The sequence below is a fragment of the Oryza sativa genome, chromosome 4, assembly GCF_034140825.1.
Source record: "Oryza sativa Japonica Group chromosome 4, ASM3414082v1".
Taxonomy (NCBI): domain Eukaryota; kingdom Viridiplantae; phylum Streptophyta; class Magnoliopsida; order Poales; family Poaceae; genus Oryza; species Oryza sativa.
The window spans coordinates 23,417,428-23,525,068 of NC_089038.1; the positions used below are offsets into that span (position 1 = coordinate 23,417,428).

The 107,641-nt window shown below is 44.8% G+C and overlaps 13 protein-coding genes, 1 long non-coding RNA gene, 1 other non-coding gene and 1 pseudogene across 24 annotated transcripts; 10 read left to right on the plus strand and 6 right to left on the minus strand.

The window, feature by feature from the left end:
- Positions 1 to 2,449: 2,449 nt before the first annotated feature.
- On the minus strand, positions 2,450 to 3,130 carry LOC136356223 (classical arabinogalactan protein 9-like). The gene has a single exon (XM_066309818.1). It carries the CDS (start codon positions 3,128 to 3,130, stop codon positions 2,450 to 2,452), a length of 681 nt encoding a protein of 226 aa, XP_066165915.1.
- Positions 3,131 to 5,879: 2,749 nt separating this feature from the next.
- Positions 5,880 to 6,686, plus strand: LOC4336043 (uncharacterized). The gene is made up of 2 exons (XR_001545436.3): positions 5,880 to 6,261; positions 6,352 to 6,686. It is a non-coding gene; the product is annotated as an uncharacterized lncRNA (long non-coding RNA).
- Positions 6,687 to 13,742: 7,056 nt separating this feature from the next.
- LOC4336044 (glyceraldehyde-3-phosphate dehydrogenase A, chloroplastic) lies at positions 13,743 to 15,811 on the plus strand. 2 transcript variants are annotated; one of them, XM_015780502.2, is made up of 4 exons: positions 13,743 to 14,044; positions 14,142 to 14,252; positions 14,352 to 14,904; positions 14,992 to 15,811. In XM_015780502.2, exons 1-4 carry the CDS (start codon positions 14,003 to 14,005, stop codon positions 15,492 to 15,494), a joined length of 1,209 nt encoding a protein of 402 aa, XP_015635988.1. In that variant the 5' UTR covers positions 13,743 to 14,002; the 3' UTR covers positions 15,495 to 15,811. The 2 variants fall into 2 exon arrangements, with proteins under 2 accessions (XP_015635988.1, XP_066165528.1); XM_066309431.1 differs by having other exon boundaries at positions 13,880 to 14,044; positions 14,331 to 14,904.
- A 369-nt stretch (positions 15,812 to 16,180) lies between these two features.
- LOC4336045 (ran guanine nucleotide release factor) lies at positions 16,181 to 19,202 on the minus strand. 2 transcript variants are annotated; one of them, NM_001419392.1, is made up of 7 exons: positions 18,815 to 19,202; positions 18,649 to 18,684; positions 18,373 to 18,510; positions 18,135 to 18,221; positions 17,428 to 17,475; positions 17,260 to 17,336; positions 16,181 to 16,690 (listed from the first exon to the last, which is right to left on the minus strand). In NM_001419392.1, the coding sequence occupies exons 1-7, from the start codon at positions 18,887 to 18,889 to the stop codon at positions 16,543 to 16,545; spliced, it is 609 nt and encodes a 202-aa protein (NP_001406321.1). In that variant the 5' UTR covers positions 18,890 to 19,202; the 3' UTR covers positions 16,181 to 16,542. The 2 variants fall into 2 exon arrangements, with proteins under 2 accessions (NP_001406321.1, NP_001406322.1); NM_001419393.1 differs by lacking the exon at positions 18,649 to 18,684.
- Positions 19,203 to 19,977: 775 nt separating this feature from the next.
- On the minus strand, positions 19,978 to 23,686 carry LOC4336046 (NAP1-related protein 1-like). Of its 3 annotated transcripts, none has more exons than XM_015778343.3 (10): positions 23,409 to 23,686; positions 22,138 to 22,218; positions 21,972 to 22,022; positions 21,713 to 21,784; positions 21,520 to 21,633; positions 21,367 to 21,428; positions 20,932 to 20,992; positions 20,734 to 20,790; positions 20,603 to 20,644; positions 19,978 to 20,368 (listed from the first exon to the last, which is right to left on the minus strand). In XM_015778343.3, exons 1-10 carry the CDS (start codon positions 23,529 to 23,531, stop codon positions 20,294 to 20,296), a joined length of 738 nt encoding a protein of 245 aa, XP_015633829.1. In that variant the 5' UTR covers positions 23,532 to 23,686; the 3' UTR covers positions 19,978 to 20,293. The 3 variants fall into 3 exon arrangements, with proteins under 3 accessions (XP_015633829.1, XP_025880936.1, NP_001406323.1); NM_001419394.1 differs by having other exon boundaries at positions 19,985 to 20,368; positions 22,138 to 22,260; XM_026025151.2 differs by lacking the exon at positions 22,138 to 22,218.
- Positions 23,687 to 24,612: 926 nt separating this feature from the next.
- Positions 24,613 to 28,672, minus strand: LOC4336047 (ATP-dependent RNA helicase SUV3L, mitochondrial-like). Its single transcript, NM_001419395.1, has 2 exons — positions 26,503 to 28,672; positions 24,613 to 25,220 (listed from the first exon to the last, which is right to left on the minus strand). Exons 1-2 carry the CDS (start codon positions 28,650 to 28,652, stop codon positions 25,166 to 25,168), a joined length of 2,205 nt encoding a protein of 734 aa, NP_001406324.1. The 5' UTR covers positions 28,653 to 28,672; the 3' UTR covers positions 24,613 to 25,165.
- A 2,980-nt stretch (positions 28,673 to 31,652) lies between these two features.
- Positions 31,653 to 37,269, plus strand: LOC9268615 (protease Do-like 8, chloroplastic). 2 transcript variants are annotated; one of them, XM_015778519.3, is made up of 13 exons: positions 31,653 to 31,909; positions 32,340 to 32,458; positions 32,607 to 32,689; positions 32,788 to 32,886; positions 33,192 to 33,258; positions 33,392 to 33,467; positions 33,598 to 33,664; positions 34,451 to 34,668; positions 35,272 to 35,339; positions 35,891 to 35,970; positions 36,510 to 36,596; positions 36,672 to 36,779; positions 36,901 to 37,269. In XM_015778519.3, the coding sequence occupies exons 1-13, from the start codon at positions 31,773 to 31,775 to the stop codon at positions 37,027 to 37,029; spliced, it is 1,338 nt and encodes a 445-aa protein (XP_015634005.1). In that variant the 5' UTR covers positions 31,653 to 31,772; the 3' UTR covers positions 37,030 to 37,269. The 2 variants fall into 2 exon arrangements, with proteins under 2 accessions (XP_015634005.1, XP_015634006.1); XM_015778520.3 differs by having other exon boundaries at positions 32,340 to 32,447.
- Positions 37,270 to 38,860: 1,591 nt separating this feature from the next.
- LOC107276759 (amino acid transporter AVT1I-like) lies at positions 38,861 to 49,095 on the plus strand (annotated as a pseudogene).
- Positions 49,096 to 54,618: 5,523 nt separating this feature from the next.
- Positions 54,619 to 57,148, plus strand: LOC4336049 (amino acid transporter AVT1I). Its single transcript, XM_015781436.3, has 3 exons — positions 54,619 to 54,971; positions 55,060 to 55,667; positions 56,273 to 57,148. The coding sequence occupies exons 1-3, from the start codon at positions 54,725 to 54,727 to the stop codon at positions 56,783 to 56,785; spliced, it is 1,368 nt and encodes a 455-aa protein (XP_015636922.1). The 5' UTR covers positions 54,619 to 54,724; the 3' UTR covers positions 56,786 to 57,148.
- Positions 57,149 to 57,470: 322 nt separating this feature from the next.
- On the minus strand, positions 57,471 to 58,047 carry LOC112938644 (uncharacterized). Its single transcript, XM_026024701.2, has one exon. The coding sequence runs from the start codon at positions 57,959 to 57,961 to the stop codon at positions 57,800 to 57,802; it is 162 nt and encodes a 53-aa protein (XP_025880486.1). The 5' UTR covers positions 57,962 to 58,047; the 3' UTR covers positions 57,471 to 57,799.
- Positions 58,048 to 59,180: 1,133 nt separating this feature from the next.
- LOC4336050 (casparian strip membrane protein 6) lies at positions 59,181 to 60,375 on the plus strand. The gene is made up of 3 exons (XM_026024700.2): positions 59,181 to 59,568; positions 59,700 to 59,823; positions 59,932 to 60,375. The coding sequence occupies exons 1-3, from the start codon at positions 59,330 to 59,332 to the stop codon at positions 60,148 to 60,150; spliced, it is 582 nt and encodes a 193-aa protein (XP_025880485.1). The 5' UTR covers positions 59,181 to 59,329; the 3' UTR covers positions 60,151 to 60,375.
- Positions 60,376 to 60,525: 150 nt separating this feature from the next.
- Positions 60,526 to 66,790, plus strand: LOC4336051 (cyclic pyranopterin monophosphate synthase, mitochondrial). 4 transcript variants are annotated; one of them, XR_003241817.2, is made up of 5 exons: positions 60,526 to 61,163; positions 63,404 to 63,534; positions 64,324 to 64,926; positions 65,927 to 65,995; positions 66,419 to 66,790. XR_003241817.2 is itself a non-coding variant. In XM_015777962.3 (4 exons), exons 2-3 carry the CDS (start codon positions 63,433 to 63,435, stop codon positions 64,894 to 64,896), a joined length of 675 nt encoding a protein of 224 aa, XP_015633448.1. In that variant the 5' UTR covers positions 60,526 to 61,163; positions 63,404 to 63,432; the 3' UTR covers positions 64,897 to 64,926; positions 65,927 to 66,294. The 4 variants fall into 4 exon arrangements, 3 of the variants coding, with proteins under 3 accessions (XP_015633448.1, XP_015633449.1, XP_025880483.1); XM_015777962.3 differs by lacking the exon at positions 66,419 to 66,790 and having other exon boundaries at positions 65,927 to 66,294; XM_015777963.3 differs by lacking the exons at positions 65,927 to 65,995; positions 66,419 to 66,790 and having other exon boundaries at positions 60,526 to 60,757; positions 60,829 to 61,163; positions 64,324 to 65,110.
- A 4,552-nt stretch (positions 66,791 to 71,342) lies between these two features.
- LOC4336052 (NAC domain-containing protein 92) lies at positions 71,343 to 73,550 on the plus strand. Of its 2 annotated transcripts, none has more exons than XM_015778438.3 (4): positions 71,343 to 71,419; positions 71,801 to 72,034; positions 72,169 to 72,464; positions 72,586 to 73,403. In XM_015778438.3, exons 2-4 carry the CDS (start codon positions 71,860 to 71,862, stop codon positions 73,144 to 73,146), a joined length of 1,032 nt encoding a protein of 343 aa, XP_015633924.1. In that variant the 5' UTR covers positions 71,343 to 71,419; positions 71,801 to 71,859; the 3' UTR covers positions 73,147 to 73,403. The 2 variants fall into 2 exon arrangements, with proteins under 2 accessions (XP_015633924.1, NP_001406328.1); NM_001419399.1 differs by having other exon boundaries at positions 71,364 to 71,419; positions 71,804 to 72,034; positions 72,586 to 73,550.
- Positions 73,551 to 78,549: 4,999 nt separating this feature from the next.
- TRNAW-CCA (transfer RNA tryptophan (anticodon CCA)) lies at positions 78,550 to 78,621 on the minus strand. Its single transcript has one exon. It is a non-coding gene; the product is annotated as a tRNA-Trp (tRNA).
- A 22,209-nt stretch (positions 78,622 to 100,830) lies between these two features.
- On the plus strand, positions 100,831 to 103,471 carry LOC4336055 (transcription factor MYB106). Its single transcript, XM_015779625.3, has 3 exons — positions 100,831 to 101,225; positions 101,370 to 101,499; positions 102,409 to 103,471. Exons 1-3 carry the CDS (start codon positions 101,093 to 101,095, stop codon positions 103,181 to 103,183), a joined length of 1,038 nt encoding a protein of 345 aa, XP_015635111.1. The 5' UTR covers positions 100,831 to 101,092; the 3' UTR covers positions 103,184 to 103,471.
- Positions 103,472 to 104,150: 679 nt separating this feature from the next.
- LOC4336056 (small ribosomal subunit protein cS23) lies at positions 104,151 to 105,760 on the plus strand. The gene is made up of 2 exons (XM_015778500.3): positions 104,151 to 104,472; positions 105,317 to 105,760. Exons 1-2 carry the CDS (start codon positions 104,203 to 104,205, stop codon positions 105,596 to 105,598), a joined length of 552 nt encoding a protein of 183 aa, XP_015633986.1. The 5' UTR covers positions 104,151 to 104,202; the 3' UTR covers positions 105,599 to 105,760.
- The last annotated feature ends 1,881 nt before the right edge of the window (positions 105,761 to 107,641 follow it).

Sequence of the window (107,641 nt, forward strand, 5' to 3'; positions counted from 1 at the left end):
CCAGATTCAGATGCAGGGAGTTGGATAGAATAACCGAGGTAAAACATGGTCTTTCTGCGTAGAGCATGTGAGCGAGATCAAAGAAACTGAAAAAACCAACTTGATGAAAAACTTGGCAGTAATTCAAACTGCTGCTTGATCGTCCCACATGTCGTCAGATCCAAAGTATACAGCCTAAGCAGCTACTCTACGTCATTAGACATTTGCACGGAGGAGAGGAATTAGCATGTGGAAACGGGATTAGCGGAGCAAAACAAGATTAAAACCGGAATTTCTCAAGATGTGGCGGTGGGTGGGGATCACACTTTGTTTTTCTTTTCTTTTTCAAATCTCTTTTTTATTAAAAAAAAGTTTCATCGTGGCGGTCAAAGAATCCTAGGAGCACGAAACGCTGGCACCGGGGAGGCAATTAAGGGCGACCGCCGGATCGGTCAGAGGAGAACGCACCGACGGCCGCGATGCGCCCGGGAAATTTTGGCATCACGAGACTCCTACTATGCCCTTGGGGCCTGCGGCAGGTGGGGCCCACCCGCTCAGTTCCATAGTGCGGTACCCGCCAAAAGGGCAGTGATCGTCAGCGTGAGTCGATCGCCTCTCGCCGGCGCGCGGGCGGCGCGGCGACGGCCGGCGGCAGATGCGTCTCTGGCTTAGCTGGTCAGGCTATCTGCGCCGCTGCAAGCCTGCAAGTTCGCAGGAGCGACGCCGGGTTGCGGATCATATGCGTGCATCCATATGTTGCCTTCGTTTCAGTAGTGATATGCAGCGTAGTGCGGACCAAAGTTAACGGCGATCGCCTCGCCATACTGTTTGCTTCTGCTGCTGCCGCCTTATTAAAGAGTTTGGAACAACGCTGTAGCCTGTAGAGATGGTATAGTAATAACCGAATGAACTATTAACTGATCGAGCGGTAGTAGAGTGGTAGTGATAGCATCTAGCAAAGGTAAAAACAACTGCACGGTTCTATGTTTGCTCCGGGAGGATGCCAAGGTGCCAACTACTGCAATGTCCCCCTTGGAATAAATAAGGGAGGGATAGTACTATGATTAGTCCATATATACGTGTGTGTGAATGGGTGCAAAGGAGACACCTCGCAGGGAAACGGGGATGCTTTGCAAAGTGGAGGGTATCTTCGATTTGTTTGCTTACGAAGGGGATAGATATAACTCAATCGGGATTAGCCTTCTCTATTTCGATGGCGGGGTAGATAATCCGTCCAGGTTAGGGACCAGCTTGCGGGGAGAGGAAAGCACTTTTCATGGCGCAGCGCCGCAGCCTTGCATGCACACGCTGCAAATCAGTGGACCACTCCGGCCAAGCGAAGCTAGCAGACAAATGAGTACATGACGCCAAACTGTGGCTCGTATCTTGGTAGTAATTCGAGTGTCCCCCATGTAGTACAGTAGTATCTTTTCCTTGCTCTTCCTTCTGCTTGGCTGGCTCTGTCTCTTCCAGTGGCCAGTTTTACTAGCTGGCTCTAACGTTTTACACCTTGGACGTGCTAGGTTTATACCAAAACGGAACTGTCGGTATACTACAATAATTACTAATAGAAGGCCAATTTGGCCGCCTTGTATTTGTACTGCATCCAAGCAAGTCTTGTCTTGAAGATTGGCATTAGTACAGTATGCCCGATGCGCGCCGCAAATGATTGGGTCATTTCCGGGGAACAGGATGGCGAGAACGTGGAAGCAGGCGCACGCACTCACAGGCCACAATTTGCCGGGGCAATTTTTTCTCTGTCTCCCTGAAGCAGCCGCGCCGGTTAAACAATGTGGCCGTAGCTGCACGACGAGAACGGCACGGGCCCAAGAAACGAGCGGAAACCGCAAACGCCAAGCGTGAATCTCTAGGCCGCGGCACATGCTGCCCCCCAAGCGCGACACGAGCAACGCGGCGACGCGGGCGGCGGATGCTGCTGCTCTGCTACCGCGCGTACGTGCTGCGTAGCGTGGCGAGTCCGGTGGCGCGATAGCGCTTTGGCAAGCGAAAAATTTCACGTACGGGCGAGTGCGGGGCGGGTGACGGGTGGTGTGGTGAGCACGCGCGCGTGCGCGGTCACGGGCCAGGGAGGCTGCGGTCAAGGGCTGGCCCAGCTCGTTTCACGTTAGATCGAACAGTTCTCCGTGACTGGATTCCACTCTGGCCGTATGGTTGCCGAGTTGCCGGCCGGTTCGGCAAATTGCCGATCGAGCCTGTGTTCTTGTAGCTTTTGTCCCGCGCTCTCCGGTTGTGTAGCCTAAGAGCATCTCCAACAGTCTTTTCAGATCAAACTCTTCAAACACTTATATAGCCAACTCTTCATCCGATTTAGCTAGTCAAACTAATTGTTCACTCCAACAGTATCTTCATCTACCCTCTCTATTTTGACTCTATGACACCGAGACCCATATGTCAGCCTCTCCCTTCTTCTTAATCCTCTTTCTTCCCCTCTTCCCCACCAAAACTAATTTTATTCCTTTCTTGTTCTTCCTCCTCTCCTCTGCTCCTGTGCGTCTGAATGGTGGTGGTGGGTTGGTGCAGGGCGGCGCACCGGGGAGGAGGAGGCCGGGGCGCCGGTGGAAGGAGGCTGGGGCCGGGCGGCGTGGCGCGCGGCGGGTCGATGGCTGAGTGCGGCGGCGCAGCTAGGCATGGCGCGCGGTGGTGGGGCGGTGGTCTGGCGTGATGGCGGCGGGGCGGTGGCCTTGGGGCGACGGCGGCGGGGAGCTGCGGTTGGGCAGCGTGCGGTGGAGGCGGCGTAGAGGGCGGCGTCAGCACAACCGTGCCCAGCCGGGCGCCGGCCGGCGCGGCCGCGGCCGCGGCCTGAAGACGGCTCGTCGGCGTCGGGGATGGGAGCAGAGGTAGGAGGGTGTGGCGCCGGCTGTCGCGGCGAGCGGAGGACGGCGGCTGGCCGGCGGTCGCGGCGAGCGGAGGCCGGCGGCGAGGAGCTGCGCGGTGGGGCGGCGCGCGGCGGAGGCGGCGCAGAGGGCGGCGTCGGCGCGGCAGCAGCCTGAAGGCGGCTCGTCGGGCATTGGGATGGGGGCGGAGGTAGGAGGGAGTGGCGCCGGCTGTCGCTGCGAGCGGAGTAGGCGGGGCGCGGCGAGCGGAGGTCGGCGGCTGCAACGCCGCCTCGCATAGGAGAGGATGCGCGCATGGATGGCAGCCGCGTCGTTGTCGTCGCCGTTGTCCACCATCGCTGATACAGATAGAGAGAACGTGGGTCCTACAATCCCACCGTTGGAGAGCCTGTTTTGGCTGGCCAGGGAGGTTATTTGGCCAGCCATATAGCTTGGAAAGTGGGATAGTGGGATAGCTAGTCTGTTGGAGCTCGTTTTTTTTTCAAAATTATCAAATTTTAGTTTAAAGAGTGAGATAGCTATACCGTTAGAGATGCTCTAATCGCGGGGCTTTGGCTAGAGGCTGACAGGCCATGTGTCAAGAGTGGGGTCACATATTCACATACGCTCCGGTCTTGATGGCGCGACCAGATTCCTGCGGCTTGACGCCTATGGCTTCAGTACTCTACGGTGCACCATTTTACGTTTTCTTGTACGTATGGTCTATCATGTTTGTTTTATCCATTTGGAACTAATGGCACTATTATTTTTGTTTGCTTTTTTACTTGATCTCAGGTCCTTATTGCTTAGTGACTGGCCTTGTCTTTGTACGGATCATGAAACATATGCATCCTTAGATAGTTTTGGCTATGATCAAGATTCAGGATCACTGGTGGAGAAACCATCTTTACTCCCGGTTGGGAACCCCCTTTAATCTCGGTTTTCCAACCGAAAGTAAGGATCCGGGACTAAAGATGGACATCTTTAATCCCGGTTGAAATAACTAGGACTAAAGATATATCTTTATTCCCGGTTGGTACCACCAACCGGAACTAAAGAGAGTGGATCTTTAGTCTCGGTTGATGTTACCAACCGGGACTAAAGAGACAATAGCGTCAGTACAGATGGTCCCTTTTTCTTTTTCTTTTTTCCTTTTTATTTTCTCCCGAATCAAGTAGGCAAATCCCAAAATTAATCCCCAAATCTAACTAACATCCCAAATTCACATCACTGAATCCACATCACAAATAAAGTTACTTATACACACAAATCAGATACATCACAATATCCTAAGAAATTACTCAAATACATCACAGATCTAAACAATGAATCACAAATTTGTAACATCTCAATCAAATACATCTCAGTGAATTTGAATCATCACAAATTAAAAAAAAAGAATGCGCTATCGCTGCCGGTCGCCACGAACGACGGGCACGGCCCCGCCGGCCGCCGGCTGCCGGCGCGGCCCCGCCGACTGCCGCCGCCCGCCGCCGGGCGCGGCCTCGCCGGCCGTCGCCCCGCCGCCCTCTGCCACGCGCGACCCCGCCGGGCGCCGCCCCGCCGCCCGCCGCTGGCTGCCGCCGCGCGTGGCCCCACCGCCGGCCGGCCCGCCGGATAGGAAGGGGAGGCTGGCCAGGAAGGGGAGGAGGAAGGGGAGAGAAGGGGGAGGAGAGGAGGAAGGGGAAGAGTTGGAGAAGAGAGTTAGAGAGGATAGATCTAAGAAGAGGGGGTGAGATTCGATATGTCTAAGTTGTAACTGTGGAGGAGAGGATAAGTGTTAGGGATTATATACTATGTGTTTAATTTTAGTCCCGGGTGGTACTAACAACCGGGACTAAAGATCCTCGGCCCCCTGACATACATCTAACAAGGGATGAACCGGGACTAAAGATCACTAAAGATCAAAATTTTTATAACCGGGACTAAAAACAATCTTTAGTTCCGTTTTTTTTTTTGCATCTGGGACTATTGTGGATTTTGCCAGACTGACCAAAGATGGTTTCTCCACCAGTGGATGGATCCACTAACAGTGTCAGGTGTGCAATAACACAATAAATTAGAGACATCCCCATGTGTTTTTTTTAAAAATAATTTGTAGTTATTAGAATATCCATAGCTTAACTTATTCATGTTACATCAATATGGTCTAAACACATGTCATATTGTAGTGCTCGAACTTGCGTTAGGCCTCCTTTGGACAACAGGAACATATAGCATTGTAGTGCTCGAACTTGCGTTAATCCTCCTTTGGACAACAAGAATATATAGTGTTTTGTAGGGATTTGTATCCTATATGATACAATGGATAAAATGGGATATATACGAGAGAAGCGAAGGCTCCTCTCTCCAGGAATACAAGGAGTATTCGAAGACTAAAACTCCTCTTATGGCATGAGAAAATTATCTTTGTAGTGCTCGAACTTGCGTTAAGCCTCCATATTGTAGTGCTCGAACTTACATTAATCCTCCTTTGGACAACAGGAAAATATAGCATTGTAGTGCTCGAACTCGCGTTAATCCTCCTTTGGACAACAGGAACATATAGTGTTTTATAGGGATTTGTATCCTATATGATACAATGGATAGAATGGGCTATATACGAGAGAAGCGAAGGCTCCTCTATGAGGAATACCCTACTAGAAAAACGATTTTTTATGGCATTTGGAAAATATTTTTCATGGAGGCTAAGTGAAAAAACCGCCAGCGCAGAAAATGGCGGGGGTCGGGGGTCACGGGCCGCCAGCGGAAACACATCTTCGCTAGCGGTCGCCTTAAGCCGACCGCCATCGAAGATATGTTATTTTCGCTGGCGGCCCTCTTAACTTGACGCCAGCAAAAATTGGTATTTTCGCTGGTGTTAGGTTAAGAAAACCGCCAGCAAAATAGCCTATTTTTGCTGGCGAAGTTGTTACAATTTTCGCTGGCGGATAATGCAGAGCTTAGGATAAAAAATCAAGCCATTAAGAAATCACCGCGCATCCACCTACCCGTCCTTATCCTCTCTCCTCCTCCCTCCTCCCTCCTCCCTCCATATCCAGCCCTCTCTTCCTTCCTAGTCCCTCCAGATCCAACACCTCCTCCCTCAGATCCACAGGCGGCAGCACCGCGGGCGATCGGAGGAGAGGGTGGTGGCGGGCTCGGGGCGCGGGCGGCGTGCTCGGGTGTGGGCGATAGCGCTCGGGTGCGGGCGACGGAGGAGAGTGCGGCGGCGAGCTCGGGGCGCGGGTGGTGAGGTCAGGCGTGGGCGGCGGCGCTCGGGCACGGGTGACGGAGGAGAGGACGGCGTGAGGTCAGGCGTAGGCGGCCCGGGCGGCGGCGCTCGGCGACAGGGAGGCGCGAGGCGGCGGATCCGGCGACGGGGAGGCGCGAGGTGGCGGATCCGGCGATGGGGAGGTGCGAGGTGGCGGATCCGGCGACGGGAAGGCGCAAGGCGGCGGATCCACAGGTCTCTCTCCCCCACTCCTCACTCCTCCTCTTCCCCCGCCGCCACCACCCCCTCTCCCTCTCTCAAATCTAGCGTTGCGTGGCTTTGCAGCGGTGGTGGCGAGGCGGAGGCGGTGGAGGTCGCCGGGGCTCGGCAGCAGGGTCGTCGAGGCGGTGGAGGTCGCCGGGGCTCGGCAGCAGCGTCGTCGAGGCGGAGGCGGTTGAGGCCGACGGGGCTCGGTAGTGGCAACGGTGATGGTGCAGGGGACTTCAAGGACGACGACGCCGGCGACAGCGGTTCTCTGTATTTGTGATGCTTGTAATATTTGTGATGATATTTGTGAAGCATTGTATTTGGATTGATGCTTGGTGTTCAAATTTTTTGTTAAATGTGTGGATATTTTTGATGCTTGAATGCTTGGGAGAATGGAAATTTTTAGCTGTAAATTGTACATGTAAATTTATGTGTGGATGGAGCGCAGACGGAGGTGGACGGAGCAGTGTTTTTTTTAAAATATATTTTTGCTTTTTAAATTTCCGCCTCTTCGCTGGCGGCTAGGGCAGCTGCATGGTTTTGATTTTTGCTGGCGGTCGATTTAACACAGCCGTCAGCGAAAATGAATTTTTGCTGGCGGTTGGTGGAAGACAACAGCCAGCAAAAATGGATCTTTGCTGGCGGCTGGCTTAAGACGACCGCTAGCAAAAATTCATTTTCGCTAGCGGTCGAAGATCTTGACTGGCCTTTGCTTTGTGGCGGCTCTAAATTTCGCCAGCAAAAACCCTAAAATGGCCGCCACGAAAAATGGTTTTCGTAGTAGTGATACAAGGAGTATTCGAAGACTAAAACTCCTCTTATAGTGTGAGAAAATTATCTTTGTTTATTAAATATTTCTCGGGTCCGCTTATATGTATAGGGCTAATACAATGGATAAAATATGATATATTAAGATTAATAATGCGCTCTAAATAGCTATTCGAAATGGCAACTTCCTTATTCCACGTGAGACTATAAGCACGTTTATCAAACTATACATAGAAGTTTTTTTTTATAAAATCCATTTTTTAAGTTTGTATAATTAATAATCAATTAATTATAAGCTAATAACTTGTCTCATTTCGCATGCTGCTAAATATCTCAATCGAACCGCTAATCCGAACGAAGCCTAAATGATGCATGTAGGGAAGTTACTCTACCTGGTCATAAATATTTCTCGCAATTGATTTTGGATATAACTTTTGACTATCCATCTTATTAAAAAATAACATATAATAATATGAAATTACTCTTTATTCTATTGTAAGTTGTGTTTTTACTAATGTTACTCTATCCTTTACTTACATTTTGCAATTTGAAGTAAATTTTTGAATAAGATGAGATGAATTGTCAAACATCATTTCAAAAGTTAATTCCTCAAATATTTATGACTAGAGGAAGTACAAGCTTGCCCTTGCATGGGGGTATAACCTAATGATATCGTGGTAAATCTCCATTTGGTTTGGCCCATGGATCAAGCCATTTTCACGAATCACGACGCCAACTAGCTAGCTGTGGTCCTTGGATACCAACAAGGAATGTTTTGAAGTGCTTCAATTTGCATATGAGACATTCAACATCATTTTCTTCCATCATCCCATGGTCCAGGGCAAACCTCCATTGATAAGAAAGTCTCTTCTAGCACCTTTGAGCCTTTGAGGCGCCTTTACAATCTGCCTCGAGTGATCTTCAAGCCTTCTAGAAGCCTTTGAGGATTTCGGCATGGCTTCAAAGATGGAAGTTTTCGTTTTGTATGTCTAGTGTTTACCTTTTGCCTTTAACTCGAGAGGTCCGAGAGGGCTCCTTGCTTCCATAGAATTTTTCCTAGACGGCCCTATGGAACAAAGGCTTGTACTTTTTTTTTTTGGACCATATGATATTCCTTTCGAATGGCTCTATGATAGGGTTGACAGTATAGCAACGGTTCCCGCCACATCAACCGCGGTAAATGTTGTTACCGTGGGGTGGGTAAACTATAATTATGGTTTGGTAAAAATTGTTTTGTTTCAAATTTGAAAAAAAAAATCATAGAAGTAGTGCATAAAGTCTAGTGCTCTATAGTGGAAACCTTATGTGAAAAATACAAATTAAGTTAACTTTTTTTTAGCCAAACCGAAGTGGAAATGACAAAAATGAAAAAAAAAAGTCATGAAGCACGTTTAAGCCCAACAGAAGGAAAGATATCTTCTCTTTCACTGTACAAACATTTTTTTTAATATGTTTATAATTTCCTGATTTTATTTTTTTTTTAAAAAAAGGCTTATCAAGAGGCACTTACTGGTACCATCGAGCTGCCTCCTGCCTCCACCATGGCCATCCCTCACAAACCATAATCTGGCTACCTAGCTTGTCGACCAGGACCATGCATGTCGCCCATGACCTCCAAGGAGGAGATGCCGCTCGATCGAATGATTTTCCAGCGAACGAATAATGCCGCCGTATGCCGCTGAATGGCAACATGCATGAGAACGAACCGTGGAGGTGGGAGATACGGATTATTCAGACTACAAGGCAACAATTTTATAAAACGGTCCGTGTACATAGGCTGATTGCCCCAGCACCATAACGGGCAGCTCGAATGCTCGATCATTATTTTGCGAGTAACGTTAAACACAACGTACGATATCATAACTACTCCCTGGGCCGGTCATGTGCCCCACATCTTCCAGTATCCTACACTACGTGAAGAGATATCGGATTGAATACCGATCGAGTTACTTCTACTCATCTATTGTCACGTACGAATCCAAGTACCACTGTGTAGGGTCACTCACTCCGCAGCAGAACAAAAGGTCGTGTACCGGTGTACGTAGGCAGAGAGACCACCAGTGGTTCCTTTTAAAATTTCTCCGGGATGCATGGGCCTGGCCGATCCTGCTTGAACAGTCGAGCCTGTGAGTGACCCACGAACGAAAGGCTGCCCGTGCCCGGTGATCAGGCCGGTGTGTGACAGGAAGGGCCATGTCCTGGGCACATCAGGGTGGAGCATAGTATATGTGCAAATGCAACGCACTCGCATGGTCGAATGATGGTGGCTGGCTGGCACGAGCTGGGGAGGGAGCGACTGGGTCAGTGAGAGTCAGTGATGTGACCAAGTAGTCCACGGTAGGGCCCGACCGACCGAGGTGCGTCGCGTCCGACGCGAACACGATCATCCGACCCAGCCCAAAGCTAGAAGGGCAGGCCCTCGCATGTGCCGGTTTTTAGGAGTAGTTCTGCACGCCGTCACGTGGAGCGCAGATGGGCTCGGCGCAGATGGACTCTGCCCGTGTACCGCGCCCCGCTCCGGCCGGCAGCCGCGCGTGCCGTGGCAGGCGTCAGGCAGCAGCAGCAGCAGCAGCTGCTGCTGCTAGCTCCGAACCGAACCACCTGAACGGCAGCCTGCAGCTGCAGGCAGGAGGCGGGGGAATCCGCCCCGTGTTCGGCGTGCGCTGGCCTGGAGCGCTGTGCGCTGCGCGGCCGCCGGGACGCAAAGGCGCCGCCGCGAGCCTGTTCGGTTCACACACGGCGGCACGGTTGGGCGGAGGAGGCGCGGGGGCATATGTGCGTGTGGTTTGGAGCTGGAGGTGGTGTGAGCGTGTGACAGAATTTTGTGCGGAACGTTTTGGCACTAGCTTGGTCGTTGGCGCAGTTCCAGAAAGATTCCGTGCTGCCAAGTTTGGATAAAGAATTCCAAGGGCACATGCGACCGTGAAGCTCTCGATATACATGCATGGTTACTGGGTGAACCATACGCTTGTGGTTTTTTGATAAGGAAACCAAGCTTGTGATTAGTTAACCAATGCTTACGAGAACTTCGAACGAGTGGCCGCTTTCTTTGGTCTTTCATTTTTGCGAGGAGGGTGGCTGCTGCTGCTGTGGCCTGTGGGGTAGATCAAAAGGGGCGCTGGGTGTTTCTTCGGCTCCGCAAACTCTCGCACTCGTACAGCGCACAGGTTCATTCTTCGGACGCACCACGGCCCACGAGTGGTGAGAAACGCCGCGGGAATCTGATTCGTATTTCTAAACCATAATACTAAATATATTGTCTTTCTAACTATTAAAACCAATGCAATTTCACTCCCTTGGTGCTTCTAGGGAACGATTTCGCTGACGTAGTGTCTACATGACGATATTGATCCGATCTTCATCCAGCGTGGCATTGACGTGGCGTTTATATAGCATTTGAATTTTAAATATATACATATGAGACTCATTTGTCATTCACAAAAAAAATATTGTGAGACCCACTTACACGTGGGGCCCACAACCATCCTCTCCTTCCCTTCTTCCTCCTCCCTCCCTTTCCATTCTTTCCTTTCTTTCTCTCCCCCTTTGCCATTTGTGGGGAGAGCTGGAGCGGCAGCGCGTCTCTTGGCTGGTGGCCATGGCCGTGGCCGAGGAGGCCGGAGACGAGAGTGGCAGCGGCAGCGGGCGAGGGCTGGAGCGACGAAGGTGGGCGGGCGGGCAAGGGCTAGAAAGGAGAGGAGAGAGGTGGCGCTGCCGAGCTCGTGAGCATCATCCGCGCCGTCGAGCTACTCCTCTACCTCCGCGTTGTCGCCTACTGAAGCACTGCTGCAGTCCGAGGCTATGCCGGGGGATGGAGAAGGGAGAGGGCTCTCGCCCGCCCACCCACCGTCGCCGCTCTCGTCTCCGGCATCCTCAATTGCAGTCACCGCCACCAGCCGCGAGACGCGCTGCTGCCGCTCCTGCTCTCCTCGTCGCGGCACCGCTTGAATCCGCCGCCCAGCTCTTTGATGCCGTCGTCGCCGCTCCATCTCTTATTGCCACCGCTCAACCTCAGCTTTATGGGAAGGAGAGGATGATTGTGGGCCCCATAATAATTTTTTTAATGATAAATAGGTCACATATGACTTTTAAATTCTAATACCATATCAATACCATATTGAACGAAGACCAGGTCAACACCTTCACATCAGCTGAAACTGTCATCCAAACTATCGAGGAAGTCAAATTATACCGGTTTTAATAGTTGGATGGTTGAGAAATCTGGTATTGTGGTTAGATATACGAATTAGATTCAGCCGCTTAACTAGTGAAAAACATATATGTGGACTCGTTCGTCATTCACACAACAAAAAATTTAGGCTCACTGACATGTGGGGCCGACATGTCATCCCCCCTCTCTCATCCTTCCTTCTCCCTCCCTCTCTGTTTCTCTTCCTCTCCCCTTCGGCAGCGAGCGGGCGAGAGCCGGAGCGGCGACACCATCTCTCCGGCCCTCACCCCTCCGGAGATGGAGGAGGTGTCGTGGCCGGCGAAGAGGGTGACCATGGCGGTGTCGATGATCCCCTCTTTGGTCAGCAGCGACCCGCCGCTGTTCAATGCCGCCACGTAGGCGCCACGTCAACGAAACTGCCCTTCAAAACCGCTGAGGGAGTCAAATTGCACTGGTTTTAATAGTTGGGGGTCGAGATATCCGGTATCGTGGTTCAGGGATATGAATTAGATTCGACCACTAGTTAAGGGAGCCTAAGTGAACTTATTTCCCTGGACAAACCTATGTCCGGCTCGTCTCAGTTTGGATTGTGTGGGTCATCTAGATGGGCTTTGTATTGCTAGGAAGGAGATAAGAGCCCGTTTAGATGGAGGAGCCCACAATAATCTCTTTAAGCTAACATGAAGTCCTAGTATAAGGTTTGGCTAGGAAAATCAGAGCCAAACTTTAGCTAGCAATAAGTAAGGGACAAAACCGTCACATTTCCTCTTGTATCATTGTTGTGAGGAAGGTGCCAAGAAAACATACAATTGTCACAAGTATTGCCGTGGTACCTAATACAATCATAGCTCTGATTGGTTCAGCCACGAGTGACAGGCTATAAAAAAATATAAATGAAGAAACCAGCAAAGTTTGTGATTTAAAAGTTAAGGTTGAAAGATAGACTATGAATAAGAAACCCCAAATCAACCTGGAACTAAAATTAAGTTTTAAAACTTAAATTTTAACTGTGAATGACAGTTAAAATTTTAACTTCACTATACCACTCAGCGTGTGAATTGCCACAATGAATAAAAACCGTTGCAATTTTGTGCTAATTAAAACATAAAGTGAACAATTTAGACGCAAACTATATCGATCTGTTTTTAAAGTTCAGTTTATAAGATAGAAATTTTACCAAGTAGGTCCTATTTCACTATTTTTATAGAATTGAAGATTAAAAACTGTCCGGAAGAGAATGACAGTAGCAGGGCGTGTGATGGTTAAGTCGTGAACATTGAAGTCGTCCGGAAGAGAATGGTGGAGCAGTATGCGATGGTGGAGTCGTGGGAAGGGAGGATATTGAGCTAGCTTAGTGCGTTTGGGTTTGTTATCTTAACTCGGTTTGGTAACCTTAACGATCTAAAAGCATAACTCAGCTTGGCTCGACTCACAACTTGACTCGTTAACGAGTTCTCTCATTAATATCACATTTGCATCTTTGAATTGATTTACCAATTTATCATATATTAATATAATGAATAAACACCAAATGATAAATAACTCATTGAATCCAAATAATTTATAAGCAATTAATGGACTAATGTACTTATGTATAAAATGTATAAAAATATATATTGACCTCATGGCCTAGCAAGCTACACAAGTAGCTAACGGTATATCTTATTAAGCTAATGAGCTAAAAACCTAGCTCGACTCAATATACTATGGCTATGAGTTCAAGCCGTTCGAAACCATCGGCTTTTTTTTTAACCGCTAGTCATGAGTTCAGTGCATGGCTAGCGCATATCCCACACCACATGTGCGGGTGTGTTTTTAATAGGAATTTAGTAATGTTGAGAGGATTTATCATCTATCTTTCTTTTTCTTAAACGTGTGTTAGAGATCTACCCGCAAATGTGTAACTATAGTGTATGTGCACAATGCACAGTGCACGTGTGTTTTCTGTGTAACAGGGGGAAAAAAGAAAGAAAAAGAACGGCAGCGGCAACGTGGGCGCCCAACGAAATCTGAATTTCTGAACATCCCGGAACGTAAGAACAGCGCTACGTTGGCCGAGACCGGAGAGCGACGTGGATGTTAAGCTTACTCCAGGCCTCAGAAAAACAAGAGGATCCGGGAGACTGAACTGATGATGGACCGGGGGCGAGGGCCACCGCAAGATGCATTGCAGCAGGCGCGAGCCCGCATGGCCACATCTCGCAAATCCTCGCTTCCCCTCCCCCTCGCCCATCGTTTACCGACGCAATCTGCCAATCTCGCATTCGCAAGAGCTGTACCGCTCGGTCCACGAGCAGCCAACCTTGGCATTTTTACCTCCGAAAGCGAGCTCGACCTCCTCAAGAATGACAGAATCGAACGCCGAATATCCATCAGCTGCGTAGCCATCACCGCCTGCGTCGCAGAGAGGGCCTCCCATGCAGTACCGCGTACAATATCACGTACTACCTGAAAGGCTGGAACGCTCAGTTCTTCACCGCGACAAGAATCACCGAGGGGAAAAAGAAAAAACGGCGGACACATAATGGATGGAGCAGCTGAACTTTGAGATGTGTGTGACACACATGTGTTTGTGTGGGTGACGCGATGGCTGTGCGAGAACGCTGGGAGCCATACGTTGGGCTATCCGAAATCTCATCTCTCGCCCAATCCGGGCCTCACGATGACACCTCGCTGCACCGCGCACCACAAACCCCTGGCGCGCCCAATCCCACACTCATATATACACACTTCCCGGCCTCGCCGTCCTAGCTTGCTGCTGCTGCATTCTTCTTGATCTGATCGTCGGACATGGCGTCGCCCATGCTCTCCGCCGCCACCGTGCCACTCCAGGTAAGTTTGGTTAGTTGCTTACTGCTCGTCTCTCCTGGTTGCAAGAATCGCTCTGAAAGATTGTGTTTGGTGTCTGTGTGTGTGGTTATGTGTGCAGGGAGGCGGCTTGTCGGAGTTCTCCGGCCTGAGGAGCTCGTCGTCGCTGCCGCTGCGGCGGAATGCCACCTCCGACGACTTCATGAACGCGGTCTCCTTCAGGACCCACGCGGTACGTGCGTGAAGCAATGCACCGGAAAACTTTTGTTGCGTCGTCGAGGCGGCGTGTGCGTGACGCGGGGTGTTGAAGTTTGTGTTGCGGCGGGCGCAGGTTGGCACGAGCGGCGGGGCGCGGCGGGCGCCGACGGAGGCGAAGCTGAAGGTGGCGATCAACGGGTTCGGCCGCATCGGGCGCAACTTCCTGCGGTGCTGGCACGGGCGCGGCGACAGCTCGCCCCTCGACGTCATCGCCATCAACGACACCGGAGGCGTGAAGCAGGCGTCGCACCTCCTCAAGTACGACTCCACGCTCGGCATCTTCGACGCCGACGTCAAGCCCGTGGGCGACAACGCCATCTCCGTCGACGGCAAGGTGATCAAGGTCGTCTCCGACCGCAACCCGTCCAACCTGCCGTGGGGCGAGCTCGGCATCGACCTCGTCATCGAGGGCACCGGTGTGTTCGTCGACCGCGACGGCGCGGGCAAGCACATCCAGGCCGGCGCCAAGAAGGTGCTCATCACCGCCCCCGGCAAGGGTGACATCCCCACCTACGTCGTCGGCGTCAATGCCGACCAGTACAGCCCCGACGAGCCCATCATCAGCAACGCCTCCTGCACCACCAACTGCCTCGCCCCCTTCGTGAAGATCCTCGACCAGAAGTTCGGTACGTGCGCACACGCGCGCATCAGCGATCCTCGACCAATTTTACTCTCTCTCTCTCTCTCTGATGCTTAACCAATCAATGGCGCAGGCATCATCAAGGGGACGATGACCACCACCCACTCCTACACCGGCGACCAGAGGCTGCTCGACGCGAGCCACCGTGACCTCCGGCGCGCGCGTGCGGCGGCGCTGAACATCGTGCCGACGTCCACCGGCGCGGCCAAGGCCGTGGCGCTGGTGCTCCCGAACCTCAAGGGGAAGCTCAACGGGATCGCGCTCCGGGTGCCGACGCCGAACGTGTCCGTGGTCGACCTCGTGGTGCAGGTGTCCAAGAAGACCCTCGCCGAGGAGGTGAACCAGGCGTTCCGCGACAGCGCCGCCAACGAGCTCAAGGGCATCCTCGAGGTCTGCGACGTGCCGCTCGTGTCCGTCGACTTCAGGTGCTCCGACGTGTCGTGCACCATCGACGCGTCGCTCAGCATGGTCATGGGCGACGACATGGTGAAGGTCATCGCCTGGTACGACAACGAGTGGGGATACTCGCAGAGGGTCGTCGACCTCGCCGACATCGTCGCCAACCAGTGGAAGTGAGAACGTAGAAGCTGCTGCTGCTGCTGCCTTTGTAACTCCACCTCGCTCCAAAAATTTTCCCCAGACTTCTTCCTTCTTCCTCTCGATCCTTTGTAATGAGAATTTCGAAGTTTCGAGCGCCCAACACAGTTTCTTGTTTCTTTCTTTGCTTTTCTTCCCCACCTCATCTGACTTTTCACTGTCCGGCACGGATTATTATCGACTTCCGGCAATTGGAAATCGCAATGCTGTGTAATGTTCATGTGTAATACCGTATATACTACCGGACACCGGTTGCCAGGTTCTGGTATAGAATTTCAGCATGTTGCTTGGGACCATTTTTGTTAGTTTTTCTGTGATGCGTGAATCTTAATTAACTTATAACATGAGGAAATGTAAATGACTTTTAAAGGTAAAACTCACAGGGAAATTAAATACGTAATGAATTAGGAGCGAGACCGCCTTTAGATACAAAATTTAACGGTGACCAGAGGATCTTACCACGATCGAGACGATGCGTCAAATGCGCGATGAATGGTTGAAACAAATTGCCCCAATCCAAATGGATCATGACCTGGTCAACGTGGGGCGTGTTCATTTGGTAACTCATAGTTCACATGTTCGTCATCCTGATCCTTGGTGCCTGTTGCAATGAGCAAGGATCAAGAATATATGGTACTGTGTAGGACAAATATTCCAGTCCATACAATGTAGGGAGGACGACATTTTCCTTCGGAAATCCAATTGATTTCAGAACGAACTTTTCGAACCTGTGGACTCAAAAATGAAGAAGTCCAGAACTCTAGCTAACTAGAAGTCCAGAACTCATAGCTAACTTGATAGATACACATAATTCTTCTTTACTGATTTAGTGCTTACTATTAACTATCATGGGCCAAATGAGTAAATTCCTGAAGCTAACATGATACTCAAGTTCAACAGGGGTCTGCTGATGACACTACATTAACAAAACGAATGTTGCCGATCTAAAATAATGTTCAGATACTAGACCAAGGAAAAGTTCATGCGATGCTCAGTAGTGGTACTATGATAAACTATCCACCCTGTTTCAACTGCTGCCATTGAAAAGATTCCAGTCATGGACATTGAAGTTCATCACGGCGAGCTTGAAGATCTCAGACATTGCTAAGCATCCTGCTTGTTCTGCTGGTACTGCTGGACCGGCTGCAACTGCACTGGCGCTTTCACTCAAGGGGCTGAATGAATAGCAACAGAAACAACATCAAATTCTCAATTTACAAAAACAATATCTGAAGGATTATGCTGTAAACTTTGATATAGAAGGGCAGAAAAGCTGTAATAAAGTCTTCAATAACCTCTAACAATCTAACATTACCACCTAATGCTGTTTATCAGAATTTAACTACAAATCTAGTTTCGTCTTGTTTAACTATCCACCAGTGCACTAGCAATCAGTATGACAAGAAAATTCAAACATCAGGCTGAACACAATAGGGCTGTTTCATTTTGTAAGCACAGGTGTGTTCCTAAACAGTAAGCATGTTTCACCAAACAAGATTATCAACACTCACCACAAACATGTCAAGATGCGACCAGACTTTAAAAAGGAAAGACTGATACAGACAATCCGTAGTTCTTAGAATGCATAATCAAATATTAGCCAAGCTATGACCAACAGATGACACTGAATGGTAGTTTCTGTGATGGGAAGTCCAAATGAGCTTTTCACCCTGCTTAAGTACAAACTAATAGAAATGACCTGTCTAACAGAAAGTATACGTAATTAGTGATATACTGCGCTTACTTTATCAACAGTGGCTCATATGCAGTAATAACTACATCAGTAGCTGCATTCTTGAGGCGTATATTGGCCAAGTAAAGCTGCAATAGGTAATCCAAGAACTCAGTTTGAAGAACCAAGATTTCACAATTTTCCTGTTGTACATACTAATGAAGGAATGGATGCACTCACTCGAACAATGTTCTGTGCTTCTCTGCCTTGCCTTCCTTTTGAGATAGCCTACAAAAAGGAAGAAAATTAAGCACAAGATTTTGCACTTTCCTGGTCAATTCACCATCCAGTGTTGATTATACAGCATATCCAAGCTATCAAGTATCAATGTGCATCAATGAACTGAACTACCAGAGTTAATGAAATCATGATACACAGTAGTTCGATAATTTTGCACAAATCATAATGTTTCATGGATCTATTTATGTTATGGAGGATTCTTGATCATTAATTTCTCCCAAACTTTATTTTCCACTTAGACATCTGCATTACTACTTATCTGGAAAGAGAAGGATGTAGAACCTAGAAACATATACCTCCAACACTATGATTTAAAGGGGTCATCAATTATATGAGAATGGTTCAGCCCACCTACAGTTCAACCAACAAAACGTCCAGTAATCCCTAGTATTTATCCATACATCATTGTTATTTTTCTTAGGCATGCCAATTGCTACCAAAATCTGTTTCCATTCTCTGTAATGTGCAGCTGTTCAAGTATGAAGTGTGATCACCTAAACCTATACAACTCCAGCAATATTGTGCCATCATATATTTGTATTGTTGAAAAAGAAGGTGAAAATCTAATGTGCTGGATATTGATTTATCGCAAGGTGCAGAATAATCTGGAGTTGGCAAAGCACAACACAAAGAGGAAATAATCTTACCAGCTGACCAACCGCAGTTCCAGCCACTGCAGGAGCATCTCCAAATCGCAGACCACCTAGCTCGATCGTCCCAGAATGCTCAACTACCTAGCCAACAAACATGAATTTAACTCAGTTTAAAGGCATGAGCCCTCGAATCTTAACACAAACAGTCAGGAACTCCTGATTACGTTACATCGACTCCTAACTCTAATGTTTGACGAAGTAGTATGCTGAAGCACTAACAGGTTATCCTCACCAAGTTGTCCCCCGCGTCCTGCTCGTTGGCGATGTCGCGCAGGAACCAGAGCGCGCTGCCGCCGTCCTCTACCTCGCCCTTGAGGTCGAGCAGCTCGAAGATGAGGCTCTCGTCGCGGGCCGGGTCAACGAACACCTCCTGCGCAGCAAACCCCAACCCAATCAAAGTATACGCATCAGCCACCCGCAGAAACTCCGCCACCCCCCCCCCCCCCCCCCCCCCCCCCCGAACACAAAACCAAACTCAAAAGGGATCAAAAGCGAGAGGTGCACGAACCTGATGGTCGGGGACTTGCCTGATGTTGCTCACATCCTGACCAAAAAAAAAAAACCAAAGGAAAACGGGGGGGGGGGGGGGGGGGGGGGGGGTAAGCGCAGTACAGCGTGAAGGAACGAGAAGCCGCCGCCTCGCAAGGAGGATGGTGGGGGAGGCGAGGGAGTACCTGGAACCGGACGGGGAAGGTACTGGAGATGGCGCCGCCGAACAGCGGCCGCCCGGCGCATCTCTCGCCGGACATCCTCCGGTCCTCCGGAGCCCGAGATCAAACGAAGAAGTCGGTGGTGGAGACTGGAGAGGAGGAGGAGGTCGGTGGGCTTGGCGATTGGGGCAGCGCTTTATAGGGAAGGTTGGCGAAGTCGCCGCGCGTCGATCTCACGCGCGGCGGCCGCGCTTCGGCTTTCCTTCCCCTGCGCTGCGTGGATGCTACGCCGAGCGGTTCGGTAGTGCCGGTTGCTCCACTGCGGCGCAGGCAGGGGACGAGGCGACGAGCGGGGACGCTCGGAGGCCCGGACGGGCCGGCGAAGCGAGCGGCCCATCTCACGCGGCCGCCTGAATTCAACTGCTTCCAGCAAAAAATTTAGGGACAAAACCGCCCATCTCACATTCTCACGTAGCGTTGGGAAGAATTCCTTGAATGGGGCGCCCTATCTTCTTTTAAAAAAATATCGGTCGGTTAAATGTTGTAGTTGATCACTAGTGAAACGAAACAAAAAACTTTAATCACTGAAACACAGTGGAGACACATGTTAAAAACATGTACTTATCACGTATGAAACATTACGTATTAACAGACTGAAACATATGTTTTTCTTTTATCAGAATATAATCATACGATAACTTGTTCTAAAGATTTAATTGCAACGAATATAACAGTGGGATCGGATCGTAGATTAGATAAGTAGTTTAGGAGAAAAAAGTTTTGAAGGTCACTAAATACATACATGCATATATGGATGAGGTGAAGAGAGACGAGAGAGAGGAGTGGCAGATAGTTTTATGAAACACGCTAAAGATTTGCATTGAAACATATTACTATCACATATGAAACTTTGAGTTCTAATAATTTGAAACACATGTTTTTCTTTTAACATAATATAATCATATGACATCTTGTTGGAAAGAGAAGAAACAGTATTTTCGGAGAGGATTCGTCATCCGTCGGCATCCCGATTCACGGCATTCCTGGTAACATTGTTCAGCTTGGAATGGAACCTACTGAATGCTCCAGATACGCCGCGCAGGGAAACTCAGAACAGAGCAAAAAGGCAAGGGTGTGCCATTCAGATTCAGGTATTCTGGAAAATTAACTCTGGCAGTCGGCGCGTGAGAGGCTGCAAAATTTAATTTGATCATTCTCTATATATAATAGCGTTATAAACACTAATCCAACGGCAAGGTAAATAACACTTCCAAACAACACGCAACATTTCGATCGCGCATGCAACAAAATCATCTATTGAACTCGAGTTATTTCTCCATAGAACAAAGTTTTTCGGAGCAAGTCCCTACACTGCCAGCTAAGTCGAGCACCACAACGCCGCAAAAGGGGACGCCCTGCTGTTTCAGCCCTCCAGGAGGCCCGGTCTCCGCTTTCTGCAGACATAAGTTGTCCAGGCCAAAAGAATCTGACATGACAGAGAGCTCAGTTCTCCTCTCCATCCTCCTCTCCTTCACCTTGGTCTTCATCATCCTCCTCCTCATCGTCATCATCAGATACCTAAAAATGTTGCGAGTGGAGGATAAATACAGATATACAATGGTTAAAGTTCAACAGTAATAATTCACCTACCAGTCAAGCGCAAAAAAATATTGCTAAAATAACCTTACTGAAAAGTTAAAATATCACCAGCATAAGAAAGGATGACATGCAATGTTGTACTGGGAGTAACCATTATGAGCACACTGATAAGCTATCACGCTTTATATATTTACAAATGTGAGGTAGGATTACCTCGTCATCGTCATCCAGTAGCTCTAATTCTTCTTCAAATTCCTGCAAATGAGATGTCGGATAGGACAAGATATTAGGATTTAGGAATAACAGAAATAAAACAAACCACTTATTACGGTAGAAAGACTAACATTGTTGAAGTACTTCAAAGGATTAGGCCACAGATCTTCCTTGATGACATCTGCCACCTGTGCAAATAAAGTTCTCAGAGAACATCTTCACAGAGCATAGGATATTCCAAAACTCTTGTGATAGAACTTCGAATAATTTACAACTAAACAAAGTTTCAAACAATCATGGTTTAGCACGAGCCAGTGGGACGATTATACCTCATCCATAGCTCCATGAGCAAAACTTCTGTTCTTTTCACTATTGAACCAAGTAAAGAAACTGCAAAGGAAAATGAAGACGTGTTAACAACTTAACTGCCAAGAACCCAGTTGTGACAAACAAAGAACACAATATTATATAAAAGTAAGAAATGGATATAGACATGGCAGAAAGCCTCCACCGCACCCAAAAAACAGATAGTTCATATAAATGATAGCTAACAAAATAGTGAAAAGAATGCTATCATGTGCCTTTGGCAGTTGCTAGTCGGTTATCGAATTATATCAAGCAACATAACCAGCAGGTTTACCAGGAATGAAACAAGGAATAAAGCTAGCATGCTAAGATTACTTTATAGAAGGTCCCTACTATTTCTTCCAACTTCCAAGTAGAAAAGAGAAGACCAAAATTGTGAAACAGATAGAAATAACAACCTTTCATCAATTAAGATTCGCTTGTCCCCTTTCTTCGTGTACGCACGATCATTGGCAATATCCTTAAATGTTAAAAATGTTATTAGGTTAATAGGTTCTCTTTGCACAAGCATAGCAACAGAAACACTTAGATCGATCAAAAGGGTACCATACCATTCCTTTCTTCCACCTGATGGAGGTAGCCTTTACTTTGACTGCTTCATCGTCACTAAAGGAATATGTTTTTGTAAGCTTTGTATCTTCAAAATATGGATTGGGGGAGAATGTCTACAGTTCAATGACAAGCAATTGTAATCACGGTAAAAGAAATAAGGAAATAATATCTTGCAAGTGCAAAGAAGCTCACGAGAGTAATGGAGTAGCCTGATTTGATATCTTCTGAGTCATCCACGTCGATAGACTCCAAGTGTTTGAAAATCTATAATAAAAAATAAGAAAGCTCATGACGTAGTTCTAGTAATATATTTCATTGTGTTCATTGTGCGTCGATTGTTCCCATAGGACTACTGAGAAAATCAATATTTCCTTGCTTTAGTACGCCTCATACTACTTTTGATTTAAAAGTATATCAAAGTTAATGTTAGTAGTCCACAAAAGAAAGGTACCTTTTGATCATCTTCAGTTAATAGTTCACCAAGCATAGGATGGCTAAGAAACTGCAAGATGAACAGTAGATAGCATAATTAATAAGTAGATGAAAGGTTTTAATCAATCAACAATTCAATCCGAAAGAGCATGAAATAAAAATCATTGTAGAAACATATTACAGACCGCTGTCAGCCAGAAGTCAGGAATTTGCTTGATAATTTTATTCCGTCGAACATAAACTGGTCTGCGAACCTCGTTGTATTTCTGTTCCAACTCCAGAACTTTATCACATGCTTCCTCATTAACCTGAACTCAGTTAATGCAATGAACTAAGAGCCTAACATTCAAAACCCACTAAACATTCCAGCTGATTGTATCAGGTCCAATCAACATATGAAATTGGAATTGTAGGTACTCAAACAATAATTCTGGAAAGGAACACTTTGTTAGCAGTACAATTTTAGAGATTGCATCATTGATTATGATAATTTTCACTTAGTTCAATTAAATCACTAATCCTGATACTAAAACTAATAGAATGGAGTAATTATGAAGTCAAATAAAAAGCCTGAAACGAAGCTGAATCCATGATGCACAATATCTGGTAGACAAGGGAGTCTGGAATGCAATGTTGTGCAGATCAGGTAATCATGAACCAAGTCATGCAAGAATTTTTCTCATTCCAGAGAAACCGAGAATTTGCACCTATTAGCTTTGTCTGAGAATATGTGGAGTTTCTGGACATTAGAGCACCCAATTTAGCTTGTACAGTTCTGCGATTACATTATAGAACTAATTTAAATTGCCAGAGGAATTGAACAAAGACAGACGAGTTTCCTAAAGCATTTCTGACCACATTTTGAAGCCTCCAACCTCTAAGTTGAATGTGAAAAAACTTTTGCAGCTAACTACTCTCCAATGAGCTCCACATGCATCTCAAAGTGCTCATAAAGCATTTAACTGTAGCACAATCTATTCTAGACGTCTACAGTTCAATGGCCATGGGTTCACAGTCAACTGATTTTAAGTATCTGACAGAACAAAACAGGCACAACATCTACTGCTAACTTTCACAATTCCACAATATCAGGCCTCCAAACAGGTCAAGCCATAGAGAGAACATGGACAAGCTATCTAGCATCTAACATAGCACTTATGTCCCAACTTGAGCCATAGAGAGAACCGAAAAATTGAAAACCCGATCTCCCAAACCATATGTCTACCCAGCCATAGTAAACCAATCATTCATCAACCGTTCGTTCCGCAGTGAAACGATATCATAAACACAACAGAATCAGAATCGGGAGTCGAACTTCTCCTAAATCCCGCGCGCCCCCTGAGCCGCGACCGCTCCGCGAACCCATAAACCCCCAAAACCCCAGCCCCCTAAAAAAAAATACAAACGCCCCAGCAGCAGCAACCACGCCGTGCTAGAGGATCCAACGCCGACTCACCTTCTCGATCTCGTCCTGGATCTCCTGGAGCTTCTCGATGGACTGCAGCAGGGCGGCGTCGACGGGCTCGGCCTCCGCGCCGTCGGTCCTCGGCTTCTTCCCCTTCTGCTCCGCCGCCGCCATCGCCCGTTGCGATAAACCCTTCCGCGAGCTTTAGGGCTTTAGCTTCCCGGCGAGGTCTGCTGACTCTGCCGCCGCTGCTGCCGCCGCCCGCCGAGAGGGGAGGAGGCAACCGGAGGCGGGTGCGGAGGCGGGGGGGTGGTCAGGGGTTAGGGGATGGTGGGTGCTGTATGTTGCGAGCCCTTTTATATCGGGCCGCGCGCAGAGATTCGCCGGTTTGAGTTGGGTTGGGTTGGGCCTCATTTTCTTATGGGCTAGGTCCCTTTGAAACAAATAGTAGTTTCTTTCTCTGAAGAGGAAGTTTAATTAAAATATCATCGATAATCAATCTAATAATCTATTTATATAATAGTTTGTTGTAAATATATTGTATTATTAATACCTAATCCATCCATGTTACACACATGCGGTCACGCGTGTGGGTGCCGCACCACCGCCCCTCCCATCGATCCTGCGCCTTTTGTGCCGCGTGACGTCGACGGTGCGGTGGCTCGTTTCTATCCCGCGGAGAGTGTATATTTATGTAAATATATTTCAAAGGCATGTAAATATATACAAAAATCGATGAAAAAATATATATATTAAAATTTAATCCTCTCAACACCTTCTATCTTTTTTTTTCAAACGATCAGGCCATTGCTGACTTTTTATATTAAGAAGAAGATATTCCATTTTAAGGAGAAAACAGGATCAAACCTTACAGCGCACGGTTAATTAGGAAACTGAGCGAAAACCATAACTACAACACCACACCAACAGCTAACCTATCCTAAGCTACTTGAGTAGTAGTGGTAGTAGTATATTTAACAATGAATCAAATGATAGGAAAAAAATCTTAAATTTTTTTTAATAAGACGAACGGTCAAACATGTTTAAAAAAGACAACAGCATCAAATATTTAGGGACCGAGAGAGTAGCATGTATCTTTAATCTTATAGGAATTGAAAACACATGAAACAGATGCCCTTTTATTGCACCAAATGAAAAATTAAGTTCGTTTTTTTATGGAACGGGCAAAGTGCGATATTATTTTCTAGTCTCGTGTTACACTGTGCCGATGAGTGCTCATGGACGCGTTCATCCCTGATTAGAAACAGTAGTTACACCTGTGTGCTGACTGAGCACAAGAATTTTTTTATGAGCACTGGAAAACTCAGGTGAGAACGTTGCAGAAGGTTATACCGCTGCCATTGATTCAAACAGAACTGAAACAAAACAAGTTTACTTTCTAGTCCCTTACATCCAAGGCTAAGTGAATACCCAATAAAAAAACCGTATATCCCCCAGCTAACTTATTACCACAGTCCCTTACTCCCTTGTTCATATCAGGAAAACACTAATAACTTAATTCTGATGAATTCATGTCGATATATCCTTCTCGTGCAAATAATCTACAAAACTGAAGTTAAAGTATCCCGTGGCGCCACTAAAGCATACTAGCTTACACCTCTGGATGGCTTCAGTGTCATTTTGAGGATAAGATCAATTCCAAACTTCAGCCAACATAACCAACCATCCTACACCAGAACTGATAGATGAACTGCCAGTTCTGGGAGGTTGAAATGGCTGCAACGACTTGGCTACACACGATCTCATGAAGCAATCAGTCGGGGTTAATCACCCAGGCCACAAGTAATTCATGCCACAAAGTTCAAGGAAGAAGGGTCCTGACTAGGTCTATCCAGCCTTTTCCTGCAAAAGGAAACAAACAATACCATCATAACTGTATCTGAAACTACATTCTAATTGAAAATTGTTATATACATTCTAAATGAAAATTGTTTTATACATTCTAAATTTACGAAATTACTTGGGCAAAATCTGGCCCCACCACGCAATCAACTCTGCGATCTTTTTCTTTTTCTTCTTTTAACATGGTATTTTTAAACCTTGAGAACAAGAATGCAGATGTTCCTTTTCACCTCGTTCAAACATATCAATGTACGTATATGATAATAATTGGAAAAAATATTTTCCTTTGAAAAAAGGCAAATGAAAAGCAAATTTCTGCATTATCAGGAAACTTAGCTGGACTTAATCTTCAGAGGAACTTAACTAATATGAAAAAAAAAAAAACCCTGCTGATCTAGTGTTACATTACAAGGTGCGATCATTCAAATCAGTGAAACATCAATGACCAATGTCAGTGATAAAATTCTTGTAGATTATTAAGAATTTTCAATTTAGTTTAGCCAAAACAAAATGAATGAGGTCATGAAACTTGAAGAAACACTGTGGAGTTTCCAATGGAATGATATAACCATATAGTTCCACTAGTTTAATCAAAAGTTACTGCCAGCATTGAAAACTGGTGACAAACAGTTACATACCGCTACAACTTTCCTGGCAATTATCATGAGCAAAAAAAAGCAAACACATTCATAGCACTTCATGGCCTTAAGTCAGCAGACACAATATGCAAATGAGATTTTTTTTTTTCTGGTTGTAGCAACTAGCAACCTTTATGTAGGATTATAATATATCAAACAGCCCCTTTCCACAGATTTAAATTTAATTCTAAGCACATTTAGTGGGCATATAATGATATTTTTAGTTTGAACATGAAAGAAGTGCCTGTTTTCAGCACCAGCATGCCCATTGACTTCATACAAAATATAGTTGTCCTTACTCCTTACCAATTTACCATCCTCAACAAGTAAAGACTAAAGAGAACACTTTATGTTATAGGCTCATGAAATAGACAAGGTTTGCTCTAATTTTGCCATCACACAGATTCATATAATAGCTGTGGTCGTTTACAGGAGATGTTCTTGGGTCCAATAAAACACTTCCACAGATGCATTGCAGTAGCTCCTTAAAATACTAATTTTGTTGATATAAGAAGACAAATCTGATATCTTGAGCTATTGCATTTAAAAAGTACCATATGTTCGAGAACTATATGAAAGAAAAAAAATGTATGTAATTTTGCTGAATCAGCATATCTGTGAAACATATGGGTTGGAAGCTGTACCTCATGAACGGTTTTATACGTGATATTGACCTTTCATAACCATCTTCTGAATCATTCTTTGCATTATCATCTGATGCCTGCTCCACATCGTTGTCTTCTTCATTTTCTCGTCTTGGTTTTGCTTGTTGTCTTGATGTAGGCTTCCAGCTTGCTTTGGCAAGTGACTTAGCAAGTAAATCTGCAATATTTATTGACATTTCCTCAGCTTTCTGCACATGAGGAAAATGATCTTCCTCAAAATGGTGTGACAACCACAAGTACATTGACAGGACCTGATGTTTTGTCTCAAGGTCCAGAAGCTCAGTGTCGTTCTTTGCAGAACCCTTTGGCATTCCCATTGCAATGCTAACACGACGGCTTTGGCTATAGTTTGTAGCAAATCTCAGAAGATGGTACATGGCTTTTGGATCCCTTATATTCACTGGAGCAAAACAAAAATTGTAGCGATCCTTGAGGGAGAGACCCTGGATCCTCTCAAGCATATTAGCAACCTTCTTGATACTTTCCTGGTGACACATGAAGTATGTACTGTCGACGCGGCAATTTTCACGGAACTTATCCAGCAGTTCATTGAAGGTAAGGTCAGGAAACTGGATGGCAAAACTTTCCACCTGCTCAAAGCAAGGGAATAGACCAACTTTCTTCGCTTCCTCAAATGGCTGCTGAAGGCACTGGATCAAATAATCCAAATCATCCAACAAGAAGGTGGTTGTCAGCCCATCTGGGTAAATACTGCCTCTCCGACCAGCTCGCCCAGCAATCTGTTTTACCTGTGAAGCAGCAACAGGTACCATCCTGTCCCCATTGTACTTGGCCAAACTATAGAATACCACTCTCCTAATGTTGAGGTTCAATCCCATACCAACAGCATCACTTGCTACAAGCACATCATACTCATTATCCTGCTCATTAAACAGCTTTGCTTGCTGCCGCCGTGTCTCTGGTGGAAGAGCTCCATATATAACGCAACACTTGTGCTTCGTAAACTTCTCGATTGCCAGTTTCACCTCAAATATCTCTCTGCGTGAAAACGCGACAATGCAGTCACCAGAGCGCACATTCTTGAGGTCTCCAAGCAGTGTCTTTGCTTCAACAACAAGCGGTTTGAAGCGCTCATATTGATGCACCTCCAAATCATCTCCAGTATCTGCGCAAATCTTCCGAACAATCTTCAGAACACTAGGGTCACCACAGAGATGTATCTCGTCTGCCTTGAGCCCAAGAACGGCTCGTGTCCACGCATAGCCCCTGACAGGGTCAGCCATCATCTGTATCTCATCAACCACTGCAACCTCGTAGGGCTCCTCCGTGGAGAGCATTTCGATCGTGCACGCGACGTGGTTGGAGAATGGCACCTCCTTGATCTCCTGTCCAGTGCGGAGGCTGCAGTAGACGCCCAGGGCATTGACCTTGTCGAAGACCTCCATGGCGAGGAGCCGGAGCGGGCTGCAGTACACGCCGGACTTGGCGGCGGCGAAGCGGGTGAGCGCGTTGTGCGTCTTGCCGCTGTTGGTGGGCCCGCAGTGGTACACCACCCGCCGGCGCATGGCGCGGGCGAAGGGGTACCACGCGTGCGGCGCCGTGAGGTCCGCCGCGGCCATGACAGACTCGTGCTTCCTCAGCTCGTCCGCGAGGTGGGTCACGCAGAACTCAGCGAAGGCCGGGAGGAGGAGGGCGTGCGCGTCGTCGGCCGGGAGGGAGAGGAGGTGCTCGGCGGACTCCAGGGAGAGGCGCGCGGGGAGGAAGTGGCGGAAGCGGCGGGCGTAGGTGGGGAACGCCGAGGCGGGGATGTAGAGCGCGAGGGCTTGGTCGGACATAGCCGGGTCCTTGCCGAAGCGGCGGAGGAGCGCCACCACGGCGTCCCACGTGGCCTTCGGGAGGCGCGACGCGCCGGTGGCGGGCTCCGAGGTCGACACCTCGCGCCATAGCTGCTTCCCGTCAAGAGGCGGCCGCGGCTTACTGTCCCCCTCGGCGGTCACGTCGGAGGAGAAGAAGAAGCGGTGGTGGGGCGGTGGGTCCCAGGGGGAAGGGGATCGGGGCGCGGCCCGCTGGAGGTGGGAGAGGAGTGGGAGGAGGAGGATGCGCCGGTGGTGTTGAGAGGATGTGGAGCGGCGGAGGAGTGCGGCGGCGATGGCGGCGGCGGCGGCCATGGAGGGTAGTAGGTCGGGTTAGGAGGCGGCCGGCGACATGGGGCAAGGGGAAGAAGGGAGAGGCGTCGCGCGACAGGCGGCGGCCCAGTAATTGGCCGTGGGCCGAGTTGGGCCTCCAGCGGAGTCGGCGGGGTTGATAGCTAACCTTTGAGAAAAGGAAAAAGTACACCGAAGGTCCCTCAACTTGTCATCGAGTTACAAAATCATCCCCCAACCACAAAACCAGATATGAAACATCCATCTCAACTTACAAAACCGTTTACTTTAGGTCCCTCAGTGGTCTTGAGCCCGATTTTATCCCACGTAGTGGCCGAGTCAGCATGTGACCCACATGGGCCCCACATGTTAGGATGCCACGTCATCCCATCCTCTCCCTTCCTCCTCTATCTCCCTCTCTCACTTCTCTCCTCTCGGAGCAAATGTTTGTTATGGGTTGCTTCTTATTCCTCAAGATGAGGGATGTTTCATATCTGGTTTTGTGGTTGGGGGACGATTTTGTAACTCGATGACAAGTTGAGGGACCTTTGGTGTACTTTTTCCTTAAGAAAATCCGCCCATAACAAACATTTTCTCCAATCAAAGAATACCACAAAATTTTTTGAATGCCAAATAATACCACAAAGATAACCAAATTTTCCATCTATACCACGAAATCTAATAACCAAATTTTCCATCTATACCACGAAATCTAACCTCTCCTCTCATGACAGCCAAGATTGAATTGATTAATCATCAAGACTACGACAATAGCAGCGATGACGCCATCTAGATCGAGCTCCAGCCGAAGCCTCGGTGTGACCACCTCGTCCTTGGCAATGGCAGACACGACAATGGCATCTATCTCAAGCTCCGGAAGAGGATGAATCCACTCCAAAGATCAGATGAGAGGGGATGAGGAGAGAAAGATGAATGCATCATTTGGTTCTTTATGTGGTATTGATTGGTATTGTGAAAATTTTGTGGTATTCTTTGATTTGGGATAAATTTTTGGATCACGGATAGAATTTTCTCCGTATTTTATCTTAACCTTTGAGGGAGTTAAGACTTCGAGGTCCATGGTTTACCAGAAGGGATGAAAAATGGATCGGTTATTTTTCTGTTTTGGTCCGAATCCAATAGAACTAATAATATGGTAAAATATTTTGTAAAATCTGGCGTATTAGGATTAGAATATGGTATTGCTAAAATTCAATGATGCATATTATCCGATTTTTTAATGCGAATTATCTAACAAAGTGCTATCCAGATAATTCAATTTTTAATAACTAGCCATATGATTATATTGCTATCATAGCTCAACCAAATGATTTGTTTGTTTTTTTCTCTTACTAGAAAAAATGCCTGTGCGTTGCAATGAGTAAATACGTTTTTTCAATGATATATTAAGAGCTGAGCAACAAATTGAAATATTGAGATCGCTATACATTATAATTGAAAAAGTTAATGAAAATTCTAATATTGGGATCGCTATATATTATAATTAAAAAAAGTTAATGAAAATCTTTCTTGGGTTTTGGGGCGAAAGCATTCCTTACTTTTCAGCCCTAGGCCAGTCCGCTACCTCCCTCTATTTAGCTTGCTTGTTTCGACCCAGTCACGAGTGAAGCCGTTTTTAGCCCTAGGTCGGTCCGCTACCTCCTTCGTTTGGCCTGCTTCCTTCGACCCATCAAATCCGGACGAATCTTCCTCAATCACCCAAAATTGGTTGAGGGTTTTTTATCCGGCCACTCACCTTTTTCCGTTTTACCCAAAATCAGAGCATAAAACTCGGGATAAAAATAATCGGGAAAGATCGCCGTCATCATCGGCAACCGTTAGATTAAATCCGACAAAATAAAGCGAGGAAAATCATAGAGAGAATGATGAGGGAGGAGTAGGAATCGATTTTTTTATTTGCAATCAAATTGGAGGGAAAACGCACGATCGATATGGCGCTAGCGCGTCGCCAGGGTTCAACTTGGTACACGTGCCGCGAATAGATCGGATTAAAAAAAACCAGATGAGAAAAACCAAAATCGCATGGGATAAAAAACCGGTGAAAAAAATTGACAAAAAAAAAACAAAAGCGCCCGGGAGGCGCGGTGTGATTGAAAAAACCAGAAAAAAAAACCAATAACGCGTGCGCAGGAAAAAAACTCTTTAGCGTGAAAAAAAAATCGCCAGTAAAAAAACACAAACGGACTTTTTTTTTTGTTTTTTTACTGGCGAGACTTTTTCCCCCTTTTTTTCCTTGAGTCGGACGATTTTCTTTCTTACAACGATAGAAGCTTTTTTATCCTTTTTTTAGTCGGACTTTTCTTTTACCTTTTTAGTCGGACTTCTTTTTCTTTTTTACCGACTTTGGAAATTTCTTATTCTTTTTAAGTAGAGATAGAGATACAGAGATTAAAACTGAAAATAAAATTAAAACCGATTCAAACACGGATGACGTATCAAAGTACCGATAAAAACATCTTAAATTTTTATAATAGTAGATATAAGCTCTCTATCTAGTTTGTAAGTCTAATTAGCTTTATTGTGTGGTGTGATGTTAAGTGTTTCTAATTCTTGTTATTATTGTATTACGTTGTATATGTATGCAACATCCGATATTTTTGATTCGTTTATAGGCCGTGTTATCTTCGACTCTATATCATTTTCAACGCTACATCCACACCAAATCCCAATCCGCTAAAATAATTTGGTATCCATTCGAGTATCCGAATCCATACTGTTTTCAACCCTTAGGCTATATTCGATTAATCCCCACAAACCCCTCCAATCCTCTTCAACACTCTTTAAACCGAGCAAGGCCTTAAGGGGACTGAGTGCAAATACATGGGGACCTTTCTGAAAAAAAAGTACAAAAATAGGGGCTATTTGGAAAGAGGGGGCTCTGTCAAAAACAGCATCGTGTGGCCTGTTTAATTGGGCTGAGATGGTCTGGGCCGTATGCCCGTACACCTCTCCCATCCGGCCATCCCCCACGATACCGTCAGTCCGTCACGCCCCAGAATTGGTGTGAGGTTTCAAATCATCTCGCTTCACGGTGGTCGCTCGCAAGCCACACACGCACGCACCCCCACCACTCCTCCCATTCGAGACCCCGCGGGGCTCTGGATTGCTTGCTCGGAACCTGGGATGCACTGCCTCGCCTGCGCCGCTCCGGCCGCGCGCGCCCCGGGCAGTCGCGTCGGCGGCGGCGGCCGCCGGAGGATGGCTATCGAGTGCGCCGCCTCCTCCCCCTTCACCCGCGACGGCGAGGAAACGGCCCCGAGGTATGCCCGCCCCTTGCCCCTGCGCCAGAAATTTTGTTCTAACCGGGTGGTTTTCATCGGTACAATCTGGTGGTTCTGGATAACTGTATTGCGTAGTTAGTGTAGGATGGCCCAATTTGGGTACCTTTCGCTTGCTGAATCTCGGTTGCTTCTAGCGGGAGATTATTGATTATTCCAGTTGTGTTCCGTTTGATATCTAGTAGAGTAGTAGTTGATGAATTTTTAGGGGAAAATTCGATGTGCGAGAACATTCGTGTTAGTTAACTCACCATCAAGCAGCGTCCACATTTTCTCATGTTCTGTTAGTAGTATTTGTCTTTTGCACGGCGCTCACTCTGTGACTATGTGCACCTGCATTAGGTATTCATAGTTGGTTGACCGTTTTCCTATTCACTCTATCTGTTTATGTTTATCTGAAATTATATTCCAGGTCAATGATGGAAACATATGGTGAAATGTCAAGTAAACCTGTATTGCTTGCGTCAAGGAGGAAGCTTGTTGCATTATCATCGTTTTGCTTTTGCTTACATTCTTCAAGGTACTTCTCAGGTTCGGACTAAGTGGCATGATAATTTAGGTGTTAATAGAAATTAACTCGATCCTTGTCAGTTGTCACCTACCCAAATGATTGCTTTTGTAGTATTTAATTTACTCTATAAGTGTTCATGCTTTGTAACTTACAACTCCTTAAATACAGCACTTGCTTTGGGTGATCCATCTGTTAAAATTGATGATGTCACTCCAAAGATTTTTCCATCTGGTCCACTGTTTCCAACTGAGGTCAGTACTTAGTTGAACCCACTTTATCCTATTTTACTTCTTCCAAAAATATATTTACATTTCTTTGGATATTTCTTCTTTTATGGCTTGCATGGCAGAAACGGATCGCAGAGCTTTTTGAAACAAATACTTACTCTGTTGTCAACATTTTTGATGCAACTCTGCGCCCTCAGCTCAATGTAACTGGTGTTGTTGAGGTAAAACTAAAATGTGCTTTCGTGTTATAGGTTAGAGTAGAGTCAAGAGTATGTGTTAGTTGTTGCTCAAATTGACAAATGCATCACTAGTATTCTCCATAGAAGCACTAGGATAGGACAAGTCTGGCATTCTTTCTTTCTGAACTGGTGATTCGATCAAGCTAAAGTTAGACAAGGAATTGCTGATTTATTGTCTTGATGTCCTGTATATCTTTCGCAGATATCATGTGTAGAGTCTTATTGTTACTTTTAATAGAAATTTTAGAAGCCCTTGTTTGAAAGAAACTTCTTAATATTCATTATAGATTCCCGAAGGAAATGGTTCTGGCGTAGTTTGGGATGATTCCGGCCATATTGTTACAAACTACCATGGTATGGCAGTCAGTAAATTAAAAACCCATCATATGTGAGAGATCTAAATTCCTTCATACATAATTATGGTGCTTGACCCTTTCACCCTGTTGCACACTCATCTTATTCATTTTAATTGTTGGTGCAATGACAGTGGTTGGCAATGCCCTTTCAAAAAAACCAAAGCCTGGCGAAGTTGTTGCGCGTGTCAACATTCTTGCTGCTGATGGGTAAATTCTAATAAAACTGCATTTTACAGGATAGTTTCATGATTTAATGTATATACAATTGCAATGTTCCTTGTATATGCAAGCCAACTAATCGTTAATGCTCTGGTGCTCTCCTATATCTACCTGAAAGGATACAGAAAAATTTTGAAGGCAAATTGGTTGGTGCTGACCGTTCTAAAGATCTTGCTGTTCTCAAGGTGAGAAGTCTTTTGATTAGCTATAGAGAATTGTCATCTATCATCACTATGTTTACCATAGGTTTCTCTCATCTCATTTCGGTGTGCAACATTTTATATTAGTCATTCAATTCATTTCATCTCCCTGGTGGCCTGGCATGTACATGCCTCAAACTCTCATTAATATCCTTCTGTCGTTAGCCAAGGATTTAACTATCTGCTCATTTTTATCTCACATGGCATATGTCATGGACTAAGAAAATAAAAAGGGAGTAGAAAGTGGAAGTAACAGAAAAAGAAAAAAATGATACTTTTGGAGTTTTAGTTTCATAAGTAAAAATTCATCTCTTTAGCCAACTGCTTCAGTTTTTCCCTTTTTGTTGTTTTGTTTTGTTATGGTATAATAGTTTATTTGTGACAGTAACACAACATTTTCTTCTGTTGAGTTAGGGGTCCCATGCTATTTGATTGAAATGTTTTTTGAAGAGTTAAGTTACGAAACTGAGGGGGGGGGGGAGGGGGGGAGGTTCCTTTCAGAGGTCAAGAATACATACTTTTGTTTGCCCCGTCCTTTCTTCTTTTACGGAAATAGTATATGTATGTTTTTAGATACCAAGATGTTTTTATTTACCTACTCATCTTATGCCTGCCTTGTCCCAATGGAATCTAGTTCAAGGACAACCAATGGAAGGGCTGTATTAGATAATTTTACGGTTTGTTAGTGCGTAAAGTCCTGTTGTGATTTTCACCTGAGCTCAAATGTTGTCAGACATAGTACCTCATATATGGATTATGGACATGCAATAGGTGGATGCTCCTACAGATCTGTTGAAGCCAATTAACGTGGGACAATCTTCAGCTCTAAGAGTTGGTCAACAGTGTTTAGCAATTGGAAATCCATTTGGCTTTGACCATGCTCTAACTGTTGGTGTCATCAGTGGTTTAAATCGAGACATTTTCAGTCAAGCTGGAGTAACAATTGGAGGTGGAATTCAAACAGATGCAGCTATTAACCCTGGGAACAGGTTTGTAGATATGTTTCTTTAATGATTTATCAACTGATTACCCTTTTCTGGTCTCAGAACCCAACCTGGAAACTACCATTAGTTGTACTGGTTTACATCTGTATATTACTTACTGACAAGCATAAACACTTTTGTCACTAGTTACTTGATGGCTATACTGTATTACTGTTTATGGTTTCTACTATGCACAAAATGATAGTACTTGCCTATAACAGTGCAAAACAGTTGACTCAGGACACAGAAGAGGAAGTATTTTACTTCTTACTTTCTTGAGTTTCTAGCATCGCATCTAAAGTCAGGACACATAGATTGGGGCTAAATTGCAGCTCTGGCAGTTGGCATAGTGGTAATATTTGTTGCTACCAGTTTACTATATTAGGGTAGAATTTGATCATATTTGTGGTCAAAATCAGCTTGACCATGTATGCCCTCGTCCTTGAAGTGATTTAGTATGCATTACCTGTACTCTGGGGCAATGAACATCTAGGGTTAAGGATCATGTTGTAAGTAGTGGTTTATACAATATGTGTTGGATATTTATGTTTCTGAAAATGTATTATAGAGGGTTTTACTAAGCATGTATACTGATGTATGTCCATGCAGTGGTGGTCCATTGCTGGATTCGAAGGGGCATATGATTGGTATTAATACAGCAATTTTCACACAGACAGGTTAGATTATCTCAACATGAAATGTATTAATCAAATAGCACTGAATTGTTTCATGCTGATTTGCGGAGGTAACATTAGTAGATGTTCATGCTTTCTCTACAGATGTCAAGCACTGCACTTAGCATTCAAAAGAGAATATGTCCAATTAGTAAAAGTTCATCCTCAATAAACTAAAATGATCATAACACATTGCAAAGCTTGCCTCGATCCCTGTACATCAGTTCATTTCCCAGAGTACTCTGGTTGATGGCACACTTTGAGTGACTTTCTATTTTGATGGCATGATTAGTGAGTGGTATCATCTATCATGTTTATATTCGGATTCACAGCATTCTTTGAAATTGTTATTTGCTTGCATCCTAATGGGCTGTAAGAATTGACATAATTGATTATAGTTGACTCAAAATCACCTCCTTGAAGCTGTGCATTAGACCATTTGTTTTTGTTGTTGATTTGGTAGAGCATAAATCAGATATTCAGATCCAACTATGTCCAATGTAACTTAAATTCCTATGTTAGTCTGAGATTCCATTATTTCTTCAATGTCGCAGGAACATCTGCTGGTGTTGGTTTTGCCATCCCGTCATCAACTGTTCTGAAAATAGCTCCTCAGTTAATTCAGTTTGGAAAAGTATGTTGCATGGATATCTTTCAATAACATCATCATCAACCTAATAACATACGTATTTTCTAATCATCCCCTTAGAATAATGTGTTATGTTTATGGAGATGCCATATGTAGGTATATGTTTCATGCATTAGATGGCATCTTATGGATTGTGATTCTTTATCAATAATCAATAACTGTGGTTGTCATGATTTTAGACCAACATGCTGTGAAACATGCTCAGAGTCAACTTTAGGTGTTAGCAGTAGGAGGAAACTTTCGGTTGATAAGTTTTTGTAAATACTATAGGGACCTTTTCCAAAGATAGTTAAATTAATTTTGGTCTGAGTTTGGCCCAAAACTTTGCCCTCCCCTCCTGAAAACTCTCTTGAAACTTTGTGAACACTATTGCTTGAATGTTTTTGTTGCAAAAATTTTGAGCACAGATAAATTTTAGATTGCTATTAAGAACCTTCTTTCTTTTCCATTGCCGACACATGTGCTTAGCAGTTAGCTTCTGTATTCTATTTTATTTTAAATTATGCTTACACTCCTCTCTTAAGGTTCGCCGTGCTGGCTTGAATGTGGAGTTTGCTCCAGATCCAATCGCATATCAGCTTAATGTTCGCACTGGATCTCTAATATTGCAGGTAGACTGAGTTGGTGTAACCCATATTTTCTGTTGGCCAAACTGGATTCTGTTCATAATATTTCTGTTTCTGCAGGTTCCTGGGGGCAGTGCTGCAGCCAAAGCTGGTCTTGTTCCTACCAGTAGGGGTTTTGCTGGTAACATTGTTCTTGGTGATGTCATTGTTGCCGTGGACGGTAAACCTGTAAGTGTTGATTGGTTAACATTAAACTGATTTTATAGCCTTCTGTCAGAATCCTTGGATGCTATGTACTAAGGTAGCCTTAGTCCAGTCTCTGTTTCTCATGTTGGATCTTTTGGAGCAGATCAAAGGCAAATCTGATCTATCGAGGGTTCTGGATGATTATGGCGTTGGAGACAAGGTGAGCTTGACAATCCAAAGAGGCGCTGAAACTCTGGAGGTAACCTTGCCTTTAGAAGAGGCAAGTATCTGATGTATTTCTAGCAGTAAGTTGGCATCCCCGATCTATTGCTTTTGTAAATATCGCATTTGCTGAGCTGTTCATGCTTCCAACCTGAAGCCTTTTTCGTTTGTTTCTTAAATACTAAAACGAATCGATTCAGAACTCTCTCTCTCTCTCTCTCTCCTCTCCATAGATGGTGCCTCAATATACATCAGAGTTTCTGCTTATTATACGTCATAATCCTTTGAAGATTATGATGCAGTCAGTCCATCCTGATGATCTCATTGATGTAAGTATATGTAGGTAACCAGCTGAAATTCCTTCTCTTTTGGGGGGTTAACAAGGGTGTTTGCTCTAAGGCTGTGTTTGATGGTGAGGGGATTGAGAAAATTGGGAAGATACGTAAAACGAGGTGAGCCATTAACGCAAGATTAATTGAGTATTAACTATTTTAAATTTCAAAAATGGACTAATATGAATTTTTAAAGCAACTTTCATATAGAATTTTTTTAAAAAAAATACACCGTTTAGTAGTTTGGGAAGCGTGCGCGCGGAAAACGAATGACAATCTCCCCAATCTCCTTTGAAAGAACGCAGCCTAAGTAACCCTAGGGGGATTACCTAAAGAAAGCAAAAGAAGAAGGGAATGTCGCTACTAGCGGCAACAGTGGGAGGCTTTTCGCTGTGTGGCGTGGCTTGGTTCCCACTTTGGATCTTTGAACGGGCCAAGATTGGCTTTTGGTTTTGGACTGATCCACTCAATCCAAGGCAAAACAAGCTTCATTGCGGAAGGGAAAAAAATTTCCCAAGGTAAAAATGGTGTTACACGACAAGAAGCCAAGAATGATACTGTAGAATAACACAACATAAAGCAACAGCTATATGGCACAGTAAGGTAAAGCACGGCAGGAGTAGCAGGATGTGCGTTGTGTTGGTTTCAGCATGGGGAGGCGTGCTCCTTTATTCAGAGAGAAGCTTCCAAAGTACACAAAGAAGAGAAAGCAACAGCTTGGGTTGGCTGATCTACAATCCAAAAAAAGAGACGGTTTATAATCCAAAGAAAGAGACAGTAGAGAGGTAACCCAGTGACAGTCTTGCATTGGTCCTAAATTCCTCCAAGTGACACTGTAGTGTAGCTAGCTATTCCCCAGCATCTTTATTTCCACCTGGCAGATTCTTCTAAAATAGAATTCAGCACCGCAGAATGCAACTGCATGCTGTGCTTTCTTTTCCCAGTGGGCACGGTCACCTTTGTTTTTTTGATGTTGATTAACCATCACCGCATAATCCTGCATTACCAAAACACCAAGCTACTATTTACTCCCTAAGTCAAAAAAAAAAAAGGTAAACCTTAGGTTTCCGTGCCAACGTTTGACTGTCCGTCTTATATGAAATTTTTTTATAATTAGTATTTTCATTTTTGTTAGATGATAAAACATGATTAATACTTTATGCGTGACTTATCTTTTTAATTTTTTTTTCATATTTTTTTCAAATAAGACGGACTGTCAAACGTTGGACACAGAAATCAGGGTTTGTCTTTTTTTTGGGACGGAGGGAGTACCTCAGTCACTCACATGTCACGTCTAAGATAGGAGTATATTTCAGTAGCTTGTCAGGCAGACCCGCAACGCCCTTCTCTTTCTACCAAACTAGTACTGGGTTACATGCAAATGCGCAACACCATGAGCCAGCAACTCAGCAAGAATCACCTTCAAGTATAAAGTGATTTGGTTGCCTTGTTGGGTGTCCATCTCTTTGAGCTTTATGCTTTTGGACCGAGATCTCAGCCATCCCAGTTACAGATGTGGCCTAACACTGCCTAAGTGTCCCTGCTTCCCTATTCCTATATCTAGCAGAACAAAGGCACAGGATGCGGCCATTGTTACCAACATGGTCGAAGCTTACACTATCTACACAGATTTCTCTCGCAAAAACTAGCTTAGCTTGTACCAACAACGCGCCCTTGGTTAGAAGAGAATGAGAGGTCTCAACCTAGCACTGGCGGTGCTGGTTCTCGTCGTCGTCCTCTTGGCCTCCTTTTCCGACGAGGTTCTCGCCGTCAGAACCCCGGCCGTGTTCGCCGCGAGTCGCCGGAGCGCCTCGCCACCAACAGAGCGGCCGCGAGAGCTCGTGGAGGGCGGCAATGCCGTCGCCGCCACCGCCACCTTTGACGCCTCCGTGAAGGCCGCGGCGGCGACGGCGACGGCGACCGGCTCCTCTCCTTCGAAGGTGTTCGACCCTGACAGGATGAGCAAGCGTCGAGTCCGGCGAGGGTCCGACCCGATACACAACAAATGCTGAGTTGCTGATGACTCGCCTGGGTCAGTACCATGGTCGATGGTCGGGATATATATATTTTAAGTGTCAATTCTCTTCTTCTTCCTCTTCTTCTAGCTCCTTTTGTCTTGAGGTCTGAGTCGTTTCCGCCTTGTGGAGTTCGAACGATTTTGTTATAGAGATACTTGTACAGAGATGTCAAGCTAGAGTGGGCAAGCTAATTAGGCTGCCGCGACACGTATGCTAGTCGAGGCCAATGTAATGTGTAACCCTCTTTCCAAGTTCGCACGCATGCAGATGCAGTAAACCAGCGAAATGCGCTTGTCCTTGATCAAAATTACCATGTTCTCTTCGACATTTTCAGTTCGCTTCAGCCATCAGCGACTTGACCGGACAGACAGCCGATCGATGCAAGCGCTGAGCGTACGCGACAGCCATCGACGACCGGTGGATCTGTGCTCGGCGCGCTGTCGTTAGTGGTGGCAGCGCGTGGTACACCGTACACCGTACAACCGGACCAAGCGAGGGCAACCATGGGCTACGTTAGAATCGTTGGGCTTTTGAGCCCGTAAAAAAAAAGACTCGCATCATCGGCTTGAAGCCTTGAGCCCTTGAGACTCCCGGTGCGTTGTCCAGGCCTTTCCGTACTGTGAAATGCGACCCAACCACTCGAAATTCATACGCATTGTTTGGTTTTCATTAAACTTTACTAAATTTAATTTCTATATATTTGAGCAGGCTTGCATGAGTCGATAACTGCACATTTCTAGAAATTATCATCACTTAACACTAGCTATCTAAGTCGTGCCTACAGGCGACCATAACCTGTCTTTTATTTTCGAATATGATAGTACATTGTTTGTAATGATTACGTATGTTAAAATTTAATTGGTCTATTTGCGGATTTGAATTATATTATTTGATTTTGTTAAGAATTGAACTTTGGAGAGTATTTGGTTCAATGTTCAAGCAATTAGGTTGAGATATAGTTTTGGATTATGCATATCAGTTTGTTTTTCTATTTGTTAGTTACATATATATATATATTTCTGTAGGTGGTAGATATTTTTTTATTTTATTTATTAATTTATGATTGTTTCTATGACCTGCACATCTGATAATTTTAGACTTGCTATGTTGTTTAATTGCGAATGTAGGATTTATTGCAATTTTATTGACATAAAATCCATAACACACACGTTATTCGGTATGTTTATTGGTGGGTTACTCTACGGCTATATATGTAAAGATGTACCGAGAATCACTTTTTATATATGTAGTGTCTTTAAGTGCATCTGACGGTAAGTATTTGTTAGATGACGTGACATATCCTAGTTTCTTTGTGGGATTTAATTTTCACTTATAGAGATGTCCTATGCGCAAAAAATACTGCCGACTTGTGCAAAACCCTTGTTTTGATTATGCTGTTACTGAAAAAAAATGATAATATACATTTTCTTAAATATTTTTTGTTTATATACTTGCATGAGAAGAAATCATTGAAATATACACATGCTATAAATTGAAAATGCTGATGTGCTCACAAATCGTGTTGTGGAGACGCGGGTTCCTCTTGCCCATTCTGCGGGGACGGTCTGACCAGCAGTCCTGCGTCTCCGCAACACGATTTGTGATCGCACCCACGTTTTCGGTCTGCGGCATACATATATTTCTGCAATTTCTTCCCACGTAGGGATATAAACGTAAATTGTTAAAATAAAAGGCATATTCTCAATTTTTTTTTCTGCTGTTACTACTGATAGCTCGCTGAAAGTGAAAGGTCATCGCTGAGTTGGTGACCATATACGCGTTCTGCACAAAGCACATCTTTGTGTTCAAGTCGTGTTAAAATCTGAAACAGTGAAAAATTATGGTTATCGTGCCCAAGTTACTAACGACAAAAACAATCACCTTGGCTACTTGGCTCTAATTCAACACGGTGATAAATGCTAAACCTGACGAACATGACCAATTAAACACAAAGTAGTTAGCACAATGTAACTACTACTACTAGCTACTACTACCTCCGTTTCTAAATATTTGGCGCCGTTGATTTTTTTAAACATGTTTGACCATTCGTCTTATTAAAAAAATTAAGTAATTATTAATTCTTTTCTTATCATTTGATTCATTATTAAATATACTTTTATGTATACATATAGTTTTGTATATTTTACAATTATTTTTAATAAGACGAACGGTCAAATATGTGCTTAAAAAGTCAACGGTGTCAAAATATTTAGAAACATAGGTAGTATTTTTTTTCGTTGAACAAACTGAGCACAAAAATAATCACCTTGGTCATAATTCAACGTTCATTAATGCTAAACCTGCCGTACGCGAGCAACGTAGTAGTAGTAACTATTTTTTTTTCGTCGAACAAACTAAAGTCTGACAAGGACTCTCGTGGTCATGGAAACGATTATTTCAAATGCCATTGTCATTTGCCAACACACCTGATACCAACACAGCGAAAGCAATTTTACTTTTACTTCCTTCTTGTCATCTGTCTCGTTCCTAGCACTGAGCACACGGACGTTCTCAGATTAAAACTCGTGTCGAAACTCCCTCCGATCGACATAAGAGTTTAAGGCGTTTCATTCTTTTATAATTTTTAAGACTTCAATTACAACTTTTCTATATACCTATATAATCTTAAAAGAAACCAGTGATAATGTACGTTCGTCTGCCACCGCCACCAGTTAATTACATGTGCGTTTTTTTAAGATAATAATTACATGTGCGTTTAGTCTTAACTAGCTGGATGGCCCGCGCAATTGCGCGACTAGCATCCAAACAAAATAATATATTTTTTAATATAATTTTACTTAAAATTTATAAATAGCTATCTCATTGTCTTAAGACTTTGAAACACCAAACCTTATCATCTAGTGTTTCTACTTATATAGTTTTTTAAAAGTCACATCAGTTGCTGCCCCTTATATCATCTCCTTCCTTATTTTGCTTGCTTGATCTACCACTATTTCTATTTATTCTCCTTGGAACCTTTAAAAATTGGATGAAATAGTTTTTAGAGTTTATTGTAATGTTGGGTTTCGTTCTTATAATTTCTAGACGTTCCGTCAAACGTTGTCATTATACTCCTCTATTGCCTGTCCATTGTCTTTTCTCTTTATTGTCATTGAGATTTTAAAAATCGAACATAATTATCGTTTGGGTTCATTTTTACTTTCTAGAAGTCTCGCCAAACCATCAGCGGCTTTGCCATTGCACTTCTCTACGGCTCGCCTACTGCCTCCCTTCTTTATTGTCATTGAGATTTTAAAATCGAACATGATTATAATTGTTTTTTTTACTTTTTAGAAGTTCCAAACCTTTAAAAATTGGACATTGTAGTTTTTAGAGTTTATTGTCTTGTTGAGTTTCATTTTTTATAATTTTTAGAAGTCTCGTCAAACGATGCCACTATACTCCTCAACGTCCCGTCCGCCGCCTACTCTTTATTATCATTGTGATTCTAAAAATCGAACATAACTATCGATGGAATTCATTTTTTATTTTCTAGAAGTCCCGTCAACAATCAGCGGCTTTGCAACTATACTCCTATACACCCCGTCCGCTGCTTCTCCTTTTTATTGTCATTGAGATTTTAAAAATCGAATATGATTATCAATGGGATTTATTATTTATTATTTTTTAGAAGTCCCGGCAACCGCCTTACTCGTTTGCTTCATAGCCTGCTTGTCGTCCCTCCATTTAATCGTCATTTGGATTATATTTGGTGTTTTATCAACAGTTTTTATATTCCGTATCAACCGCCACCACTCTACTCCTTTGTAGGCATGTTACTTAAATTATCTCGTCATGTGTTTTAGATGGTTTTTTCTTTCAATAGTCTTTATTTTTATCACAAATTTTAGTTATTTATAAATTGTATTCTTAATTGAAATCTTGTTTTTCTTTTTCTAATTTTAGAATTTATTTTTTTCAAATTTTAATTAATATCGTATTGTGTTCTTTTAATATTTTTATTTTTATTTTTATTTTTAGTTGTTTCATAATTGTATTACTACTTGAGCTCTCTTTTATTTTTTCTAATTTTGGATATTATTTTGTTTTTTTCTGAATTTTAATTAATCTCATATTGGGTTCTTATATGGATTCTGTTTTCAATATTGCTTATTTTTAATTCCGAATTTCAGCTAATTTTAAATTGTATTCCTACTTGAACTCTTCTTTTTTTTCTAATTTCAGATTTTATTTTTATTTTTATTTCTAATTTTAATTAATCTCGTATTGGGTTCTTATATGGACTCTTCTTTTAATATACCATATTTTTAATTCCGAATTTCAGCTATTTTAAAATTGTATTCCTACTTGGACTATCCTTTTCTTTTCTAATTTTGGATTTTATTTTATTTTTATTTCGAATTTTGATTAATCTCGTATTGGGTTCTTATATGGAAGATTGTATTTCTACTTGAACTCTCATTTTCTTTTTTTTTCTTTTCTCCGATTAATGTGAAAATTTCTAGTCCCACAGTGAACGTGGTGCCTTCTTTCAAAGCTGTTTTAATAATATAATAGATTAGATCATCTAGTATTATTAGAACATGTTATAAGACACATGTATTTTGCTAGTTACTAGAATAAGTTAATAAAAATATATTAACTTTCGTAGCTATCTTTAGAAGTCAATCGTGTTATGAAAAAAACGGAGGGAGTTGTGTGTTTTCAAGACGAATCTACTACTCCTAAACTAAATATTTCAAAGTTTGTTACAGCTGAAGTTTAAAATGTTAGATCGAATCTTAACTTATCCAAAACGTTTCAAGTATTTATGATAGGAGGGAATAAGCATACTTAGCAGAATTAAGAGACGTATCATACTGTGTTATTAACTGTAAAGAAATGGAACCATGCATGCAGCAGCACAGTGGATAGCACGCAAGTGCTTCCTGAACCTGATGTGATCAGTCGAGTGTGCGAGTAGCTTGATCACTCCTTGATTGGAAAAGAACGTATGGCTCCCGCTAGCTGCACCTGATCGTGAATTATTTTACACTTGGTTTGCCAGCCACCAAGCAACCTCGAGTGCTTATACAAAATCTCATGTTGGTACGGATCACCGAACGCATGGTCGAGGTCGTATGTTTCAGCTTCTAGTGTTGCTAGTAACTCACGGTAATTAACTAATTAATCTATACAATATACCAGGAGTTACTAGCCTGCTTGTAGATTTTTTTTGTTCTTTTCATCAGTGAAGTTACTAGCATGCAACATGTGCATCAAATTACCAGGAGTTGGAGTCATCAATGAATGCATGTGGATTTAGAGCTCCTTGAGACGTTAATTTTCATGATTTTCACATGAACTAGTTTAATTATTATTGTGAAATTTCTCTAAAAATCATCCATTACGAAGCAGGAGGCGTTATATATTGAAGATTTTCGTTGTTTGTCACGAAATATAAGTTCTATATAGCGAAACTTGACAAATGATAGTGTGATCGCTTTCTGTTCTTTCTCTTGACATCATGACATTGTCAAACCTTTGTCTCTTATCCGTGTGTGTGTATATATAAATATATTCACATACAAAATATGCTTACCTTAACTAACTTAAGTTGTAACCAGCCTATTCAGGTTTAAGTTCTAAACTTGACATGGTCACATGGATGCTCATATTTACGGCTAATTATTCTTTCAAGGCGATATATCTGTCGACATCAAGGCGTCCGTGATGACTTTTGCATTAGTCTCAAAATATGTCAACCTAGTCTTTCGGAGGTTCAATCGTAGAGGTGGTGTGTTCCACGTGTGTTTGTGCGTTTATAGGATAAATGCGTGCACGATATGAGCAACTGGATTTATAATGCGTTTCTTAAAAAAACATGTTTATTCACACTCATCACTACAGGGGACTTTAGTGCTCTTTTTGAACATAGGAGTTCCACAGGATATTCTCCATGATCAATTAATAAAATTCCCTTAGAAAATACGGCGATTTTTTTTTCTAAGAAGTCCTTAACAGTTTTTTTGGGACAGGAATTAAAAGATTAATGGACGTGATGTTGAATCATCCATATATTAAATTACAAAGGAGAACTCTCAACTATGTGACAAATGAAAATGGTGATAGAAATTCCCAACTGATCGAGCACTGTTTTTGTAAGAGTGGATGGTAGGGATGAAATCGTTGGAGAATTCTCTATATTTTCCAATTCAACTATTTTAGTAATACCATCAATATGATACTAATAGGAATTAGACAATTTAAATTTATGTCTAGAATCAGAAACGTCACAACTTCTACGAGAACAATAATGGATCGGTTGGGAATATCCATCACCGTTCCCATCCCTAACTTTCGGTGGAGCTCATCGGAGCATGTACAATGGTATAGATTCTTAGATAGATAGTACATGGGTGCCGCGCTGAGGGGTGCTAATGCATGGGTGGTCACACGGGGGCAAGCCTGCGCGGTGAGTTCGCCCCCTCTAGTCTCTCATCTCTCCTCTTTATATGTATATATGTATGTATATACTTTTATATACATACGTATAAACTTTGTATCACTTTGTCTTGACGCACACCGATATCAAGGGCCCCACTAGCGCACGGGGAGCCAGCCCCCCCCCCCCCTCCGATTCCTCCTCATTGCTCATGGCAACCGTGCCCCTGACCCTGTTAATGAAAACAAGTAGTACCGTTCGCTCCACCACGAGGACCTGCTTGAGGCTTGAGAGAGGAGGGAAAGGAGGATTGTCACAAGGCTGTGAAACGGGTGGCTAGGAAATTTAAAGCAAAACCAATATTTCGTTATCCATTAGGTGTGCAATTGGTAGAGCATTCTCGAGATTGTATTGTATGCAAGGGTTTTTTTCATGAACACGTAGAAACTTTACACATCAATATATTAGAAGAAGTGTAGTATACAACTGTGACACGCCGGGCAGTCACTGGAGGATCAGTGGGAGGGCATATCTCGTTACATAAGAAGCAGTCTGGACCAAGCAAGTGTTAGGTGGTTCAGGACAACACAAATTAAATTATACAATCTACAGTTAGGATAACATGATTTACTTATCAATAACCATGTTTTTTTTAAAGTTAAACGTAACATAGGAGTTCTCTCACAGTGACCAACTAGCTTTAGCTACTGTATCTTTCATAGTGACCAACTAGCTAGCATAGCTGCGCATAGGTAGGTATAGGTGATGCACCCAACAACGTATGCTGTATGCAGCAAAAGCGAGACGCTGAAGTGCAGAAATGCTTCCAAGTTCCAGCCTGTTTTGGGGCTTGGCTATTGCCTATATATACTGCTCCAAGATGACCCTGCATTAATCCATGCTGAGCCTCTTATACTAATATTGCCAGATTTATTTACTAACTATAAACGGGAACACAATGCCGGTCGGCACCGCGCGAACTTGCATGAATGGCCTCAATGCCCTGTCCGGTGCGTACATGTTGCTCGAGATCTTCTAGCTACCTTGCAGTCTTGCTTAATTGCTTGCGTTGATTTACCGTGCGCACTCATGCCGCTATATATTCTCTGATCGACCAGGGGTTGGCTTGCTCACCGTGCCCTACGCCCTCTCCGAGGGGGGCTGGGTGAGCCTCGCGCTGCTCGCCGCCGTGGCCGCCGCCTGCTGGTACACCGGGATCCTCCTCTGCCGCTGCATGGACGCCGACGACGCCATCCGGACGTACCCGGACATCGGCGAGCGCGCGTTCGGCCGCACGGGCCGCCTCCTCGTGTCCGCCTTCACGTACGTCGAGCTCTACCTCGTCGCCACCGGCTTCCTCATCCTCGAGGGCGACAACCTCGACAAGCTCTTCCCAGGAGCCAGAGTCACCCTGGGGACGGTGTCCCTCGCCGGGAAGCGGCTGTTCGTCGTGCTCGTCGCGCTCGTGGTGGCGCCCACGACGTGGCTGCGCAGCCTCGGCGTGCTCGCGTACGTCTCCGCCACGGGCGTGTTCGCGTCCGTCGTCATCGTGCTCAGCGTGCTGTGGGCCGCGGCCGTCGACGGCGTCGGATTCTCCGGACGAGGGACGACGACGCCGCTACGGATCGCGGGGCTCCCGACGGCTCTCGGGCTGTACATCTTCTGCTACGGGGGACACCCCATGTTCCCGACGCTCTACACATCTATGAAGAGGAAGTCTCAGTTTCCAAAGGTATACCCGTATACGCATGCGCATAACACTATGCTATTTATCAGTCGTGATTTTTTCTTATCCGTTAGTCAACCAATTTGCAAAGGTCATTTACTAAACTTGCACACTACTATATATAAAAAAAACACTGCAACTTTTAGCTTTGCTTTTTTAAAAAAATATTTTCTGGACCAATTTAGTGCATTATTATGTTTATATGAAGAGAAATTTCCCTATGTACCCCTAAAAGTTCGTCCAATCCCTTCTATATTCCTGAGATTTGATTATTTACTTCCATACTCCTAAATTTTACTTTGAATCCCCTCTATACTCCTTTTGTCAGTTGACCGTTAAATTCATATCATAAACTCCATTTTACCCTTTGGTATAAAAAAATAAATTTGTGAAGTATATTGATGGAGTGTATAAATTTATTGTATGCGACTATTATATTTATGAGTTTATTTTGTAAGATATTATTTAACAAAAATAATTTTTATCTCATATAACAAGATTTATCTTATAAAAATTTGCGTACTACTATAACAAACTATGCTATATATATACAGTTTTCAATGATAAAAAATATTATTTTTTGTTTTATCTAAAATAAATTGTCATAGATAAAAATTACTTTTGTTTTCCCTTCGCGAGGCGAAACTAAAATATTACTTTTATTAAATAATATCTCACAAAATAAACTCATACATATAATAGTCCCATACAATAAATTTATACACTACATCAATATATTTCATAAATTTATATTTTCTCGATACCAAAGGGCAAAATGAACTTTATGATAGAAATTTAACGGCTAACTAATGGAAGAGGTATAGAAGGGACATAGAAGATATACCAAAAAATATTTTTTAAACTTTTAGGTTAGAATATTATTTTCTTCACCACAAGGAGAAAGAACATAAGGATGAGTTTGTTGATATATATTGATCTAGCTAGTGTTAAAAATGCGATTGATAGATAAGAAAAAAAATCTCTTGACAAATAGATAATCCTGAGAAATAATGTAGTAGAAGAAATCACGTTTTTGAGAAAACATATATTTTTAAAGCAAGTTATAAACAATCTGGTGCATAATCAGAATGGATTAATTGATGGTCGATCAATATACTGACCAACTCTTCAATTGATTATTGATCAATTAATTATTATCAAATATCAACCAGATGCTAGTGATATGCTTCCTGCAATGGCGGTGCTCGGCTACCTCATGTACGGCGACGGCGTGCTGTCCCAGGTGACGCTCAACCTCCCGTCGGCGAGGCTCAGCTCCAAGGTCGCCATATACACGACGCTGCTCAACCCGGTCACCAAGTACGCACTGGTGGTGACGCCGATCGCTGCCGCCGTCGAGGAGAGGATCCGCGGCGCCGCCGGCAAGGGAGCGCGCGCCGTCTCCGTGGCGGTGAGGACGCTGCTGGTGCTCAGCACGGTGGCCGTGGCGCTTGCGCTGCCGTTCTTCGCGGACCTCATGGCGCTGGTGGGATCGATGCTCAACGTGGCCGTCTGCATGCTGCTGCCCTGCGCCTGCTACGTCAGGATCTTCGGGGCGCCGTCGATGAGCAGCGTGGAGGCCGTGGCGATCGGCGGGATACTGGTGCTGGGCTCGCTGGTGGCTGTCACGGGGACTTACTATTCCCTGATGAAAATTATCCGTGAGTTGGTGTGATAATACATCGAAGATTTGATCCAAATTGTTATGGGAGTGTGTGGATTGATTTTTCGTCGATTAGTGTGGTGGCCTGCATAGATTGCAAGGGTGCATAGATTGCACGGGTAACATTGTTATAAGTTTTGTATATATAAATCAGTAACTCTATTGTGAAAGAAAAATAGTATAAGTTATAAGGAGATGGATTTGTCTTTTAAGGGAATATCCCTCGTTTATTATATTTTAAAAATAACTTGTAAGATAGATTAGTATGAGATATATCGCCTTACAAACATAAAATATTAAATTTGACTTCTACAATTACAAAAACCAAAGTTTCTTTTAAGTTGAGTTTAATTTATTTTTACCAGATTGATAAGATAAATTAATGAGTAAATTTCACAAAACTACAGGTATTTTGCACAATTTATCACAAAACTACAGATTTAAGAGCTTGTTTCACAAAACTATATATTTAGTGTCTACTTTTATCACAAAACTACATGTACTTTGTATAATCTATCACAAAACTACATATTTAAGAACTTGTTTCATAAAACTATAGATTTAGTGTATTCGTTTATCCCATAACTATACATTTAGTATCTTCTTTTATCACAAAACTACATGTTTAGTGTCTTCATTATCACAAAACTACATGTTTTAAATGCTAAAATATGTAGTTTTGTGATAATGAAGACACTAAACTTGTAGTTTTGTGATAAATGAAGATATTAAATCTGTAGTTTTGTGAAACAAGTTCTTAAATCTGTAGTTTTGTGATGTATTGTGGAAAGTACCTATAGTTTTGTGATAAACGTAGACACTAAATCTGTAGTTTTGTGAAATAAGTTCTTAAATCTGTAGTTTTGTGATAGAATGTGCAAAATATATGCAATTTTATGAAATTTACTCCAAATTAATATGAAATATACCACTCCAAACGAAACATTCCAAGAAATATTCTCCTTGACGGTTGTTGGGCTCCACCCTTCCATAGTCCATGCATGCAAGTGGGCTGACTAAGGCTGCCAACTGTCTAAGTTAGGCAGTGGCTACTAGATCGAATAGTAAGAAAGGACTATCAAATGATAAGAAAGGACTTGTTAGGCTTGGTAAGTCCCACATATCGGTGATGAAAGAACTAAGACTGCATCTGAGTTGGTTAGGGACGCAGGAATGATATTAGGCATTAGTACATAATTAATTAAGTATTGAGTATTGTAAATTTTTTAAAAATGATTTTAAAAGAAATTTTATATAGAAAGTATTTAAAACACACACCATTTCATAATTTCAGAAATATGCTCACAATAAAAGAGTAGTGAATCTGAGAACATGTACAATGACAATCAATAGCAATCTCTTAGATTTGTTTATCAGGTAAGTCTACTAACATGGAAAAGAGGGGGCCGGAAGAGAAAGAAATATCGTTGTTACGTATGACAACGGCTTAATATCGATCCCTAGCATTTATAACTTTTACTTTATGAGAAAGGAGAAAAAGAAAACAAAGATAATAAAACGTAGTTTTAGTACAATAATTGTTAAAGTATTTTATCGTCCCAAATGTTAAGAGTAGGACTCTGTTCGGCGGTCATAGCGACTTGAAAAATATGCACTCTGTTCACAATTTCAAGGTGACCATGCTCTTACATGTATAAGATGTAATTGGGGAAAACCTGATTTCACCTTTTCTTTTCATTCATCTTTTTTATCGCTGATGAAACTCCTACTACTACGATTAAGGTGACAGTAGATAAGTGGGCTACTACATCTACATGCAAGCAGCAACATTCTGGAGTATTTTCATAGCAACATGCCAGCAATGATGTCTTGTTTCTATGTATGTTTGACCCCAAGTGACCAAGAAATTATGTTTGTTTGAACCCTAGTGATCTAGCACCGATGTCCTGCATCACGTACCATTATCCATCTGTTCTTTGCGCGTGTGGTAGATGTGGCTCCATGGATGATCTCTCTCATTCGGTGCAAGAATTTTGAAATGATATGCTTTCAATATATCCACAGTTTTTTTTTCTCTTATTCAGTGAAGAAGGTTTGAAATGATATGATTTCAGTATCTGGACTGTTCTTTTCTGATCTGAGTTGAACACTTGATCGTACCTGAATAGTGGACATGCTGCTAGAAGGGGGATTATTTATTGTTGAGTCCATGTCAACAAGTTGCCACAAACAAATATACTAGGAGGTGTGAATAGGAGCTTTCAAAAAGTCATGGAGAGAAGAGAAGAGAAGAGAGAAAAGGAAAGTGAGCTATAGATTTGTAGCCAACTACAGCACAGACTTCAATACGTCGTGTGTATATGAGAGGTGCGACCATATATTGTGTGAATAAGCTATTAGATTGACTATAGATGAATTTAAGTATACTCTCTCCGTACTCGTAAAGGAAGTCGTTTTGGGCAGCAACATGGTCTCCAAAATACAACTTTAACTTCTTGTTTCTATAAAAATATTTATTGAAAAATGATATATGTAACTTTTATGAAAGTATTTTTCAAGACAAATCTGTTCATATTATTTTTATATTTTTAAACTCAACAACTTAAGAGTTATTCATGATTTATATTCCCGATGTTTGACTTAAACATTATTCTAAACGACTTCCTTTATGATGAGGGAGTATACTACACCATTAATAGTACCATTAATAAGTTTAATTGAAGCATACATTAATAGTACTATTGAACTTGCTCTCATGGCGCTGGTTGGGTAGATGCTCAGCGCGTGGGTGCGCGTGCATATTGTGCCTGCTACCTCCGCATCTTCGGGGCGCCGTCGACCCGCGCCGCTGCGCTGGCACCGTCGCCAAGTAGACCGCGGTGATCGGCAGGATATAGCGCTGGGCTAGCTGGTGGCTGTCACGAGGACGCACTCTTAACGTAACTTTGTTTACGAGTTGTTGTGACAAAACACTGAAGATTTGATCCACGTTGTTGTATAAGAGTAAGGATAATAATATAGTCCACTTTCTACTATTAGCCTATACTAAAATCAGTTAGCTATAATTTTTTTTCTTCTATCTTTATCTCTCACTTATACATTTAATGTATTTGTCTTGGAGTTTGTGTTAAGCTAGGTTTTGTATGAGAGCCAACACCCTTCTCTTTTGTTTACCTCTCTCCTCCACATAATCTTATAGTAGGCTTATAACTCACTATTATACTTGCTCTGAGAGCAAGTACAATAGCAGGCTATTAGCCAGCTATAAACATTTTTTAATAAGATAAACAATGAGAGGGAATAGCAGCGGACTACAGATCTGTAGCCAGCTGCAGCACGGACTCCAAGACACACTGTGTATGACAGGTGGGACCATATATTAATAGTATAGTAAGCAACTATTGTATGAATTGACTATTAGATTGGCTATAGATGAATTAGAGTTAGTAGTGGGCTGTACTATTAGACTTGCTCTAAGTGGCGTTCATCATGTAGACATGATTTTTACACCACGCCGTAGCCGAGGCCGCTTTATTATAGCCGGGGACGGTTGATCGAGGACAACGTGCATGGGCCGGGCCGGCTGGAGAAGGACCAAAACTGTCGTCCCATGGATCTATGGGCCTCGTTGACATCCGCATATGCTCTGCCTGGCCTGGTCACGCACAACCTCCCTCACCCTGACTGCGTACGCAACGGCACGCACTACCGTCACCATCGTCACATCGTGCGGACTGCTGATGAGCAACGTTACCTTTGCCAATTACCAGCGCGCTCCTGTCTTGTGTGGTGCAAATCACTCAGCGCGTGAGCTGTGAGCGCAAATAGCTGCTCACCTAGAGCGTACGACAACGTACGTATCAATACGTGTCTGCACGCGGTAGAAGAATAAGTTTAGCTGCAAGTCTCCAGCAAACGTACGTACAAGGTCTCTTTGCAAATTATTGGGATCTCAATAATTCTATCTGGTGCCCTAGGTGCCGCTCAATTGTTCAACCGCTCGATCGGGGTTGTCGTACTCGTACTAGCTACGTGCGTACATGCCCAAAAACGTTGCACGACGATGGTGAAGCCCAAAAAACGTTGTACCGATCGAGCATGTACCGTTCAGCACGTACGCTATAGCTTCAATTTCATGTCGCCATCGACCGAGAGCACCGCCGCTCGCGAGGCGACGACGAATTAATAATCGAACAAACCACATGGCGTGACACACAGCCACGCAGGTTAGCTAGCGGCGGGCGCCGGACGGACGAACCTTTTTCCAAGCTCTGTGGGGCGATCACGACGAAATACACAACGATCCATCTAGCTAAAAGGATCAGGCCGGACAGGGAGTCCTGCCGAGACTGCTCATAGCTCACATGGCTAGAACTCAACGGCAAGGACAAATTGGCAACGGCTCAATCGAACCACATGTATAGCATCATATACGACTCTCCGTCTATAGCTAGCTAGTGTGTGAATACTATAGTAGTATGATATCGATGTTCCTTACAGCTACTTAATTCACGCTTTAATCATGCTTGATTACCGGATGAAAGCAACGACTATATACAAAGTGTTAAATAGGTGCAAATTGCTTAGTTAGTTACAAATTGAGTCACAATTTTCTAAGCTGATGATAAGAATCCATGTCCCCATGTCAAGAAAAAAAAAAGAAAGGGCGCAGCCGCAGGCGCACAGCTTTGCTCTGCTTGGTAGTTTGGTGAAATGCTCTTTCAGTTTCAGCTACGCAGGAATGTCAACTGGCTCTCTTTCAGCTTCAATTTAGTCGAGAACGACACGTACGCCCAAGGGAAAAAAAGATTGACCAATGACCAGTACCAACGTAGTAGGTACCGACCGGTTTCTCCATAAACCGTAGAAGAACATTTCTTATCAACATGGAGCGGCCTGTCACGTTCTAGCTAGCAAAGCTGCATGCTGCAGCCAAATCCAAGAATCAAAATGAAATCTTTGCAACCAGTAGCTAGCTAACCATATGGTCCATATCCATCCAATGCAATCCATTCAATCAACAATACTCTCTTGGAAATATCTGTATGCGTGCTTCCGTCTCACCATCTAGGTGCAGTCTGATCCTCATAAGTCATACTCTTGTGGACACACCACTCCTAGGATGATAGCATACCAGGCACGCATTGAAGTGAGCTTGTTGCTTCCAGATTTTCTGATTATTGGCACATTAATCTCCAAGGTTCAAACTTCGGAGATTCCATGAAATGAAAGAACTGAAAAGTAAACGGGAGAAATCATTAGCAGTATACTCCCTCCATTTCATAAAAAATAAATAACCGAATATAATATATTCTAATACTACGAATCTTGATAAAAATAGAGACGGAGTCTATCCCCAATGCTTTCTAAAAGATGTTTGAACCCACGTGGAAGAACTAAATGCCACCAGTTTTAGCTGCAGTCGTGTGCAGATCCCCCTCGCTGCAGTACTGCATCGCGTTGCATGCAGTGTTGCTCTCCAACTTCGCGTGCGCCGCGCCGCACGCAAGAATTTCACGAAAACAACAGCGCAGTTCTCTCGCCCTTTTATACAGCTGCGGGTTCGCCCGCGACGCCAAAAACTAGCAAACTGCACGACTCGCGCGTGCTCTGCTCGCTTCTCTGTTCCGTTCGCTCCACGGTTCTCTGCTCCCCCCTCCGTCGCGTCGCGTGCAGGAGGATGGCCATTGGCGGAGCAGCGCCGCCGCACCCGCCCCGTGGCGGCGGCGGCGGCTCGCCGGAGGACAGCAGCACCGCGCGGCGGCCGGACTTCGAGCAGCCCCTCCTCCAGGCCCACGCCGCCGTGCCGGCCCGCGGGAAGCAGGAGCCGGTGGAGCGGGACCACGAGGCGCAGTGCTCGCCGGAGGCCGACGGCGACGGCGCCACCTTCGTGCGCACCTGCTTCAATGGCCTCAACGCGCTGTCAGGCGAGTACAAGAAACACTCGATATTTGGTCGTAGGAGCTGTTCGTCCGGTCTGTTTAACTCGATTAATCTTGATCTCTTGGGGTTCAGGCGTTGGGCTGCTGTCGATTCCGTACGCCTTGTCGGAGGGAGGGTGGCTGAGCCTGGTGCTCCTGCTCGCCGTCGCCATGGTCTGCTGCTACACCGGCCTCCTCCTGCGGCGGTGCATGGCCGCGTCGCCGGCCGTTCGGGGTTACCCGGACATCGGCGCGCTGGCGTTCGGGGCCAAGGGCCGGCTCGCCGTGTCGGCGTTCCTCTACGCCGAGCTCTACCTCGTCGCCATCGGGTTCCTGATACTGGAGGGGGACAACCTGGACAAGCTGTTCCCGGGCACCAGCCTCGCCGTCGGCGGGCTCGTGGTGTCCGGGAAGCAGCTGTTCGTCGTGGTCGTCGCCGTCGTCATCCTGCCGACGACGTGGCTGAGGAGCCTCGCCGTGCTCGCCTACGTGTCGGCCAGCGGCGTGCTCGCGTCCGTCGTCGTGGTGTTCTGCGTGCTGTGGGCGGCGGTGTTCGACGGCGTCGGGTTCCACGGGAAGGGGAGGATGCTGAATGTCAGTGGCCTGCCTACTGCTCTTGGCCTGTACACCTTCTGCTACTGCGGTCATGCCATATTCCCCACGCTCTGCAACTCCATGCAGGAAAAGGACAAGTTCTCCAGGGTGAGCTGCCCACTGTTTTCACTTTTGATGTCACTGAACTACTGAAGGCTTGACTGGTGAATTTGGGTTCTTTTTATTTCATTTAACTTTATTTATCTGATATTGAACTCTGAAGTAACCTTGAATATATTGAGTAGTAAAACAGTCACGCACATTGCAGCATCGAATAATTCATGTCAAGCTCAACAATGCCAAGTTGCATCAAATAGCTGTTAAGTGTCTGTTGCCACATATTATTGCTTGACAAAAAGAAATGCTTTAATTCTCATATGAACTGTGGAATTATGCAATGAATCTGACACTATATAGTTGATAGCTATCTGAAAATGAAAATGTCTGACGATGACTGAACAGTAGTACAATATCCAACGCAACTACTTCCTATCCGTCCTAGGATAATGAATCTGATAGAACCTTTGTTCAAATTCTTTGTTCTAGGTTGGGTCAAATCTCATACTAGTTTGCGACATTTTTGGGTGGAGGTAGTAAAAATTAACTCTTTATTTTCTTTTTTTTTTAACTTTGGACAGTACTCCTACAGTAGCTCATTTTACTACCCCTGACTGACTGAACTGTCTGTCTTCTACGGTTCTACCTGCATATAGGTACTGGTCATATGCTTCGTGGCGTGCACTGTCAACTACGGATCCATGGCCATACTCGGCTACCTCATGTACGGCGACGACGTCAAATCTCAGGTGACACTGAACCTCCCGGAGGGAAAGATCAGCTCGAAGCTGGCGATCTACACGACGCTGATCAACCCGTTCTCCAAGTACGCCCTGATGGTGACCCCGGTCGCGACGGCGATCGAGGAGAAGCTGCTCGCCGGCAACAAGAGGTCCGTCAACGTGCTGATCAGGACCCTCATCGTCGTCAGCACGGTGGTGATCGCCCTCACGGTGCCCTTCTTCGGCCACCTCATGGCGCTCGTCGGCTCGCTGCTCAGCGTCATGGCCTCCATGCTGCTCCCCTGCATCTGCTACCTCAAGATCTTCGGCCTGACGCGATGCGGCAGGGGCGAGACCCTGCTGATCGCCGCGATCATCGTGCTCGGTTCGTTGGTTGCCGCGACGGGTACGTACTCTTCTCTGAAGAAGATTTTCTATGAGTTTTGAAGTCAAGAGATGCACATTAGGCATGGAAACACCGATGTCCGAATTTGTGTACGTTTTTGTAGCAACGCAATTCCGTAATGTACCTCAATGTCAGCAGTCAGCAGAGTAATCTGATTAAATCCTGAGATTCTGTAGTGGAGGCAAGGTAGTACAGATAACGAGGATTAGAGTGCTTTAATTCGGGATCGTAAGTATGTTTGAGCTATGGGAGCTATTGGCCTTGTATCTGTATCTCTGTTGTCAGAAATAGTACAGTTAGTCAAAATGCCAAATGATATTTGTAGGATATCAGCACTCCATCTGAATCTGTTGTATCTTGTAAGAACTTGAATGTATTGAAGCATTTTATTGCAGCTGTGTTAATTTTGTTGCTCATTGCTTTAAAATATTTTTTTTGCCGGGCATCGCTTTTAAATATTTTGGGCTGAACACTAGCAGATCAAGATTATCTCTTCGGGAAAAAAAAAAGAACACTCGGAGTAAATTAAGTACCAATTTAGGTGGATTTTATCCAACAATTTATGTTTTCATGATACTGATTTTTTTATTCAAAAGTTCAGCCGAAGATAAAACTCATAGAGAACCATCGACTTATGTTTCAGCTAACGAAACAAAGTATATCTGTATGTATTCAGAAGCAAAGCAAAGAGTAACAGTCACACAGACCAGATATCAGGATGATAAGTGGAAGCTACAACAAGGACTATGCAGTTCATCGTGTTAAGGAAGAAGGGTACATACAGAGATACAAGTAGTCATCTACTAATACAATTTGATTGGTAACAAGCATCAGCAATTGCAGGATTACATGACCCAACCATCACCAAGTCACCAAGATGGCATTCATAGTTCGGAAAGGATTAGTTTTTGCTTGCAAAAGCTATTCCTTTTCCAACTAGTGGCTACTCTACACTTCTACAGGACATGAGGTACAGAAAAACGGAAGCAAAGAATCGGAAACGAGCTGCAGAGAAGGGGAACCCCCAAACCAAGTCGCCGCTGACACGCAGAAAATCAGAGCGAGATGAAGCCCTCCTTGACGAAGAGCGCGAAGAGGAGGACGACGAAGCCGGCGGCGATGCACTGCGTGCTCGACACCAGCGTCTGCTCGTACGCCAGCAGCGTCACGGCGGCGCCGACGCACCCGATCAGGAACCCGCTCAGATTCCGGTCCATGCCGGCCAGCCGCTCGCCCGCCTCCTCGCCGCTCGTCGATCCCTGCTCCGCCCTCGGCTACGGATGCCGTGTGCTGCTGCGAGTCCACGGGACAGAGGCTGGGGGCGGGGATTAAAGCTGCGAGGTCAACGGCTTTGGTGGCGATGAGAGGGCATGGAATTGGAAGCTAAAGCTTATGGAGGGTTTGGAAGGTCGCCGATGTCGTTTTCGCGGCTGGGAAGCGTCATTTGCGGTTGCGGATGGAGCTCACGAGTTTCTCAATCTCAACGCCCGTTTGTTTGGTGTTATAGTTTGCGAATCAGAGCGGAATTTTAATCGGGAAAAGTGCGTTGTTTTTTTTTTTTGAACTTAAAAGTGCGTTGTTTAACCACGTGATGATTTCGTTTGATCTCGGTACGTAAGGTCAAGAATGAATGCGCCTAATTTTATTTATTTTTCGTTGGGCCAGAACAGGATTGCGGCTCGAGTGCGGGCCCATATAAGATGGGCCGTGACGAAATTCCGGCCGACGCGCGACCCCATACATCTTGGACCTGAACAGGATCCGGGCCTCCTTGTGGCCCATGATGTTCAGGTCCATATGAGCTGGGCTGGAGCGTTTTAAATCGATCGTGGAGACGGGCACTCGAAGCAAGTAGGTTAACATGAGATGGCAAGCACTGTCCAGACTCCAGAAAGTATGTCCCTGCATTTGAGGAAACTGCTGTATGCCTTCATCAAATACAGCACATGCACATCGCATCGGTGTGATCTTTGAACTGCTTCAACAATAATTCTCATGAAACCAACTCGCTACGCAGCCTTAAATTACCGAAGAAATTAAAGAATTTTGCATCATTGTGCAGGGGAGAGCCAGGAGCCTTACCAAGTCCAGATTTTCAGGGGGTGCCAAAAGTAGACAAAAGACTAGGAGTATCGAGTATCGACATTACACTGTGGGTTTGGAGCTAAAGAGGGCTTAGTTCAAGCAGAAATATTTGCGACTTGGTACGTTGCGTCCCATAGCCTCACTCGAGCAAGTAAGAGCAGGTGCAGAGTCAACCAATGGCAAGGCGTGCTTTAGTTGGTGTCAACAATGAATTGTCAAAGCCACCTAAATCAACACCCTTGCCCCGTGCTGCATGATTGACCAAACAGACCATGTTGGTTTTGTTACCGGAAATAAATCTTCTTTTGCCAAGTATAAGAAGGTCTTGCCACATGCAGGTTCTCTCAAGCAATAAGCAATTAATCAGGCATTCTCACACCTCTGAGTTGCAACGATCGCTTAGATTTAGCAACCAAAATTGCAGTAGTTAATTGTTGTTGCCACACTCAAGCTAGCTAGGTGTACTAGCAGCTGCTTGCTGTTCGTGGTGCGTACGTGTCATGACGAAGGACGGATCAGTGATGGAGCACGGGGAGATCAGCTCGAAGGCGCCCCTGGTGGCGCCGGTGGCGGCCGGCGTGAACCGCGCCGTCGCGGTGGTGGACACATTCCTCCGGTTCATCGCCATCATCGGCACGATCGGCAGCGCCATCGCCATGGGCACCACCAACGAGACGCTCCCCTTCTTCACGCAGTTCATCCAGTTCGAGGCCAAGTACAGCGACCTCCCGTCCTTCACGTAAGCCATCGATCCGCTATACACATGATGCCACTCACAGCTCAGGGTCAATAGTATCTGTGTTCTGCTGCAAGGCGCAGGAAGTTTGATGCAGCTAGTTCGATTTTTTGCATGCACGGCCGGACGGACAGGTTCTTCGTGGCGGCGAACGCGGTGGTGTGCACGTACCTGGTGCTGTCCATCCCGCTGTCCATCGTGCACATCCTCAGGCCCAGGGCGCGGTACAGCCGGCTGTTCCTCGTCTTCTTCGACACGGTGAGGAAATAACGACATATATCGACGCTGACTACATGTTTGTTGCTAGAAATTGCTCTTGTTCGTGATGGATATACGTATGTGTGATGTGCATATATATATGCACAGGCGATGCTGGCTCTGCTGACGGCGGGCGCGTCGGCGGCGGCGGCGATCGTGTACCTGGCGCACAAGGGCAACGTGCGGGCAAACTGGTTCTCCATCTGCCAGCAGTTCGACTCCTTCTGCGAGCGCATCTCCGGCTCGCTCATCGGCTCCTTCGCCGCCATGGTCCTGCTCGTCGTCCTCATCACCCTCTCCGCGTTCGCGCTCGCAAGGCGCCACTGATCATAGACGTACGTACGTACGATACGACGACCACCATCCTGCAGCCAGCAGCCCGGCCGATCGACCAGCGCGATCCATCGTGCGTGCACCAATATTAATGCACGTCTTTTTTGTTCCTTTGCTTCCCTAATTTAATTAGCTCTGTGTGTGTTTCCTTTCATAAATGTATAAGCAAGCCCGTTCGATATCTTTGATACAGTTTGGATGTGGAACTCTTAGCATAAACTGTCCAAATTGTGACTGTGGAACGGAAAAATTGTGTGAAAGTGTAAGGCCTGCCTGGAAACCCGGTTTTGGGCCGTAGAAAGAAAACCGGCCCGTAAGTTTTGGACCGTAATTGTGCTTGTATGGGCTGTTTTGGTTGACTTCACATTTGCCACTCTATTCCCCAAACCCACCCACCTCCTCCCCTTTCTCGCGAAGAGAACGACGCACGCAGGCGTCGCCGTCGGCGAGCGGCGGCGGCGGACGGTGGACGGCGCGTGCGTAGCGAGCAGGGTGCGTGAGGACGGAGCTAAGCTAGCTGCTGACTAGAAGGTGATGCAACCACTCGAGCACAGAGAATATTGAGTGGATTCCTCCCTCCTCGCCCTCTGCTCGACGGGCGGTGCGTTTCTCTGTCGCTCCCATCCCCAGCCTCCACCTCCGCCTTGCTTCTCCTGAAATCCGGCCGTCCAGATCTCTGCCGCCGCAGCACCGCTCCACTCCGAGCTCCGGCGAACAGCCGGCAAATCCTAAACCCTAGACAGTGAGGGGTTGGAGCGGCGCCCGCCGCGGCGGACCGGACTGGCGGAGGGCGGGCGATTCGCGCGACGGCCGGCGTGTGCGGCGGCGACTGCGGGTCTGCGGCGCGGCGGCGGGCGCGGCTTGGCGTTGGCGGCCGGGTGGCCGGGGTTAGTAAAGGAAGAGGAAGAAGCTGAGCGCCAGATACCAGGCCGCCCACAAGGACCCACTGCTGGACTTCAACGACTGGAGGAAGAAAGGAGGCGTGCCCGAGGTGAAGCGGTTTGCAGGTAAACATCTTCCTGTTTTTAGTCCCTTTTGTTTATTGCACACATACAATTAACAATTAGCAAGTTTGTATCTAGTGGGAAGGATTTCTGCGACTAGTAAGAATACTCTGCTTCAACGTAGTCCTCTCGTTGATTAACGAAAATATATGGATTCTATTGGTCAATTGCAATAGTTTCAGTATCCATATGAACAGAAACTAGAGGATCTTTATCTTCTACCTTCATGTCAAGTAGCAAATTGCTGCAGTTTGCAGCTTATATTTCGATTGGGGAACCAGTTTTGTAATGTCTTCATATGTACAAAGAACCACGTGCCAGCCAAATGAGTCGTGGGCAGACAAGGGAATTATTAGTGTGTTATACTATACAAGCTAATTTTTAGGCTATTAGGTGTATGAACAATTTTTTTTTACCCCTTGTCATTTCGAATACACAAGTTCAAAAAGCTGGGTCCGCCACTGTGTCCCACTCCGGTCTCTGGGTGCCGTCGAGTCTGTGCTCCCCGTCTCTCCGAGCATGTGGCGCCTGCTAGCCGACGAGGACCCCAACTAGGTGTTGCAACAAGCCGATCTCTCTTGCCTCTTGCCCTGCCTCTAGGTCTCAAACCTCTCATTTAGTGATTTTAGTTATTTTCATTCTTTAGTTTGTTCACTTTCAATTTTCAAATGCCTAGATCAAGACAAGTACAGATCGATTCGATTTTTTTTTAAAAAAAAACTGTAGAGAGAATTTGTAGATGACCAACTTGAGATAATGATGTGATTTTATAGTCCTTAAGGCTAACTTGAGACTACCGATGTGAGAGGGGATCCACATTTCCTACATTGTAATGATCTTAGTAATCTTGCTGTGCTGTGGAAGTGTGAAAATGATTCAGAGTGAGAAATATGAGAACCAAGGTTACTAAGAAACCACTTGCTAGTACTGTATTTTTTTCTTAATGAAACCTGCTGGCATTAACTTGGTTTTTCTACCCACATCTTCAATATGCGGGATTTTGGTAAAAAAAATTTCTTTGTAAGATCATGATATAGAGGATTTGATTTTAGGATTCTTTTGTCATTTTAGGATATGATAAGTGCTGAACTAGAGCATATTATAGGTCTGAGAAATAATTTGTACTTCAATATCTCAGCATGGTTAAGTTCGCATTCTTTCCATCATACTTTACGGGTAGTATATTTATGATTTGTGATAACAACTAGGCTTGGCTCGGGGCTTGGCGAAATCCTGGGTCCGCCACTGGCCACAAGGGGCACTTATGAGATCTAAGTTGTAAAGCAACTGGCTTGTTGAGTAAAATCACCAAGCTATTTCATTGTTCTCAAGAATTCTCTCTCTGCAACCTGCAGCTCTTATCATGCAGCAATGGTCTCAACATTGTTTGAGTAAATTCCCTGTGTACCCCTGAAAACTCACTCAATCCCTTTCATACCCCTAAAATTTACCCGACCCCTTCTATACCCTTGAAATTTCAATTTGATCCCTTCCATGCCCCTACCGTTACATTTTCCATCATTTTACTGTTACGTTTGGTTGCATATGTCTTTTTTGCCCTTGATGCTTTAGGTTTAAATATAAGCTTCAAAAATAATTGAAAATTTTGTTTGAGTGCACATCGTGTGCATTTTATAAAACTAATGAGACTAAATAATTAGTGCAGAAAATTTTGACATAAATTTTGAAAATAAAATAAATGTAAAAAATTAAAATTTTTATTTGAAATTTTAATAGGACAATGGATTTTTTTATCAGGAGCATTCATAAAAAAAATGTTGTGAACATTGGTATACCTATCTTTATATGAATGCTCCTCATTTTTATGACCTTTTTTTTAAAAAATAAATACGTATTTTTTATTTCATTATCTAAAAATATTTTTTTGGGATAAATAATGCATCGCACAACAAACTCATAACTATAATAGTCTCATGCGAGAAGCTTTTATATTTTTAATAATGTAATTCATGAATTTCTTTGTTCATCCAAGGGTAAAATGGTCATTTTTATAGAAAATACACGGTCAACTAACGGTCAACTGACGGGAGGGGTATGCAAGGGATCAAAATCAAATTTTGGGGGTATATAAGGAAGTAAGCAAAATTCAGGGGTATAGAAGGGATTAGGAAAAATTTCAGGGGTATATAAGGGATTTTCTCACATTGTTTATGCATCGAGTGCCGTGTGCTAAAATTTATTTGTGTTGTCTGTTCACACGTTTAGCAATTCCTTGTTTGCAGAAGCATAACAGCAGTCTAGCTTGACAACAATGTCAGTCCTTCGCTCCATTCTCCCGACAGTAGCAAGAAACAATGGTTGGAGATGCTTTGCTACTGGGTTTCCTTCCGATACTATAGCAGAGCTCAATAAGGTGAGGGATTTGATCTCTATCTCTGCCCTGAATATTTCCTTTTGCAGCTATGGTTTTGGTGTTACTGACATGAACATGTATGTTTGTGGCTTGGTGATTTGTTTAATGGCTGCTATAAAACCCTTTTTTTTCTCATTTGGTGTTACTGACATGAAGCTCACTGAAACTGAGTATGATGTATATGACCTCATCGATATCTAATTGGGATTTCAATATCATTGTGTTGGGTTAATCTAATGTTCATTTTTTATTTTGAACAAACGCAACCACATGATTTTGAATACAGATCACATTGATTATTGTTTGTTGAGAGTGGAAATAGAGTTTTTAACTGAAACTAAACTGTCTATTGCTCATACTCCTATATACCTGAACTGTTACCTGATCAGATAGTTTCTAATATATGCCAGAGCTGTAAGCTGGTGCTTATGTATTCGACCACTTAATTGAACTAGTAATGTAAACTATATGATTTTTACAAGTAAACTCCACTACAGCAGGAACAAAATAGTCGGATCTTAACATGTCCTGATGCACTTTTGAGTTCTTGCCAATTTTTATCCATACTACAATGATGCACAATATAGCTTTTTTTTACTTTACAATTTTGTGCATGATTTAGAACTTACCGTCTCAATTAATTGATATAATTTAGAAAGCAAAAGTAAAATCTAAATGCAGATATGTAACTTGGTGTTGTGCAGCATCGTCATAAAACATCTCCATCTAGTTTATTTATCATTTTTCATTAAAATAAATTATTAATTATCTTGACATTTGCAATACCAGGAAATGGAATCTGTGTTTGGTGAATCTCCTTCACCCAGTCCTTTAGGTTCAACTCCTCAGCAACCAGCAAGGCCCACTAATGGATCAGGGGATGGACAACCAATGCTTACCCATACTGATAGCAGTGGCCAGGCAAAGATGGTTGATGTCTCATCCAAGCATGACAGCACAAGAGTTGCTATAGCCACATGCAGGGTCTTGCTAGGCCAGGAGGCATTTGATTTGGTAGCATCAAACAAGATTGCCAAAGGAGATGTTCTAACTGTTGCAAAGATTGCTGGAATAACTGGTGCAAAGCAAACCAGCAACCTCATACCGCTGTGCCACAACCTTAATCTATCCCATGTTCGTGTTGATCTTACTCTTAACGAAGAAGATTCTAGTGTTATGATAGAAGGAGAAGCTTCAACCAGTGGCAAGACAGGGGTTGAGATGGAAGCAATGACAGCAGTTGCCATTGCTGGTCTCACAGTCTATGACATGTGCAAAGCTGCTTCAAAGAACATATGCATAACAGATATCTGTCTCCAGCACAAATCTGGTGGAAAGAGTGGAAGCTGGTCCAGAAGTTAGACATTTATGTGAATCACAAGAATGAATTGGGTACCAAATTTCATAACCACCATACCAATAGGTTCTGAGGCTTCAATAAATGTTTGTTGGAATATTTTTACTTCTAGTAATCGGATTAATTTTACTCTCTAATATCGCACAATGCACTGTTCAATTATTTTAGGATGACTGGATATATATTACCTGATGTGAAATGCATCTTTTCCCTGATGTAGTATCAGTTCTTCATCACTTATTACTGCATATTATATAACGTTATGAAGTGCTATGCACATGACTTATCAACATAAGGTAGATAGCAATCAAGGTAACTATAGTGAGATATTTATGGTACTGTGTTGGAAGAGTTTTAGGTGCAGAAACATATAGGTTTTAGTTGTACATTAGATATAGTTCGCAGAATTATAATGTTGATAGTAGTATCGATCTGAGGGTACTTTTTTTTTAATGTTTCGTTACAATGTGGTAGAATGTATTTCTTCCATAAACACATGGGCAATAAAGTGAAACACAGGAAATCAAGAATGATCGGTCTCCTACAGTTTTCTTTGTCTGCACTTCAGTCAACTTAATCTGTTGCATAATACTTTAGATGGCATTGCTTTTGAACATGACATGTTTATATGCCATGTCAGATGATAAAAAAATGCATTAGTTAAAGTCTTCAATCAGTATAGCCAACTAGCTGATAAATCGTGACATCTTAATCTTAATCTTCATCTTGACAACCTTATTATACTTGGACATACATCTTGTATGGACTCTTTTTGTATTGAACCCTTCGCCCAAAAACTCAGGAGCTGGAAATCCTAATAATGAACAACAGAAGGTAATAATTTGCTTTCATTGAATGACGCATGCAAGGTTTCAAACATCCAAACTTCTCGGCCTAGTTCCTATCAATATGATGATGTTATTGCTTATTTGCAGGCAGTGACAAAATTGTTGTCCTGACCGTGCCTAATTCTTTAAGTGGTATCGTATTTGCATTTGGTTATTTTGATAATCTTATCACTTTCTGATGATGCAGGGAAAACATTTTTATCTTGATGTGCTTAAACATGACGATTTTTAAACCTATTGGCCGGACATGCTAGAGGTGAGACAATGACTCAGGGAAGGGACGACAGAACTGACATAGCACATCAAAATCATTTCTACGTGATGTTTAGCTGACCATTTTCTTCTCTAGTTACACAATGTACATAACACTTGTGAATGGTATGGAACTTTTAGTTTATACAGAACAGATCTAAACGGACCGTGACATATTGACATCACCCTGGAGTAGTTGGGACTTGGTTTTTTTTTTGTTCTTTTCTCTTCTAAATTTTGACAAATGAACACCTGGATGGAAGGTTTGAGTAATATATAATGAGCTAGGCATATTGTATGGCATGCAGGTTTTGCACTAGTTGGCTGCTCATCTCCTGTAATCTGGCCACCGTAGCCATTGACTCGATTTGGAGCCGACAATATATAGAACATCTGACATTCCAATTCTTTATTATCTTCCCAACAGATCGGCTATTGAAAATGTATCCTTTTTCTCTGATGATGGCATCAGAAGAGGTCAATTTCTGCGCGGCGTCGTTCCAACCACTCAGAAATAGTTCTTTTGGCCAGCGAGAGTAAGCAGCTATAAGCATATGAGATATGCAACAAGCACATTTTTGGTCAATGATCCCTGGTCACCTGGTGTCTGCTTCCCTAACAGATCTTGTGGATCTTGATTTGACCAGCATTTCAGGATAGTGAGTACAATTTTCTCTCGTATTTATTAATATTTCAGCATTATGAGTCATATATGAACAACATATATTTCTGACTTCTTATGCATGAACATTATGCTGTCTGTCTGCAAAGAATTGAATAGACCTTGTTGGTACAACAATACTAACTAGTGCTCCTTTTATTTTAAACCGAGCAAACAGCACATAATTGATCTAGAAAGATGTCTTTGCCTAAAGCATAGAGAGAGAGAGATCCAAGCACTTGGCCTTCTTTCCTTTTCTGCTATTGGTTGTTGACAACCTAACATTAGCATCTTGTCATGTCAGTCGAGTGATTCCCTGGTTCCTTCACCCAGAATTATCAGGTGCTACTGGCTTGATATGGACATATGGTCTATCTGAATCTCAATTAAGAGAGTTAAGTATAAAAGCCCTTATGGAAAAGTTGACAGATGTGATGAGAAAGTGCTGCCACGTCAAATAGGATATGATTATAAAGGGGCCAAACTTATCAGAATGTTGCACCGGGGGGTTTGGCGAAACTAATGAAATACATATCTGTGCGTGCTACAAGACGAGAGACGTGATGATTCGAAAAAGGAATCGAGTCAAAAATGCATGCTATGAACACCTATATCGTTAAAGAAACAAAGTTCTCACTGAAAGCACTCGTGTCCTTTCTGATCGGCATGTGAATGACAACATATTGACAGTTGCATTATGATGGCATTAGCAGCAACCGTATTCACATCTCAGCCATATTGTTTTGTAGCCACATTTTTGCAACACTTGAGTTTGGTATTGGGATTTGCATGGTTTGATCCACAATTTGTTGTCATGCTAGCATACTTGTAGAAACTTTGCTCTGCCAGAATCTGGCTAACTTGACGCGACCGAATTGGACGCCAAATATAAAAAAAATGTCTGTGTTCAGTGGTACCAAAGCAGCCACCTAAACAATTCTACTCTTGTTCTTTTCAGAAAGCCGGAAAATCTGACAGTGCATCAGCCTGCCCATATATCAGGTATTCCTACATGTTATTTGACAGCCTAAAATATGTCCACAATTTTTCAACGCCTAATCCGATCCGTGGCATGAGGTGATAATCAGTAGTTTTATGGATTAACAACTCAGAGCTATAGTATACTACATTTTTTCTGAAGGACGCGTGGAAGTCTACAATTCCCTAAGAGTCACGAGTACAATCACCTATGGGGCATTTTTCTACGTACGTGCAATATCATATACCCACAAGAAAACGTACGTGCGCACACATGGCAACGAAGCATTTGCCCAAACCAATCAGCACGACGGAAAAGAAATCAGCAAGCGAACGAGAAGCAATGCAACCACGACAAAGCAGCAGATATCATTCTATAACGAAAACGTCCCCGTCGAAACGGAACGGGGCAAGCCTACGTACCCGGCCACCTCAACATGCCAAAAGTCGTAAGTACGCGTGATGCCATATCCCCCCCCCCCCCCCCCCCCGGGGTTATTTTTTGATTCGCCATGCACTATCGTGACACCAAGCCGATCTGGCAGTCTGAGCCGTTCAACCGGCGGGAGAGGGGGAAAAAAGAGAGAAGAATCGGCCCCGCGCCCCGCTACGTAGCCGGGTGGCACCCATGGTGATTGGCGATGCGAGTGCCGTGCGTGCGCGCGTGAGAAGCGGGGATTATTTTTTCTTTCATTTTTTCCCGGTGGATGTGGACATCGACCGGTAAGAGAGACGACCGTGAGATCCCCCGCACGGGCGGGACTCCTCTCTCTCCGCGCGCGCGCGCGCGGCTGCCACGACACGCGTCGCGGTGGTCGCCCACACCGAGAAAGGAAACCCGTGGCGCTCGCGTGATCGATCGCCTACTACACGCCTCCCGCTGTGACCTGCCCGTTTCGGCGTGCCCGGCTCCTTGCCGCGCGAAAGGGGCGCGCGCGCGCGGCCGCGCGTGAGCAACACCGGGTGATCGGCGGCCGTGGTGCGTGTGCTAGCGTTTTCTCGGCGGAAGTCGATCGGCGTATCGGCGCGCGCGCGCGGCTGCGCGGAGGAATCGATCGACCGTGACGCGTACGTCCGTGTCGGGCTTTGTTTGCTTGCAGGAGGGTTACGTTGTTTGGTCGACGGACGCGATCACGCGACTGTGTTAGTACGATAAACACTTGTCACGTAGGTACAAAATAAATTAGCGAAGACGCGTAAAAGTTTCCAACGTACGGTGGTGACAAAACACCATTAGGCTGGCCTGGCCCTGAACGTACGGGAATATACGTTGCAATGTGAGTGAGGATCGGACATAGCTTTCTCTGTCTATCCCAGAAAATCACAGCTCGGGTTCATACCCGGTTAAGTGTCCCAAATTCTCACAGGTCAAGTTCACATCCGGAGACCGAGACCACGCAATGATTTGATCCCGAAAACCGTAGCTCATGATAGAGGGGGGTAGCAGCACTATCGATTATTGATCCAGCAGCGCGTTGTGCTGGACGTGTACTTTGAAAGAAGCCGTTTTGTCGGCTGCCGATGAGCAGAACCCATGATCGCCATGCATGACAGCATGGAAGGGGGCAGGCTCCAGAGATTTTCAGAAATTCAGAGACGAGGATTGCCTCGATGGCACATCGACATGACACCAATCATCCCGTGTAGGATCCATTTGGTGCGCGCACGCGCACACACACACAGAGTACATATCATCATGCCACACATCTTAAAGCATCAGCTGATGCACGCGTTGCGTTGGAGAGATCACAGAGAGTTCTTCCTTTGCAACGGAGTGTCGTAGCAGATGACTAACTGATGATGGTGTTTTGCAACTGGCTGCAGGCTCCTCCCATTTGTAGATAGATGCGGCTCTAGCTTTTTCAAGTCCCTTGTGTGGTAATATTCGATCTTTTTCTGCGTTTTCCGCAAAGCGTTAAATGCTGGACGGAACTCCGAACTCGTCTTGGAGATGGCGTTTTTCTTTTCCGTTGTGTTCAGTTTGTCTCTTCCTTAAGTTTGTTGACAGCAACACAGCACTAACCGAGGATTCAGGATGCATCGGCAAACTGATAAGAGCTTCTTGGTGAATTTATTGCGCGAGCAGAAGCACCACTGTAGCAGATATTTCGCACGAAAATGATGTCAAATATCTCATTGTTTGTTCTGGCTTGTTAACCAAAATCACACTCATAATCATCATGCATGGACCTACGCACATTTTTGGTTGATACAGTGGATGAAGTAATATGTAGTAGTGTAAATTAGACATATGAATTCTTTAACCAGACATTTGAATTCCCCATCAGCAGTATTCTCTGCGGCCTGAACATATGGGGGCCGGGGACATTTCAGACGTTTGCCCCATTTCTGACAGCCGCGGAGAATAATGCACAGTAGCATGGCGTTTGTCACACATATCCGTTCTAAGCCCCACAAAACCAAGTGGATCCTCTGTGCTGTGCTGTGCATTGCATGTACCTGCAGGGCTGCAAAGAGAACACAGGTACATTGGCTCTGCAGATCTGCATATTATCTTACGGCCTTTGCAGAAACGGAGAGAATAATTCTCCCCCATTGGATTGCATGTATACAAGCAGCAGAATGTTGTGCACATCCACTGCTATTACACAATAGTATCAGCCTGTGACCAATGTGCTGTCACTGGGCTACAGGATCATCGTGCCACTGCCAGTTTGTCACCGATTTGATTGGCTTATCTCCTGGGAGATTCTCCTTTTAAGGGTTTAAGTACCCCTGATTCTAATCAGGTTCAGGGCAAATGATTATACGTACTACTGTACAATCCCTGCAGAAAATTACGCACAAAGACCAAATATCAAGGTTTGCTATGGACTGAATATATCTTTTGTTTGCGCCTGGACGTCGGTAGCTACCCCAGATATTAATTAATTATTTGAATTAGTGATTTTGTACCAAATGATCGAACCAGCTCATGCTTAGCATGAAGCTAATAAATTCTCCCGTTTATTGCAGTACTCGAATACAAATAGTAGGTGTACTACTCGCCATGGAGTCTGCTCTAATTCGTTCTCAAAAGCTTCTGGAGACGAAGGATTGGTTTGGTCGCTTTCTCGGTTGCTGCTCGGCTCGCGTGTCGCATATGACGCTTTACTTAATGCTGCTAGTAGTACTCATAATTTCCATTAATTAAGACTCATTTAATTAGTAATGCACCAAATCCTTAAATCCAGCCAGATCAGATCAAAGTCATCCTAGGGTAAAACACTCTGATCTGATGGATCACTAGCCACTAAATTAATCCGGTGATTGATCATGTGTGGAAGCAAGTTTTGGCTCGTTACAAGGTACTATTACATAACACTACGCTGTCCTGTATAGCTATCTCATCTATCTCTTCCCATGCATTTTTCACCTACTAGCTAGTACTCCATCCGTTTTAAAATGTTTGACACCGTTGACTTTTTAGCACATGTTTGACCGTTCGTCTTATTCAAAAATTTTTGTGAAATATGTAAAACTATATGTGTACATGAAAGTATATTTAACAATAAATCGAATGATATGAAAAGAATAAATAACTACTTAAATTTTTTGAATAAGACGAATGGTTAAACACGTACTAAAAAGTCAACGGTGTCAAACATTTTGAAATGGAGGGAGTAGTAACCTGTGATGAGTTTCCTTCATCACCCACGTCTCTTTCTACTAAAAAGACCATCATGTAGCTCGCCTCTAGTATTTAAGGGGCACCACCACCCCTCCCACTTTATTTCCTCTATACAACGATTTCCTCTTGTCACCCTGAATCTACTTCTGCTGCAAAAGGTAATTAGCATATCCTAACTATTTATCACCTCATCCCTCAAGTGTGTTCTTCTACTTTCTTAGATGTACTTTTTAAACTTTTCTGTGCATAAACATCTCATGTGCTGATTCTTTTTGTGTGTTCTATGTGCTTGCATACCATGTCCGTTTGGTTCGATTCGATTTTTTAAGCATCCGTGTGGTTTGTTTTTGTTCTAGCTTAGCTAGCTAGCTAGCAAAGAGGTGTCATGGATACATACCAGCTTTAATTTGATTTGGTTTGCTCTACCTTTAAAAGTGTGTGAATCATCTCCGGTCCTAGTTTATGCATATCTGTGTGCATATGTACAAATGTTTCAGGACAGGAGTTGGCATAACAGCTAACAAATCTTACATATATAGCAGCAATAAGCAAGGAGCAGTTAGCCAGGTAAAGCTCTAGCTAGCTAGCTTAGGCAGCAATGGAGCAGCATCAGGGCCAGGCAGGCATGGACTTGCCCCCTGGCTTCCGCTTCCACCCGACCGACGAGGAGCTGATCACGCACTACCTCGCCAAGAAGGTCGCCGACGCCCGCTTCGCCGCCCTCGCCGTCGCCGAGGCCGACCTCAACAAGTGCGAGCCCTGGGACCTGCCATGTAAGCAACCTCTCCTCTACTTAATTACCTCTGCAATCTGCATGCAGTGATGAACTGATGATTGATATATACATGGATCATTGGATTGGCTAGCTAGCTAACATCTGTTGATGCTGCGATGGAATTATTGGCAGCTCTGGCGAAGATGGGGGAGAAGGAGTGGTACTTCTTCTGCCTCAAGGACAGGAAGTACCCGACGGGGCTGAGGACGAACAGGGCGACGGAGTCCGGGTACTGGAAGGCCACGGGGAAGGACAAGGACATCTTCAGACGGAAGGCCCTCGTCGGCATGAAGAAGACGCTCGTTTTCTACACGGGGCGCGCTCCCAAGGGGGAGAAGTCTGGCTGGGTCATGCACGAGTACCGCCTCCACGGCAAGCTCCACGCCGCCGCCCTCGGCTTCCTCCACGGCAAGCCCGCGTCGTCCAAGGTACACGAACGCACGTACGCCGCGTGCGTGTGTTTGGTTGTGACCAGTTTGATCGATCGATCGATCGATCGATTGAGCAGGCCGGACTGACACGCCGTGGGTTTTTCTTGTTGGTGCGTAGAACGAGTGGGTGTTGTGCAGGGTGTTCAAGAAGAGCCTCGTGGAGGTGGGCGCGGCGGGAGGGAAGAAGGCGGCCGTGGTGACGATGGAGATGGCGAGGGGAGGGTCGACGTCGTCGTCCGTGGCGGACGAGATCGCCATGTCGTCCGTCGTCCTCCCTCCGCTGATGGACATGTCCGGAGCCGGCGCCGGCGCCGTCGACCCGGCGACGACGGCGCACGTGACCTGCTTCTCCAACGCGCTGGAGGGCCAGTTCTTTAACCCGACGGCAGTACACGGGCACGGCGGCGGCGACTCCTCGCCGTTCATGGCGAGCTTCACGCAGTACGGGCAGCTGCACCACGGCGTGAGCCTGGTGCAACTCCTGGAGAGCTGCAACGGCTACGGCGGCCTCGTCGACATGGCAGCGTCCGGCAGCCAGCTGCAGCCGGCGGCGTGCGGCGGCGAGCGGGAGAGGCTTAGCGCGTCGCAGGACACCGGCCTCACCTCCGACGTGAACCCGGAGATCTCGTCATCCTCCGGCCAAAAATTCGACCACGAGGCCGCGCTATGGGGCTACTAAGGTTTGATATGATCAGCGCCGTGTACGTTAATCGCGGGCGATTAGCGAAGTAGCGATTACTGTAAATAAAACCATGAGATCGCGATCGAGGCATCTACCAAGGTTCGCTTAATTTGCTTGTACCTATAGGTGTAGATTATTTGGTGATTTGGGAGATGTAATTAGCATTGTTTGTTTGTAATTCGTATCAGAATGATCGATGCAGTATTGTTTGGAGGGTTAGTTAAGCAATTGGCCACTCCTCAGTTGCCAGTTAATTAGTTAGAGTTGCTTAATTTAGCTCTTTCTAAAAAGCTAGCAGAGACTAATAGCTAACTGTGATCTCATCCTGAACCTAAAAGTTTGACCTGCTGTGTGATATAGTAGCTGGTACCATCAGCTATAGCTAATCTAGCATTTAAAGCATGATTCGGTTTGGTCCATGACTAGCACATCTCAACCATCGTACACAAAGCTCTAATCCCCAATTAGTGATCAGCTAGTAGCTCCATTGTCCTTGGGCGATCACATCACATCGCAACCCTTACACAGTGCACATGACACAACAGTGGCCCCCGGCTAGCTATCTATGCAGCTTAGCTTAGGTTGGCACACACAAGAACACACAACGCCCTACATGTCACCAATTTGGTTCCCATGCCTTGTCTCTACGCAGGCATGGGGCCCCTAATGATATGAGCAAGCACTTGTCATATGAATGTGTGGGACCCACCCTGATTGATGGTGGCTTCTCCATAGAGCTAGCCCATATGTTGTTTTCAATCAAAATCCTGAGAAATTAAATATAATTATATGTGGCAGCTAACAGGGGCCAGTTAGGTCAACTAATCAAAGCTCCTGCATTTTGCCTCCCTGCCATGAGCTAGCAAATGCTGCAAGGACAACTGTGCTGCTTCTAGTAGATCTCTTATGCCTACTAGTCCTGAATTATAGAGAAAAAAAACTCTTCTGCTGTAACCCAAAAAAAAAAACCATGTAGGGCAGCTCGCATAGATTTTATATGAGTACGATCTCCTTTTGTTTAGTGTGTCTCGTATCTTTGGACATCATCTCCCTCGGGAATTCTATTCCATCCTGCCAATTAAAGATGTCAGCAAAGACAACTGTCCATTTGATAAAGCTTTGTACTTCCAACGCAATATCCATTGTGCTCGATCAAATTAAATCAGTGTGCATATGTCTATTGTACTCGTACAATGGATTGTTGCATCCGCTTAGTTTATTGGACATTTTAATGGAGTGTACTAGAGATATTACTCCAAGATATATACAACTGTTTGTGGTTTATTAGTCTCCTTTCCATTATTCTCAGATAAAAGTACAGCTTTTATTTTTTTATATTACTTTAATGTTGATAGTGGGCCACCGCCACCCCTATCACTTGTGTGAGAATATTTGTGGAATTTTTGTGCCCCCTAATTCAAATGCTCCTGATTCCCAATTCCCAATTTGTCCTTTGATTCTGTTGCAACACACAAACAAATAAGCTATTTTTTTTAAAAAAAAAATCTCAATTGTGCTTGTACTTTCCTACCCCGGCCCAACAAAGACGAAGAGGAAAAAAACTAAACGAACAAAGAAAGTAAAATATAAAAACAACTTAATTATATGTGAAACTAGAAAAGTTATTAATTAATATTATGCAAAAATCTCTAACAACATCAACAAATCAAATAGAATATTCATGTAGTAGTTATATCGATATATACAGTCGATTATGAAATATTGCAGGGGATTCGGGGATCAGGTGCATTTAAACAATGATGATTAATTATGTGCCATTCTTTAATTTGTCATTGTTAAATACTTGTAATTAGCTAGATTAATTTGTAAAACTTTCAACATGGAAATGTTCAGATTTCAATTCACAAAACTACCTTTCGCACGAATTCCGATCTCGAAAACTACAAAGATATTTTCAAAAAAAAACATAACGAACAAAATAGTGTGCATTCAAGCTTTTTAATAGAGCAAGCTAGTCCTTCATTCACAATCAAGATAACATCCTGCAAAAGCGAGCCCCCTAAAGCAGCATATCTCTCATTGTGAATGGAGACCGTCAATGTCAATGAGGGAGCGAGTAGCTGAAAAAATGTAGTTTGGGGATCAGCATTAGGGTTTGGGACCCCTGAAGTGTAGCTCAGTCACAATGCCAGCACTAGCTAGGGGCTATTTTGCCTTGGAATAATGAGATATGAGGGCTGGTGGGTGGGATAGAGATCGAAATGAGCGAAGAATTAGGACGAAATGAGGTGGGAAAAAAATAGATAGCTAGTGTGTAAAAGTAACCCCATGATGTGTAGGAAATTACTTTCATTTCCTATTATCCAAACGAGTAGCCTAGTAGATGATGGATAATAATAAGTAACGACGATGCTAGATTTTCAGTACTAAAATCATGGATATATTCAAGTTGTGCACAACGTCTATTATGGGACTCGTGAGAGAGGGGTATTAATTAGTACTGTGAGCTATGTCAAAGTGACAAGTCAAGCATAAGTGGATAGATGAACCTTATTGTCAATAACCTAACCTCTCCAGCATCGAGGATAGCCCCATGAAGCTACTTGCCCATTATGCAATGGAAAATGGAGTCTTGTGGACACCTCATGTACATTATATGTATACTCCAAGTAATTAGTTTAGGGCTTGGAGCGCGCAACGTTGGTCCTTTCTCTCCCTCTCTCTCCATCTACTTTAGGTAATTTTTAGATTTAGTGGAGTTACTACAAGGATGGGATTGTATCAAGGGGCATCAAAGTGTTACAGGTTTTATTCATGTAGCACTTTGTAAGTTGCGGATTGTTCGAACGGAACACTCTGTAAATACATATGTTACTGAGTGCTTGTCCGTTATACTAGAGGAATGACAAACACATAATAAAATGTAGGTTTCTTCGCAATGAATAAGAATATTTGTTAATTTAACCAATTAATGTTTGTTTAGTGTGTTAAATTTGTTGTAAGTGTGGTGTGAGCTCTCGTAAGCCTTTTTCTCAATGACCCATGGTTGTTGAGTATTTGTAATGCTTTTCTGACAACTTCATTCTTCGTCGATATTTCACCAGCCTGGCAAAAAATGAACATGGATTCCCATGGTGGTGCCACTTGTCATTCTTAGCTATCGTGCAAATTCAGTGTACCATTTGATATCACTACATGCTCAAAACAAACATTTTGATTTTATAGCTAATAACTAATACTCCCTCCGTTTCATAATGTAAGACTTTCTTTGTATTGTCCATATCCATATGGATGTTAATAAATCTAGACATAATATTTATATGAATGTAGGCAATGCTAGAAAGTCTTACATTATGAAACGGAGGAAGTAGATATAAGGAGATAATGATGATATCCCTAAAATACTATAATAAAATTAATTAGTTTTTAGTAAGTGGGACATAAACTGTTGACTCAATTAACATATTAGATATAACCAGCCTTCGTTGGTAACTTTTAAAAACTTTGATTTAAGTCAAATGTAAAATGATGCTTTGGACGCAATGGAACCATCTCTCCGTCTTTGCGCACGAGACAGAGAATACTTCTGAAAATAGAAACATACCTAGGTAGAGACGATCCAACAAGAGATTCTCTTGATTCTCTCTTATAGTGCCTTGTGAGGTGAATGGTTTTCTTTCAAACAATGGTAGTACAACTTCCGCCCTATACCCCAACTAAGAAATGCACACAACTATATTTCTAGACATAAGGATTTGAATTCCGATGGTTAAAGTCATACATCACAATTCCACCATCATCCTAATACATGGTGCTTCTCCAAGTGAATGCTTTGGTTTGTAAAACAAGTAATTAAGTTAAGTATGTTATTTGCGGTAGATGTAAAGAGAAGGGTGTAGGTGGGTAATTAACCTGACTTTTCCCCTCACTTTTTAGGTTGCTATTTTATACAGTACCTTTGATGTTTATGCAAGATGCACCTTTAATTAGTTGATTCCAACCCGGTCAGTTTAGGATATAACAAGTGGAGAATTTCATGTGAACTCAAGAAAGGAAAGGCAGATGGTTAGTTTAGAGTTTCAGAAATATACTAGGTTGGATTCTGTGGGCAAAACTATTAGCAGTTTGATAAACGAATGAAATTGACACCAAAACTATATTAATTATCCTCTATCATAACCTTATACAAGTGTTCATATATATAGCAACTCGATCTTCACTTATAAAATCGACCGCTATATATATGTTTATTATGCCCATGCCCAACCCCTGCTGTGTCATCACGGAACCCCACCGAGAAAAAGAAAGGGGTCGAGAGGGGCTGCAAACCGGCTAACTCTTGGCTCTCCGCCTATCGGTCTATGAAAAGAACAAGCCACAACTTGGCGATAGCTAGATATATATTCCAGCTCTGATGTGTCGTTGGAACTGTCAAGCCATGCCATCAATCTCTCCCACGAGAAAATATTCCAAACCCCCTCATCAGATCAGCGCCTTGTAGGCTTCTGCTGCTCACCAGTAACCCCCACTCCCCCAGCTTGTTCCCTTGCGCCAAGTAGCACAAACTAATATAACTACTAGTAGTAGATTACTAGATTATTATTATTAACCGACTTACCGACCTAGTACCTTATTGGCGACTGCCTATGTATACGAATCTACAGCTAGCAGCAGCTGCAGCCGCATGCAACGCGATCTAGCTTGTTGCGCGCTGTGCATGGCGTCAGCGCTAGAGAAGGGCATGTATGTACTTACGCTCTGGTCGTTTGTCGCGCGCCGATCCATCCGGTGGCGCGCGTGCAGGGAGGCAAGCCGAGATGTGTCGTTCACGGGGCGCGACGGACAACGATCCCCATGGGTGTGGGGGAAGCGGGGGAGAGGGAACACGCGCGCCTCCATGCAAAGCTAGCTAAGCTAGAGTCCATTGTTGGCATGTGGCGGATAGTTTGTACGCACGTATAGGAGGAGGCGCGACTGCGCGAGGGACAGAATGTGTACCGATCGACGCGTCGCTTTCCGCCCCTCTGCATGCGCGCGGAGCATTCGCGTCGGTCGCCCGGCACGCGTACGGCGTGCGACCGCGCGGTCGCAATGGGATTGTATGGCATATGCCACGCCGCGAGGCTGACACAAACGGCGGGTGTTTGAGGCCAAACAAAAGGCTTAACAAGCAAAAAGCCAGCATGTATACCTGTTAATCAGGTCGGCAGGTCTTTGGGGCTTTGATGTACTGATGAACCGTTGTTGAGGCCCATCTAAAGAGTGAAGATAAGCCTGTTGCCATATGCGGCATCTCGGCCTTGCAAACGCCAGGCCCATTAATTGAGTGAGAAGCCCTATGCGGCCTGTCTAAAGAAAAGGCAGCCTAAACAAAAAGAGAACAGTTCACGTTCATTAAAGAAATAAAAAAAAGGAATCCGAAATGGTTCGGGGTATTATTGAACCCGACGTGAATCGAACACGCAACCTTCTGATCTGGAGTCAGACGCGCTACCATTGCGCCACGGATCCTGTGGTACTATTTGAAGAATGAAAAGATATATATCTTTCTTTTTGCATATAAATGAGAGAAATGTACAACTCGCATATATTACTCCACAATTTATTCCGGTATTTCCTGAGCTCCTTTCCTCGATCAATTTTCGACTCCACGCCACGGGCAAACTCTGACTCATGCATACATGGCTCCATGTCCGGACTCAGCAGACTCGTAGAGAGGCAGGCGGTACGTCGTTAGTTAGGAGCACGTACGTAGCATTTCACCCTAACGCCCTGACCCTCTCTGTCCGTGCACCGTGCACGGTAGATCGTACTACCTTCACGCATAACCCAGGTCCAGACTCCAGACCCGTGGCCTCCTTTGACCATAATAGTCCTCCCGTAAACGATGAAGCAAAGGAACAAAACACTGCAAGGTACTACACTGACTTACCGACTGACTGACCGCATCCGCTGCACCCTGGCGGTGCCATTAATACGAGGAGATGCCGGCAAAGCGGCAGCAAATCACCCGCCCCGATTTGTCCGAGCCGTGATTTGTCGCTCGGAGAAACGGGAGAAGTATCCGATGCGAGTGCCGCGCGCTAACCGCGCCGGCGCGCTTACGAACCGAGCAAGGTCGCCGGCCGACGGCCGCTGAAACCGGCAGGCAGGCAGGCAGTAGCAGCCTAGCAGGCAGCTACTAGCCTACTACTACCCTCTTCCGCTTGCCATTGGCCGATCGAGCAACCAGCCGCCGGCCGGTCCTCTCCCGCCGCAGTAACCACTGGCCACGTGATGCTGTCGTCCGGCCCGATCCGATCGATCCACACAGCACGAGGCCGCGCGTTCGCCGTCGGTTGCGCCGTCATCTCCTTGCTTGTACCGTAGGAGTAGTACTACTACCTATTCCTCCGTCCCAAAAAAAAATAAATCTTAGTTATAATTCTGGATACGTATATGTTTAGATTTATTGATAGAATTGGATTCTTTTTAGACGGAAGGGTAACTACATACGCTGTATACGCGCGCCGTACAGCGGCGGCCGGCGGATGCGTGCTCTAGCCTGATTCGCCGATCTTCCGAAGGATCCGGACGGGCAGCCGATCGAGCATGCTCACGTCAGGTTCATCAACCGTTCGGTCGTACTCGTACCGCTGCACTTTTACCCCAGGCCAGCGCGCCACGGCGTCCGTGCAGCGAACGACGACTTGACTGCACGATCGTGGGATGTACATGAGTACATCGTGTGTATTGTATCCTCCTACTACAGTATTGCTAGTCAGCGAAGGACAAAATCGTACTTTCTCTGTTTCATAATATAAATCATTTTAGCATTTCTCACATTTATATTGGATGTTAATGAATCTATATATACAATGCTAAAATGACTTACGTTATGAAACAGAGGGAGTATTTGACACTAGCAGCTGAATACCGCATGTACACGTATGCACGTGCACGTTCCATCCCTTTGATTCTCCGAGTTGGGAGTAAAATCATTGTGAATATAGTATGATATACAAGGGGAATATGCTTGTACAACCAAAATGACTTTGCGTGCATGATTGATGCCTTTTCCTTGAAGAAGCCCAATGCCTTTTCTGTCGTCGCCACACCACGCACCGCATCAAGGTACCAATCCATTGCTGCAGAGGAAGAGGCCGCCGTAGCTACCGCCGCCGCCGCCGCTGCTGAGGAAGTGGCCGCCGCTGCCGATGAAGTGGCTGCCGCTGCCGAGGAAGAGGCCACCGCCGCCGCCATGGAGGAACGAGGTCGCGAGAAGGAGCGCGGGAACATTTTCTCCAGCGCGCGCGAGAGAGAAAAACCACGCGATTGGGAACGAAATATTGCTCCTTGGAAGTTGGGATCGATATATCCGGAGAAGGGAACGAGATCTTTTGGGAGCAGTGATAGGGAATCGGTTGGATTCAATTTTTGACCAAAAATCCTCAAAATTTAGGATAGGGAATGAAAAAGGGAAACTATTGGTGATGCTCTTAGGCCTTGTTTAGAGGAGCTTTTAACTGTTGCAGGTTCTCCTAAAATCAAAAGCTCCCCAAACAGTACAACTTTTGGTTCAGATTCTGAGAAGCTATAGTTATAGAATCCAGAAAATGAACTAGAAACCAGATTCTTAGAAGCTGCCTACCAATCAGCTGCTTATCAGAATCTTAAGCTCTCTCAAATAGGCCCTCACTATCATTTGACAAGTTGCTGACATGTGGGTCTCATAGCTCATAGTAGTGACTCATGTTAGAGGAGCTTCCTCTGCAAATAAAATATGGCTTTCATCTTTTGTCCTATAGCTTACAAGCCACTACTAAATTTTGATTTTTAAAACACATTTTAAAATTGAATTTTATGCTTTTTATTAATGTTTATTTTTAGCATTGGCTTTTACAGTTTTATATGAATTTACATATTCAAAATTGTACTTCTATTTGACTTTATTTTGTGTTATATATGCACTCTTCTTTTTCATTTTATTTATATTGTTTGACAGGGCTCTAAATCTCAAATCGTTGTCTAGAGAAGGTAGAGTTGAATCAAACACTAAGTGATAAAAAAAATAGACACGAGCAAGACGTGGAGCGAAGATGAAAGCAGCATTAGAGGCGGGGCAATCTTGCCTTGCCCTGAACTTAGTTCTACGTCAGTACTAGAAAACCATTTACATGTGACTAAAACAAGTTTTCGTAGGCGGCTAACGCTCCGCCTGTATGCTAAGGCTTGCTAAAATCATTGATTTTTGCAGGCGGAGCCTCCAACCAATTACAAAAATCGATTTTCTCAAATAGGCATCCTAAGAGCCCCACCTGGGAAAATCCACTTTTCACAGGTGGCGCTCTAATATCACCCCGCGTGTAAAAGGTATTTTGGGGCAAAAAAAAAAAGGGGGAAATGTTCAATTTTCATTGCATGCAAGCATCATATTCAAATTAGAATCAGATCCATAGACAAACAAGAAAAGACAAGTATAAACAAGAACAACATCGAACACAGCTATAATTAGATCCACTAGAACAAACAATAGGTTACAAACAAGCTGATGAATAATCGGCCTCCCCTGAGCCCGCAGACGATGATCCACCTCCCCTGAGCTTGTTGGCAACGGATCGTCGGCCTCCCCCAAGCTCACCGGCGATGGATCCACCTCCCCCGAGCTTGTTCCTAGAAATCGTCACATCATCGAGGTCGTCGTCACCACCCAAGGCTGTTGGCTTCTGATGCGGCCTCTCGAGGCTCGTCGACTATGGGCTTAGTTGGTAGAGGCGGGCGGGAGCAGAGGAGGAGATGCGCCAAACCCCTTCACTGAGCCGCCGCTACGCCCCTCCTTCCCGCTTTGCAGCCGTCGCTGGTGGGCCGCTTTGTTGAGTTGCCGCGAGCCATGCTCGCTTTGCAGTCACCGCCGCCGGGCCTTTTCGTGGAGTTACCGCTGCTCCATGCCGACCGGTGAGAGAGAGATAGGAGAGGGAGAACCGGAGAAGGAGAGGGAGAGGAGAGGATAAGTGTGGAAGATGAAGAGGGAGAGAGAGGAGAGGATAAGAAAGGAGTGGTACGAGAGTGAGAGGATAATTTTGGGAAAAAGAATATAGTTGGCTGATTTTTTTATCTTTGGTAGCGGTGCTCCTAATATGCCGTCTGCAAAAATTTCAATTGTTGTAGACAGTCCTTTTAAGAGGTTCGCTTGCAAAAATGTTTTTATTTTTCCAGGTAACCAGTATAAAACTACTTTATACGGAAATCAATTTTCGCAGGCAGGTTTTGATCAGGTACAACTTTATATATTTGTACGAACGATCATAATTGGGAACGTTTTAGCCTGCCTGCAGAAATAAATATGGTGTCTGTGAAAATGGTTTTTAGTAGTGCGTTTGTCTCGCTTATATGTTTTAGGAGCTCCGATCTAGCCAAACGTCATTCCCGCATAGATCTAATGGTGGTGGTGATCTTTATAATTATTTTTACTTTATCCGCTCTTAATATATTTATCTTCTACTTAGATAAACTCCAATGCAGTGATCATTAAAAAATAAATTTATTTTGAGATAAACAGAAAGAGTGAAAAAAATAGTTATTATGAGAGATGTAGCAGTAAGTTATTGCCATAACTAGTCTCTGTACGTAGATCTACGTCAAAACATACGACTACACGGGTACGGTAATATATACAGTACCCCCTGTCATTAAGCATTTAAGCTCAAATAAAAGGCGAGTCACGTCGCTCTCCTACATTGACCACGGAGCTTCTCTTAGGGCACCCACAATGGTTATCTATAAGCTCTCTATAAGAGATCCATGTCAGTATATTTTCCTACTTGGAAGATATTAAATGAAGAGAGAGAGCAAAGCTATCTACTAACATAGAGATAGTCTATAGAGAAAAACGAGGCAATGCATGAGAGAGCTATAGATAACTATGTAGACATACTGTTAAGGTGATTTACTATTAATCTAGTCTATTGCTGAGATGTACATGTTTTATAGATAGCACCTTACTTTACCATTGTAGGTGCTCTTAGGTATGGAGTAGCAGTAGACTAGCAGTAGGTACGTCGTTGCCGTACGTAGTAGTACTACTCAACTGCCTGATCCGATCGAACGAGGTGATTAATTAACAAGTTATCTAACCAGACAATCAGTAATCACACAGAGAGCAGTTACTAATATTATCACATATTATCGCATCTCGTACTAAATTAACTTATTATGTGACGGAGGAAATACCGCATATTTCACTGGTGATTACTCTGTTTTCTGATACCCCTAAGCACTAATTATAGTAAAACTTCCTATAGACAATAATAAAATGAATTACCCAAATGCCCGGCCTAGTGAGACAACCGCGACACAAGTAGTACAATTCTACGTGCATCAGGAAAGGGAGTTTACTTGGCACTTAGCTTCTGTATGTAGGCTTTGATCAGGACCATTTTAGTAGTATCTAAGCTCGGTAACAACTAAAACAACCATTAAAAGGGCATAAATGTGATGTCTAGCTAAAGTTTCATAAGCTAAACAGAAACCTATACAAATATCCGGTGTATCCTTAACTTCGGTGCTCCCATACTTCCTTAACTGCAATTACGGTCGATTGGGTTGACGTGTTAAGAAAACCCTAGTTAGCGATGACGGTGTGCAATATTGCAGATTATTTGCAGCCAAAGTGGGTTCGAGCAAGAGAAGCGTTCGTGTTGTGATGGTGAAGTCGTGTATGTATGGTTTAGCAAATTGGGGGAATTTGGAACAATTCAGGTATTTCACGTAATTAAAGTAGAAAAAAAGGATGGTAAATTTCTTCGTTAACTGAATTTAGAATAAAAAATTCAAAATAAATAAATAAAAAGAAATATGAACTACGACTCAAAACTCTAATGACCATGAATAATATGTACATGGTACACACGGATGCTTTTTTAACAGAGTTTAGTGAGGTTAGCTCTTTGAGCATGACACACCTATGGCATTATACACACATGTACCCTAGAGACACCCACAATCGTCCCCCCTACAACATATGCCACATATGAGGCAGCTTGGGCTTAAGCCCCACATGGGACTTAAAAAAATGAATGAAAAAACACTAAACATCATAGAAAATTTGAACATAATAAACAATAAACAGAACTATATGGTTGAACCTTACCCTTGATAACTTCCTGCCTTCGCCCCTGTCCTTCCCAAATCCCTAATCTCACATGTACACACTTGAGTCCCTAAAACATACTCAAATAAATGGCAAATTCCCAACCTAACTAATATATTATATATTAAAAATCCATGAAACTTCCTACAAACGCTCCTTAGCCATCACGTATCCTTCTACAAACGTTTCTAAGTTGCCAAGTGGCAGTCTAAAATCTAACCATTGATTTTCCTTTAAATTAGTGGGTCTAATATTACCAACCATTAGATCAAATAAAAAAAATAAAACCCTCCTCTCCACACCGGTCCCCATGTCACGCCCCAAACTAGTCCCGACCGGAACTAGCCCGTGACGCTCCAAATTAACCTATTAATCGATACCAGTCCCAGAAAACAGTGCTGGTATCACAGGAAGACAGATTATCACAGCAACAGAGGTCTCTTTATTATAGAGTAGGAGTACAATCAAGTCGGGCTGCGGACAGATCCCGAGCTCACAACTGCATTACAAAAGGGAAGCGGAAGCCAAGACTTGGACCAAACAACACAGGCGCGACTTGGAAACTAGGCCGAAACCCTAAAACTCATCGTAGCCGGCTTGCTCCTGGAAGAACTCCTCGTCAGCGGGATCCGCTTCATCTTCTTCAGCAACTGGGGGGGATTATTTATATAGAGCAAGGGTGAGTACGGGAGTACTCAACAAGCCATGGGAAATAAGTGTTTAATGCAGGCTTCAAAGAAAGGGCTGTTGTTTTTGCAATTGATTTTATTTGAACTCTTTTCTGAAAACAACTAAGTGAGTGCTTCTCAAACGACACGGATGAGACAGTGCGTCTCGTCCGGTCGGAGTATGTGCAATGTATCAGTCTTTAAAATTGATCAAGATTGGCACCCGGCCAACAACTTTCAAACGGCCACCCGGGCCAACAACTTTCAAACGGCCACCCGGGCCTAGCCGATCCCATCAGCTGCAGATTTTCCAAACAACGATCCCCTTTTCACAACAGCAATTTCACAAGGCAGTAGTCAAACAAAACTACGCTAGGAATCACCTCACATCCGCCCATGACCGTGGGCACGGCTGTTCGAACAGTTTGTTAACCTCTGCAGAGGGGGTACACTTTACCCACACGACATTACTAACCCGGATCACCCAGCCCGTGGGGATCAGCCACGTCGGGAGACCTCCAAGCTTTCATGACAAGGCATTTCCAAAGCCGACACAGATTTACCATATGCCGACGAGAGGGGTCCCAGACCAACAACAGGTTAGGTCCCAGACCATACTGTGCCAGGAAGCCCAGGGGTCCTCCCCGACACCACCCCGGCGAATCCACATGTCTCTCGGCATCAAGGCTCCCCTGATAAGCTAATTACTTAGCCAGGGGTGTCCCATTCCACCCATGTGGTCGTACTTGTCTTATGTTCGGATGAAATTCCAAGGAAACGGTCCTTAAGTGCAAGAGCGGGAAACCGTACACCCGGTACGTTCCCCGGTCCGCGGTTTTGAAAATTCATTTAGTTCGCAAGCACCGACCCAGGTGTCGGGTTTTCCAAGCCTTTTGTAAAACCCAAGTTTTACCCAAGAAGTTTTTTCAGATTTTAAGTTTGAAGGCGACCGTCGATACTCGCACAGGGTGCACGAATATCGAGGCGCAACTAGATGGTTACAAGGGGACATGATATAACAATTAACAAAGGAAGGATCAAATGCAACAAATTAGGTAGGTCCGTCAATCTGCCTTGCAGACGGGACAAACAGATTAAGTGCGATCCTATCAATGCATAATATTTTTCAAGCAACATAATTAAATTCAAATATAGGCTCAAGATGTTCAAAGGTGGCTTGCCTTGCTCGAGATCTGGAGCTTGATCCTCGAAATCCTCGCACTGCGGGTCTTCGGGCTCCGAAACTATACGCAAAACGGGACAACTCAACAAACGGCGAAAATAAAGCCCTATTAATGACCTCTAAGCGTGCCATTAGATAGATCTAGAGATTTGAGGAATTTTGGAAGTTGAACAGAGTCAAACGGACTTACGGTTGGGAAGATATTGAATTTCTAAGATTATTGGATTTTTGGTCTAAAGGAAAAGGATTTAATTAAACCCTTTTGGAAAAAGAAAAGGAAGAGGGAGGGGAAATAAACTTCCCTCGGGCGGCTAGGGCGCGACCCGAGAGAAAAGGGGCGGCTCGGCCGAGCTAAATGGGCCGGCCTGCCCAAGAGGACACGGCCCAATAGGGCGCGGGGAGGGGAGAGAGAGGGCGCCGGTGGACCGAGTCCATCTCGCGTGGTCCCGGGTGGGACCCGCTTGTCAGCGGCTCGGCTCACCGTGCGGAGGGAGCACGCGGCGCGGCGCTAGGGTGTGGAGCGGGGCGCGGCGCATGCGTGCGGTTCGCGGTGGACGCGGATGCGGCGGGCCCACGCGCAGCCTCACGGCTCGCGGTGGACCGCGCCCGCGAGCGGGGCCGGAGGGAGCGGCTGACCGGGGTCGGCTCGACCCGGTCTTGGCCGAGCTGGCGCCGACGTGGCGCCTACGTGGCAGCCACGCGGGCCGGCGGGAGGTTGAAGAAGACGCCGGCCGGAATAGACGGCGGACGGCGGTGGCGAGCGGCGGAGCGAAACACGGCGATCTAGGCGAAAGCGAGCACACCGGCTGGTTGCGCGGGACGAGGGGAGTCGAGCCAACGGCTCGGATTTGCCGGGGGATGCTCGACGGCAGCGGATTGCGGCGGCGGCAACCGGCGGCGGAAGAAGAGGGAAACGGCGACGAGGTCACGAGGGGCCGATTCCCGGCGGCGAGAGCATCTACGCGGCTACGGGAATCCGATGCTAGCGTTGGATTGGGCGGAGCTACGCCGAGCGAGGCCGGCGATGAGTGGCGCTTCCGAGCTCGGGCGGCGACAGCGGCGAGCACACGGCGAGCGATGGCAGCAGTCGGGGCGGCGACGGCTAGCTACGGGGAGGCTACTCGTGCTACTACCCGAGTCTAAGGGGAGGAGAAGGAGCGAGGAGGAAGAACGGAGGGAGGCACTACCGTGCGGGCGGGCGCAGTTGTCACGCCCGGAAATTCACTAGTAATTTCCGAACTTATTTGTGCATAAAATCCTCGTCCAGGAATCAGCCGAGGTACACAAACTGACAATTTAATATACAAATCCATCATAATAATAACGTTAGACACTTACAAGAGAAAAGAAAACAGCAGCGGAATAACGGTCTAGCGATGGCTTCAGCCCCACTCCCACAGGCAGCTCAACTGGGGTATAAGCCAAACGTCTTCTCCTTCTGGATCCTTTTTCTTCAACTGAGGTTGATTGATTATTGCAAGAATGAGCATATGACATACTCAACAAGCCACACAACAAATATGCAAGTGTACAAGGATACCAAAGGATGGCATAATATAGGCTCATTTGCAAAAGCAGCATTTAGCAAAACATTTAAGAAAAATAAAACAGTGGAGTAATTAATCAGAAATTTTAATCAACACTGAGCAACACACCCATGCTGCACAGGCCCAACCATCCTGAACAACCACACCCGGCTAAACAGATCTAACTCCAAACCAGGAGCTAAACAATTTATTACCAGGTATAACATCCATAATTATTGTGAGAGGTGTGAGACTAATCACGAAAAACATTGCTCAACCCGCCCATAACCGCGGGCACGGCTATTCGAATAGTTTTACTCTGATCAGAGGTGTACCACTGTACCCACAAGACACAGCCTCAACATCATGTCTACCATGCGTCGCGATACTGGAAAGTACCCGAATAGAGGCTGTGACAATACCCTCTGCACAACACAACTCACCACAGTGCACCATTCCTGGATCATAATCACCCCCTTATAAAACAAGGCATGGACTCCCCAGCGACCCCCGTGGGCTTATCTCCGCCACTTCTCAGTCTGGTGCTCCGCAATGAATCATGTTATACAAAAGGTAAAGCCGTTGCCCACGCTGGCTTGTGGTTGGCACGGTTAATGTTTCACAACAGTAGCTCGCGAACCGGTCCTTAATTGTCATGAGCACGACTCTCAAAACCATGTGCTCACAACCCACCATTATCAAGTTTTAGTTGGCAAGTAATTAATTAACCAATCACGATTAACCATCGTGAACTATCATTAAGCCATCATTAAATAATAGTGAGTCATAAGTTATCCCAATAGTGTGCCAATGTTTCTAAGCATGGCTAAGCAATTACATCTAATATCTAGCTGAACCAATATATAAAGCTCAACTAGTCAAGTTATAATAACCCAAGGTATCAAGGAATAAAGTAATCAATGCAAACAGGCCATAACAAAGGAATAGATTCACACCACCCAGTGACATTCGAAAATAAATGCACAGTTGAAATAAATAGAGAATTTAAATATAGGATCAACATGCTCAAAGGATTGTGTTTAGGATCTGTGTGACTTGCCTTGCAATAATCGGTCTTCAATTAATCTTCTTGAATACTTCCGGCGCACTCACGAACCTTCGCAACGACGGAAACGACAAGCTAACACGCAAAACGAAGAAAAATACTAATAAAAACCAAATAAACAATACATAAAAAGTAAACAAACATGTAGATCATAATTTTAGATGAATTATGAGACTTGAACGGCCTCATTCTGACTTCATATGAATTTATTATGAATTTTACAAGATTAAATCTAATTAAAGCCCATTTAAAAAGAATTAAATAAATTTAATTCAATTTATGGATAATTTTAATATGTAGATCTTTATTTTATATAACTTTTGCAACTTGAACCACATTATTGCGTCAGCGGCTAGGGTTTGCGGTGGACCGGGTGCACGGCAACGGTTCACGGGAACGAACGGCCGAGATCAACCCTATCCAAAACGGACGGCCGAGATCGATCGGGTCTACGGCGGCTTACGGGGAAACGATGACGATGGCGTCGACGATGACGTCACCACCGGCGGCGGCTCGGCGGCTCTGGCGCGCATGCTCGCCGGCGAACGACGGCACGGCGGCGCGAACGGAGGACACCAAAACGGTGCGGGCATCGCGGCGAACTCACCGGTGACCAAAGCAACGGCGGAGGAGCAACGGACGACGTCGGCGACGAGGTCGAAGCGGCGGAGAAGATCGGGTCGACAGCGGCGACGGTGCTCCGGCGGTCTTCAACGACGGCGAAGGGGCGGACGAGGACGGCGACGCGACGGCGACCACGACGGTGACCTCCCCAAGCGACGGCGACGACTGGAGCGACGGCGGCGCACGGCTGGAGCGGCGGCGACAACGGCGGCGTGAGGCGGCTCGGCGCTAGGGCTCTACCGGCGACGAGAGGCGAAGGCGAGGGTGGCGGCGGGTAGAGGAGACACCGGGGGTCCTTTTATAGGGGCAAGGAGGCGGCGGCGAAGGCCCACGGCGACCGGCGACGCGAAGGAAACCTCGGGTTCGGAGGAAAGAGACCGATCCGATTCGACCTCGAATCCACGAACTTCCAAAGCGATTTAGACGACGCTTCCAAAAGAGAAAAGGAAGAGGAGATCGCGAAGATCGTTTCCCCTCAATCGATTCGGCCGGAAAAGGAAAGGAGCGACCGAATTGGAAAGCGGCGGCGGCGCTAGTGTTTCGGGCGGCGGCGGCCAGAGGTAGACGAAGACTGACAGGTGGGTCCCGCCTGTCAGCGACCAAACGCGCGCGCGCGGCGGCTGCGGACTGGGCCGACTTGGGCCGGGGAGAGAGAGAGGTTTTGGGCCGGCTTTCGGCCCAAAGCCAAAAAGAGACTTTTAAAAACCTTTTTCAATTTAAATTATTCATGAAATGCAATTCTATTTATTAAAAATACTTCCTTAGCTCAAATAAATCCCAGAAAAATCTAGGAATTATAGAATTAAGCAAAGTATTTAATGAAATTTTATCTGGCCCCATTTTATATTGAGATTTATTAATTAAAATTAGATCTTCTCTTCTAGGCTTTTAAAATAAATTCTAATAATTCCAATTAAACAACAATTTATAATTTAAGGATTTTTAAACAAGAAAAGCTCTTAACAATTATAATTAGATTATTAATGATCAAATAATTACTGAACTGTTCTTTGTATCATTTAGGAATTGAGCTCTGAAAAATCCGAGAAAATTTCAGAGAGTTGACTTAATCATGGAGAATTTAATAAAAATTAAATCCATCCATGCTTTATATTTAAGAAATTTTATTTCCCACATTTAACTTCACTTGTAAATTAAAGAACATTTAATATAAATTCTATTATTAATTTATTAAATAATTTATAAATCCTGAAACAAAAATCAGGATGTGACAGCAGTGACGAGAGCCGACAGCGCGAAACGTGATCATTTCGGCCTCGGGCCGAGGAAGAGGAGGAAGAGGGTGCGGCCGAAGTCCCCTTCCACGTCCTTGCTCGTGCCGGCTCCTCCGACACGCGCAACGACGAACGGCGATGGCGAACAGGGGCGACAGTGGCGGCGAGAGACGAAAACGAGGGAGATTGGAGGGGGAGGAGCTTGGGTTTAAATGGGCGACAAGGTCGGTTTGGGAGAGAGGAACCGACATTGGACGGTCAAGCCGGCGAGCTGGCGCTCCAGCTAGCGGCCAAAACGGCGACAGGAGGTGACGCCGGCGAGAGGGAAAAAGGGAGAAAAGGGGGAGAGAAAGGGGGCTTGCCCCCTTGCCACCTTGGGAAAAGGAGGAGGGAGAGAGGGCGATGAGGAGGAGCCCTGCTTCCTTTCCTTGGAAGCATGCGCGGGGAGAGGCGGGGCCGAGTCGATGACGACGGCGATGACGGCGGAGCGGTTTGGAGCGGAGCGGCGACACGGGCGACAGGCGCGGGCAGGCGCGGCAGAGGCTGACGGCGGTGGCGACCAGGCGGTCGGCCATCACGGCACGCGCGCGCGGGAAGCAACGGGCGGCTCGGGCACGCGTGCTGGCTCGCGGGGCCGAGCGGCCGCGCGGCTGCAGGCGCGGCAGGGCAGCGGGGCCGGGTGACGCAGACGGCGCATGCGCGGCACAGGCGGCGACTACGAGGGCGCGCACACGTGAACAACGGCGCGCGGGGGCCGAGTCGGAGGGCTCGGCTCGGCGCGGCTCACGCGCACGCGCGCACGGCGCGCGGGCAGAGCGGAGAGAGAGAGCCGGGAAGGGAGGGAGAGAGAGAGAGAGAGAGAGCCGGGGAGGGAGGGGAAGATGGGCCGAGAGAGATTCGGCCCAACGAATCCGAGGGAGGCAAAATAGACTTTTGCGGAGGGAGTTTCGGGAAGGATTTGGATTCGGGATTGAACTCAACGATAGATCGGAGATTTGAGATCTGAGATGGCACGGACACTAGACAACAAGCAAAGAAACAGATTTCGTAAATAGGGTTTTTAAGAGATAGTTTTCCTGCTAGGCGCCACGACGGAACGGGCGCTACACCCCACCTCCTCTATATTCCCCTCCTGACCTCCACCTGTACGTACTACCTCACTCCCCTCATCTCCTCTTCCCTTTCCTAATCTTCAATTTCAATAGTTACATGTCTTATTTAATTCAAGATATATTTATTCTATGAGCCATATTCTTTGCATATCAACCAAATATAACAACGAACTATTTTTTATTTAAAAAAGTTGATAACATATATTATATGTCAACTTAAATAATTCTACAAATATGTTTCAACGATATCTAACCTTTCTATTATTATATACTCCATCCGTCCCATAATATAAGGGATTTTGAGTTTTTTCTTGTAACGTTTGACCACTCGTCTTATTCAATTTTTTTAAAATTATTATTTATTTTATTTGTGACTTACTTTATTATCCACAGTACTTTAAGCACAACTTTTCGTTTTTTATATTTGCAAAAAAAAATAAATAAGACGAGTGGTCAAACGTTGTAAGCAAAAACTCAAAATCCCTTATATTGTGGGACGAAGGGAGTAGTAAAAGTCCATGAAAATTTCTATAATGCTCCTAAGCCACCATATGATGCTCATATAAATGCTCCTATGACACCACGTGACGTTCCAATAAATTATAGAAAATCTGAGAAAAATAACAACTAGCCTTTGATTTCTCTAAAATTAATAGGCCCACTACTCCAAGCCATTGGATTAGATTGATTTTTCTCATTCTAACAAAGAGACGTCCCCTCTTCCCATGCAAGTAGCGTGCGTGCAAACAATACGCACATACATACCTCCTCTCCGTTTCTGTTTTAAGGAAGTTCTTTTTCTGTCGGACCAAATTATACGTTCTATTTATATCATTATGTTATTTATGATTAAAATCACAAATTACAATTAATCACAAATTAGAATTTAATACACCCGTTGACTATAATTTAGCTTGTAAAAATTATGAAAAGACATTATATATCATTATGAAAAATTCTACAAACATGCATAGCTAAATTAAATCAATATTATCAGAACAAAATTTTCATATTTAATTTGCCAAAAGGAAAAGAAATAATTCAACAACACAGGGACGCACCATGACATGTTTTGAAACATGTATAGCTAAATTAAACGTTCACTACGTAAACAAGAATAGTTTGAGCCGCTGCATAAAAAATCGAGTGCCTTTAATTAGAGAAAATATTCCAATTTTTTTCTAAATGTGCTCAAATAATCCAAATAAAAAATGATCTTTCATAAGTTCCAATTAAAATTTCACCTTTATAAGTTTTCAAACATAGTGTACGGTGCATGCCCGCGCGAATGCGTGGGCTACCTTCCTAGTTTCTATTTAAAACACAACTATGTTTGTGTAATGTATATTGATAGAGTTTGAACCCTAGCCACCACCACTTCACTTCAAGCACATCCGCATACCACAACTTTATTGGTGCTTCTCCACCTTAAAATACTATTCTAATAACATTGTAAAACATACCGTTTAGTTGGTACCTTATATTCAAAATTTTGGTCTCGCCATGGTCCCTGCCTTCCCGGTGTGGCAGATGTACTGCAACCATGTCAAAAAGGTTTTGTTTTATTAAAAAACAAAGTGAATTTTCTTAAATTACCTTCGAAAGTTCAAAAAAAATAAAAATGTTTTTCCTAACTGTTTCTCGCTGAAGTTCAATTATACAGATATGATGTAAAACATACGATTTCATACATTTCAACGGTTCAACCAAGTTATATGGTACAGTTAGAGATTGTATACACGCTGGATTTTGGTGTCTTGTAAGGGAAATGCCATATTTTTAGTAGCATACGAGGAAACTCAAGAATTTGAGTGCCACGTAAGCTATTTCCAAAAAAAAATATGTTGCTTGAAGAATGTATTGTTTATGAAATTCTATCTTTTGCAAGGGATGGCGGTAGTGATCTCTTTTAAGGTTGTGGACTTGAAGAAGACGTAGTGGCAAAGCTTTTGCCAAAGGTTGCCGTCAGGCTTCAACAAGGGTGAAATTGTTGGCTATGGTGGTGAAGGCATATCAATACCCTTAAGGAAACGGTAGCATCGATCTTCAACGGGGATGGCTTGCTTTAGTAGGGGACAGTGTGTCATTGGGTGTGAGTGTGTCATTGGGTGTGAGGGATAATATTTAGATGGCATAAGGAGGGTAAAATCTATTCAGTGTGCTCTCTCTCTCTATTTGGTCTTAACTAGAGACCCTTTCGTAAGTCGTCCGATGATGGCTAAGATATATATAAACACATGAATGTTATATTGACCAAGAAACAGATAAACGAGACCACTTGCTAGAAAAAGAGGACCACATACTATCTACTAGTTGTCATGTCAATTCACGTGCATACTACTGAGGCTAACATACCGTTACAAAAGTATATTTTCCTTTGGTATAGGATCTTTGATGAGTTATATTTTTTAGAAGTATATTATTCATATATTATTTGTAAGATCCGTTTGAACCATCATACTCCACTTAAAATATGTGACAAAATGAGTCTAATAGGGCGTGTTTGGTTGCCTGGACCGCACCTGGCCCGCATCTGGCGTGCAACCTGCAGGTTGTTTGGTTGCTTGGACGGGGGACTCAGCCAGGCCTAGGAGATGCAAAAAGGCCCGTCGAGCCAGGCTGAGGGGAAACGGCCAATTTGAGCTTTGCTGGGCGGCCTGGCTCGTGGCGTGCAGCGACAGGGCACGAGGCTGCACCCGCGTGTGCAGGCAGAAAGAGATGGGGTCACCGCGCGTTGCCTCAACTCCTCGAGCGCTTCTCCCTCTTCCTCATTTTTTCACAACGAAAAAAAGCTAGGGTTTGGGCTGCTCGCCAGGAACCTCACTGCGCCCATCCTCCATCGCCAGGCGGGCGTGAGCGCCGGCTCCCTCCTTCGCAGGCTGCTTGTCTCCGTTCGTCGGCAGCTGCTCGTTTCCCCCGTCGCCGGCTGCTCCTCTTCCCCCGTCACCAGCTGCTCCTCCCCCCCGTCGCCAGCTGCTTGTCTCCCACCATCGCTGGCTGCTCATCTTCCCCCGTCGTTGGCTGCTCGTCTTCCCTTCTTCTCCTTTCTAACATGTCTGGGCATGATTTTTTGGTCTGCCCTTGTTCTTTTTATTTTCCTTGCTGTTAGAGATTGGGAAAGATGGTCACTTTGATTTTGATTTTTAAACTGGATAACTATAAATTTATAAATTTATGGTTTATGTTCCACAGCTAGATGGTTACCACTTTTATCAGAATATTCGCATATATACATGCTAATGATATCGACGACGGCTGTTGAGAGGTAGAGAAATATATATACATGTGTGTGTGTGTGTGTGTGTGTGTATATATATATATATATATATATATATATATATATATATATATATATATATATATATATATATATATATATATATATATATATATATATGTTACCGGCATGCATGATTTTCACATTGATTCCTTTTTGTTAAAAAATTACATGATTACTGACAGCTAGTTGTTTAAATTTGTCAAATATATGAAATTAACGAGATTTTCGAAAACTTGGCTTAAATAGTAACACCATGGTCACCATATGTAAGAAGAGGTCACCCAGACCCAAGGTCCAACCAACAAACCAAACACCATCTCTAGTGTACAGCATCCTGTCATACAACCAACCAAACATCATCTCATATCATCTAGGATAAACCCATGCAGACAACCAAACATAGCCAATTGCATTATCCTATCCAGGTTGAGGGCACCCTGGATGAGGGATACGAGCCAGACTAGGGACATACTAGCAACCAAACACACCCATACTGAATATATTCAAATTATTCAAAAAAAATTTTCTTAACTCCTCTAGTGTAGTTACTTCCAATAATGCAAAAGGTTACTTCTAACACCGTGAAAAGTTAATTCTTTCTAGCGGTTCAATTACTTCTAATACCTTGAAGAGTTATTTTTATTTTATTTTTTTATAGTTACTTCCCTCTAGGAGTGTATTTACTTCTAATATTATCAAGAGTTACTTCTATTGTTTAAAAAGTTACTTCCCTCCAGCAGTGTAGTTACTTTTAATATCATGAAGAGTTACTTTCTATATGACACAAGATTTGTTTTTTTTTAAAAAATAATACAATAATTACTTTAAATAATGTATGTATTTACTTGAAAATATTCCCTACACTTTACTTGTGAATTTACTCTACATAGTTTCTTACATCAACTCAGACATAATGTAATTACTTCTAATGCTAATGCTATAGAGAGTTACTTCTATTGCATAGCTAAGTTACTTCTACAGTTTAAATAAATTACTTTTAATTAATAAAATATTTAAATATATTCAACATTGATCTCATTTTGTCACATATTTTTAGTGGAGTATAATAGTGCAAATAGATCTTTAAATAATATATGATTTAAAAGATATAAGCCATCAAAGAGGTTTAAAAAAGAGCTAAAGAGATATTTATAAGTGGGATAGAGTGATCGCTGCTTTAACCAAGCCAGCAACCGTGCACTGTGTAATCGTGTCTCATAAGGAGGTGCCCTAAGCTGCTTCCCTGGACTTTTGCATTTGAGCATTTCAAAGATAATCCCTTGCCAAAAGCTATATTTTTGTTTATCTTTTTGATCTTCTGGGGGCATGGAGGGGTGCAGAAGTTCAATTCTAGAGGATTGTATAAGCATTCGGAGATAAGATCGACCTTTGAAACAAGTCCGGTCGTTTAATGGATGAGCTACTTTCTCTAGTCATAAATATTAGGGACTATCTAAAATTCTAGCAACAGATTTTTTAGAAAAATCTTTCAAATGTAATCAGTGTAAGTTATATGTAATTACTGTTTAACTAATGTGTAATTTTTATTTCAGTTCAAATTTGAATAACTGCTCACTTGGTTAAGGCGTGATGCGTGCGACCAGTTGGTCCTACGATCGAATCCCCGATCTTGCAGTTTGCTGTGTTTTTTTATCTCTGGCAACCAGCACGGATCTAATCACGAAATCAATGGACCAGAAATCGAAAGATATCCATAAAAAAAAAATCTGTCGACAGATTTGTACCCTTTCCGTAAATAGTAAACGTTTAGCACAAAGTTTGGTCAAAAGTTTAACGCTTTGATATAGGAGAAGTTTGTAAAACCTAATAAGCTTATGATATTATAATTAATATTACTTTTCTAGACAAAGCCACACAAACTATATATTTTATTCGTTTTTACCTAAGCATTTCAAAAGTTACTTACAGTCTAAGTATCAATACAAAGTATCAACAGTGCTATCAAATCTTGTTATAAATGCCACATATTTATGACCAGAGGGAGTAGGTTTTTTAACTTGGCTGAGTGAACTAGGTCAAATTTCGGGTCTAAAGACCAATATTGCTGCAGCGTTGATGCTGAAACCCATTGGATTGGAATGTTTGGAAAATGGGTTAGGAGAGGTGGGATTAAAAAATAGAAATGAATGGAGGGATATGATGAAATGGGTGAGAAGAATGGATGGCTAAGATTAAAGCTTACCCTTTGAAGGGGTGGAAAATCATATTCCAAACCCATTTTGCAAACACAGCCAAAAAGTGTACTATACTGAGGGTGTGTTTAGTTCACGCTAAAATTAAAAGTTTGGTTCAAATTGGAATGATGTAACAAAAAAAGTTAAAATTTTATGTGTGTAGGAAAGTTTTGATATGATAAAAAAATTGAAAGTTTGAAAAAAAAAACTTTGTATCTAAACTCGGCCTTAGTCCTACGGTCCTACCAGGCCTGAGAACAGAGGTCGGAGTATTAATGTACCGGATTGGACTTCAGTACGCTGCTATCATTTTCTTTTCAAAAGAAAAAAAAGAAAAGATGAGTAGTACTCGTAGGACGAAAATGTAAAGGGCTCACACCTTTAAATACTTGTCTACCAGGCCAGGGTGCTACGTTGCTGCCAAAAACCAGGAAAACCACGCAGAGCCGGAGAAGAAAAGGACCCTAGAAAAAGGTTCATCAGGACCACCATTTTGCGCAATAATAAAGCTCACGCAGACTTGCTAAATGGCGAGCTGCTCTTTTTCTGCCTTGCATGTTCTTATTACATAGTAGTCCTATAAGATTTTATAACATTAATGGAAATATATGTGCTTGATCGCATCTCTGCAAAACATTAGATGGAAAACTTCTGCTGTCTGCAAAAACATTAGATGAAAAACTTCTGCCCTGATGCTGCAGTAGTACAAGCGCTATTGCAAATCGTCAGCGCTATAAAGATGATCAGATTCCCCTCTCGACGTCAATCAGCTGGTCCAGCCGGCATGAGCAATGGCCATGTCAGGCGATCAACAGTTGAATTAACTCAAACTTCACCCCCCCCCCCCCTTGTACTGTTCTGTCTGCACGCTAAACGATAGAGAGTTTGTAATAAACCATGATGCGTTTTCCAGGCAATCACTCGACTCTAAATGAATTAAGTCTGCATCCCAGCTAGAGCCATGCATTAGAGGCAAACATTCTGGTTTGCACTCCACTGCATACAGACGATCATCATATCGATCCTCTTCTTCAATCAATGCCGTGCCCATTTCTCGCGCATTGCCTTTTCAGAGTTTCAGTTCCTAGGACGGAGCAATTCTGGACACAGGCTTGGACGTAAAACCTCTACCAGATCCGTCCGAGAAAACGTTCGCTTTCAGATGATCTGGTGGCGAGGCCATATCGTCTTTCCGAAACGGTGCAATGGCAGCGGAGCGGATGGGCTTAACTCACCTTCCTATTGCAGACTAGACACAGGTTAGCTCATACTACATACTACTAGCTACGTACTAATGGCGTCGATCTACTTCAGTAGGCAATTGAAGTTTTTTGCCTACTGCTACTGATGCATGGCTAATTAAACACCGGTGCCAGTGCCAAATCACCGCAGCACGTACTGTGCGTTCCACTGTTCAGGACTTAATTTGATCGATACTACTAGCATGCATATCTAAGTATATACCCATCGTAGCTAGCCGTAGAATAGTAACAGCAGCATCTATCTGCAACCCAACGTAGGCCATGGAAATACGAAATCAAACAAAAGCAAAGCATCGATTAAGTCTCGTTGAGAGCCATGCCATCGATCAAGCTAGTACAGTAAATAAGCAACTGGCAGGTGCCTATAATTTTATGCCGTGATGTGACATACTGACATTCACAGCAAGTTCTAAAGTCTGAAGGATGTGATGGTGCAAGTGAAGACAGTGGGAATCGTCTGAAGTATATTGTATCTACATTAGCTATCGCTGACACGTGGGATCGGGTTCACCTGTTAGCCAATACTACTGTAAGTATAATACCGTAGAGGATCCGTGTCCGAAGTAGCGAAGCTAATTTTGCTTTACAGTTTACAGTGATGGTGGTAAAAAGAACACGGTGAATTCTTGGGGAAGACGCACATGCGGCTGTGTTTCGATCGAATGATTCCCCTCACCTCACAGCGGTGGTCCTTCTGTACTACTGTTGCGATTGGGCACCGGGAACAGCGGAATAAATGGCAAAAGCCATCCCTGCGCTCAGGCCTTGCAATTGCAGGTTGGCGGAATTTTACAGAGTGTTCCATTAGTCTCTCTACCCCGTACATCATCATCACCCTTCACTGCCAGTACTGTTCCTTTTTCTCAGCCTCCCGTACAATGTTCGCAGCAGTAAGCTGTTGATCTGGTGGGTAGTAAGTTGGACTAGGACTTGATGGCGTGATAAACAGTACTGGATTAGTACGTGATTAAGGATGGCGAGATCAGAGATTCAGAAAATGGATTGGAGACTTCCGTTTGTCCTCCTTGGAAACTGACAAACATTTTTCCAGGAGAGCAAAAGCTTTACTGAGAAATGGGAACGCTAGGAATAGAGTACCTACCACAAACGAGCAACCAGCTAATTTCAGAGATCACTTTAGCCGCGACTCGTAGCAACACATACAGGGCCCAACAAACAGCAAATTAAATCTGGGACGATCGCCTGCACAATCTGCAGGGGGAGAGATCCACAAATCGGCCATGGCTAGCGCCCCGAAATGGCAAGCGAAATGTGCAAAGAAACCAGGAGCTAGCGGCCGGCGCGGGGATCTCACACTCCAACCGATCGACCGAGCTAGCAAGCAAACAACTGAAACCGGCATGCATGCAATGCGACGCAATGTGATGCGATGCGACGCAATCATGAACCATGCACCGCCAGTCGTGACTTGCGGCAATGGCACCGAATTGAATGAGTAAAACAAATTGTTCCCAAAAACGCCGCGAGATTTGCAATCAAGTCAATCGTCCAAACGGATGGGGGCAAGGGCAAGCCGAGCGAGCTAGCCTAAGCCTAGCTAGCTACTGGTCACCTGCCCACGCCGGGGGCCGGGCCAAGCGTATACTACTATTGACAAGGAACAGCACGCACTCCTCCGCTCGCTCGATCGATCGCGCGATATATGAACAATCGCGGGACCAGCCAGTAATTCGATCTCTCCCTTCGATCGGCCGCCGCGCCCGCACGCTGTGCCAGCTTCGAACTAACGATTCGCGTTGGAATTTGCGTCCTGTACTGGAACACTGTTGGATCGATCGGGTTCGCGCGCCTGACCACTCTTTGGTGCAGCGAGCTGTAGCGCGCGAGATTCCCCCTCCCCTGCGGCAGCAACAGCGCTGGTCAGGGCAGCGCCATGAAAGCGCATGGCATGCATGCACTGCACTGCACGCACGCACGCAGATGGATGGATGGATGGATTGGGCGATAGAGGGGGGAAGACGACACAGGCGCCGTACGCCGTCCACGCCACTCGCGGTAGCGCGAGGAAAGGACCATGTAGGCATGTGTAGTGTAGCGTCCACATATACCAAGCAGAGGCAGAGGCAGAGACGAGCCCCGCGCCGAGTTAAATGCACGCCCTCTGATCGGGTGGATGGATGAAGTGGGATCGCGATTGGCAGCGATGGTTCGTTCGTTCCTCCCGCGGCGACGGGGTGGGGCACACGTACACCGTGGGGGGTGAAATCACGGTCCTGCCCCTACTCCTCTCGCGGGGTGGAGTTACGTACACTGACAGTGAGAGGCCACTTTGCCGGCAGGAGATCGCGGCGCCCGAAGAAGATATCGAGTCGTTCGCGCGAGCCGAGTCGAGTCGTGCGTGCCGAGCCAGCCACACCGTACCCCCTCTCCTCTCCTCTATTTATGCCTCTACGCAGCGCAATGTGCCTCACTCTTTCGCTTTTGGCCTCTCTCTCTCTCTCTCTCTCTCTCACACACACACACACTCTCACTGACTCTGCTGCTGCATTAGTCACTCGCAGAGAGCCACAGCTCCCTGCAAAGAAGATCTCTCGTAGTGAATTGCCTCGATCACGTACTACTACACATAGACCTACTACTTGAGCCCGAGAGAAGAGGAGAGGAGGAAGAACCAGAGGGCGTCGAAGATCATCGGGGAGGAGTTTTCCTAGAGCTCGCTGCTGCTGTTGCTTTTCTCCGGCGATGGGGCGATCGCCGTGCTGCGAGAAGGAGGGGCTCAAGAAGGGGCCATGGACGCCGGAGGAGGACCAGAAGCTGCTGGCCTACATCGAGCAGCACGGCCACGGCTGCTGGCGCTCGCTACCCTCCAAGGCCGGTAAGCGCCGCTTATCTAGCTTAAATTTCTTCTCAACCTCTGCAATCCTAGCTGCAATGTTCGGTCGAGGCGATCGATCCTCGAGGCTGGCTACTCTCTGAACTCTGATCTGAGGTGCATGCAAACCGTGACAATCGTGTGCAGGGCTGCAGCGGTGCGGCAAGAGCTGCCGACTCCGGTGGACGAACTACCTCCGGCCGGACATCAAGAGGGGCAAGTTCAGCCTGCAGGAGGAGCAGACCATCATCCAGCTCCACGCCCTTCTCGGCAACAGGTGATCGATTACTTCGTTTTCGCATGGATGCATCATGCATACAAGATACGTAGTGCACAACTCTCCCTCCTGCTAGCTGCTCGCTCGTTCTTCACCTCGCACCCGGAGCACATTTAATTCCGTAATCGCGATGGAACCCTTGATTCTCCTGCACGAATTTTGACTGCTAGTACTTGTTGCTGACCGGCAGGTCAAGAACACACTAGCCAGTAGCCACCATTCTGCACCGTAGTCTTGGCAGACATTTATGAAAGGGTTATGCAATGCAAGGGTTGGAACACGGAGCTTAGCCAGGGGATGTGTAAATTTCGCAGGCCGTGCTACTTACTTGCTGTCCCCGTACACACCTGCTTCAGCATTTTGTCCGTAACAAACCGTACTGTCCATAGATTAACACACAAGCTAGGCTAAAAATTCTTACGTTAGAACAGAATCATCACTTGTTTTCGTTTTGTTCACACGTAATGCTGCATTGCTCATCTTTTGCCCGTCGAACAACCACGCATTAGCTGTGAGCACAGACCAATCAATGCATGCATCAACAAGGGAAAAAGTGTGAAAAGGTTGGGCAGTGAGAGGCTCGGCCCAGAATTTTCCTTTCTTTTCTCCCATATGATTCGGCATTCAAGCTCGTCATTTAAGGAGGCGAGCCCCCCCATCATTGTGGACCAAAACTGGGGTTTGGTCCACTGTTGCCACCTGCCCCTCTTCCCATTTTGACTCACAGCTTCCGATCATCTCTGCCCTCTGTCTGTACTACGCCACGCACGCCTTAAATCACACCGCCGATTATTTACGTTTTCAAGAGTGCTGTTTGTTTAATTTTGTCACTGCGAATGGAGGGCTTTTGACGTGCGATTTTCCTGATCTTTTTTCTTGGCCGGCGTTGGCGTTGTTGTTGTTTTGCAGGTGGTCGGCGATCGCGACGCACCTGCCGAAGCGCACGGACAACGAGATCAAGAACTACTGGAACACGCACCTAAAGAAGCGGCTGGCCAAGATGGGGATCGACCCGGTCACGCACAAGCCGCGCTCCGACGTGGCCGGCGCGGGCGGCGGCGGCGGAGGTGCGGCCGGCGGCGCGGCGGGCGCGCAGCACGCCAAGGCCGCGGCGCACCTCAGCCACACGGCGCAGTGGGAGAGCGCGCGGCTCGAGGCGGAGGCGCGCTTGGCTCGGGAGGCCAAGCTGCGCGCGCTCGCGGCCTCCGCGACCCCGGGCGCGCCGCACCTCCCGGCACCCCCCGCGTCGGCGGCGGCGGCGGCGGCGGCTCACGGCCTCGACTCGCCGACGTCCACGCTGAGCTTCTCGGAGAGCGCGGTGCTCGCCACCGTGCTGGAGGCGCACGGCGCCGCCGCCGCGGCGGCCGCGCGCGCCGCCATGCAGCCCATGCAGGCGTACGACGAGGCGTGCAAGGACCAGCACTGGGGCGACGTCGACGCCGCCGACGTGGGCTTCCCCGGCGCCGGAGCGGGGTTCACGGGCCTACTCCTCGAAGGCTCCTTGAACCAGATCCCGAGGCCGGCGGGGAGAGACGCGGAAGCCGACGGCGAGTTCCAGGAGACCGAGGAGGAGAAGAACTACTGGAACAGCATACTGAACCTGGTGAACTCCTCGTCGGCACCTATGTCGACGGCCGTGGTTGTGCCCGCCTCCCACGCGTACTCGCCGGCGCCGGACTTCTGAGCGGAGAAAACCTCGCCGGCATCAAACTTGATTCGATCTCATGACACAGTAAATAGTTTAGCAATGATTGTCGAATAAGATGGGACTAATATTAATGTTAGTAATTATTAATCACGTTCTTGGGTTAACCTGACAATGCTTTCGATTAAACTTGTGGGCAAGAACTTCAACTGTTCAAGGCTGTATCGACATTTGAAATTCGATGCTTGTTTTGTTCGGTGTTCTTATAGAATGTGTAAAACACTGAAACTACTATCAGAGAATGTAGCATCCTTACTTGCAAAGTTACTACTCCTGCTTGTTTTTTTTCAAAACTTACGATCATTTCAGTACTTTGTACCCGGTTCATTTCATTCCACTATCAGTTTTTACTACGCCCAAGCGGTTGGCAACTGGGCACTAGCACTACTGAAGGCCAGGGTTTCCCAAACCACCGGACCGGGGTTACCACACGGTAACCGTGTAAAATTTATCAAAATTTAAAATTATTTTTTAAATTTATTTGAATTTAAGGGGGTTACCGCGGTTTCCCTTTTACCGTACCCCACGGTAAGCGCGGTAATCGCACGGTTACAGACGGTTTTGCAAACCCTGCTGAAGGCAAACGGACGGCCTCATCTTTTCGCTTATACTTATGTTTATCAGTCAAAATTTAAATTTTTACCTTTAAATTTGGGGTTGATTTTATTTTTTTTATCGAAGGTTTATTTTTCAGTCTTTGCTTTTAGATCGTTAAAAATATATATATAAAAGATTTATTCACAAATTATTTTTTATTTACAAATATGCCATTTCGTTTATTCTCGAATAACCGAGACGATTGAGCTGTGAGCTTTTTACTTAGATTGGATCTGGGCCGGGCCGTTTTGTGCTGGGCCATATTGGGCTTTACCATAACTTTCTAGCCCACATCTAATAGCTGACGAGAAGGGGATTATTAAGGGTAAAGATAAGAGGAGGCAGCCCCGCACCATCGTCTTCCTCCTCTTATCCGCACAGGAGCCTCGGACTCGGACACGATGCTGGCGATGTCCGTCCACCCCGCCGCCACGCCGGCCCTCGCCTCGCGCGCCCGCATCTCCCGGCCCAAGCTTTCCGCCGCCTCCCCCTGCACCACCTCCTCCTCCTCCACTCCACGCCTCGTCCACCTCGGCAGCAGGAGGCTTCCCCTTCGCTCGCTCCGTGGCCTCGCCGCCGCCGCCGCTTCTGGCGCCGTCGAAGCGGAGGAGGGAGAAGAGGAGAAGCAAGTCGGAGGTGGGGATGCGAGCGCCGGCGAGGAAGCGCAGGAGGTAATGGGCTAGTAGCCGCTCCAAACCATGCCAGTGACTGAAATTACGGGGTTTTTTTTTTTACCGAGTCGAGCTCAATTTCAGAAGGAAGTGTTGTTTTTTGAAGAGGATGGAGTTCAATCACATTTGGTTTCGCATGAATTTGATTTTTCTTGAATCAATTTTGGTTACCGAACTGATTACTTGAGCTCATAGGTGAAATACAGTACGAGGTGTACATTTGGGTGAATTCACGAGTAGAGTAAATCTTTAGACACAATGCACAGCTGAAAGCTTAAGAGAAGTCACAAGTAGAGTAAATTAGAGAAGTTCTAGTCTAGTTGAGCATGTTTGGGCACTCGGGCTGTCCTTTTGGTGCAGTTTTGCACTTCTGCAGATAAAAGGTGTATGCTAGTGATGAAGAGGCGAAGAGCACATGAAAGCATGTCCACAAACTTGAGCGTGTGCCATTTTTGGTTGTATGTGTAAGCAAGAACTGAACTATTGAACAAACTGTAGCATTGACAGGTTTTGGTCATGAAAGGAGTTTTTTTTCATTCAGCTATTTACGTGATTATGTAACAACATTAACAGGCACAATAAGTTCCTTTTTCATCACTATATCAGATTTCAGAGATGTACACTAAAAGTGGATTAGTTTTGATTATATGGGAGTTACCCTCACAGTTGAAAAATGGGGCCTTTTGTAGAGAAATGAAGTTGTCAATGGAACACGTACAGTAGTTGTTGCAATTTATTTTACTACGACTTGAGCTGTGTTAAAACTGCACAATTTATTTTACTCAGATATGCAAAATCAGTATTAGCATTATGAGATTTGAAACGAATTGATTTTGTATCGCAGTACAAGGTTAAGGTGCCTGAAAGGCAGGATCCAATGCTTGTTCTGAAGTTCATATGGATGGAGAAGAACATTGGCATAGCCCTCGACCAGTTGGTTCCCGGCTATGGCAGCATTCCGTTAAGCCCATACTACTTCTGGCCACGGAAAGATGCCTGGGAGGAGCTAAGAGCAAAGCTGGAGGAGAAAGAGTGGATCTCTCAGAAACAGATGATCATCCTTCTGAATCAGGCCACTGATATCATCAACCTTTGGCAACAGGGTGGTGGCAGCTTGTCAACCTAAGAGGATATCTCAATTCTCCCATCCTTGAGAACCTTGTTTCTTTTTTTCTTGCTTTGGTTACACGGATCTTTGTTGTTACATGACCCTGTAGATCGATTCAAACTGTTTTCGGATACGGTTTTGTTTATGGAAATGAATTGTGATTGATCTCTGTAAGGTAAACGATTTGGGCTCCATCATCCGCAGGGAAGATTGCTAATACCTCTTGATACTACTATACCATGATCCAGTTAAATAAATGTAACTCGATATTTTGAACTTGAAGAAAAAGGGGAATTTCTTTTCTTTCGAAGAGATTTGGGGTCACGGGGGCATATACCCCTTCTACTGCGATTAACTAACACCGGTGATGCCCTGAAAAAGCCCGGCCCGCTCCGCGCACCACGAGCCTAGGCCGTCCACGCGTAGGCCTCTGCAAAACGGGCTGCGGCAACGCGTGAGCCTGTGCGAAACGAGCGTGAAAACGCTCGTGGACTCGTGGAGTCGTCGTGGTGCCCGCGCGTCGTGCTGCGACGCTCGTTCTCACGCCGCATGCAGCGCCGCGCCAGCTTGGTCACGGTCTCAAAAGCGTTCAAAAGGCATGGGAGCAACTGAGCAAGGCGTAGCAGCTTATCATCATCTCGGCCAAGGGGGGAGGAGGGGCAAGGCACATGGAGGCGTTGGGTTGGAGTTGGACCTCCTAGGTAGGGAAGCAGGAAGCTGGACTCGCTAGGAAAAAAAATAATGGAGAACCTGTACCGCGTGTACCAGAAGATAAGCTTATTTAGCAGTACTGATTTTTTTTTTTCTAATGAAAGGAAACAGAGTATTGTTAAGTCCCAAAGAGATAACTTATTTTTTTCCTCTTCGACAACGTAGTACTAACTTAGTACTAGTACTGTTTTCTATGATCAAAGTAGAATATTGTTAAGCTAGCTAGCACTACCAACTGTCCTCCCATAAGAAAAAGGTAAGTACTACTACTATAGTAGAGACTGACCAATCAACTCAATTGTGTAATGCACTGCTCAGATGGCATCTTTACCTTCTTAACACTCAACTTCCTTACAGAGTAACGTGCCGCTTTAGGCTTTATTACTTGCGATAACCGGAGAGAGAGGCTGGCAAAGTATACGTAGCTTCCCTATAAAGTTGTCCAAGTTCATCGCAGAGCTCCAGGCAGGCAGTATAAAAATGGGAAATGTACACCTGAAAAGGACGAATCAGCCCCATTTGGGAATCCCCTGCACGGCGTCAATCTCGTCATCTTGCCCTTTTCTTCCCATCGACCTGATGATTGACACTTGTGGCCTCTGGGGATTAAACTATTGCCACCATGGGCGATCGATCGATCGAGATTAGAGCAAGTATAATAGTGAGCTATAAGAAAGCTGAATGCTGAAGTGGATAGGAGAAAAGAGGAGAGAGATGAGAAGCGGGCTGTAAGTTTACAGCCGGCTTAGGCACAGGAACCAAGAAAATCTGTGAGACAGACATGTGAACCATATATTTATAGTGAAGAGTTAACCATTATACGAGTGAGCTGATAGATAGGCTATAAGTAAGCAGCTGGCTGTATTATTATCCTTTCTCTTAGGACGTTTTCGACATGATCAGGTGGTCTTTGTCTCTTATTTTTAAGGGGAGGCTGAGTCAGATAAGCACGGCGGTTTGGTGAGGCATCACCCCGTGGTGCTCACATGCATGGGTTCCACCATGAATTGGATCTCTAAAACCTAGTTTTGTTCGAGCTGCCATGTTTAGTACTACTTCATCAAATTAAAAGTTCCGGTGTACGGATCCGCTGCTGTCCTAGTCCTAGATCGATCCTCTGTGTCACGCTTATGGCCTGCACTGCCGTGAGTTTGGCAAAGAAAACCGTTTGGGATACTCACATATTCACAGTACAGCTTGTTCGATCTCTCCCATGGCTATGTAATTGTGTGTTTGATTATTTTAAAACAAAGGGAAGGATATTGGGTTTTAGCTTTAGTCATGTAAAAAGAAATGGTTTTATATATTTACCGAATCATGATGCATCTGCGGAGATAGTAACGAAAAAAC

Excerpts from the sequence above, each read along its gene's own strand:
- LOC112938644 (XM_026024701.2), bottom strand. The coding sequence starts at position 57,961 with ATGGACCGGAATCTGAGCGGGTTCCTGATCGGGTGCGTCGGCGCCGCC.
- LOC4336056 (XM_015778500.3), top strand. The coding sequence starts at position 104,203 with ATGCTGGCGATGTCCGTCCACCCCGCCGCCACGCCGGCCCTCGCCTCG. Across the intron at positions 104,473-105,316 it reads CCGGCGAGGAAGCGCAGGAG|TACAAGGTTAAGGTGCCTGA; the intron begins GTAATGGGCTAG and ends TTTGTATCGCAG.
- LOC4336044 (XM_066309431.1), top strand. The coding sequence starts at position 14,003 with ATGGCGTCGCCCATGCTCTCCGCCGCCACCGTGCCACTCCAG. Across the intron at positions 14,253-14,330 it reads TCTCCTTCAGGACCCACGCG|TTTGTGTTGCGGCGGGCGCA; the intron begins GTACGTGCGTGA and ends GGGGTGTTGAAG. Across the intron at positions 14,905-14,991 it reads GATCCTCGACCAGAAGTTCG|GCATCATCAAGGGGACGATG; the intron begins GTACGTGCGCAC and ends TCAATGGCGCAG.
- LOC4336047 (NM_001419395.1), bottom strand. The coding sequence starts at position 28,652 with ATGGCCGCCGCCGCCGCCATCGCCGCCGCACTCCTCCGCCGCTCCACA. Across the intron at positions 25,221-26,502 it reads CGTATAAAACCGTTCATGAG|GAAAAGGCTGGATAGACCTA; the intron begins GTACAGCTTCCA and ends TTCCTTTTGCAG.
- LOC9268615 (XM_015778519.3), top strand. The coding sequence starts at position 31,773 with ATGCACTGCCTCGCCTGCGCCGCTCCGGCCGCGCGCGCCCCGGGCAGT. Across the intron at positions 31,910-32,339 it reads GGCGAGGAAACGGCCCCGAG|GTCAATGATGGAAACATATG; the intron begins GTATGCCCGCCC and ends ATTATATTCCAG. Across the intron at positions 34,669-35,271 it reads GCTATTAACCCTGGGAACAG|TGGTGGTCCATTGCTGGATT; the intron begins GTTTGTAGATAT and ends ATGTCCATGCAG.
- LOC4336046 (NM_001419394.1), bottom strand. The coding sequence starts at position 23,531 with ATGGCGGCGGCGGAGCAGAAGGGGAAGAAGCCGAGGACCGACGGCGCG. Across the intron at positions 21,785-21,971 it reads TAACTGAAGATGATCAAAAG|ATTTTCAAACACTTGGAGTC; the intron begins GTACCTTTCTTT and ends TTTTTATTATAG. Across the intron at positions 20,645-20,733 it reads CTTTGAAGTACTTCAACAAT|GAATTTGAAGAAGAATTAGA; the intron begins GTTAGTCTTTCT and ends TCTCATTTGCAG.
- LOC4336049 (XM_015781436.3), top strand. The coding sequence starts at position 54,725 with ATGGCCATTGGCGGAGCAGCGCCGCCGCACCCGCCCCGTGGCGGCGGC. Across the intron at positions 54,972-55,059 it reads TGGCCTCAACGCGCTGTCAG|GCGTTGGGCTGCTGTCGATT; the intron begins GCGAGTACAAGA and ends CTTGGGGTTCAG. Across the intron at positions 55,668-56,272 it reads AAAAGGACAAGTTCTCCAGG|GTACTGGTCATATGCTTCGT; the intron begins GTGAGCTGCCCA and ends ACCTGCATATAG.
- LOC4336052 (XM_015778438.3), top strand. The coding sequence starts at position 71,860 with ATGGAGCAGCATCAGGGCCAGGCAGGCATGGACTTGCCCCCTGGCTTC. Across the intron at positions 72,035-72,168 it reads CGAGCCCTGGGACCTGCCAT|CTCTGGCGAAGATGGGGGAG; the intron begins GTAAGCAACCTC and ends AATTATTGGCAG. Across the intron at positions 72,465-72,585 it reads GCAAGCCCGCGTCGTCCAAG|AACGAGTGGGTGTTGTGCAG; the intron begins GTACACGAACGC and ends GTTGGTGCGTAG.
- LOC4336050 (XM_026024700.2), top strand. The coding sequence starts at position 59,330 with ATGACGAAGGACGGATCAGTGATGGAGCACGGGGAGATCAGCTCGAAG. Across the intron at positions 59,569-59,699 it reads AGCGACCTCCCGTCCTTCAC|GTTCTTCGTGGCGGCGAACG; the intron begins GTAAGCCATCGA and ends CCGGACGGACAG. Across the intron at positions 59,824-59,931 it reads TCCTCGTCTTCTTCGACACG|GCGATGCTGGCTCTGCTGAC; the intron begins GTGAGGAAATAA and ends ATATATGCACAG.
- LOC4336051 (XM_015777962.3), top strand. The coding sequence starts at position 63,433 with ATGTCAGTCCTTCGCTCCATTCTCCCGACAGTAGCAAGAAACAATGGT. Across the intron at positions 63,535-64,323 it reads CTATAGCAGAGCTCAATAAG|GAAATGGAATCTGTGTTTGG; the intron begins GTGAGGGATTTG and ends TTGCAATACCAG.
- LOC4336055 (XM_015779625.3), top strand. The coding sequence starts at position 101,093 with ATGGGGCGATCGCCGTGCTGCGAGAAGGAGGGGCTCAAGAAGGGGCCA. Across the intron at positions 101,226-101,369 it reads CTCGCTACCCTCCAAGGCCG|GGCTGCAGCGGTGCGGCAAG; the intron begins GTAAGCGCCGCT and ends AATCGTGTGCAG. Across the intron at positions 101,500-102,408 it reads CACGCCCTTCTCGGCAACAG|GTGGTCGGCGATCGCGACGC; the intron begins GTGATCGATTAC and ends GTTGTTTTGCAG.
- LOC136356223 (XM_066309818.1), bottom strand. The coding sequence starts at position 3,130 with ATGCGCGCATCCTCTCCTATGCGAGGCGGCGTTGCAGCCGCCGACCTC.
- LOC4336045 (NM_001419392.1), bottom strand. The coding sequence starts at position 18,889 with ATGTCCGGCGAGAGATGCGCCGGGCGGCCGCTGTTCGGCGGCGCCATC. Across the intron at positions 17,337-17,427 it reads AAGCACAGAACATTGTTCGA|CTTTACTTGGCCAATATACG; the intron begins GTGAGTGCATCC and ends TACCTATTGCAG. Across the intron at positions 16,691-17,259 it reads TATGAGCCACTGTTGATAAA|CCCCTTGAGTGAAAGCGCCA; the intron begins GTAAGCGCAGTA and ends CTATTCATTCAG.